Source organism: Sitodiplosis mosellana, unplaced genomic scaffold, assembly GCF_009176505.1.
Source record: "Sitodiplosis mosellana isolate CC-2019 unplaced genomic scaffold, AAFC_SMos_1.0 Smas_scaffold_6197, whole genome shotgun sequence".
Lineage (NCBI taxonomy): Eukaryota > Metazoa > Arthropoda > Insecta > Diptera > Cecidomyiidae > Sitodiplosis > Sitodiplosis mosellana.
In genome coordinates, this window is record NW_022601438.1 from 6,401,981 (window position 1) to 6,515,156 (window position 113,176).

Here is a 113,176-nt window from a genome sequence, read left to right on the forward strand (position 1 = left end):
TTTGATACACGCACTGTGCAGAAGGGTGACAACAATATCAACAACAATTGCAATGATGATGCTGTTGCTGCTATTACTGTTCGATTACGGCAACGAGCGCGTTGATGATGATGACAACAACAACAACATTCGATTTGAATTTAGCAAATATTGGTGAAAAAACGACAACACATCATTGGCATTCATAAATAAATGTTCTTCGGGAGCATTTCTCTTGTTTCGTGTAATTTATTTAAAACATTCACATGAATATGCGTCGTCGATGTCGTCTTCTTTCTCCTCCGTTTCACGCTTTGTATGTGTATAAACATTCAAAGAACAGCAGAGAGAAAAAAAAGTGCTCGCTTTTTTATTTTATATCACACCACATCGATATACATGTGTTTATATATTATTCGGGATACGCGCAATATTTCTACAGATGTATTTGTATGTTTATTAACTAGTGCTCATTTATTGACGAGTCTGAGCTTTGTGTAATGCTCTCCTTCTCTGCCGTAAACCGTTTCGGATCCGTTGTTTGCTTCTGCTTTTTATTTATTTAAAGATGTACTTTCAATGTCATATTCTTTGTTTTGTATACGAAACACAAAATATCGTGTGTTTGTGTTTTTGTGTTTTTGTGTGTGTGTGATTTTTTTTATTCTTCCTTGCATTCCGTTCCTGCTCTCCGTACTAAAAATTTTTACACGACCGCGTCCAGCGCACAGGCTCCTATAGCCATTGTGTGACTGTTTACTTTTGATTGTTTTTATTGTTGTTGTTGTTGTTGTTGGTGGTGTTGTCGTCATTCACGTTTTTCATTTCTGTTTGGCGCTTTGATTTTTGTTCTACATTCGAAATTTTTTTCGGCGCTCTTCATGCGTCAAACACACTAGATACTCTGTGCGGATTTAGTCAAATCGGACAAAAGCCAAAGTCAAAAACTAACTTGAGATAAATTAACCAACTTTCAATTTATACACACACAAAATAAACGAATACGGAACGCTGATGTTGACTCCTTATTTTTTCTCAGAATGCTCACCTTTCAATATAAAACGGCTTCAAAAATGTCAAATACACAAAATATATCGTAATGGAGTCGCTTTTCTGCGAAGCGAAATTTATTGTTCGCGCACGATGTGAATATGGACGATTAATTCGTTTTCACTATATTGTCAATAAATTAGTGACAAAAAAAAAATTATTTTCTATACAGAAGATTACAATTTATGCACGTATAGCTTCCGTTTATCTTTCTTCTCATTCTACTCCGTCCATAATCAACTGAGACCGACTAATTTCATTGAATTATTGTTTGGTTGAAACGCTTTAACACTTTATATCAATTTCCGTATTGAATTTTATCAACGCATCAAGATTAGAGCAGTGTCATAAAGCAGTGATGTCAAACAACGTTTATTTTTGTTATTGCTCGTCGTTGCTGTCGTTCAGCTAACTGGTGTCCGTAGTAACCTGCAATGGATAAAAGGGAAAGAAAGAAAAATAAATATTAATTTAGTCAAAATCTATCGACTGATGGTTTTTATTATCCACAAAGGAATTTTCAACATGGATTAAAGGCAAATGAATCACATTGTTTGGTCAGGCGTTTTGCCGTTAGTGTCACAACAATGGTGTTTGAATGAAATCAGTTTGTAGCCCAATTAACTGTGAAAATTGTGTGTGTGTGCTCAAAAATCGTTTCACATGACACATTTATTATTATTATACATTTTGGCTGTAATTTACTCTATTACTTTCTCTCTTTCTCTTCCTCTCTCTATCTCTCTGCCCACGAGACACATTCAAAAATCAATAACACTTTTATTGAATTCACTTGAAACTATTAAATAACAAAAGATATCCCTATATTTATAGTTATTTTGGTACGCATCGAACGAGATACAATGTTATTCTTGTAGTCTGTGCCCATGAATCTCTTTAAATGTGACCTTCGCTCGAATGAGGTAATAAGAAACGGATCACATTAAACAAAAACCACTGAGAAAAGAGAAAAAACAACATAGACACAGATTTATAAATAATTTCGTTGTAACACTTAAATTTTGAATGGAATCAAATGAGATCATATTTTGTTAGGTTTCCTTACGCTCATTTGCATTTGGAGTAAATTGAATTTTTTAAACGCATTCAAACATCTTATTAGTAAGACAATAAGTTTTATTGTATAAAACATATTGTTGTTTGGTGACGAGTGTGAAGATTTCACTTGAAATTTACGCTTAAGGCAAACGCTTGAATGTGTCGTCAAGTTCAAGATCTTTACTTTGAATTCCTTAGTTCTGACTTCGCTTCCCTCTTTTTTGACAAGTTTGACAGACGTAACCGAAAGTGTGCGCGGAAAAGTCGGTTAACGATTTTGTGTAATTTTAGAAGAAGCATGCACACACTCACAACGAAGCAATAATACCAATTGAACAATATGGCTTGGCACCGATTTTGGACATAGTGTCCAAAATTGGTTTATAGCGCTGTGGTTAATTCATTGCAACATCATTCGATGCTATTTGCATTATGTATTGTCAATACTGCTCAACACCGAGTGCACGGATTAGATTCGCAAAATCTTCATTGTTTCCTTTCTTCGTTCTAATTGCTTGTTTGATTTTAAATAAATCGAACTTATTAACGAACATGTAAACGGTCATAACCTTAATCTTAACCAGACTGAAGCCATTAAAGCGATAAGGAGGCATGGCATTGATTGTTCGACAACAGAAACATTCCAAAATGATGAATATTTGAAGTGAGCTCAATAAAGAAAGGGAAACGTTTCTCTTTTTTCCTCTTTTCACAGACATTAAAAAAATCTGTATACTCACTCATTTAGACATTTGGCAAAGCGGCACTTTGCCGAATTCTTACTCAGCAAAAGAGAGAGAGAGAGAGGGAGAGAGAGAGAGAGAGAAATGTGAGAGAATGGCGGTCATTTATAATGTTAAGCAAACTAATTGAAATTACGTCAGTGTAGATTCAATTCGTTTTCGGTAATTGGCAACTTCGCGCAATTGATGTTCTGTTTACATTTAAATATTTCGACCAATCGCGCTAATTGTGTACTTTCGACATTAACTCGAAATTCATGTGAAACGATAATTCGCATGAGAATCTAAACAATTAGAAACGAACAAATTCATCTTAAATGAATGGAAAGACGATTAACGTCGATTTTTGTGGGATGCACTTGAGCATATAGATTGCGTATTATCAGATAGATATAAAATGGATGCAATTCGGGCAGTACGGAGCCGATCTTGATAAACATTAATTTGAATTGTCAAAACTTATTTTCGGCCATTTCAAAGAGGACTGATAAGGAGGGAAAGAAAGTGAGTGAGTGAGAGAGGAAGATTTGTGTTACAAAATGTAAATTTATTGCGTTGACAAAAACACTGCCCCATATAGATATTTCCATAGAAGCAATTTTTTTTTCTCAACGTTTATTCGTTGCTTGTAATTCGATTTGCGTGTGAATGCATGTGGATTCTCAGTGTTGCTGCCGTTTTGTTCTCAGCTAATATTTAGTTTAATTGTTTTTTCTTGTTAAATTTCGTTGTAATTTATTTCAGCGGTTTTGCGCTTGGTTTAATTTCTTGCTCCCACTCTCTCTCTCTCTCTCTCTCTCTCTCTCGGTCTTTTTCACTCTAACATCTTTTTTTTCTCATTCTCCTTCTCATTTCCTCTCCTTGTTGCAGTCTTGCTCGGCTTACCATTCAGCAGCGAGAGTATGGTGAAGAAACGGTGTAAATGAGAGAGAGAGAGAGAGAGATAGAGAGAGAGAGAGAGAGAAAGAGAGTGTTCCCGTTTGTGTAGAGCGTTAAAGCGTTCTAGTGCGCTCAACGTGTGTATGCGAGCTGTATATGACTGTTTGTGTTGTTTTCAACGTGTCACTTGACTTCAGGGTCAGTTATTTAGCCTTGGCAATCGAATTGTTAAAAAATATTACTGGTTTCCGTTCTTTCTCTCTTGCTCCACCGTATTTTTGCACGCCATAGCGTGCTTTTGTTGCTCAAAGCAGCTCTCTTGACAAGCAACAGCAGCAGCAGAAGCAACAGCAGCAGCAACAGTGTACACACAGTGTGTCTACATATAATACAATTTATTATATACTCCTGTTTCGAGCGAATGTGATTTTCATATAGAACACGCTCTCAATATATTCTGAGCGTATCGAAGAAGACGAAATACACAGGAGAGGCGACAGGCAACAACAGTAACAAGAACAACAAAAAATGGAAAACACAAAAAATTATAACAAAACACACCGATATCCATATAGATAACTAGAGTGTGACAATATGCACATTTTGTCGCTCCGAGCGCACCAAAATGACATAGTTGTGGTGAAATGCTAAATAAAATAAATTTGCCATTGTTAAAGACGTCACTTTCATCATCATCATAATCATCATATTCTCTCTTTTTTTCGGGTGTTTGCGCTATTTCACCTTCTGTTTCATTCACTCGCATTGCTTCCTCATTCCATTGTTGCTCGCTCGCATTTAAATATGCACAATTAATTCCATCAAAAATTCGAAATGGAGTTAATATAGAGGGAACAGCAGACAACACAACCTCAGAGGAAAAAAAAAATCGCAATTTCACATCAACCGCACGTCTCGGTTTGTGTGTGAGTGTATGTGTCAATGCAAACAAATCTATATATACACATGAATTTGTTTTGTGTATCTTAAATTTTTTGGATCGCCACTCATCGTTTGTTTGTTTTTTTTTCTCTCTTTTTTTCTGTCAGAAGTATTCCATTATTCCCGTCTGCATACTCGACACACATATGCCAACTGGGTATTGTACAACCGTTCTTATGCCCAAGTTCACGGGTTTCCTTTTGTGTGTTTTACTCATCAACATTTATTTTAATTGTGTATGAATCGCAAATTTTTCCTTCTTCTTCTTCTTTGCGTTGTTCACCTCTATTTGCAGTCAATTTATTTAGATTTTTCATTTCATCTATTCGTGAAACGTGTGCGTGCGTGTGCTAGCAGCTCACTCACTAGCGTTTACATCCCTGTGACTATTCTTACTCTCTGTTGTCCACATATGTTCCTGCCTTTCTTGGAATTCATTCACATCACCATTGTTGTGTTCTGAATGCTTCTCATTGTGTTAAAATTTAGTTAGAAGAAAATAGAGTGCAAAATGTCTACTCGAACAAATGTATCAATTCTTCTTCTTCTGAACATTCATGTGATTATTTCCTGACTTGCACGATCATACTGAGCAACGATCAAATTTATAATCGCATGTGTCATTTATCACCAACTGACTGATTTATTTAAATATGAATGGGCAGAAAAAAGTGTGTATGCGCGTGTCATTGGATTGCAGGTGAAATATTGCAGCTAGTCGATGTGATAATCAAAACCCAAAGTCTCTCTGTTGTCGCCATAATTTGAGCTGTGTCAATTTTTGGGTATTGCGCATTTAATTGATCGGCTCCTGAAAAAAAAAACACACACACACACCGAATGCAAATAATGTAAACAAATGATATCAGATTCGAATGAAAACGTGCATTTTTGATGGGCGAACATTGAGAGCGAGAGCATACTCATCAATTCGTCATCATTATCGTTGATAATTGACGCGTTATGTTTATGTAAACGCGACTAAATGTCGCTTTAAATATGTGTGTATGCATCAGAAATGATTTCATGGCACATGAAACGCATACACACTGGTTCCCGATAGCCTATTTTTGATGTGACAGAGTCAACGTTTAAAGAAATAAAAGGAAAAAAAAGAAGTTTTGGCGACGATTCACACAAAAATATGGAATCAAAAACAAAGTCACTGACGAACCATGACGATCAAATATTATTATTCATTTTGGAAATTTCAATTCCATTAACAACATTATCAGCATTCATTTTATCTGTTTTGCATTGTGGTCGGGGCTCGTTTGGCTTCCATATGCGTTTCTCGTTTATTTACAACTGTGTTTTGATGGATTACATTCTTCGTATGTGCGTTTTTCTTCTCTCCTGGTGTATTGTTGTTTGGCGTTGTATGCTTTGTTTTGATTAGCACTTACTGCTGATTTGTCGTTCATTCCGAGTGGCGTTTTTTTTTTAGTTGTTTTGTTTTTTTCATAACAATCTTTTTTTTTTCAATCAATTAGTTCGAATTTATTTGGTTCCCGTCGCGGCAGCGCCACACTCAAACAATCAGCCACACACCAACATCAACAATACCACCACCACTGAAAACGTTTATCTAATTCACCAAGACAATCACATATCCAATATTTATGTGCACAACACACAAATCGAAGAAAGAGAGAAAAAAATGAGCAACAACACAGTCGAATCGAACTAAATTCAAAGCGAGAATGAATGAATAAAAAAAAAAACAAATTTAAATTGTATGGGTTATCGTTATACGTTGAATACAATGTCAAGGTCGCTATTCGTTATGTATACATGTCTCTTTATATTGGCCACAGGCAAATAAAAATTTTCAATTTATCGGATGTGTGGAATTTGAAATGTGAATTAGAGGAATTACACCGATTGAAAATTATCGAAGACCTAAAGCGAACGAAAAAAAAAACCACAACAACAACTACTTCAATTAAATGAACGATGTGATTGGTTGGCTTTCATTAAGATGTGTTTATTTGTTTTGATTCCTGATTTTCTAATGATACAAAATAGAGCAGAAAAAAACCAAAAAACAAAAAAACAAAAAACGAACGACTTATTCGATCATGTGCCATTTTCGAAAATATCTGATCAGCTAGCACGGCAAAAATTCACATTCAAATGACGTGTTATTTGCTTAGTTTTCGTTTTGCATTATTGATTCTATTCCAATGGATTTGGGTCTTTCTCTTCTTCTTACATAATTTCGATTTGACTGAGCGTAATCATTTAGTTCCTTCTCTCTTACAAGAGCAAAAAAGCAAAACAACAGAAAAAACAATCGGATGGCTATACGTACATTAAATCGGAACGGTTGAGCTTCGATTATGAATGACTGGCTTCGGGCGGTTCCAATCAAGATGATCGTTTACAGATAGTGTAATAGTTTAGTTATTTCCCTTAACTTTGACGCATGACGAATCACTCTTTTACGCTAATCACACGACCGCTTTTTTGACCGTCTTCTTTCGTTCTTATTAACACTTTGCCTATGAAATTGGCAAAAATGTGTTGTTCTCGAGTGCAAAGTTTCTCAAGTCTTTCTCATTTGCTTATTGAGATTTAGCACTTTAGTTTATGGAAAAATGATATCCCATATTCCTTCCACGAAATTCCGTTCGATGGTTAAATTGTCACTTTGTATATTTCCACACTAGAACGAGTTTGAATACTTCGTCAAATTACGTAAAAGTTTACCTTTATCGACAGCAAGCAGTCACTTGATCACTTGAAAATCATTAGCAAATTTCCTTATTGTTTTGCATTTTGAACTTGTGTTACGACAATTTATTCTTTTCTTGAGTTTTATATTTCTTTTGTTCCATTATGTTTGTGATCACTTGAAGCACTTGAATCTCATCACATTGCCGTTAAATTCACTCATTTCAATCCATTTCAAGAGATAATTTCATTCTCGAATAAATTCGATTTTATTGCACAATGTTAAATATTGTTCACAAATATTGACAATACACCATATACATGAAGCGAAAATACGAACAAAAATTGCGTTTGCACAATAAAAAAAAAACACGTTAGAATCGTCGTTGTTTTGCACTTTTCCACTACTATTTACTCGCTTTTTATTTCGTTCATATGTTTTCCTCTCCAAAATTGGTGGCAAAAATAACAACGATCGAATTATGGATGAAAATGTTTCGCGTGAATTTTAAGCTCAATTGAGCATGGAATTTAATTTTCTATCCATTTAAATAGTAGAAACATCCGTGATGGTAATTTCCAGAATTTTCGTTTCTTTTTAAATCGTACTGTATGTATTTACTGTGGTTCGTCAGGATCGAATGCCGATCTATTTCTCGACGGTACGATAAATGGTTATGGTTCGTACGAATAACAGGAACTAACTAGAAAACGCAACCACTTCTCGCGCAGTACTTTCTCTTACTGTTGCTAAATGAAAGTGAAATCCAAAGGAAGGCAATCGCACACGACCCGGCAAACACAAAACACACTGTCCTGCGAGTGAAATACAGAAGATGTAGAGAATACAACATCAACAGAAACAAACACACATATATACGGCATGTACAGAATATATAAAATACGACGACTACGACAATGTCGACGGGAAAAAATGCGAGACGACGACGGCGGCGGTGACGCGCGCGATGAACCAATAAACATATACGATGGTTCACCGAGAGTCTAGTGGCACAGCACAGTCACACGGAGCGAGAACAGCAGTGCCAGAACAAGGAACATACATATCTCTTCCACCAAATATCGACAAAATATGGATAGAATGTCTGCGTTTGTGGAAGAGCGGGCGAACGACTAGAACCAAAACCGATGTACGCCAGCCGAATCGCCGACTACTTGCCAGCCAGCCAGCCAGCAAAGTATATAAGCGCGGAGGAAAATAAAACGCAAACCAAACACTTGTAAAGGTCATGAATGCGCGTTACGACCGCATGTACGCGCCCGTATGTGTATATGTGTGTGTCTGTCTGTGTGCGTGTGTTTGTCGCGAGTTCAGTGTCAGTGCCAGCCGTATTACATAGGACGTTTATTATGTATAAATCTCGTCTTCGGGAAACACACAGCCGATTCACCATGAACATAACATTGACGCGCGCACTATGTCTCTTTCTCTCTCTCTCTCTCTCTCTCTCTCACTCTCTGGCACGCATGCATATGCACTCTCTCTTCATCCTCTATCCCGCTATATCTCAGTTGAAAATGTGTAAAAATACGCGTAGTGTGAGAGCCTCGTATTGCAACTCCAAATTATTGCAGACTCTATGATATTTGTTGGATCCATCATAAAGAATGGCATTCAAATTTATATGTGATCCTATTCGTTTGACTCCTTTTATAGCATTTCTAGTGATTTTTGTTGAAACTCACGGCCAATCAAAACACCATTATTCCATTGCACATTAATGTTATTATGCAAGATCAAGAAACGTTACGATTCAAATCATTTGTTTTCGCTGAATTCGTCAATTTTTCCACTCTCTCTCTCGCTCTCGCTCTCGCTCTCTCTGCGCATCTGATGAATTATTTTTAACATACTTACCCAATGTTTATCCAAAGAGAAAAACGACATGAAAAGAACATTGCATGAAATCTTCATCGCCGTGACAACTCTTATCGTTTGATAAAATGTAATAATGGACAGACAAGCAATATGAATTTTATATAAGTGAAACTACTTCTGTCTGCATTTTGTTAGTATGTGTGCGTTGCACACACAAACCCACAGACACTATTCTCTGCTTGCTTCCCCGGGCGCATTATTTCATATTTAACGTGTTTTGCCATTTCGATAACACCGAATATTTCTAGCCAGTCCGCGAACGAACGCACTCTTTCTCGTCTATACTACGGTTCCTGCTGTTGCTGTTCACTGTTTCTCCACTCTATTTACCAATTTTATTCTTGTTCCTTCATTACGCGTTCAAGTTCAATTCCATCGAATGTATTGTGTACGTACATGCATATCCATGTTGTTAAATGGTTGTCGTATTATTGCATATTGTCGCGTCACTGCATTGTTATCGTGTTGCGGGGTATGTTTGTGTATGTGTGTGCAAGCAAGTTCAAGCGCACAACGACCAGTGTAAAAGCAAGCGCAACCCACGGGCTAATACGTTCGCAACACAAACACATACGCTTGCTCACTCACTCACTGGCTCACTCCCGTACATAATATAGCATAGACGGTAGATTGATGTATATATGGATTCGCTGTATATATTCCACCATAGACACTATTGCATAGCAAAAGAGCATCAGCAGCAGCAGCAGCAGCAGCAGTATTCAGTAGCTGGAAATGAAAGTCGAACATGAAATCGAATAGGGAACCCAGTGACGGCGTTGAAAAAAATAAGTCTTCTATAATCGTGCGTTGTCTAAACAACCAGATCCGATGGCATACTACTCACTGATGCATTCTACGTACGCAGCAAGCGCGTTAGCCCACAGCTCTCTCTTTCACTACGCGAATATTGCACGTTCAATGGTATATTTGGCTATGATGATATGGATCGTATGCCAAAGTATTCATGCTATTTATTTGACTGACACTGGTCGGTGTATGCTATGATCGCGAACGGTGTCAATTTCAAACGCAAAAAAAACGAAAGCCTTTTCCATTTGGCGGAGAATGCAATGTAAAGACGCCTAGTGCTCAGTTGATTTCCCACTCAATGACTTGGTAAATCCTTTAAAGTACTAACGGTAATTTGTTTCTAATATCAATTTTCTCCAAAATGAAAATATTCACCTCACCTTTACTATATGCTTGGCTGGCTGGCTGGCTGGCACACATCAAAAACCACTTGAAGGACTTCGACGAAGGCGCGTATGAAAAAGTCATGTTTTACATAATTTAATTTCATGCATTCGGATTGCAACTTGTCAGTCGTGTGTATGTGTACCGTGGTTCGATTGCATGGAATGGATTATGGTCGAAAATTACGTATGTGCGTGTTTTTCTTCTATTCCTGCTGATCCTGTTCTCATTCTCCTTGTTCATGTTAAGCGATTTTTTTACCTTCTTTCCCGTGGGTGAAACCTCAGTCACGTAATTAGTCGGCGAGTTTTCCGTTTGCATTCATTGTGTACACTCGACCAAACGCGTGTGGTTTTAAATGAAATTAAATAACCGATTTATTAAGGTTTCCAAACGAATTTGCACAAAAGCCATGTGCCAAAGAATCTAATATATGTTTCAACCGAGAGTTACGAATTCAGTTCACGACACACAATTTGGATAAGAGCAATGGAAACGACACGGAGTCGCTTTGAATGTGACTTCAGCTTTAATTATCTGTACCTTTTTATGAGTCTAACTCATTAAAAATAAATGAAATGGATTTGGTTTTTCTTTTTCTTTCTTAAAATAGAGAGTTCACGATGACATCAAACGTATCGCACAAATTGCATGGCAACTGATTTGTCATCGTTTTCGTTGTATTTTTTTTTCTTCATTTAAATGTTGATATACATGGATAGAATAAAAGAATGGTCGAAATGCGCGCCATGGTTCATAATTGAATGGATGAATTTGTGGATGGTAAGAAAATAGAATGGCAAACGACAGCCCGCAACACAATAAAATTCAGTTCAATGTTGATAAAATTGCATGCACAAAGACTCCTGTGTCTACCATATGTTATGCCATTACCAATATCACAGGGCTCTCAAGTGCATTCGAATGCAGGAGGCCAAACAAGAATTTTGCACAAACACACAAAAGATTACCGTTTCGAATGAAGAAAAAAATGAAATTGAAGCAACAGCAACTGGAAAAAGAAGAAAAAAAATTCATTCGCATTTATTTAAATTAACGAAATGTCATTTCAACCCCTATCCTTTGTCTCTCTCTCTCTCTCTCTCTCCCTTTGTATTTGTCGCTGTATTGTTTCCTTTGATTTTGGACACAACACCAGACCGACGTAAAAACGCGCCGCCGCCTCCGTCTAAGTACTGAGATAGACAGGAGTTTGGATTCAAATAGCGATTTCAAGGCAACTCGTATGGCTTTTTTTCCGTTCAATTTTCATTCCATGCACTTCACCCGTTTGCTTCACGTGTGTAACCCTAAATGCTCGACACACACACACGCGTCACATTCATGGTGTACATACGGGCACGACAAAATTGGTGCCGATTCAATTCAGTCCGTGGCAATGCATTTTTTTTTCATTTCGTTCGAAAACTCTTCATATAAATGTGCGTGTATGTGTATGCACTGAATTTATACATACACAATCATGAAACAAAAATAAATAAACAAAATGCTCACATTCTGTTGAATGCGTTTCGAATCAATTATTTGCGTTTTCGAGGGTGTTGTTGTGAAAATGCGTAAAAAGTATGTTTACAGTACAAAAAGGAAAACAGAGAGCGAGAAAAAAAACAAAAGGAAAAAAAATACAAATCCTTGTCGACAACCACATTGAGAGAGCGATTTTTTTTTCTTCTCTTTCGTTTTTCAGAATTTACATTCGATTGTTTAATATTCATATTTAATGAGTTACAATTCAAACTGTGTGTGTGTTTTTTCTCTGCTCTGTGCTAATCATATTGCGCAGTTGCGGATGTCCTTGCCCTTGGGAAATGCATCCTTGCCCATTCGAATATAAGTTCAGATTTCGCATTTACATTGAATAAATGCGTTGCATGCGTTTCGATGCTTCTGCTACTGCTGCTGCTGCTGATGATGATGATGATGATGGACGTAAACATATATGTGTGCCAAAGCATTGAGTATTGTATTCAATCGACGCACTTGATATTAAGCGGCGCTCAACAAGAGGGAAAAATCGAAAGAATAAACTACATCATTGTGAAGAGAGAGAGAGAGAGAGAGAGAGAGAGAGAGAGAGAGAGAGAGAGAGAGATAGAGAAAAAAAAACAGAAGAAAACAGTTGAAAAATTTTCTAGACATCGTTCGTTCATAAAAAAAAATCGAGAGTGGGCTTCATTCATTGAAAATGCGTCTGTTGAATAAAAAGGGCAAATAAACCTCGTGTACAGTCGAGGTACAAGTCATAAAAAGACTCATCTGGCAGGGTTGAAAGTTCAATCAAGCATTATAAATTTTGTGCCGATTTCACACCTTGGCTGCTCGTGGGAACATACAAAATTTCATTACGAATTATATTTGATTCGCAAAATGCAATTCAATCTATATATAGTAAATGCCATAACAAATTCAATCATTTCATTTTCGATATGATGTCGCGATACCAGGCCTGTACATCGTTGTGTATTCTATTTTCCATTTGCAATGTATGCTTCTGGAATAGTACGCCAAAGCTAAAAAGGAAAGGGGAAAAAATCGCATACACACAGTTGAAACCGAAATCCGATGTCTGGATAACTGGTGTGCAAAGAAGAAGAAGAAAGCTGCGAATAAAGACAGAGAAAAGGAACAAAAAAAAATTATCGTCTGCATTTTTTTTAAATTGAAGCGCTAAGAGAATTAGAAGGGGTTTCTTGCCATTGAATTGGCTCGTAAAACAAAACCCATTTTAATGGTGTAGATTTTCCTTTTGGCTTTGTGCGCTGGAATCGCGCGAACGCAAAATATAACTTGGGGGCTGTTTTTGTGTGTTGTTTGTACATGAAAATACGATAAACATTTTTAGCCCGTCCATTTAGCACAGCACAGCACAAACACATACACACACATCGCGCGCACTCGATTCTCGCTCCAAGCTTTCACAAGAGATGTGGTGCATGTACAACGAAATAACCATCGTTTTACGTGCGGTACTAAAAATTCAAGAGCAACTGCAAGGCTATAACATTGAATTGGATAGTTTTCGTCGTTAGACGGGGGCACGCACACACATACACACAGACACATGGATTCAAAGCCAATCTCGGCATGTACTTACTACACTCCACTGTCTCACTCATTCTCTCCACTCCGTACGTATACGACGTATTTAATTGCATTTCAGTAGCGCTAAACAGCAACAACAACAACACGTGCATCGCCGGTGGATAAACCTTGTACTCGGTGAAGGATAAAATAATTTCCTGCTTATGTACAAAAAGAAAAACCACATAAAACATCGCATCGCCCGCACGACTACTGAGAACGAGAAAGTCGATGCATTGATGTGACTGATGGTATTGAAACTGGAATTGCGTATCATTTGCGGTCGATTTTCCCCATACATCAAAACTTTTACTCGCAAGAACGAATCGACAAAAAAAAGAGATAGAGAGAGAGAGAGAGAGAGAGAGAGAGAGAGAGAGAGAGAGAGAGAGCGAGAAAGAAATCACACAAACTTCGATACGATTTAATCGAATCAATTGCCAATTAAAACGAGTTGATCAATTAATGAGACGAAGTTGATAATGCCAATCATATCGTTGATCATATGTTTTTGGTAGTCAAGATTCTCGTATGAGACAGAAAGAGTAGTGCATTTATTGATGGTTGAGAGATTTTCAGTCATATTGATAGACTTACACCAACACCATCGCTCAATTCACCTGGGTATTTTGGCGTGAAACAGAGGCATTGGCCAAATGTGAAACGATGTGGCCCCAAATGAAACATCGTTTGTGTCGATGCCTTTCCACATCGTTATTACGCATTCATTCGAGGCTGATTGGAAATTGCCAACAATTGACCTTCAGCGATTTTTGCTTGGCTAATGGAATTAGAAAAAGAAAGAAAGAAAAAAAAATGTGAAGAATAAAAGCCCAAGGAACATGTAGCCCAAGAGATAACGCACAGAAAATTGCAGTCAAATGTGTGTTTGTGTGACCATCAATGGACGGCAACTGCAACCACCAGCTTGAACTTGCAAAAGTAGATAAGTGAATTTTATCAAGAAAATTTTACTTTCGGTAGCTTGAGTAGTGTGTTGCGACTGATAGAGTCGATTGAAGCTCGTTCACTAAACATCAATCCATGTCTCGGGCGTTTGTTCGGCTGGATGGGTGGTTTAGTGCAAGTGAGAATGATCGAAAGAAAAACCACACTCCACTTCATAAACACACACAAAGAGGGATAATGAGAAGGAGATAGAGCGAGCAAGAGTATGAGCGAGTGAATGAATGTTTTTTATTACTTTATTCTTTGTGCCAATGTGCCGTCCTTATTTGTTCATTCTGTTTATTTTATTTCTAGTCACTGAACTGATATCATGTTTGACATTGAATTTCTTTATGTTCCCACATTGAGTATAATTTCCAGCACGAGCTAAAGTGTAAAACAGAGCGAGAGAAGAAGAAAGAGAAAGAGAGAGAGTGAATATGTGTGAGCTCACGCCATTTGATACGCGTGCTGTATGCGATTCTCACTATATAGTGTCTGTGACTTCTCCTTTTCACACACACACACACACACACACACACACACTATCTCTCTCTCTCCCCTTCTCTATCTTGGTGCTACTGCTTGCTCTCGCGCTCGCACTCTTACTCCAAATCGCTATTTTTGTCATTTCTAGCAGCTATTGTTACAAAAAATATATATCGAGGTCAACTTTTTGCGTCAATGGTAATCGATCACTGCATGCAACGATGTGATATTGAACGGAACAAATTACACACTCTTCCGAGCTACGAACCAGCCACAGACACACATACTATACTATCGCATAATTTATTTAAGAAACGACTAAATTAAAAAGAAGAAAGAATTTAAACACAGAAAGAAAGAAAGAGAGAGAGAGAGAGAGAGAGAGAGAGAGAGAGAGAGAGAGGAAGAGAGGAAAAATATTGAATGCAACCCAAAAGCGTTTGCTTGAAACGCGGGCGCGAGAGTTCTTTTGATTAAGCGTAATTGTGTAGATGGGCAAGGATTTCAAAAGAAGTTACCAATTTGAATGGCACACAAAAGTGGAAAAAACGGCTCAATTTGAATGAGTTACCCTTCTTTTTGTAGTTGCACAGCTTTTTTCTGTTGAATCATAGATCCATTTTTTTTGCGTGTTATGTGTGTCCTTTGAATGCATTAATGCGGCCACGTTCTGATTTTAAAGGCACCCAAATACAATCGAAACAAATGACCATTGACCAATTATTTGGAATGTTATGAGTCACAAATTAAGTGTCTTCAACAAATCGTCGTTGTCATTGTCGTTGTCGTTTTTCACATCGTCTTCGTGGCAATGCATGAAGGTTAATCCGTTTCGTACGTCCATTATTACATGGGGAATAGAATGAGCGTAACGTCGTAAATGAGATGAAATTACATTTATGAATCAACAAACACGAGCTAAATGATAATAAAACGACGGCGTCGACGACGAACACGAATAATCGAATGAAATTGTCGTTGAGCCTAAATTACGAAAACGAAGCCAATTTATTAAGGATTTTCGTGTGTATGTGTGTGTGTGCCTTTTGACTTACTATTCGATAGGACTTGGCTGTATGACATGAAGTGAATAGGGCACGAATATTTAATTGAATGCATTCAATATTTAGACGTTGCCATCAATGTCGCAGCCGAAACGTGAATATTTCGCCAGAAAAAACAAAATTCACTGAACAAAAAGAGCACAGACAATTTACGAATGTATTCGAAGTCAGTGGCTCGATTTAAGTGTCACAAAAAGACGTAATTTTTATGTTGTATGTGCTCAAATTCAACGTTGACTATTCTCCATTCACTCCGGTGGTGGTGGCTGCTGCTGAACGATTTAACCCGTCAAATCGACATTCGTTCATTTAATATTTATACACATATTTGATGTATGCTATTGCACACCGACATATATACGCACAATCGGTAGACACGCAGAAAATTTCATACGAATTTTATTCAATAAACTCAAATGCGTTTGATTTCTTGCACTTGGGGCGTACAACTTCAATTTTGATTTGGCTACGTTTAGAAAAATCGACACACAATGGCAATAAACACAAGTGAAATGTCGGCTCTATAAATGGACAAAAGCTTCATATTTCCAAGGGTTAATAAACTCAACAACAGCACCAGCAAATAGAAACAAAAACCATAAGACAAAAGAGAGCATTTCTTCTTGAAGTGTTCTTTTGCCAAGGCATTTTGATGAATTATTTATTTAATTTTCGTTGATTTATTTCAAAAGGATCGCGCGCACTTTCTCTCTCTTTCTCTCTCTCTCTCATATTCGCCAAAGTTTTTGACTCCTCAAGGTTTTTACACACGCTCACAATAACCAAAAAGACCAAGCGGGAGGTTGGAGTTTGTAAATGGTGAAGAGGGAGAGAGAGAGAGAGAGAAAAGTGAGCCGTTGAAATAGGATTAGAGAATGCCGCGTGCACGTCGAAAATCCGATTTTCACGAGGTAGAAATCTATAAATAGAAAAAGCCAGGGGGTTTTGTGGTAAGCACAACTAAACGCAACAATAAAAATTCACATCGATTCACAGGAGCTGTCTGGCATGTCGATGAACTGATATTTCAAACGGAGTACACACATATACACACAAAAAATCCAGCATGACAAATGAACGGTGGCAATTGACAGTGAGTAAGAGTGGAGATAGAGTGGTACGCGTGGTGAGAATGATGATGCATGGCCCATTGCATTTGTGCAATAGTGAAAATCCCCTTGAACAAAACGGTCTCAAAGTTGATGAATATAAACCAGGTTCACTAAGCTCACTGTTCGTCGCGCCATTTCAACTCAATCGTTAGCACATAATTAATAGCATCCAAAATGAATTCCGAGAAATAAAAAAAAGAAGCTTAATGCCGTTAAAGAAATCTCATTTCGTTAGTTTGACTGCATTGTGGCATGGTAGAGAGTATACCATTCGTCTATATCGGTATGCGATGTGTGCGTTCACCGATCTCGTTCTTTCGCATTCTGCTCGCTCATAATTTCTAGCCTGTCAGTGGGCTAAGTAACTCCTCGCTCATCAGAGCACCACCGCAACAGCAACACCATCACATGCATACATGCGATACGCATGTGAATAAAATTTTATGATACTGAATTTGCTGAGTGCTTGTTCACAGTGAAAATAATTTGCTTAACAAAGACGCAGTCGATTCAATTCGCTCTCTTAAACGCAGTCTTTTCTCTCTCTCTCTCTCTCTCTCTCTCTCTCTCTTTATGGTGTGCACAAGAGAGTGGCAATTGACAATCACAATCGACTGCATCATCATCATAACATAGTCATTCACATGAAGACTCGCTCGTAAAGATAAGCATGACAAAGCCATTGACACGCACAATTCAAGGCATCGAGACACACTTATTGCAGAAAACGACGCAGCAGCCGATTGGATGTGCGAGAAGCTTATAGCCTAGAGAGCAGAGATATACAGATATAGGATGAAGCTTAGGCAAGTCGTAAGTCTCAGGGCACTGTGCGTGTGCATATACTTACACAGAGACGCGCGAGCGCAAGCATCGACCATTCGGCTCGTGCTCTAAGTGAAATATCTGATATAATGTAGCATTTTCAGCTTAGCCATAAATATAATGCATTATTGTTCTCTTTTTTTCCTTTCTGGGGGAGCCATTGAACGTTTAGCTCTAGTACATCAACATGCTTTGCGTTACGAATGAGGTCTCGTAATTTTGAGTCGAGCTGCACAAAGTAGATATCGGTAATTGCATATTCGAAATGTGACATACGCGCCATGAGATTGAAATGAGTTCGATGGCAATGGCAATGGCAATGAGCTAAAGGTGGATAAATGAAAAAAAAAACCACATCGAAAGAGAGAGAGAGAGAGGAAGAGAGAATGTGAACTGTGTGAAGGGTAGTTGATGGTTGTTGTGCGTGTTCTTTGCATGAATTATGCATATCATTTTCAAATGTGTGATGAAAAATCCAAGAGTAAGAGAGAAGGGAAGATAGAGAGAGAGAGAGAGCCAGAAAAAAAATGTCGCGAAAGTAAGTAGCAGTCGGTGCGTGGGTATAAGCCACATATAATTTTCGAATGTTGATATTCTATACACTGTTCCGTTTGTACGTTCCTTCGTTCCTTTATTCCCACACGATTATAATCAAGAAAGTAGACTCTCTGCAGCGCCGTCGATTAGTGACGGCGAAATCGCCCGTGAATAGCTGGAAGTGATTTCGACAAATTGCGAAATACTGCATAATAACACCGATTAGTACTGAATTTTGTCATCATAAATCGACGGCGCTGCAGAATGTCTTGACACAAATTTTCTATGAGATTATAAGCGTGTGTTTATTCCTTTTCTTTTCCCTTTCTCAGATTCTCTACGTTTAAAAATATAATCCATGGTTCAAATACCGCATACAATTGCCTGCATACTATACTATATCTATAAGTGTTGTTATGTGGTTTTTCCTGAGCAAACTTTTCCAAGCCATTCGTGGCTATGAAATTTTAATACGTTTATGCATTACGCACCACCAGCAAGCTATATCTGTGCCGCGATTGGTCCGTGTTTCATTTTACGATTCTAGCATAAATACACAAGTAAATGCAACTGCGTCGGCTGTCGGCGAGAACCGAAAAAAGAAATCTCATGCAATTGTGTGTGCATGTCACGGGGATGTGAATAGAGCGGCGGCGGTGTATGTGGCATGGCACGCCGGCACTCACTGCACAACTACTGGCACAACTGCTAACGGTGAAAATGTGGCGAATATATAAATGCCAATGTGTCTGCCTGTATCTGTGTGTGTTGAGAAGGAGAGAAGATAGAGTAGAAGTGAGAGCTGACTTGGCGACATTAAACCAACTACTAAGGGTTTCTCATTCTCTCAGTAGCATACAATGCATTGTCTGCTGCTGCTGCTACTCCTATATAGTTTTGCGAGTGAAGGGAGCCTCAACAAGGATACAAGTTGAATAATCTCATGCCATGATTATGGCATTTTGGGCCTTTGGCTTGCCAAAGCCATTCCAACTCGGTGTTTTTATACACTCAGCACGATATACAGCGAATACGTGCGGATGCATAGTAAAGCTCTTGCCTCTATTCTGTTACTCTCGGCGCATTCGTTTGATTTAGCTTTTGCTAGCGGGTGGATGACCGACAGAGAGCAGATGATGTTATTACTATTCGCCTTTGGTGCTATTTAAATTTCGTCGATGCCTTCATGCGATACATTGTCGGTCTTCTGCTTTTCTCTCTCTTTCTCACACACACTCACTTACTCTTCTGATCTTTGTTTCTCTCTCTCTCTCGGTTCATGTGTGTGCCATGCAATCCTTGCTTCATTATTGCCAGTATCTGCATGCTAATGCTGTTCAATATTACTGTTGTTTGTCAATGCCGCAGCACAACCGATGTGCATTATTCCACTGTTTTTCAAATGCTGCTTAAAGCCATATGTATTTTTGCGTAGGAATTTTCTGTCTCTTTGCCTCTCTTTTTCGTTCTTTGTATTCTCTTTCTCTCTCTCTCTCTCTCTCTCTCTCTCTCTCTCTCTCTCTCTCTCTCTTTCTCTCTCTCTCTCTCTCTCTCTCTCTCTCGCTTCCTCTCCTTTACACGATTATTATTACTTTGTGGCTGAATGTTCCTGCCGATGCGTCCCCTTTTACACTGATTCCATTCTATTTTTGTAACTAACTAGAGTAAAATGCTGCAAAATCTTTAACGCACCCGATTCGATTCGAATGAAAGAAAGAGAAAAAAAAACTATAAAAACGTGTGCATCAATAAGTAACGCTTCGATATTCTAAAAATGTTGTGTGCTCAAAAATTTATTCCATTTTGTGTGTTCGAACTCCAGACGTTCGACGCACTTGAACGATACGATTTTGTATCATCGGCGGGTGCATAAAAAAACAATAATAATGTTATACGTATGTACTTCATATACATATAAGACGAAAAACCAACAACTAGCTCAATGAAGAAGCGAAGAGAAAACGAAAAATTGGAAACAAGCAAATATCTAAACTAAACGACCAACCGACCGTCCAATCGAAACAACAACCGATGTAACGAACAAAAAGATTGACATAAACATTGAAGAAAATGGAAATAATGAAAGAAAACACATAACGGTATTTGTTTTCCCTTTAGATTTTCCTTTTCTCATCGGCTTTTTTTATGTATCGGTTTGTTCCTTTTTCTTTTACGCTCTCTCTTTCTCACGATCGATATGTGCTCTCGGTGTGTTTCTTTGGCAGTGCGATGCGAATGTGTGAATGCATCTGTGTAATCTATTTTGGACTATGCAATGCTGATGGCACTTTGCATTTTCCATTTGGAAAATGTTTGTTGTGTGTATTTACGCGCGCGCCACTCAACGAATCGAATGTGAAAGAAGAATAAAGTCAAGTCAAGTCTATTTTATTTTTGCATGACTGCTGCTGCTGCTGCTGCTTCTGCCGCCGTTCGCCAAATTACACGCTTGGACTCAACGAGCTGTGCTGAAAATAAAACGATCTATGAGACGAGAAAGTTCAATGCCAATGAATGCCGACTACTATAGCACGTCGAGGGAGAGAGAGAGAAATTGAATGAAATGGACGACTGAATATTCTATACAATATTCGGCATTATTCTTCCAGAAATTAGCATTTGCGTATTTGCAAATGCAATCGTCGTAAACAGTTTTATTTTCTTCGTTCTTTTTCATTCGATTTGTATACAATATATAGATATATAATGAAATCGTTGTTGTGAAATTGTAAATTCTGTTTTCGTTAGAAATGCGAAAACGTAAATCAAAATGATAATAACGATGACGATGATGACGACTGCAAAAAACATGAAAAAAGAACACCTAAAATATATCACATGAAAAAAGGCAATAAACGGTATCGACAAGTGATCCAAATAAGAAAAACAAAAAAAGTCCCGCAAAGAAAGAGAAGGAGAGAGTTGCTGTGCAAGAGCGAGTGAAAAGCTGGGGAAAATAATTGACGTTTGCTTTGCATCCTCCTCCACTGAAAATGAATGCGTCTGAGTAAATATTTACCTGGATGCAGAAGACGCAGATGATGGTGTGTTGTCTGCATTGATTCGGGCGTTTATAATATTAATGTTTTCGGATAAAATTGGTTTTCATCTGTCGACCGTCGATCGGTCGTTTGACTTCAATTAAAAGTGTCGATGGCACTCAAATTTCTTTCGCCTCGTTTATAGCCACAAACTCTACTTGCACACAAATAAAAATGCTGGAGTTCAAAGGAAAACATCCACTGTGCATGCAAGTGAGTGTTACGTTTATGGGAATCGAACGCCTTGGCCCCACATTGCTATAATCGTCTTAGAAAAGTTGCACCAAATTATTTTAAGTGCTTCATCGTAAATGAAAACAAAGAAATATGACCGCCAATCAATTTCAAAAGCACGCCCTGTGGTTTTGAACTTTCTAACCAGTGTCTTCGAACTGAAATGAATTTTTTTCCTCTCTTTCTCTTTCCTTTTTTCATTCGCTGTGTTCTCTATCATGCATTTTCCTCTTCTCCACTCGTTGCTGGACGTCCACCGACGAAGGAAAGAGTGAAAGAGAGACATTCGTGCTTTTAATCGAAAATCAATTATCAATGCTTTTACTTATTTATGTCCTATTAAAAGCAAGAAATAATAATCATTGTAGTGAAGACAAAATGCGCATTGTGTACCAAATGGCAGGCAAGGCAAAAGACAGAGCCCATGAGAAAACAACGCGTGTATGCATTCTGACAAGAGCAGTTCAAAGAGCCTAGGCCCAGCGTTCTCACCCGTTCTCTCTCTCTCGCTCTCTCCACCACCCGGCCACTCGGAAAATGTGTATATGCGTTCATTGTCTATACAAAATCCATTTTGGATGATGGCATTTTTGTTTCGGCAGCAATTTATCCAACATGTTCGCCTCATGCCTTTCACAAAGTTCAGCCAGTTCAGTTTTCTATTGTCAATAGCAATTTTCATTGTGTGTGACTTTGCATTGTAGTTGAGTGTGCGTTGCAATATGAATATACACACAACAGCAGCAGCAGTAGCAGTCGAACAGCAAAGCCAAAAAGCCGCTTTCCGAATATGACACACAAGTGGCAGCAACGGTACGCGTTAGCTAGCATAGCACAGCATACATACACACTCACACACACACACACACACACACACACTCTCCATCCAAAACAAATATTAAATCCTCAATGCAATGAACGCCACTGACGAAAATGTTGTGTGTTCTCGTTTGCGGGGATGATATGCTGCTGCCGCTGTTGCTGAAGGAGCATACACAATACCAAAATGACTTTGTGCGAATGATGCGGATTTTGTAATATATTTTCCATGAAGTATGCGCGCAGACATGGCAAATGCATGCCGTACATTGTTACACGTGTCTCAAAATGTGAATGACCATCTTCATCTGGAATAATATGTTGTTGATATATATACACACACACACACACACACATCACTCTCGTTCGCTCTTGTTCTCTGCGTTCGTGTTCCTTTTTCCCTCTTTCGCATTTTCTCACTATACAAACAGAAAAAGGCAATAAAAACCGCCCCAAAAAAACCAACCAGATCCATTTTCGGATTGAGTTACCGAGAAACGGATGCTTCAATAGAACATATACTTTGTGTTAAAACAATGGATCAAAATTAAAAGAAATAATAAATCGAATGAACGAACAATGAATACATTTTGAACAGATATACATTCATGGGGCAGAAGAAAATGTCGAAGAAGTAGAAGAGAAAAAAACCGGCGATTCAGCATCGATAGATAGAAAATCTCTGTCTCTCGCTTTGTTGAAATACAAACAAAACACGTTTTGTGTAAACGTGGCGCGTCGGTGTCGAATTGGACTATTTTTGTACCGTTCTGGGTTCTTATTTTCCCACTCAGCATCATGCAACTGAATGTGTGTGTGTGTGTGTGCGTGCAGCAAACGAGATGCAGAATGGTAATGCGCAATATTAAAGACAGAAGCGGCAGCTACTCATGCAGAGAATTATCTACAAAATCAACAATACCATCGAAAAATTGTGAAAGCCATTTTTGCTTTACAGAAAATCGGGGATCGAGAGCAAAAAATAAACAACAACAATACGAACGAATGAGGGAGAGAAAGGATATGAAGTGATAGAGAGGGAGAGAGAGAGAGAGAGAAAAATGCGGGACGCAAACGACGAGCTCAGTGTTAAAATTCGATTTGTTGCCGAAAGTTTCGGGGTGTCATATGAGTTTATAGCAGCGATTTGCCATCAATTTGTCCATTTTGATGACTGTTATTGGGAACATGGCTCAAGCCATTTCACACAACTTTGCTCCATTTTCGTTCAACGCTCTTTTTGGTCCACTGATTAAGGCAAATGAACCAATAAACGAGCAAAAAAACTACACACAGAGAAGAGAAGAACGAAGAAAAAATACAGAGAGAGAGAGAGAGAGAGAGAGAGAGAGAGAGAGAGAAACGTTGAGCAAATAAATGAAAGCAACGATGCATTCGTCGTAACGACTCTTTCACCCAGAATAATTGTCATGCAAGTGAATATAGATCGCAATTTCGTGGGAATGATAACAACAGAATAAATTAATAAATTTTCGAAACTTCTTAGACGCATAGGCAGAACAATGGAATGGATTTCTTTGTGCATAAAAGTGCTTTAAATTGATGTCGAAGAAGAAGAAAAAAATATAATAGATGCCATCTTCTGATGAGTATATTAAAATGACGACAAGCCAAAAGAGAGAGAGACACATAGTGAGCGACAGAGTGCACACAGTGAAGGAAGAGACGAGTCGCGCGCGAGCGACAGAAACACAGCATGGAAAACGAGCAATTGAACACGAAGAAGCAAGTAGATGAAAAAGAAACGAAAATGCAGGGATTTCATATTGCATGTGATGTGTATGTGTCTGTATATATATAGACTGTATTCTATAAACAACGATAAGGGTGCAATGCGAAAACAGCATCATGTGCGGTCTTTGCCCGTCTGGATTGATGTTGTATAGATGTATGTGTTTGTGTGTACAGTGCTTTTTTTTCATCTACATTTTTGCTATTAAGCGAGGTCTTGTGAATGCGTTTTGCGAAACCCGACCATACACTATAGCTACATACCGCGTGTGCCGAGAATGCCGAAGATATCTCACTGTTGTATCTCCATTATTTTTTTTCTACAGTAAAAAAAACTATTTCTTAGACATTTTCCGCTTTATGTAGCCATTTTCGTTGGCAACTTTTTCTTCTTCTCTCCACTTCCCTTTGCTTTCGTTCGGTTGGGGGATGTTATATGACTTTTGCCGTTGTCGTCTTCATCGTCTTCGTCATTTTTATTTATATCAGAGTCAAATATTCATTGTATTCGTGCGTATTGTTACATTTGGTTTATGTTTTGTTTTTTGGTATCACACGCACACATACACAGAAGGACAAACAAAAAGGGCTTGTGGTTATTGCCACTGTCGTTAATGTTGTTAATGCCCTAACCCATCGATTTATTTACGGCTATGGACAAATTTTCCGAACGCATTCAACAGTGCAAATGTTATATGCGGGGAGAACCGTTGCGCCCGTTTATTGGCTTGGATGTAATACGAGAGTCGAAAGATGAAAGCAGCAGCAGCAATGGTAGCACCGAATCGAGCAAAAATTTATTCTTATCGATGGATACTCATGTTCCAAATTCAACGCCAACATCTATGAATATAGACTACATGACATTTAATAGATTTCAAAGCAATAAGCGCAATGCACCCATCTCTCTTGGCTTCCATGCTCAACTGACACACACAACTCGTTTTTCGAGCAAGTGAAAGTAATTGTAATCGTCTTTCCGTTCGGTTATTTTTTGTTTTTTTCTCTCTCTCTCTCTCTCTCTCTCTCTCTCTTTCTCTTGCTTTCTTGGTTCGTTCACTTTTTGTCGTTTGAATTTAGTTTATATGTATTACTTTATTTCAGACGTTACTTTTTTACATCATCGATTTCAGATGTGGTCGCTACTCGATTTCATCTCATTATTTGCCATTCGATGCACTTCGATGGTGATCATTCGTCGTGATTTTGCCTATGCTTTAGAAACTGCTTAAGCGTCTTTTGTCAATCAAGTGGCAAAAACGTCCCATTTACTCTTAATCGAGATAAGGATCACGAAAAGTTGTTTCCCATCTGTGCGACTCAGACTCACTTGAAAACTTTCTCATTATCGTTCGGTTTCTCTTTGCCTTTGACTTGGTTTTACATTTTGAACTTTTCTTGCAATCAACAAAAACAACAACAACAGTAACAAAAAGTGATTTTCTTTTTTTTTCTCTGTCCCGGTGTGGAAAATCATTTTGTAAATTGTGACCGACCCATCGACCATACGAACGAATGAACGAACGATGAAGAGCAAAGAAAATGAGGTAAAGTGCAATCATAATAATTTTCATTTTTATTTTCCATATTCTAAATAGTTGAATCTACCTACATGTTGCGATGACTTTATCTACGTTTAAGGGGTCTATTCATGCATACGAAATGCGATTGCGTGTGTGCGTTTCGCAATGGAACGCAAATATAACTTAAACGATGAAGAGAGAGAGAGAGAGAGAGAGAGAGAGAGAGAGAGAGAGAGAGAGATAGAGAGAGAGAGAGAGAGAGAGAGAAAAAACGTTGAAAAAGAAGAAGAAGAAGAAAGCGTTGTGAGTGTGCTGATAACACGACAAGCTAAAATGGCATATGCACGTTGCAGTGGTTGTCGGTGGTGCTGCTGTTTCTGCTGATGCCTGATGTTGACTTCTCTCTTTGCTCCCGTTTCATCTTTGACGTTCCTTGCTCATGAATTATGTTGAAAAAATTTTTTCCCTTTTTTGCCATCTTTTGACTTGACATTGCAAGGGAATAGAGCAGCTGAAATACGTCCAGGGGTTTGCCTACATGCCCCATGCCTTATCAGATGTACGGTGTGTGTTTTTTTCTTCTTTCGGTCGGTCTTGTATGTGTTTTGCCTGAAAATTTAAAATGAAAACGCACACAATCAAAATCGAGCGAGAGAAAAAAAAATGCAATTTTTATATTGAAGTTTTGCGGGAGTACAGCAACAGCAGAAAAAAAAGAGGAAAGGTCACGGGTCAAATACCTTTATATGAATGAACTTTTCGAAGGATAATGTCGTTTGCTCGTTCTCTTCGCGTCTCTGAGGCTCTCCGATTTTCCTATTTTGATGGTTTTGGTTTTGATGCGACGCAACGCATCCGATGCTAAATTTGTGCACATACACACACACATTCACACAGCGCATATGGCCAAGTGCAGAAGAGGCAAGAGCGGACATTGCCTTTTCTGATAAGCACTCAAGCATTTTGTTTTTTTTTTAAGCAAATAAATGCGAATTTCAAATGTCTACTTTTTTCTCTGTTTGTAACCATTCTTTCTATGTTTCCTTCTGTGTGTCTCTCACTCGGTGTATGTTTTTGCGTTGGATGCTCATGAAGTGAGGACTTTTAAATGTTCATAATCACTAAATTATACTAATGTGATTTACATTCAAACATTATAACACGTGCTTCTCATGTTTGGCCCGAGCTCCAATTGCCGTTGGCTGCTCGTATATTCGACAATGTTGTTTGTCGCCGCCGCCGCCGCCGTCATCGCCACACAAACACACATACACATTTGCCATTATCGGTGTGCTGACAAGCGCTATGAAAATCTTTATTTCCATTAATGAGACACCATGGAAATGGGTTTGGTTATTCGCTTTGAGGCTTGTGCTACGTGCAAAGGATTTTAATTAAACTCGTTCCCCCTCTCTCTCTCTCTCTCTCTCTCTCTCTCTCTCTCTCGCACAACGATAATGTATTGATAGTTTTCTTTGTCTCTTTTATTTTTGCTCTTCGGTTGGACATTGGGCACATCATTATTTCGGTTTTGGATTACAGTCTCCAGAATACAAAAGCCATTGCACATTAATGATGGCCCGCGCGCGCGTTCGCTCGCTCGCGTTTTGTTCTTCTAATGTTTCTTGTGTCTTTGAATTGGCCATATCACGTGGAAAATAGCGTGCACCGACCATGAAACGAGTATGATGTTAAGTGCTAACGATTGAGTAAGAACTCGTTCGCGTTGAGAACCGAGATGGGATGATAAATAAATACAAGATGAGAGTAAGGTCAAAATTCCGGCAAAATTATTTAAGGCTGCTTTAATTCCAATAAAAACCGACTGATTTTTATTTACATTAATCTGCATTTCGATGATCTCTCTTCGGTGGGCTCTTTTGTATCCTTCACTCCGGTTTCCGTTTTTAATCGCATTTTCCATCCATACTTCACGTGAAAAAAAGTGTATTCAAATCGGCGTTGAATGAGCACCATGGCGCATTCGCACACGTCTTCATTATTTTTGAATAGGCCACACAAACCATAATGCTGAATCCTAATTGAGACACATAAAAATCTTAAACCCAATTATTTTTGTGGCAAATCAACGTCGTCGTTATCATCGTGCCGTTGACGTCTTGAAGCTGTAGTTTCAAATGACACACCGCACCGATTTAATGAAAATAAAAACAATACCAGAGACCGAAAAATTGGTTTGTTGTTCATCGCAGGTAATGAGCTCAACCACATCCAAAGAATATTAAAATTAAATTTTACCCGTCGACACACGCACACACGCGCACACAGAAAAGGTAGAGCAAAAAAAAACGTTCGGCGTAATAAAAATTGAAGAGTGAAAAATTTGATGGGGTGGAATGCAACTCACGCGCGTTTAGGCGAAATCCTTTTTTTGCGCACCATAAATTCCATGGATGTGCGACTACTAGTTTTGGCAGCTAAGAGTAGAGCACGCAAAAAGTGTAAGCGTGTAAGCAAGCGAGCGAGCGAGCGAACGAACGAACGGGCTTCAGCAAGGGAATGGCATTGACCTTCACCGACCTGTTTCGCGTGCCGAGTGATTCGGTCATCAGCCCTTTCGACGCACTCGACGCAAACGCACATTCAAACTCGTTCGTTCGCTCACACTCCAACATTTTATGCTGAACACATACATAGTAGTCGATCGTTTCTTCACGAAAAATTAAAAGTCAAGCAGTTTCAATGCCACCAAGTATCTCTTGACTATGACTTATGCTTTCATTCTACGCATCGCAGTTATTTGCAAGCGCAATAATTCGATGTTAAGCAAATATGCACTTCACCAGAATGCTGTCTCGCTCTCTCCACTTACTTGCCAATATTTAGTATTCTGCATCCAGATGAAGCACTCAAGCACTAACAAGGGCATATGAAGCTTTCAAAAGCCATCCCCTCAAACCATTTGATTTCATCGCACACAGTATTCACGTTGCGAAAGGTATGCACAAGGAAAACGAAACACATCAACAGCAGCAGCAGAAAAACCATAATTTCGTGGAAATGAAATTACCTCTGCTTCAGTCAAACGTTGATACGAGTCTTTCGAAAAGAAATAAATATAGACATTTTCCGACGAAGAATTCAATTTGTTCGATACATTTCTCGCAAGCTGCTCATATGTATGACTCGCCTTAATTGTATCGAATGAAATATTTTTAATTATAAATAATGTGCTTGCTGCTACCGCCACTGCTGCTGCCGTCGCTTTGCACACATACTTTATACTCTTTGTCTATTTATTAGCCATTAACAGTGGATGCAAAGCGATTGCAAGCGACCATTTTGCCTGCGTCTGTCTGGGAATCCGCTTTTAAATCGCTATCACCAACATTATTTCCAGCACAAAGGCGAATTTCAAATGATTTGTGTGCTCCAACTCTGTACATTGAGCGCGGCTAGATAATATTAAAATGCATTGTTGTTAAATGCGCTCAAAGTTCCAGTGGAATAGTTGAAGATCAGTGGCCGCAGGCAAACCAAACCATTGTCATGCCTTTGGATATTGTCTATTTGGTTGGCCATTGTTTTTGGATATACACACACTCAGGGAAAAAAAGAGAGCAATATACATTTTCTTTGGCATAAAATTACAAAACAATGACTTATTAAAAAATCAGAATATAAAATGCCTGGTTACGGAATTCAGACGATTTTTCATTCGTTCTGATAGCTTTAAACCGAGCGCATTGCAATCAAATGAATCCATCGCATTATAAAGGACGTTTCGTGCTGCTGTGTGTATTCAATACTTTCCCGCAGCGGCCAATTTTCACGACGATTCGAAATACGCGACGGTACAAAATGACGTGCGTATGTGAAACATGAAATTCTCGTGCAATATTCCCAAATTGAACATTCCAAACATGCGGCCGGTGTGTTTGGAGGTAATGTGATTTTAGCAAAGATGAATGATTGAAACGTTCAATGATTTCGCTGGCTCCTTTCCGCTACACAAATCTGCTTTTCACCATAAAATGATGCCATTTTTATGATACCAAGAACCAGAAGAAACAACAACAACAACAAATTAAACATATATTTTGACATGCACATAAAATGGATACGTACGGTCGTGGAACGCATTTAGTACTTTGGTATGATTCATGTGTCTGTTTTTTTTTCTGGAGCTGGGCAAATTCGCACTACATGCTTTAGTGTGTGTGCGTGTGTTTGGAACACAGACATAGATAGTCAGTCGTTTGGAAATCTCATTTGATTTGCCATTTATTCTCACTCACACATACACCAGACCCACACACAGCACAAGTAAATAGTCGCCACAATTTTGCAATAAAAACTATCGATTATCAAAAATAAATCGTTTGCTCTGCAAAAATAATTGCGCGTAATAAATTTGACCGGGCAATATTTATTCAAGCATGTTAACAGCAGATTTTGAAACGATTACGAGCAAAACGAACTGAACGAATCCCGAAGCGGGGGAAAAAAATCCGTAATAAATATTCCATAGAGATCAAACCCTATCTTGATGACGCAAGCAAGAATCGATTCTTTTTCGAATAACTTTCATTTATGAATGGAAGAAAGAGAGAATGGGACCGAAATGCAAAGAAAAGAAGGCACCAAAATCGCGACAGTTCAATTGCTTTTGTGACTTTTTGGTTGCTCAAACAAAAGTTGAATAAATTACCGAAATTACCGATTTATTCCGAAGCAAACCGATATTTGCATCGAATTAAGCATTCATCATTTCGAGAAAGAAGAACACAAAAAATATTAATAATGTACCAATTCCAAATGAAAAGCGTACACTTTATCATCATCTGGTCATAGTCCATAAGATAAAAAATACACCCGAAACTGCATACCGAACCACATTGAAGAGATATCCCATAGTTAAATACTTTCAAACTCTTTATTTTTCCTTCTTTTTCTTTTTCTTCTTCTTCTTCTTCGTTTTTTTGCGAAATTGATATTATGTGTCTGGAAAACTAGCCCCAAAGAGTGTGCGGTTGATGCAAGTAAAAGTGGAAATGTTATACATTATATATTTATGCGTAGACACCAAGAGTTGTGGTGCAAAACTATAAATAAAGAATGCACAAGAATGGGATCAAGTGAGCGAGAGAACGAGAAAAAAAAGAAGAGACGTAGCAAAATAAAAAGCAAAACAAAGAAACTGTGCGATATTGAAACCCTAAATTATGTCTAAGATTGTTTGTCGCATTTCATTTACTTTCCGTATTCCATGTTACATGTTACTTGTTTATTCAACATTTTCGTAACGGGTTCCATGTTTCTTTTTTTTTATATTTTCGTTCATGTTTTAAAACCGAGCTATATGCACTTTGTATTCGGGCTTCATCGGGTCTTTCTCTCGACAAACAAAAGAAAATTGACGAAAAATGATCGAGGGTGTCAACCGAAACTTTGAAATTGTTTCAACGCGAAATAAACAGAGAAAAAGAACGGCACAAACAACATTTATTTAAACAGCAACAATGACAACGACGATGACATTTACAGTAACAGCGACAGTGCAGAAGAAGAAGAAGAAGAAAAAAAAACTTTAACAGAAAACCGAATACATGTTATTCGGTACGAGCTAAAAATGTGGGGTAGAAGGTTTGTCTGTTCACTTTCCATAGTACGAGAAAGAGAGAGCGCGCGCGCGCGCGATACGGTTATGTGCATTGCATTTTATCGGGTGCTCAGTGCCGATATAGAGAGAATGTGCATAAGCAAATATATAAATACCACTGCAAATAACGACGGTGGAAAAAACGAAGCCATTTTCTCTCTCGATGTCCTCATCATCAGCAGCAGCAGCAGCATATTATGTGTCTGCATCGCCAAGAATATGGTTTGAGCTGCTTTTTCCATTTTATATAATATATAAAACACTGCAATCGAGCCATTTATGTGCATTACTGTCGGATTTCCCTGAAAATTTTCCGCATGAACGAACTTTGATTCACTTGCACCCAAGAGAGACTCCATGCTCGGACTATCTGCGGCCTTTTATGGTTTTTTTTTTTCGATTTCAATTTCATGCGTGATATGACATTCGATTCCGATTCGAAAAAAACTTCTAAGAAAATCTTTGATTGTAACCAATGAATATTTATTCATTAAATCCATATTAAAATCGTTTTCATCTCGATAGGAGAATCTGTGGAATGAATGCGATGGATCGCAAGAAAGAAAATACCGTTGATCACACTTAAATTCCGAGTGGGATGGAGTTGGGGCAATTGAATGACCGAATCAGAGGTTGGCAAGTGTGATCGATCGGTGGGAATTGTGTATATGTGCGCACATTGTCACACTATGCTACTTCTAAAATATCTAAGACTCGGTTGGATATATACTCTTCATATCCACTATCCCTATCTCTGAACCTGAAAACTCACTCTCGAAACAAAATGCGAGCATATAGCCAATGCACGACGTGAAAGGGTGAAAAACGAGCAGCGAGTGAGCCAGCGCGCGCGACAGACAGTATAATCGATCGCTATGGCAGTTCAAACCAAACGAAACGAAAAACGTTCCCAGCTTGAAATCCAGACACGATGTGCAGCAATGCAAACAAGTTTATAGCTGCACATAGCATTTCTGCCACAATTGATCCATATTCACGATGTCGGTTTATTTCTCTATCCTCTCTCTCTCTCTCCCCCTGTATCTGTCTCTGTCTCGGATTTTTTACATTCGAATAGTCACCGTGTCTATGTAGTCTGTGTGATTCTATCCAACTAAAAATGAATCAATACCAATTTCATCTCTCGCTTTTGTGCAAATATTTGCCCGTATTTGGATTGACGTTAATAAGTTGGCGAGAGAGCAACACAAAAAAAAGTACGCAGACAAAAGCGGTAGTTGAACCGAAAGAAATGAAAAAAAGCAACTCAGGAAATATGGTGTTTTCAAACGGTGATCGCCCAAAATTATATACTTGTGCATTAATACACGCATTCAAATGATCCAAATCAACAGAGAGAGAAAAAAAAGCAGCCACCACTTGAGGCTGAAATGAAAGAGTTACACAGCCACTAAAACACTCGGCCGGTTATTTTCCCGCTTCGTTTTGTGTTTGGGTTATTTCAAAATGTTGCAATTTTTTTTCTTTTCCTTTTTCATTTGTTTCAAGCACACAATCCAAAGCAGACATGGAATGAGCGCATTGCCATTTTTTTTCTATGTGGTCAAATGCAGATTGAAATGAAAACCCAACACATAAAACTTGTCTGACTGATACACTGCACTACCTATTTAATGGAGGAAAAATGAAAATCTTACATAAGCCATTGCCATAGTAACCATAATATATACATATAGATGCAGACACGGCGTCGAAAGCGGCACACACTCACACCGAACAAAGCGTACACAGCAAAATGTATCCCAGAACATACACTATCATCATTTGAATCGAATCCAGACACAATTTCCCTGAAAATCCAGACAGTTTTTTTTTTTGCTCCAAACAAATACACGTCGTCGTCGTAGAGGAGAGAGAGAGAGAGAGACACATTACACATTATTATTATATGCGATGTGCAACGATAGACGAAAAATGTCAATAAATTCGAAACAATACACCGTATGAAGAGTAAAGTGAGCTCTCTCTGCCGCACACCGATTGGAGGAGGGAGTAAAGTCACAAATCGGCCAAGTGTGTATGCACACAGAGCGAATAGGAAATAATTATATTAATAAGGAAGAGCGACGGGTGAATGAGGAACAGAAGAGAGAGAGAGAGAGAGAGAGAGAGAGAGAGAGAGAGAGAGAGAAAGAGAAGGCGATGAACGAACGGCATGTGGCAAAAATCTTCAATGGGTACATATGATGTAAACCCGACGATTGAACGATAAAAGTGTCGGGAAAAGTGTGGTGCAGAAAACCGAAAATCATGTCGCGTCGACCAAATTATCACAATATTTGATTATCGCGCGCGTAATACTCTTCAATTTTATTGCAATTTCATTGTGCTGAACAGGGGCATGGCATTTCAATTTGATACCGATCGAATCCGATTTTCCTCAGCAGTGACACAATAAACGCTTGTGCGTTCGTTCATTCGTTCGCATGGTCTCTTTTTCGTTTTGCGCGAATTCATAAATTATTGATTATCATTGAATGTTTGTTCAATTTGTTGTTTTTTTCTCTCTATATAGTTTGGTCTCCACCCCGGTCTGTGGCTATATAAAAACCGGCTCGTATTCACCATACGATCGATTCAATTCAAAATATGTGTATATGACATATCACCATTATCCTAATAACATTGAACGAAAATAAACGCTTCGTATTGTGTTGCTATCGATGGAAACCAGCAAAAAAGAGAGTAGCATACGAAAGATATCGTTTTTCATGTGTGTGTGTGTGCATGTGTGAAGGGAATCAAAACATCCGACTGACTGTTCGATTTGATATAAGGGTGGCTCCAATGCCAAAATGGTTACGTACTCTATGACAACTGAAATTGTAGCAAACGAACAACTTTGTGAATTTTCGACGTGAATTATATTGCATTGGATATATATATGGAAACCGCGATATAGCTATATGCATTTCCGTTCTGTCTGTGATAGAGCAATGCCGTAAAATAGAGAAGAGAACCAAACCAAACCGAACAGAAAAGAAGGCGACAAGTGATCGCGCGTGAACGCTTTCGACTCACGACATTTCCCTCATTTAAACACATGCAACCAACGACTTACTATGTGCATTGCCTGATTCATAAATGGTGTCGGTAGTGCAAAAATTGACAGGAGCCAGACAGGATAAAGTTATGCGGAAAAAAGAAGTAAATGTAATACGGCAAAGTACACACACACACTTATACAAACACAATCTATGCGCTATGTACAACAGTAAACTGTTTGCATTGTTCGTATCAACTTATTCACACAGTTAGCAGACGATTACAACCAGTAAATAAGCGGCACAAATTTCAGCAACATGACATTGCAATACATAATTTTCAGTTACCATCGCGATAGCAAAATGCAAACGGTTTTCCTTTCTCTCGGTGGATGTGTACACTGTACAATGCATTTGTGTTGTATGTGCGTGTGTGTGAGAGAGAGAGATAGAGCAAAAGAAAGCAATAGGAAGCGATAGAGACCGAGAGGGGGAGTTGTGCATTCCATTTGAAGTACCATTGGCAGTGGTGTTGTTGTTGCCATCGTCGCCACCGCCGCCATCCTCACTGCTCTCTTCTGGTCGTTGCTTTTCCATGCACCATCGTTCATCATGCACAAAACCGTATTTGCTCATGAATCGTGCTTATGTTGTACATTGTGGATGTTATGTGTCTGGTTTGTCTGGGTTATTACTATTATTTCGATCAATGTCGGGAAGCATTTTGCAGCTCCATGTTTAAGTAATCATTTATTTATGAAGTAAACCGAGAAAGAGACACACTCACTCACTTACACAGAGAGTTTGAGGAACATCGAACAATATGGCCGCATTTCCCGAATTTAATTGACTTCAAAATTGTATTGACAACTTTAATTCGAATGTGAATCAATTTCAGTGTCCAAAATATGATTGGTTGATGGAGAGAGAGAGAGAGAGAGAGAGAGAGAGAGAGAGAAAGGCGCCATTTCATGAAATTCATTTTTTGTCCATCCACCCCAAAACCGAGATATATTTTTTTCCAACTAGCCGCCGATGCATTGTATGTGTCTGTGTGCAAATGGTTTGAGTCCGTCAAATTGAGAGCAACAACCCGGAAGCGACACTACTGATTTTCAAATGAGATGTGATTTCAATGTGAAATAAACTCAATTATCTATCGATCACATCATGTGCTGATTGAAAAACATTATTAATTACATTCATTGCAACATTTGTGTCCCTTCAATTTCGGTCTCAAACTTTTTTCTTTCGCATGGCAGCAGGGAAAAAACAAGAAAAACAGCAACAACCGTTGAAATGGCGCAAGTCAGACACTCATACGTATGTACTATAAATCAATCTATATATATATATATATATATTGTTTGGGATTTGCATTTTCATGCAACAAAGTCGCGCGTATATATACATAATCCATATTGCCTGCATCGCATGTCTGTGGCTGTGCAAAAATCTACGCAAAAAACATGCACACACATTCAACAGATTTGTCACGTTACAATATTTCTTCCGTCTGTCTACGAAATGACTGGGTTGCTAGTTTGCTCCTGTTGTTGTTGTTGTTGTTGTTTCTGCTGTTGTTTTCATCACTCGGTACTTTTTTTTGTTCGTTCGTGTCCTGTCTCCCCATGAAAATTCATTCATTTCATGCCATTTTTTAAGTGGTTGGTTTAAAACGCGAGACAGAGACAAAGAGATCTCAAAAACACTTGATATGAACCCTCAGCAAAGTCGTGTGTTCTTTGTGCTTTTTGTTTATTTCTCTATTGTTTCGTATATCGTTCTCCTATATTCCTGTTCCGCAAACGACGATGAAACAGAAAAAGAAGCAGCAGCAGCAGCAACAGAAAAAAAACCCTTTGTAAATCATGATTCGGTTCGTGCATCGTTGCAATTGAGTCAGGGGTCGAATCATTTTGTGGTGGAGGAAGAGAAGAAAAGCAGCAGCAGTGAAAAAAGTATTTATGCTAAAGTGGAAATCGCAGACACTGAACACACATACATATAAAATCAACGCACGACCAGACTGTCAATCGATGAGGATGGCGGCAGTGACGGTGGCGGCGGAGGCGATAACGAATATACCGTTTAAAACAAATAAAATACTATATAATTTCAGTGGAAATAAAATGTGAACGTGTGTGAGAGCTGATGGCATTACGTGAAAATACGTTGATTTGCCGACGGTTTTTCTTCTTCTTCTTCTTCTTCTTCTTCTTTGAATCGTCTATATTGTGTTCGCTTACAGCGTTCGATCAACTCTGGATGGGTAATGCAATATCATAATGGATGATGTGTATGTGTGAAATTTATAGCATTCCGAATTCATGTCCATCGATATATCAATGACTCGTATTACAAATGAAATCATGTTCTAATAATAAACCATGCACAGTTAGGGGAAGAAACTCGGCTCATGCAATCTAACTCACCGACGCAATAAAATGATCGATGTAACTCGCCAAAGGTATCTTAGCCAACAACACTTGATTAATTATTTCACAGTGTATTGTTTCGATACCAACCGGAGAAATAGAGTGCAATATTTTCTATTTTTTTTTCGCTCATGTTTATAAATAAATAAATGCCGTAGCTAGACATATTTGTGCACATGCATAGAAGAAATTAATGACGGTAATTGCATTAAATCATTTTAATGATTTTTCTTCCCTTTATATCCGGTAAAAAATATATCCGTGTGTGTCAGGATATATCGTACAGACGACAACAGTGCATTATGTGTGCTATTGCACGGTTAAGCGAAACAAGTCGAAGTGCGGTGCATTTTAACGACACAGCAAAAGAATACACACGCGGAGAGAGAGAGAGAGAGAGAGAGAGAGAGAAGGAGGGAGAGAAAATGTCAAGCGGAACGGTAGAAAGAAGAAAAAAGAACCCAATACGGCAATAGCACAGAGAGCGAGAACATGTGTAGAAGAAGAAGGAAAAATGTGTTGTTCGTGCTGTGGAATGAGGTCACAGACAACCCCCTTATGCATATATACACCATCTATAGAACGCTTGTGCATGGCCAATGCACTCGGCACTGTACGCGCTTGATGCTTTCCAGCCACTACTCAACGAACCATATGTATATGATATATGTATACGTGCATTACAGAGCGTACGACAGGCGAGCAAACAAGCGAACGGATTGTGCGCACCGCGCGCACACATCAAGCATACGACGATATGAATGGCAAGCGAAAATAAATAGGAGCAACATTGGCTTCAATAAATGCAATACAACACCACTATATGTGCCCGTGAATGTAACCGACTATGGCAACAACAACAACAACACTTCACATCACATATATACCGATAAATGCATATATACACGGTGGTGGATGTTTTGTGCGTTCGTCGACCTTGTGCAACATTTACGCATGCGTTTTTTTCCTCTTCCGAACCGTTTATATTTCAATACATTTTGTGCTGCATACACACATGGCACGGCAAGGGGGCTGTTCGGCAGACACAAGGCAGCAGGCTAAATAACGGCAAATTATAACAACATCAAATGGCAAACACAAAAACGATTATGGATCAATATAACAATCGAGACCAATGCATGAATTTTCAATTTTGAAAAGAAAGAAAAGAACAAAAAACAAAAAATACTCGATGACGACGACGATGACGATAGCACACGGTCGATTCTAATCAATTTCTACATCGTTTACCTAACGATTTCAAATTTGAATGGATGGAAACGACCATGATCTTGAAATTCATTGAAAACCCATGGAAATACATTGTTATTTTTGTTTAGACAATTATATATTAACCAAGCATAAATTAAACTAGTTTATATTTGAATTCATTGCTTTTTATTTTAATCAATACAGTTTCAATGTCATCACATATTTTATTGGAAAAAAAGGAGAAATCATGAATTCAAAATGATTTGATTTATTTTCAAGCACTGTGAATGATCGATCCAAAATTTGAACTTTTAAAGGGAGTCTGGATCATATTGCATATCATCTGATGTACACCTGCTGTTATTTTCACGTGGAATTAGTACAAAAGACTTTTTTTTATGTTCCGAACAAATGTGGTATGGTATCAAAGACTCACCAATTGACTGTAGAGGACACCGAGAATTTTTTCGGCTGAAGCGAATATTTCATGACGGCACCTTGATGGGAAATGTACGAATTTTCAAATATTTCTCATTTATATTTGACACAATTTCTTTGGGCCACCAATATGTCGCACTTACTCTTCTTTTTCATTTTCAGTGAAGCGGTTCGAGCAGTCCCCGAAATCAGTGGTTTTGTTGATCAAATTTTGGCGATATTTATCCCAGAGTGATTCACAATCGAGTTCCATGGCGTATTGATCGATTTGTGTTAGTGCGCATTCGAGAAAGTTATAATAGTCATCGAATGGTACACCAAATTCACGGTTTACAAATTGGTAAACGCGTGCATTGGATACTGTTACAGCCAACAAAAATGTGACGGCAATTAAAACTTTCATTGTTTTCTTTGGTTCTTTCAAAAACTGCGCCTTCAAGTCAACTGATACATTTTTGTGAAAATTTCACATTTTTATAATGGAATCGAGGTATTGGTTCAAGTTTTTCCCAAAACACCTTCCCAACGACTTGTTGGACAAATTCCATTTATGATAAGTTGAAAAGAAATTCGGCTTGGAAACTCGATGTGATAGTAAATCAAAGTGCATTGTTATTTGGCGCTTTTTGGTGATAAGAATTACCTGACTAGGTATAATTTGAACTTTTATCATTGTCACAGTCATTTAAAAGCTCTTTATCTGATTTCTTCGGATACCGACATACAATTATTCTACACTTTAAAAATCGAAAATTCTATATAGGTACATGTGTATGGGTGCGATTGAGAGCAGTGTATTTCTTTTCACTTATTCAGTGAAGAATGAATCTATGTCAGTGACAACTTATAAGTTATAAATTATAACAAGTAAGTGTTTTCACGAAAATAGATGGTCTTGCCAACAATAGTTCGACTCATTCTCCCTTTTTTATGAAAAAATAAAATTCATTTATTTTCTCTATACATAATAGGACCGTGTGGCGGCTGTTGAACGTCAAAGTCATTTGAGGCGACGCGAGCGCCCCCAATTTCAAAGGGCACATCAATGTAATTTAACATTTCAAATCGGAACTACACAGCGCGCCAATTCGAAATATAGGAAAATATAGTGTCAACAGCCGCACCATGAATAGGACAATTGTAATAAATTGAATAATAATTGCTGATGAATAGCATAGTAAAAATGCTGATTCACTGTTTTCTGTGTTACATTTCAGCATGACCCCATATATTTCTGCAATCCCATTTTAATTTGGAGTCACACCATTCCAAGACTTTCGTTGAAAATTACAAGGAAATTTTACAAATTCCTCGTTTTTTTTCACGCCATTTCTAATTGCGTGATCACTGGATGACATTCAGTGGATATCCTGTGTGGGTGCACAAGCTTTTCAAGAGCATGAAAGTTCAGTTTTTATCAAAAATGTTCATTTCATTCCCATTTTTATCGCGTGCTTATCAATCGGAAGAATAAAAACAGGAAACTTCTTCTAATTTGGCAACAAGGACCGATTTTAATCATGAATAAAAAAAAACGATTTGAAATTTAAGAACAAAGTCCAATGTTTATATAGATCAAAAATACAGAACTTATTTTATGTACCCTAAGAGCTATTTCAAATGCGTTTTTTTCTTTCTTGACAACCATTCTGATCAATGATGGTTTATTTTTGTGTCAAAAAAATTTGTAAAGTCGTAAATAAAAGCAAAAAAAAAACGAGAGCGGTTCAAGAATTAAAGAGCAAAGCTTCTTCTGACTAAAAACCTTTTTTTTTTTTATTTTAAGTTAAAAACTCATGAAACAGTGAAAGAAATCAAGATAAATCAAAAAGTTTATTGCAATAATTATAACTTTATCGAAACATAATTCCAAATTATTGTCTGCTTTCGGTTGTCTTTGAGCTCGACAACCCAAGCCATTGAAACCATTTCAAGCAAAAGGGTAAACATGCGATTTCTAAGCGTGCTCATCTTTTCGCTACACAAATCTTCTCACAATTCGAAATAATTCCCATTCTCACTGTCGAAACATACACATATATTCGAAATGTGAAACATTTCGCATTAAAATGGCCATGGTTGTGAGCGCCGGTACGTTTCGCATGATTCATGTGTCTGCTGTTTGGGAAAAACTTGCACCACATACACTACAATGTGTTGTGCATACGGCAAGTATTATATATCATCCCGGCAACTTCGTCCCTTCGTTAAAGTACTACATGCATACACAGTGGACTGACATTGAATAACGGCATTTAATTGGATTGGGAAACGCACAACGCCAACAGATCAATACAACAATTTTCGGATAATGACGCGATTCCTTGGAATCGTACACCTTTTTGAACTTCAACAGTTCACGTAGACTTGTAATGAGTTCACATGCAGTTACAATTATGCGAATGAAGGACACCATACATTTGAATTTTTTTTTAATGAATTGCCATTGCCCATAGCAATTGTATGCTTTCATTTCAATTGATCCAGTTTAAAGTGTTGACCATTGTCGATAAATCAATAGTGAATGAATGATAAGCGAATTGTTATCTTGAATGAAATGCAGTGCAAACACATGTGAATTCAAATGATATAGCCACCAAGGAATTTTATTGTATTTTTTTTTACTCTTGCAAAAATTGAAAACCATTCATCGTATCTAACGTTTTCCCAAACGAAGTTTTCACAACGACTTCTCGATTCGAAGTGGTTCAAGTCAAAGAACTCTCTTCAAATTATACGTAAAAGGTCTTTCACATTTCTCGTAGATTAAGCTGGGATTTTCTTCAAAATTCTTCCAATCACTTTTTGATCAAATAAATGAAAATGAAATGAAATCGTTCTCAGAATTATAGTATCTATCCAAACGTACGCTAATTTCTGAGAGATTACGATATTCTGAGAATTTAAAACGAAAACAAAAAATTTGCTAGCGGCTACACGAATATTTTGTTCGCTCTTTTGAACTGTTGAGATGGGTCAAAATTCCTTGAACCTTTCACAAACACACAAAATAACTCAATTCGCAGAAAACGGAGGTGAATTTTTTTTTGAATACGTACAATTCGTTTCAATTTTAATGATGCTTTTTATTTCTTATTTTCCGGTTTAATCGATGAATCTCACAGGCGCACATTTTCTCAACATAAAATTGGTAAAAATCGTATTTTGATATGCCACACTGTTCAATATAAAAAGCTATGATTCCAATTGAATGTCCAAACAACGATGCTATTCTTGGATATGTGTTCATAACTATGGACTGAAACGCATACTATCGGGTTGACAATTCAAAATTGTAAGTGGAACGATTTTGTAGCACATGTCCTTGTTTTTGTCCTGCACGAAATAAAAATGGTTTAATTTAGAATAAATTTGATTTAGATTTAACTCTTATCCAGAATCTACTTCACTATTGAATTGATTTTCATTTGAAATAAAACACTTATGACTTTGGAAAAATTACCAATTGATTATAGAACTGATCAAGAACGCGTTCACCAGCTGTAAAACACTTGTATCGGCATCTAAAATAAAATAATTTTCCAATTAACATATCGAATTTCAACTAAACACTGAAACGATTTTTGAACTTACGCATCAGCTCCATATCGAGTTGGGCGATTGGCGCATTCTTCAAAATCGGTGATCATATCGAGATAATCCTGTCGATATTCTTCCCAAGCGTCGTTGCACCCATGGATTTTGGTGGATTTATCGGCTTCCTTTGGTACACATTGCATGTATGTGTAAATGTCTCGCAATGGATAACTAAGTTCGGATTGATCGTGTGGCGTAGCGCAAACGGCAGCAAACAAAAATGCTACAGCAACGAAGAATTTCATTTTGGTTTCGTGTTATAATACGCCGTTGATACAAGTCTCAGAATAAACTGGCGAATTTGCTGCAAATGCATTCGCTTCAATAATTTTTAATCAATCAATCGTCGCACTCATTCAAAACAATTGAACGAAAAACAAAATTCCGAAACAATCGAAAGATGTTGCGATAATCGCACGGCTATCGACTTGTAAACAACAAATAACAAAACATTCACCGGATAAATTATTTTGATTTTAAATTTGATGTCATTTTCACACTGATACTGACAGGTACGATAAGGATGATGTCTGACAATTGATAAACTGTTAGGGGATAAGTGAAGTGTGTCGCTTCTTTCTCATAGTCAATTAGAGCATTCTTTCTGTTGCGAACGGGCAATCTATGCGATCAAAATCAGATGACGGTGGCATGTACAACGCGCTTGAAAAGAATTCGCCACGAAGAAGTAGCCATAGTAATTCATTTAAATTCGACTTGTTTACAAATGATGCGTATGATTTTTCGTCATATTCGTCGATTAGATATTGTGTTTCAAGGTAAAGGAGTGGATATTACTAATGTAACTATCAATTTTGTTCTTTACTCAGACAAAGTTTGTTTTGTTTTGTTTTTTTTTTTCATTTTATTAATGGTCTTTGTCATATCTTAAGTTGCCTACCAACACATATTTTTCGAGTCGATATTATCGACTATGTCATTTTGTTACCATCAACGAGAGTCAATATATAAAATTGTATTCAATCACAACATATCAAAATGATCATCGGACGACAAACGGCTTGTTGTGGTGCCTGAAAATCCATTAGGAAGAGGCATCTCATGAGCATAAAAAGTACTTGGCTTGCAGCAAATGGAAAAACTTTCCTATTTTAAGAAAGTTTTCTCAAAGTCCTGCCAGGCATAAGCTTTGCGAAAGTACAACTTTGCCACAACTTCGTTTTCCGCAGTTGAAAAAAGCCTTAGCAAACACACTGAAACCATTCACAATGCAGTTTCAAGGTGAAAATGTTCAACTTTACATTATATATTGCATGCAATCACGTTCTTTAGCCATAATTTCAAGAGAAATAGAAGTAAATGAAATTTGGTTAGTTTCGAAATAAAATCGTTATTCATTTTCGTCTATAGTTTTTTATTTTTTTTCAACTCAATGAATTTGAATTTACGAAAACATCTAATTAGTTCACAATGATGGCGATTTTGCATCAGTCAACCCAAATCATGTCATGCCATCTGGCGGCCATAGATTGAATTCATGCGACGGCATTAATGACATATCAAGCCGACAATATTGTTTATAGATTGTGTTTGAGCGTGTTTTTCATTTCCAATCACTGATTTCAACAGTTTTAAAGCAAATACAATCGGAAAATGACGACAGTTCCAATCTCAGATTTCGGACCCGACTCTGGTGGTCGTGTAAAGGTAAGTTTATGAACGGTTTTTGTTTCTTCTTCAGAAATATTAATGAAAATTGGTTGTATTATTCAACACAGGGAGTAACCATTGTGAAGCCAATTGTTTACGGTAATGTGGCTCGGTCGTTTGGAAAAAAGCGTGAAGAAGATGGTCATACACATCAGTGGACGGTCTATTTGAAACCATACAACAATGAGGATATGTCGACTTGGGTGAAAAAAGTCCATTTCAAATTGCACGAAAGTTATGCGAATGCCAATCGAACGCTGACCAAACCGCCATACGAAGTGACGGAAACCGGTTGGGGTGAATTCGAAGTTGTGATTAAATTACATTTCCATGATCCAAATGAACGTCCCGTCACACTTTATCACATTCTGAAATTGTTTCAATCGCCAATTGTTGAAGGGGAAATTTCGAGCCAAGACACTAAAAAGGGACTCGTTTCCGAATCATATGAAGAAATTGTGTTTCAAGAACCAACGCAGTACATGCAACAATGTCTCAACAACTCGAAACCAATTGCTGACGGTCAATACACACACGATACAGATTGTAAGTTGTTTTTTTCTTACTTTTTCCTTGGTTTGTTTTCAAGAATAATTTTTTTTTAACTTTAAATTTTCATTTCTTCCATTTTTAAAATATTTTTGACTTTTTAAATTGTCTAATTTTCCAAAATTGATATTAATCTGAAATAATTCGATCGTTTTTTCAATTTCCACAGTTGAAGATCTGATCTCACGCACTCTGGAGAATATAATCGATGTCAAAGGAAAGGTGAAACAAGAAATTACCGCACTCAAAGATAAATTGACACTGGCTCGTGAAACAATCGGTCGATTCAAAAGTGAATTGGCCAAAGTTCAAGGAACACCAACTCCCGTAGGCAATACAACACCACAACCAAGTCATTGACCTCATCAGCGCAAATTTTTTTGTATCATCCCAATACCAATTTAAGATTCAGTTTAATTGTTTTTTTTTTCTCCCTCTTCAATGTGAATCCATTTTCTTGGTTTTCCAATTCAAACAGTTTCGTCACATGACTGTCAACGAAATTTATAATTGCAAAATAATAATTTAAAAAAAAACAGACATGTTTTTTGTGAATAATGATTGTTCATTTTACATTTATTCAATTATGGAGTGCATGTCTCTTCCTTCTTTATGTATAATTTAGCTAAATAAGCTCGACCATTGGAAAATGTTTGTACCAACGAAATGATACGAAAATTATTCTCGGTTTTGTATGAAGATTCAGAATTTATGATGCGTTATTATAGCGAAGATTATCAGTTGTGCATTCGCTTTCAATAATTGACGGAATTTCTTTGTATGCTGCTTGATTCGATTTGGTCTGTAAAATGAGTTTTTTCTTGTGTATTTCTGAACAAATGGAACGAAAACAATTTTTTTAAATTTTTTCTTCAATTTTTAGAGCAATGAGAAATATAACATTGAAGGTCAATGTAAAAATTGAACAATGTGCGGGTAGCGCTGTGAACTGGTTATTCATTTTCATTTTTCTTTTAATTTATACACTTCAATGGGTGGTCAATTTTTGAGCGAAATTTCTTCAGATCTGTAACATTCGTAATCATGATAAGCCAAAACTTGATAATTGCATTCATTGTTATCAATATTTCAGTTCATTCGCTATAATCAAGCAAATGAGACAAGTCTCGATAACTTACGTTGAATAAGAAAATCAATCAAATTCATATCAATCAGATAAACGGAATAAGGTACAACGACCTTAGATAGCGTAAATACAACGTTTGGCTTTGGTCTCTTTGACTTTTTTTTTGCAATTGAATTTAATTTAGTGTCGAAAAATTTCTTTATTAGGGTCTATATATTGACATAGCAATATCAAAAACAGCACGAAAAATCGACAACAATAAATCGATAAAATGTGTTAGATCTATTAGATGTTTTGTTCTGAACAAGATTCACATGCAACGAGTATAATAGGAGATTTTCTTTTATCGGGTGGCAAATGAAATTGAATTAGTTCGTGTTATTATATTCAAATGAATCATCGGAGAGATAAACGTTTTCCCATTTTTTAAATAGATCCCAGAATGTGAGCGATAGAATAGTGTGTGGTGCACATCGGCAGTAGTTTGCGATGAATCCCTTATAGAGACCATGAATGCCTTCGATTGAATACGTTTTGACAAAGCAATCGAAAATGTTTCGATACAATACACCTTTGCCATTTTGGTCCACTCCTTCAACGAGATGAAAAGAGAAAAAAAAAAACATCAAATCAAGCGTCGAAAAAAACGTTAGCTTCTGATTCATTAACAGAGGTACAACCCACCTTGATTGAAGAGTCGCGTTGCTACGACATCAAATGGAGTCATTCCGATACTTAAAAATATGCCACTTATCAAGCTCGCTGCCAGTGGTGTTAGAAAAGTTGAATGCTTAAATGTCTGCAGTGAATGAACAAAGAAAAAACCGTTAAGAGGGTGTGTTATCACAGTGTGATCACTTGATAAATTGGTGACTAATGAGATGAGCGTACTTCAATTTTATTTAGGTAATCTTTGGAAATTGTGAATGAAGTCAATTGAATGGCCGAGCCGACGGCAGTCCGTGAGACAATGCCTTCAAAACCACGCCAAAGTCCACGTATCCCTTGATGTCGATATATGTTGGTTAGTGCGTTCAACATCCCAGTGTGGCCATGCTGTGTGCCGACGGCAAATTGACCCTGCGATGACTGTGCTTGCAACTGTGTTTTCACCATGTACAATGGACAACCGATTGCCGAGCCCACAACACCGCATACACCACCCCAAAACACGCACAGCACCGTTGAATGATGTGACGAAGCACTGAAACGTGTCCAATTCAATTTATCGACCGTCTCGTACATACCAAGCCGTGTACTGTTCATCACGAATTGAAACGCAAGCGCCGGTGCTAGGCCTATGAGAAAATCAAAGATCATTTGAAATCGTGATTCAAAACTTAATAAAACTTATCAATAAACGCGATTCAAAAGCTTCGGAAATTCAATCGTTTGAATCGAAATGCATCACTCACCTTTCTGAAGCCCGGTGATTCCTTCGGACTTGATGATTGTCTTGATCGCTGTGAATCCGGATCGGTAGAGTTGATTTTTTGCTTTTACTTCTTTCTGTAGTTCACCTTGCAGCTGTTGTCTCGTTTTTATCACATCGAATGGATTGCTGAAAAAACCAGCACAAGTGGCCGCTGTTCCCGCTATGAAAAAATCCATTTCCTAAAAATATCGTCGAGTTGATTCGTCTAGTGTTATTTAATGCCTTAGTTTTTTGTTTGATTGATTGTCACGTTTTTTGCGGATTATTATCATGAAAATGCCGAAATCATAATTGGAACCGGTCGATAACTTGGCTGACGGCGCTGAAAATGAATAACATTGAATGATAACAGCTTCGATAAGATGAACAACAAAATCTACATCAATTTCCTACAAAGATCATGAACATCGAAAAGGATGCAAACAACAGACAATTGTTAACGTTGCAAACTTTATCTAATGATTTCATTTCGGTTTTGAAATCACTCAATTGAAGTGTGTGCCCTAACAAAAACTAACGACACGGTAACGAATTTTCTATAAGTGGATTTATGCCATTCTGGCAATTCAATTTGGCGCATATTTTGGAAATAATTTCATCGATTTCATTAGTTTTGGCATCGAGCCAAATGCTGACCAAACCAAACTACTGTATATTCAGTGGCAATAAATCGTTGTACTATATGTAATGAATGATTCAGAAAATAAAGCCGTGGAACAAGATATTTTAAGATGATTGATTATGTAAGGTGACGTGAATTCGACGACGTTCTGAGGAGTGTAGTCTAAAGTTCAGTATAGATGTGATGCATAGTAATATTTGGTTCCGTTGTAAACGCGTCAATTGCGTTCAAAATTTCGTTTACAACAGAACCAAATATTAATATGCATCACATCTCTAGTGAACTTTAGACCACAATCCTCAGTCGACGTCATTGAATGTTAAAAATACATCCGAAAAACACACAAATTTGCGTTTACAAGAAAAGACAATACATGTACTTTCAGTTTCACGCTATTTTTTTACGCCTCTCATTAGTGCCGTTATGCTAATGTAACACTGTTATTTCAGAATTTTGATTATAAAATTATCTTTGGGTCGTTCTTTCTCTTTCGCTCTTTTGCCTTCTAATCCCTTTCTTTCTATGTCGCACTCTCTCTCTCTCTTAATCTCTCAAATTTTCTAGGCATACACCGAATTGTCGAGAAACCTACATTCTATCTAAATACAAACCTGAATAATGCAGTTCGGTTTGTATTGAAATGTTTTGAAGAAACGAACGACCGATCGATCGATCGGCTATATTCAAGATCACAGGTATAAGTTTCAAATAATCTGATATCAGCACAATTTATGTGAGAAAAATCCAAGGTGTGTTGCGCGCGCGATTAACCACCGGAAATTTAACGTTGAATTAAATTCTCACCGTTTTATCGCTGCCCGCCGATTGAAGGAAAAAAATCAATTTCTCACGCACCAAGCACACGTTCAATTCGAGAACAAAACGGAATATGCTCATTTCAATCTATAAACACATTCGCGACGGATGAGCACGAATACTGCAATATGAAACAGAAAAACAGCAAACATAAAGTTGGTGTGTTGCAGTTCACGTGCGAGTCAAATTTAAATATGGTACGCAATAACGCTCATCTGCGCAAAATGAGCAAAAAAAAAATAGATGATATTATCTCATGTTTTTGTCTTTCCTTTTCGCCTTTCTTATTTTCCGGGTTGTATTTTCAACCACCAAAAAAATCCAATGTCCATTTCGGTAAATTCTGAACAAATTGTAAAATCAACCGGCCAACGCATGACTCGATTCAAAAATTGGTATTAGATATGAAGTCAAAACTGCAGTGCAATATTTACATTGCACACAGAACCATCATCGTTCTATCACACGTGCAAATTTCTTTGCCGAAGTGTCAATGTGTTTTTTTTTATATGTGAACAACAGAGGAGACTTTGATTCGCAAGCAAATATCGTCATTCATAAAATAAAATGAATAATTCATATGGAAGAATCGGCTCAAAAATAGAAAAAAAATCAAATTTGTCACAAAGTTTCTGTCAATAATTTCTACGAAGCAAAACCAAAAACAAGAGATTGAATATGAAGAACGCAACGTTTGTGTTGGCAAATTTGACGTTTCGAGCTTGGTGTGTTTGACAGTTTTCGGGCAAAGCAGCCGTAGTCATGTGTGTATGGCAGAATGTATTGACACACGTGAGTGAGCTCTCTGCTTATACACATTGTATGCGCGCTCATTGCCTTTCTCTTTCTCCGTCACAAGCATTGACTTTGTACTGTTGCACACGCACACACTGTGTATGCCCGTCTATCACTTTGACATTATTCACATTTGTGTGTTTGTAGCACGAAAAATCCTATTGGCGCTTCTATTTACATCGTATTAAGTAATGTTTAGGCATAGAATTTGTCATCATCGTTTTGAACGAAATCCAAGTACATGCAAATCGAGGCACTTTTTTTTGGTAGGCAATTTGAAATTGAATTTCATGAATCGCAGGAGAAAAACAGCGTATTGTCTAAAGAAAATTCAAGAATAATTGAGTTCGTTGTGCTTGTACTGAAACATCTGTTTGTGTGCGCGCCTATATTGGATGTGTGTTAAATGAATTCTGATTTTTTTCCCTTTGGTTTAATGTGTCGTGTGCATTGATGAAAATGAAAAAAAAAAACATTTCCGAGATTCACTTATTCTACTTGATTTTTGCTTATTGTTTTGATGTCGTAATTGAAACGACCAATTCAGTTCGTTGTAAACGCCATTATTTCGCATTTGTTGCAATTATCCATTTGGAAAGGTGTATTACTGTGTTTCATCATTCAATGACGTCGTAGTGAGTGAGTTTTAAGTGATTGAAATGCAAAAAAAAAAATTACGAATTCCAATGAATTCCCAGAATCTACTTTACGTTCAATTTTTTGCTCTTCTTGCTATTGTATTGTGTATCGACTTGGGACCGTGAGTCTTGGGTGCATGTGTAATTTAGTTCGGTGTGTCAGTCAGTCGACAATTGCTGAACAAAAATTAAAATTTATTTAAAAACTAGAAGTAGAAGCAAAAGTCACATACGCTTCGATCATTTGTCAGTCAACTTGATTGCTTTGAAATACGATCTAGCGCTCATGAGATTCTCGTTTACTTTAATTTACGGCTCATTTTCAAGTGTTTGTACTAAGTTTTTCTCATACATTCATTCTCTATGGTCGAATTGTTTTTGTTTCCGTTCTTGTGAAATTGTGCAAGCATCTGTGACACAAGAAGTCCACGACTCAAAATATATCGTGACATTAATGCTTACTATTTTTCCCACTTAGTGGCTTCAATTTTGTTTCTTTTGTTATTATGGTCGTTGTGCGAAAGTACATTCGTTAGAGTAAAAGTAGGCAAAAAAAACCGACACACGCGTTGGTCAATGAATTTCGAAATTCATGAGAGATTTTTTGTATCGGTGTGTTGTGTTTAGTTTTTGTGATGATCTTTTGTACATGTTTGACAGAAGAGAAAGTGTCCGAATGTGTCGGAATTCGGGTCAAAAGCCATCAGATTTGTGAAAGATAGATACTTGCCAAGTGATGGATTTATTTCAATTGTTTTCATTTTGTTTCTCTTTTCTGCGATTTTCATTCCAGTTCACAAATGCGATAAAGATTGAGTGATGTTTCAATGCGGCAACTATCAAACGTCACATTTTCCGCCGATGCGCTGTCACAAACGGCGTTGCTCGAAATTATATCCCGGTTAATTCATCAGTGAGAATATATTCGTCGAATTGAAAGAAACACAGTATTTATCACAAAGTAATCGCAATAAGAATTGCACAGCGAACAAACTACATGGCTCTCTCTGGTATGCTAGCAATGCATTGTAATGCACTCAATAGCTGAAGTGTTCATTTGAAAGACAATAAATAATTTTAAATAAAAACATTTTTGAAGAATCTATGTAAACAATTTGCAAAGACACAACATTGAACAATTCAAAAATAATAAACATAAATCAATTTTGACTAAGAGAAAAAGATAAAAACCACAACAATAACAATAACAACAACGCAACATCAGCTCGTTGTTAAACGGCAATTAAACAATGTTAAGAGAACTCATCGCCTGGGTATTGAACAATTACTTGGGTAAATATGTGCACAATTTGAATACAGCCCAGTTGTCGGTAGCTCTGTTGTCCGGTGAGTCATGTGTAAACTTTGTCATTTTTCTTATCAACTCCAAAGAAAATGAATCAATTCCAAGATCAAAGGAAATGCATCAATTCCAAGAATTCATTTCAATTCACTAAACGTGAACATTGATCTACATTGGTGTTATCAATCAACTAACCAATCTACGTCATTTAGGTGAGGTTGAATTGGAAAATTTGCCACTGCGTAAAGATGCACTTCGTAATCTGGGCTTGCCGTTGCAAGCGCTCAAAGGAACCGTTGGCCGTATCAAATTACAAATTCCAGTACGACAATTTCGTACAGCGCCCTGGTGTATTATCGTTGAAGATGTCTACGTAGTTATTGGACCAATAAATTTAGATGAGGTGAGTAGAGCAAATCAAATGTCTCGCGTATAAAACGAACTAACCAAACAAACAATTCTCTTTGCAGTGGGATACGGATGTAGAGGAACAAGCCGAATTGAACTATAAACTCAGCCGTTTGGATAATTTGGAGGCAAAATGGCGTGCTCAACGCGAGGCAGCCATCGAAGGTGGCTACTATGCATCATCATATTCCGGCTGGTTGAGCTATGGCACATCGTTGGCAACGAATATCATTGAAAATCTTGAGCTTAAAATTAAAAACGTCCATATTCGATACGAAGATGCGGCCATTACAGTACACGATCAACGGTTTGCATGTGGCATCACCATTGATTCCCTATCGGCACGTAGCTGTGATTCCAATTGGATAGCCGGTTTTTCGTCATCGTGGAACCAAACAAGTGCTTCATTCAAATTGGTTGAACTAACCTCAATGTCCATCTACTGGCAACCGTTGAACAATCAGGAAACATTTGCCGATTCAACGTATGAAGAACTGGGGCAAATCTTTCAAAAATGGAAAACATCATCGAAACATGAGTATATCGTTAGCCCGGTCAGTGCACAGGCACGCTTCAAACGTGATCGCAGCGAAATGCCACTGCGAACGCGTAGCCGACCACGACTCACATGTGATTTAATTCTAAATGAAGTTCAGCTTACGTTGAGCGATGTAAGTGACACATATGTGACATTCAATTAGCACCATTTTTATGATTCTAATTTAAGACTTTAGCGTGATCAATATCGACTAGCTATGAATAGTTAACACTTTCCATTTTTCATGAAAGTGACAATTGATAACATGGAAATATTGAACGATTCTCTTCTTTTCATTTGCAGTGGCAGTATAAGCAAATGGTGGAGTGTGTTCGAGGCCTAGACGATATATCCAAATATCGACGTTTTCGTCTGTTACGACCCGAACAAAGTGTTTATGAGTCGCCAAAGGCATGGTGGATGTATGCAGCTCGATGTCATGGTTGTAAAATCGTATCTCGCCACAATATTCGCAATATTACCAAAGAAAATCTACGTTACATAGACATTTATACCAAATTAATAATTAATCCAAATGAAACGCTTAGCAACGAACAAAAAGAATTTAAGGATAGAATCGAAAAGGACCGTGACTATTATGAATTGAAATTCTTACGAGAGGTAACATTTATTTCCCGAAAAAATTGTTAATTTTTTTTCTCGTTCTTTTTACATTTTGTACAATATTGCACGTTGTCAATTTTGATTATTTAACATCAATTTTTTAAAAATTAAATTTGATTTTTTCCCTTCTTGATTCCCTCTAGATTTGTATGAGTCGAAGTCCGAATAACGATTTGAATGGTGTGGAAACGAATCAAGGACGTGGAATGTTGTTGCAATGGTTTCCACAGTGGTGGGGCTGGTACAAAACACCCCAAACGGATTCCCAGACATCCGATGCGCTACTCATCTCAACCAACTCCTCCGTAGATGTAACGCCAAAAGATCAAAACCAATTAGAAGATGAAATTTTGAATGCACTCTCCAGTGGCACCGTTGATAATTCGCTGCTCAAACGAGACACCGTTTTCGGGAAGTTTAATTTTACATTGAAAAAGGGTGTCTTAGATGTATGCACGTGTCAAAATGGTGTCGATAAAATTATGCTCCAATTACAATTCCAAAATCTTCTACTGGACATAGAAACGCGACCACGATCTGGTTCACATTTTGTTGGTCTGTCGCTTGGATCGGTGTTGCTTAAGGATTTCATCACGGAAAATTCCGAATTTCCCGATTTAATTAAGCCACAAGTCAAAGAGGACGCTTTAGTTGCGCATAATCGTCGCTCACGAGGCAGTAGTTTCTTGATTGGTGGCCTAAACAGCAGCAATAGTAGCAGCAATGCCAGTCTCACGACGTTGATGAACAGTGAACCAATTTTTCAATTAAATTACGAACGCAAACCATTGTCACATAATACCGATTATCGTCTATTAATTAAAACGCAATCGCTGGATGTTGTCTATAACATCGAGCCCATCAAATGGATCGTTGATTTTGTAATGAAACCATATCAAATGATGAACGCCCGCAAGAAAATCGAAGCAATGAAAAATAAAACCAAAATGGAACTGATCAAAAACTGGGAAAACATTCTAGAAGGTGATGTGACCGAACGGCGCACATGGACATTGGAAATTGATATTTCCGCACCGCAAATTATATTTGTGGAAAATTTTGCGCTGAAAAATAGCACGGTAATTGTTATCGATTTTGGTCGTTTGCAGCTCACCAACTATACCGATACGACGAATAGTGCCGTGGTTGGCGGGATCACCGCTCAGGCACCGAATAAAAAAGACGATAGTGATATTGAATCATTGCATCGCGATCAAAGTGAAGATGAAGATGCCTTTATGACACCATGTTCAACACCGCCCGGATCACATGCAAGCAATGATTCGCCCACCTTGTGCTCGGCACTCAGTGATGTGCTGGATTCGAATAATAGCAATGGCAATGAAACGGTCAACGGAGCAATTTATGACTTGGAAGGGAATACGCTGAACGAACGTTCGTTGCATGAAAAACTCTATGATCGTTACAAAATGGATTTGACCGATTTGCAGGTGCTGGTGTGTAAAAGCAATGAACGATGGCTGTTTGCTAGCGCCAAAGGATCGTCAACACTGCATGTGCTCGATCGATTCAGCATTTCATTGCAAGTCGAACGACGTGCCATTCACATGAATGATCCACAATATCCAAGTTTAACCATTGCCGGCACACTACCCAAACTGAATGCCCATGTGAATGAGCAGAAAATTACAGCAATCACAACCATGCTCAACATTATATCATCGTCAAACATTCAATCACCGCATCGGCCACCGAATGATAACATCGAAGACTCATTCTCAACCGAAGCCGATTCTGAAAGTGAAAATGAAATGGACAATGTTGATGGTCAACGAAGCAATAATCGCGGATCGACTCGAACGATTGAAAGCGAAAACGAAGCATCGAAATTATTTATGTTACAATTTGCCATCGATCAAATGTCGCTGGAAGTTCAGTCAAGGGGTCGATGCATTGCTGAGCTGCAAGTGACTGGCGTAAAGGCTGCATTCAGCAAACGGCCAGAAGATATAAATGTCACATTATCCGTACATGGACTGCTGCTGGTCGATGCTATTCAATCGTTTGGACCCGATTTCGAACTACTTATCGCCAGTCATAGGCATGTTGGGTGAGTGAAAAAAATGAACGTTTTGATAAAACCTTTCGACCATTATCCAAATTATGAGGAAAAGACACTAAGTTTTGCTTGTTTTCGCTATTCACAGAATGGACAGCATTTCCGGTAGTTTAAAACAGAGCGAACCATGTTCACCAAATTCACCTGGTTCACCCGATCCCATGCTCGATCGTCGACCAACCAGCCCTAACTCAATATCTCGTGCAATTTCAAACCTACAACGAAGTAAAAAAAAAAAACTCTATTCTCTTCTTTGAATTTTCTTATTATTTCAGAATATTGTGTTTTTTTCCAATTCAAACAAATCTGAATGAATCACAGACAAAAATTCGGACCATTTCATATTCCGTTTTGTTTTGATTTCCATTTTTTGGTTCTACTTTTCTTAATTTATTCATGTTTTATGTTTCGTTACATGTTTAAAACGCTTTGTGCACTCTTGATTTTGCATGGATTTTATTTCCAAAACAAAAATCGAATAAATTCTAAATAAAGCTAATTCCGAATACTGGTCTGCAACTCACGATGTAGATGCGCTGATCACCGTTGAAGTGCTTTTGGTTACGCCCGAAGTGACCGACGGCGAATGCTTGCAAATCGCAAACATTCAATTCAATAATTTGGATATTATTGGTAAGTGTTTGTTTATATGTTTTCTTTTTTTTTCCATAAAGTGTGGATAATTTCCACATTTTGGTGGGTAAATAAATCTTGATTTCAATTTAAATCGAAATTTTATGTTCAATTTCTCATATTTCAATTTATAGCCAATCAAGAAACAATTGTCGAGTTGATGGGATTTGCGAATCGTGTATTTCCACGGTGTGAATCAAAGTCACAGCCATCGTATCATGAAGAGAATGATTTTTCAAAGCGTGAACCTCCTGCAACAATAGAAAGTACACCATCAAACACTGAAGCAAAAACGACCAATTCCGATGCACCGGCCAGTGCAATAACGATACGCACCGAAATCACATTCGATTTTCATCGATTGAATGTGTTGGTATTGCGTGCGGTTATGCGTGATACGTATATGGTGGGGCGTAAGGTCGGTACGTTTACAATGAGTGAAGCGAAAATTCATGCTACACTTGGCAATGATATTCGCGTTGAAGGCTCGCTCGGTGGTTTGCAAGTGATTGATTTAACGCCGGAAGGAGTTTCACATCAGCGTATACTTTCCGTTGGAAAAGATCCTCTAACTGAAGCACCCATCCCACCGCGACCGCACGACTTATTGAGCTCACTAACACAAGAAGTGTACAGTATGTCACACCATCACACCAAAGGTGACTTTACCATGGAAGATCAACAGGCTTTGTCATTCTGTGTGACGCGCAACTTGAGCGCATCGGTTACAATTCGCATTCGAATGGCCTCCGTTTGGTATACGCATTGTGCTCGATTTATGCAAGAGCTTAACTGGTGCGCAACCGAATTCAAACACTATCTGAAGTAAGTGGTTTTTCTTGTGGAAACGTTAAAAAAACGGTGATAAAAGAAGTTTAAATCTAAAACGAGCATTTTCTTTTAATTTCAGGAATTTCGCGCGTTCAATTCGAGACAAAGCCACCGATATGGCATTGGGACTGGTTCAACCGAGTCGTGACATTCCAGCAGCCACACCAAAAGCGCCCGTCGATGTTCATCAAACACCAAAGCATATGCGAAAACAACGAACTATTTCATTTTCCAATTCGGCCGGAACCAAATCTATTGACGTGAGGTAGGTGTTATGCTCATCACTATCTTCCCTTTAATGGTCTTGCTTTAAATCATTTGTTTCTAATTCAAATTAAATGTCTTTTCATTCAGAATGGATATCGTTCTCGATACGCCCGTTCTCGTACTTCCGCGATCGAGTCGTAGTTCACATGTGTTTGTTGTTCATCTCGGTAAAATTTCAATGACAAACAATCAGCCAAGCGATATAACAATTGAACTGGATCGAGAGACACCGCAACGTCATTTTACACGTCGAAAATCCAACGAGTGTGATTTGAAGATATTTACGATCGACGAAGAATTACTCATGGATACGTCACAAACCACATTGATAAACAATTTCAGTGGCCAAAACAATGATTACTTCAGCGAAGAGGATTTGAGGTGTCGATCAAATGACACCGGCATCGATGATTGCGACGGAGATGATCGACAAGTTGAAACGTATATTTTGGATATTCGTAATATCAATGCGTATTCGCTGGACACACGGAATCGAAAAAGTATTCGATTGTCAGCACTTCCGCGGGCCGAAGAGTTTTATTCGTGTCAAGAAGATGCTGTTCCTGTTCTCCACGATACAGCGATCCGAGTAAACATTATTCGATGCTTAGAAACACCGAGCATTGATTTACTTGTCGATTCAGTTGATTCCAAAGAACTGTTGCAGGTTAGTTTTGGGCAAATTTTTTCTTCAGTTCACCAATTTCTCCTAATATTTCGGATTTAAAATCAAAACTTCGTTCTTCACATTTTCATTCGTTTTTCCATTTCCTTTGACATGTCCACCTCAGATTAACGGCAGTGTGATAAAACCATTGAATTTGTCTTTGTCTCGCGTTCAGTACGAGCAACTATTGGAAACGACGGAGAATTTGTTCAAAGTGCCGAGTGATTTGGCACGACCGCCAAATGTTGTACCAACGATAAAAGAGCGTGAAATTGAGCAATCATCGGATTTCGAATTATCAAATGAAACATTCGGAATGGATGCAAAATTCAAGCGTCGTCTATTCCAACCAGCTGTTGCGTATGAGAAGAAAACGATGATTGAACCAAAAGTTGCCTTCGAATTGCCGATTTTCATTATTCAGTTGAAAAATGAACTGAATGATCCGTTGATAGATATTGTTTTTCGTGATTTCAATGTTAACTACGAGACCAATAATACATACGAAACGAATTTGCAAGTATCACTGCGTTCGCTGTTGATGGAGGATTTGTTGCAGCCACCGGATTCAAAGCATCGTGCAATGTTAGTGTCATCATCGCCAGATAGTCAACAGTTACGACCGAATAGTGCATATTCGTCGCGATCATGCCCGAATTTAATCGGTCCACACTTTTTGGATGATGGTTTGACTGGTTCGTTGCCAGAGCAATTGGAACGTGGTGCCGGTTTCAGCAGTTATCTCACTCCCAACAATATAACACAACAGTCATTCAATTGGTTTGCATCATCGCAGCAGCATAAAACGAATTGCCCCGATACACCACCGCCATCACCGCAACGTCGCATGCGACAAGACAATCTCGTGCTATATTCATCGTTGATCATCGATCCAGACTGTCCAAATTTTGCCACACAATACAATTCGATGCGACAAACCAGTTCGATCGATTTCAACAGTTTGGATTTGATCATTTCGGTGAAGAGTTGGTTTGCATTTTTGAACTTTTTCGGTGTTTTATCCGATACAACTGAAGATACAAGCCATTTGGATGACGCCAACGACTACCCGATCGAATCAATTTCAAATGAAGTGAAAAAAGACAATTCGGAATTGGAAGTGTCGGTGCGTTCGTTGACCCTGGTATTCGTACGACCCGACTATGAGCTGGCCAAGGCGAATGTTTCGAATGCATCATTTTTGGTGACGAAAATGGATGGTGCGAAAACGGTGAATGGGAGGCTGGGAAGTGTGTCATTGAACGATTTAACCGTACACGGTGCATTGTATCGTGAACGCTTTCTGACCAGTGGCAATGAAGCTTTGAATTTCACCTATTCACGCGACGAACCGAAACGTACTAACGAGCAAACCACTCTCAATACGGAGGCGCTGTTGAAAATAAAAATGTCATCGGTGCGATATGTGCATACCAAGCGATTTATAGCCGAAATTCAAACGTTTGTCAATGAATTCCAAGGTTTGCAAGCACCAAATCTTATACGAAAAATTAAATCGTCCGAGTCCAGAAGTAATTTACAGCAAAAACCCATGCAGCTGTCACTATCGATTAAGGCTGGTTCGCCGATCATTCTGCTGCCGCTGAGTGCGAAGAGTAACAAAATGATTGTAGCGGATTTGGGTGAATTTTCACTGCGAAATAGTTTTCATTTTGCATCCGATACCAATAATGTGATAAGCGTACGCAAAGACCCCAATGGGCCAGACGAAATTCTCGATGTAATGCTGGTTGATCTGGTGAATACGGATTTATTTGCCGGTGAACGGCATTTGAAAAGCGATGATTTCGCATTGAATGAATCCAGCACAATCAATGACACACTCTGCATGGACATGGGCAGTTATATTGTGTGTAAAAATGGTGCAAATTTATTGAACAGCAAATGCCATTTGAAATTGATTGTTGAACGCAATTTGCAGTCGTGGCGAAGTCATAATGTGCCCGATTTCAGTGTTCAAGGAACACTATCACGTTTGGAAGCCGTTTTGAATCTTCAACAATACCAGCTGGTGCGTGGATTCCTTCAGAATAATCTCGGTGAACCGTTGGACGATTTGGATGTGGAACAACCGCAAAACATTACCGATAGCCGCTTTAGTTTGTCCACTGAAAATTTCTTACGGCCTGACGCCATGCATGAATCATCGTTATGGACGAGTATGTCGATTACATTGGATTTGCAAGATGTATCGGTGTGTTTGCAGGTGCCAAAATCGCGTGGAATCGATTTCACAGCATTGTCACGTGACTCAAGCATCCCATTTATCGATCCAGATGCAGCCGATGCCCCGTTGACTTGCATCAATTTCATCAAATCATCACTGAAAATCGATCAGTTCAGCGATGGATCGCAAGATATTGATTTGGTGTCACAGGAAATTCTCATTACCGACACACGATTCACGGCAAATAAACAGGCCGATATTTTTGGTGAAACGCCAGTGGTGAAGAATGTGTTCACGACCATTTTACAGCCGACTAGCACAAAATCAAATGGTGAAGATTCGGTGCAAGCGGAAATTCATAGTCGCAAACGGCTAGACTATTCGAAATACACCATTCTATTGAATAATATGCGTGTGATGGCCATTTTGGATTGGATGGAAGGTGTTCGAGATTTTTTGTCACAAGATTGTGATGAGAATTTAGACACGTTGCAAATTAGCACCACACCGAAAATCATAAGTGCACCAACATCAATGTCGGCCGCAATTGCAGCATCAACCCAAAATATTTACAATACCAATGAAATGGAGGTGATTTTGAATATTACCAATTCGGAGCTGGTCTTCGTGGAAAAAACCGACCAATGGGATACAAACGCTGTGATTTTGAAAAGTACCACCGTTTTGTCGTATCGTCCGGTCGAAGTGAACAAAGTGATGTCCATCAATTTAAATCATTTGGAAGTGTTTTCGTGCATTTTGGGCTGCGAAGAAGACACTGCACTCTCCATCATCGATCCGATCACCATCAATATGGATGTCAAACAAAACACACTCGATATTCAGCTGCAAAAACGATTGTGCATTCGCCTTTCGTATAATGATGTGAAAATGTTTATCAAAATGTTTGAATCGTTGCCAAACCAAACAGCAAACGCACAATGCCGTGAACAGAAGCAAGTGAACGAGGCGTTGGTTACGAAATTGTCTGCACTTGGATTTTCCGTTGAAGATTGTGTCAAAGCATTGGAATTATGTAACAATGTTCTTGACGAGTCAGCCTTGTGGCTTACCCAGAATGCAGAACCAATCAAAATACAGCCGGCGCAAATGCAAGAAAGCGCATTGAACATAAGAGCGGTTGTGCTTCGAGCGAATTGCATTTCGATTTGTGTGATTGACGATTGTAAGGATGCGGATGTGCCGTTGCTTGAAGTATCATTCTCAGAACTGGAAGGTAGACAAGAGCTCGGTTCGTTGGCCGACTATCAAAATGTGGTAAGCAGCGGCCCTGGTCACAGTCGAACCGGATCGATTGTATCAACGGCAACCGGTGGAAGTGGTTATAAGGCTGGATATTTGAAAGGTGTTTTCGCAAGTGATTATTATAATCGTGTGCTGAGCGGATGGGAACCGTTGATCGAAGCATGGAAATGTGAATCAAATTGGAGCTGCAGCGTTGGAGCCTCATCAATCCAACCGAATCGACTTCATTTGCTGGTCAACAGCGATGATATGCTTAAACTGAACATCACCACCACTATTATTGAACTCTTCAATTTGGTCTATGAAAATTGGATGCAAGATTACTACGGAAATGGCTTGAATACAAACGAAACATCGATCGATGGAAGTCCGTCAACTTCAATGAGTATGATTAACTATCGCAGACGAAATCCATTCGTTCCGTTTGCGCTGAAAAATGAAACCGGATTGAATTTACAGTTTACCACATTTGTTTCGGCACCGGGAACAAGCACCACTAGCGAGAGTACCTCAACGGAGGTGAGTCGCAAATCAAAAGAGCAGCAATGGATTCCAGTGGAACCAGGCGCTGTGATGCCATTCAGCTTTGGTCCAACGCATAAACAACGTCATCACGATTCGCATAAGCTCACTCTGCATCAAATTGGCGTTCGAATCGAGGGTTGGACCGAAGTTGGTCCGGTGTCAATCGACAAAGTTGGCGTGTTTTTCCGCTATTCACGACACGAACTGGCCGAATTCGTATCGTTTCCACGAGCTCGAATCGTATTTTCGGTATCACTCGAAGGTTCGGCCCAGAAATTAGTAACCGTTCGATCGGCATTGCGCGTTATCAATCGATTAGATCGAAATATGCTCATCAAATTAGAACATCTCAAGACAATTAATTACCCTGATGCAATTACAGCCATTTTAAAAGTTGGCGAAATATACAGTGTCCCCTTGAGCCATGTAAATGCACACATGTATGTTGTGCCGATTTCAACGCAAAACATTTCAAATGCTCTACTCATAGCCAATACCAACAACGACACATCATCACGCTCGGACGGTTCATCGAAATACCACACGCCCGAACGGCAAATCAGTTCGAATGTTGATTTATGGTTGAAAAAATCCGATTCCAACGAGTCGCGTCTGTTTTTCTGCGAACGAAGCATTTTTTGGCGTGACATGGATGAAGGTTTGGATGTACAACAGTGGGTTCGCACATGCAAATCGAGCCGAGATAAGCATTTCCGTGTACTCGTTGCCATTCAGCGTGATGGTTATCCAATGAAAGATTTTGGCACGATACCAGGTCATTCGATTGTACTGCTGCCACCATTGCGACTGCACAATCTTTTGCCATGTGATTTACTATTCCGTTTGGCGAATAACACACAAGGACGCATCTCACCATCTGAAACGGCCAATATTTATGAGGTGGATTTGGAGCATCAAATCGAAATAACCATTACATTGGACAGTTATCCAGGAGCTGAAAAAATTGTCATTCCAAGCGGCCCAATTGGTTCGGCCGACTATCGCATTCGACTCACCGACACAAAAGGTCGACCGTTAATTCTGCGGGCCAGCATTCAAATGGTCAAAGGTTCCGGGCTACAAATTACAATCAGCGCATCGTATTGGTTGATCAATCGAACTGGATTGCCGTTGATCTTCCGTCAGGAAGGCGTTTCACAAGAAAGTTCCGGACAATTTGATGAACACGAACAAGCTCGACTCGTTTCACCATTGATGTTCTCATTTACTGATCCAGATGCATCACCTGCACTAACCGTTCGATTGGGGCGAAGATATGGCCATAATCCACCATGGTGTCAACCATTCAATTTACACAAAGACATTTTACATCAACAATTGCGGTCGGGCATCTCAAATGAAACATTCATCATTGGCACGGAAGTTCGTTGTGGTCGAGGTCGCTACGCAAAGACAAGAGTTGTCACATTTTCACCACGATTCCAATTGTACAATCGCAGCTCGTACAAACTTCAATTTGCACAGAAATGCTTTGCTACATCATCGGTAAGCATGAGTTTTTTTTTGTCGAAAAATCAGATTTTTTCAATCAAATTTTGAATCGATTGAAAAAACTGAACTTTAAATGAAAAATATATTTGCCTTGAATAACAGAAGGCGTCCTCTAATGATTGATTCGATTGACTCCATGAATTTGAATTTAAAAAATTCCAGATGGATTTATCAGCACCGAACACATTCATCGAAGCAGTGCCTGGATGTCATTTGCCATTCCATTGGCCGCGATTGGATAAAGAACAAGAGCTTTGCGTACGATTGCCCGACATTGATGGCTGCATGTGGTCAGGAGCGGTTCCAATTCATGAAACACAGAGTCTCTACATAAATATCAGGTAAAATCTTATTCGATATTTTTTTTACTCGATCAAGCAGCCATTTTTTAACGAATTTTCAAACTTTCGACATTTTCTCCCATTTCAAATTCCAGAAATATGAATGGTGATATGCATTTCCTCCGTTTGGAAATTGTTCTGCAGGGTGCAACGTATTTCCTTCTGTTCGGCGATGCTCAAGCATTACCACCGCCAATTCGTTTTGACAATTATTCCGATGTTGCGATCAAATTCTACCAACCGGGTGGTCGAAACCAGTGGCGAACAATAATTCGACCACATTCATCGATGGCTTATGCTTTGGATGAACCGATGGGCGTGCAATCACTCGTAGTCGAAGCACCTGGTGGCGTTTCCCACAACTATTCATTGAGTGAATTGGGAACATCGTTGAATCTAACCTACGAAAACTACATTTACATTGCATTCAGTGGAACTTTCCGCAGTACCGACGCAATATCGGACAAAGATTGGTCGGACTACGATATCGAATGCCAGGAATTGGTGCTAACCGTTGTCGATGGCCGTGTGTATTTGGCTAAAAAGCAACAAGGGAATCGATCCCAATTGTGGCGCATGAATCAAGATCGACAACTGGAGCACGAAGGATCATCACCGCCAATTGAACCAGGTCGAAAATCCAATACCGCCTATCGATTGGTGTTGGATTTGGAAAAGGCACCGCAACCAAGAAATTATGTGCCGCTCGTTGTACGACCGGCAAACAAACAGCGAAGATCAACGCAAACTTGGAATTTCACTGAAGAAGGTCGATTGATGTGTGAACACTCGAATATGTGTGTGCAAGTGCGTGGTGGCATATTCGGTTTGCGGCCCGGAAGCGAAGCGGTACTTGGAATGATTGTCAGCGATACGCATGTGATTCGCGATGGTTTGGTTCCAATCGAACAGTCAATACGACGTGAAAAATTGCGAGCCGGCTCGGGATTTTTGTCGGTTTCAATCAAAATGGATGGACCAATTAAGAATATTTGCATCAGAGATGTTAAATCAACGGAACCGATTTCATTGGCTCTGGATCCAGCGTGGAAGCATGTTTCGAATATTTTGTCATCGGGAAATCGGATGACACAATCGCATGCAACATCGGCTGTCGTTAATAGTAACAATCTCGCCGAGCTGTATGTAAATGTGAAATTAACTAAAGGCATCGGTATTTCGATCGTGTCAAAGCTACCGTGCGAAGAATTGGCGTTTGTTTTGCTGGAAAATATTTTGACCGAAGCAATTTCAACGCCAAATATTCGATCGCTTGATTTTAGCGTGGGCGATATTCAGATTGATAATAACCTATTTGAAACGCAATGTCCCGTGATGCTGTTTACAACGAGAAACGCTGAAATACAAAATCATCCGCTGCCATCGATGCATTTGAATGTAAAGCTATTGCCCAGCCCAAATGCCAATGCCATCATTTTCGAACATCTAACGCTCAGTTTGCGACCACTCACCATTTACTTGGAAGAGCGTCTGATGCTGCGCATGGCAATGTTCTTGGGATTGGGAAAATCACAGAACGATACCTTACCCGATGAGTCGGACTATGAGGCGCATCGTGTGGCCACAAAAATTCTTGCGGCAAATGCAAAACGCTACTATTTTGGTGATTTGCAAATTGTTCCAAGTCAAATACGATTGTCTGTGATCACGGCATCGAAATTGATGCCACAGCTGCTGGAAATAAAGAAAAGCCTCGGTTTGACATTAATCAAATTCGAAGATGCTGTGATTGATTTCGAGAAATTCAGCGATCGACACCATTTCGAAACGCAAGAAGTGTATTTGCGAGCCATTAAAGCACATTACAAGCAGCAATTGAAATGGCAAGCCGCGTTCATTCTTGGCAGTGTCGATTTCTTGGGAAATCCACTTGGGTTCGCCAGTGATTTATCCGAAGGTGTGTCTGGATTGATTTTCGAAGGCTCTGTAAAATCACTGGTGAAAAACGTTACACATGGAATATCAAATTCAACGGCCAAATTGACCGAAACTATTTCCGATGGATTGGGCCGCGTTGTGCTTGATGAACAAGACACTGAAACGCGTCAACGTATCCTTGAGATGCCAAGCGGTTCAAATTCAACCGGTGACCATTTGGTGGCTGGTTTCAAAGGTCTTAGTTTCGGTTTGCTGGGTGGCGTTACCAGCATTGTCAAACACACATACATCGGTGCACAGAATGATGGTTTCCAAGGTTTCATTTCTGGGCTGGGCAAAGGCATCGTTGGAACGGTAACAAAACCAGTGATTGGTGTACTTGATTTGGCATCTGAAACAGCGAATGCTGTACGAGAAACCAGCAAAAGTTCAAATCGTGCATTACCCGAACGAAAACGACTACCGAGATGCGTGACTGGAGCACCGGGTGGATTGCTACCACCGTATTCGTCGTTGCAAAGCCGTGGCCAACAGTATCTCTTTGTGATAAACAAGCGCAACTTTAACGAACAATTCATGGCCTATGAACCATGCCTTTATGATGGCCGAGATTCAAAACTACGGCTACTCGTATCATCCGAGAATATTTGGGTATTTTCAAGCGACGATGAATCGACAACGATCATTTTGTCATACCATTTGAGGTTGGTACTTACTTTGGATCTTACATTTTTATTTGGACTTTTATTCATGGGTTTTAAGTTTGTAACTCCATTTAATAATAACAAAATATCCATTTCATTTGCAGTGAACTGATGTCATGTCATCCAACATTGAAAAATAACAATCAATCCGATAGTCACAAATCGAAACGTGCTCAGCATTACATTGAATTATGCTTGAATTTGCAAGATGCTGTAAAACGGCCGTTGGTCGCATGCAGCAATGAAGAAATGGCACAAAGGGCATCACGTCATGTAAGGCAGCCGAAATTCAAAATTTGACATTTCTAATGGGCAATAATTAAATTTTTTCATTCTTTCCACCTTTCTCTTTAGATCAATTACGCGAAGAGTGTTTATGATGAACGAGAACTGACCTTGAACTACGAGACTGTGATCGATATTTAAATAAACAAATTATTTGAATACTTCGAGTCGATATGAAGAGATGTAGTCTGTAGGTTTCCAAACAATTGAAAAGCTTTCCGAACAATTCATCGTCCCCAACAAAATGAAAACATTTTTAATTTCATTAATTTAATCTATTCAATTTGTTGATTTGAACCTGAAAACATTTCCTCCCATTTATTTTAAAACAAAAGAAAAACCAATGAAATGTGATTCATTACCACCTCTGAACTACGAATAAAATACACCGAACTCAAGCGAGATCACTTGAAAACATTAACTTATGGATTGAACAAATAAAATTCCTCAAACACGTGTAGACGTAATATTTTGAAGAAATTGTAGTCGCTAGAAAACCTTCACCAAGTAGAAGTTTCATCAAAAAAAAAAAAAATTTAATGAAACCACGTGTTCCAAATAGAACTACAACAAACCGAATGTGTGTAAGAGAGTAAAATGCAAAGCAGCTGATTTTTAAACAAATTTCACATGATAAAAAGACAACACGAGCCCAACTATTCGACACATGTCACCAATTTATCTATTTTTTGTAAATATGACGTCAAATTAACATGATGTACATTGGAGCAAAGATCATTGTACATTGTTAAATATATTGTTATACAAGTGCTCTAAAATATTAACCGATTTTAATAAATTCAATTTTTTTAATAACAAAACTTTTTTCGCTTGTTTTTCTATTCATTCATTGATTGCTTCGAACTGAATCGATGGAATGGTCGTTGTTTATTCCTGGGACGAACATCTAAGGGAGACTCAACCATTCGATTTTCTGTTTCACGTTCAAAATGTTTTTATTAGATTTCCAATGATTTGCTGTTTGTTTATCAAGTAGATTTTGTGATCGCAAAGAAACACAAAGTGAAGCCGCATATCTGTGCCTATCAAGCTTTCGTTTTTGGATGAAATGTATCAAACTGATACTATCAATCAATAATCTGTCCAATACAATGCTGTCAGCTTCTAAATAGTCCTGAAAAAGTTCAACATCGAAAGATGAAAATTCCAAAATGAAGAAAAAAATGGAAAAAATGAATGCGTTTCATAAAATTCATTTAATATTTTACTATATTTAGATAAAATAAAAATTACACAAATTGAAATTTACGTTTTAATCATTTTTATATATATATTCCACTTAATAGTAATGAATCGTAAGATTTGTCGCTATTTAGCATTTGTCCCTCATATTAAACCACTGAATTTTGAATGAAAACTTAATGCTAAATTCATGCATAGAATACATATTAATCTTAGGTATCAAACTAACATACATATGAAACGATAGGATTAGTTTTCACATTTGAATTGAAATAAAATTAGTTATTTTTGTAATCAACTGCATAGCTTTCGATACGGAATAGCCAATGTGTTCAAAATATTTGTATAAATTCCCAATTGACTTTCCACATCAGCAGTAAAACAAGAATAATTCATTAACACAACAAAAGAAAGGAGAAAAAAAAAATGCAAAGAAAAAGTGTTTAAATGGTTTGGTTTTTCTTCTTTGTAGAAATAGTGGTAACTTCCCGTGCTGCACTTACTGGCTAGAGATTTGTCAATGTGTTTTGTTGCTGTTAGCTTAGTTACATGCTATACTTGGAATTTAAAGATGAAATATTGGGTAATATTACACTAGGCTAAGGTTCAGTATGAATTACACAAAAATCAACTCAATCCATGAATAGCGCGTATTCATTATTTACACAAAATGGATCTAAAGTCTAGACGAGGAAAGAAAAAAAGTGTTTTTGATTCGTTGGGCTGTTGCCCAAAGCCGAATGTGTACATTTGTTTTGTTATCGATACATCAAAAAATTCTTACGTAATTAATTGTCTTGAATGTATGTCCTCCTCAATTTTCAGTATTATACTCCTGCGAAGAGCTACTAAATCGAATATAAAACTACCTAACTGCTGCTTTAGACTTGTTCATCTTTCAAGTGACGACATTTATCACTTGTGGTTTCATTTAAATTTTTTTTTCCTCTTTTTTAAAATAATCGAAATAAACGTGTCAATGCTCTTACTTTCTAACGCTAAAACTCAAGCTTCAAGCGAAGAAATTTAGAGAACCAACCAAATGCCATATGCATTTAGCCATTTACGAAATTTGTAATTGAAACGTTTGTTATTGTATATTGACGTTGATTTGTATCATGGCTTGACATTGGCACAGAAAAGCACTAGCGTTCAAAAATGAATGGTGTACACATTTTCGTTTCTAAAAACAAACTGTAATTTAATTTTTATACATATCACACAGCACCTTTTCCATGGGCGTATTGCCAATGGTTCTTTGGAAATAGATCGATTCGATACGATGTGAATTGACGATACGAAGCAGCGGCAACATCAACAGTAGACGACCGAATCGTGCATTCGGTGTTGGGAATTGACGGCGACAATGTTCCGATAGCATGACCTGATGATTTATAATGGCAAAAAGGGGAGAATTTTTTTTTAAGTAAAAATAGAAAAAGATGTGAAAAAAGCGAAGTCAAAGCGTGCAGTTTCAAAATCGATATATTGATTCTAGAAAAATGGTCACAAAATAAACGGAAATGAACTAGATAAACTCACTCGATGTGAAAAGGAAAAAAAAAGGTTGAGTTCAAACCAAAAACACTTGATGATTGTTATGGTGATTAATTCTCAATTACCTGTGCTTGATCTTGCAAATTTTCAATTGGTGCCGGGTCTTTCAAGCCACGTGTCTCCGATCGAAACAGAACGATTGCCTTCAAGCATGCAAATTCGGCTGGATCAACGAGAATCGATTTGAAACGGCACAGTGTGTCGTGCAGTACACGAATGTCAAGGGCCAACTCTTGTTTGCTCATATTGTTCGTGTTGCCATTTATATTGTTGCAATGCTCGGCAACGGAAAACAGTGGACAATTCGATGGATCTAATGGCATACACCATTGGATCGCATTGAGCAGAAACAATTCAGCCCATGATTCTTCCAATAAAATGACCTGCAATAAATTCCAAATTGGTACAGTATTACAAACGGGCTCATCGGGCTATCACCATCAGGCGATATGATTGAATGTAATAAATATTGATTCTGTTTTTTTGTCTTTTCGGAGGAGGGGAAAAACATTGTTAAATTGGCTCACCTGATCACGAAAGGCGAGCTCAGCAAAGCTCGGCAAATTCTTAGCCCATTTAACAGCCATGAATAGAAGACGTGCACTGGTCTCGTACACCGTTTCTTGTGTGTGATTATACAATGATGTGGGAGGCATGAAATTCGGCATCGGCAATATTGGTGTGGTTTGATGATCTGTTTCTGGTTCCTGTTCAGGCTCTTCATCATTTGTGACATCGATGGAATCGTCTATTGCATAAGCGATAAGATGAAAATAGAAGAAAACACATACAGAATAAATCAGAATGGATTCACACGAAAATGGTTCAATTGAATTGGTTTTCTGTGTTTTTGCCGATGATTTTATGGCGAATTTATTCAAGAAATTATTTTTGTCTTTGTCTTTCTCTCGCTCTCATTGTCATTGTTTTTGTTTCGCTTTTTTTTCGCGCCCGAAGATGATGGCATAGGCCATACCCAACTACATAATCAAAACTAATCTGAATAAATTGAATAACATTTCGATTTGTCATATTTTATTGCATAATCAATATGGTTATATAATAATTTTCCGAACGAGTATTTTATATCGTTGCCTCATCTTAAATGTGCGCGCTTATTTTTTCTTTCATACTTTCTATTTTTGTTATGAGCACACCGCATATGACTCAGTCGGAGGGTGATTTTTTTTTTATCTTTTTTGTCATCGTAACTCCGGCGAGACTGATTAAATCAATAGCTAAATTTGGTGTCGCGATGCAGACAAAAAAAAAACGGAATATCCTTTCACCACTTTGCCGTCTTACATCATACGTAACCGCATGTCATTGTGTTTGCATTATGTAAATTTAAAATTGAAAAAAAAGCAGCCACACAACCACCAACCGAATTCAAATGACACAAATAGAAAGAAATTGCCATGAATAAAATGATACATGTTTGACTTAAAATCCTATTTAATGCTTTTTCTTTGATTGCATTTTCTTTTCTGTATTTCTTCATTTCTGCTTCTTTTTTTTCCCAACAATTTGTGCGGATTTTTTTTCACTTTTTTTTCTTCACCAAGACTCATTGCCTTAAAATCTCATGATCCAGAGGGAAGAAAAAATTGTGTCACCCAGGAAAAAAAAACGAAATGTTGAGCTCAAAAACGCGCAAAGCAAAAAAGAATTTGCATTTAAAGTAGTTTGTCTTTTCAGCTTTCATTTGTTTGACAGGCCAAAAAAAGCGTTTTTTCTTCTTCGGCAGTGAAATAAATTGGGAAAAAAGTCGGTGTCAGAAAAAAGACGGAAATTTTAATAAATGCGCATCGTTTCAATAGAAATTGAAATCATGATTTGACTTTTTTTTTCGTTGGGACAAACACATAAACCGAACTGAAATAACGCGAGCGGGAGAGAGAAAGGGCATATATAAGGTAGAAAGAGAAAATACTCACCATCGTTATCATTACACGGATTTGGGCTATCAGAACCAACTGAGGACAAACTCCCTCTAGCATTTCCCGAATTCTCATGACTCGTCACTAATATTATACAACAGAGAAAAAAAATGACATCAAATGAGTATTGAAACATTTCGAATGAAAATTAAATTAAAATTTGTAACTAAAACGAATGTTGATGAATAAAAAACATGGAAAAAGAATCCTTTGACATCAATATTGCTTATATTTGGTTCGATGCAAATGACTGAATGAAACTTGATGAAATTCCTGCCATTGAAAAACTGATTTCTATAACAAATTTTGAACAAAACATAAAAAGCAAAACAGAAACAATGCCAACGAATTTAAATCATCTCCAGTTGAAAAAAGTCTTTGAATGTACATGCGAATGCAATTTTATTTATTTTCAACTTCGATGAATATGTGTCACACATAATGTGTGCAAAAACACGACGTCTCTGGAAACAAAATTGAATAATACCTGGTGTAACTGGTCGACTTGATAAATGATTTGGCGAATTGCTCGATGAGTTATTGGATGAGAGCAGACCCGTTTTGTTTTCAGTACGATGACGGTGATGTTCAGTGTCATTGCTATTGCCGTTATTGTTATTATTTTTGGTTGAGTTAGTCGATTGATGGTTGTTGGTTAGTTTGTTAGTGATATTGTTGTTATTTGTTTGAATGGAATTGTTGTTTAGATTCGACGACATGACCAAACCGTTTGGGATCAATGCACTGTGATGATGATGATGATGCATCGCCAAGTGGCTGTGATGCAAACTTGGTGGTAGCGAAGCAATTGCTGCTCAACAAAAAAAAATGAAAAACATGAAGAAAAAAAACGATTGGTCAGTGACAACATTGAAAAACATTGATTCTAAAAATAGAAAAAAAAAAGTTTTTTTGGACAATTTTTTAGCTTTGAAACAAAACAGATGGGAATTACGTCATTATTATTATTACGTTTGCAAAAGTGCGAATCAAAATAGTGGAACTAATCAATTCATTCAAAAGAATTCGGTTCGAATGATATCAACTAAAATAAAGCAAACAAAAGACATATGGAGAAAAAAATGATGAATTTTGCCCCTTAATTGACATACGATCAAATCGTGATCAATTGTGTCAATATTCGATTAGTATAATGTCACGGTATAAGGAAAATGTAGCGAAACAAGAACCAAATTTGAAAAATTTCCAGAATTTCACAAACATCTGCGATACATGTGCCACAAGCCAAAGAATACAGGAACAGTCATTAATTTATTCATGTTGGTGGAAACACTTACTTTGCTGTGTTAAGAGTCCGGGTCCATATCGTGATGGTGATAACAGCATCGGCGGTCTAATTTAATGGAAAAATGCCATTTTTAGAAACGGAAAATCGAACATTTTAAATTAGAAAAAGAAATCCAAACAGTGAACTCAGCAAATTCGACCAACGAAACAGAAAAAAATAAATCCATAAGCAGGCGAACAATTGTTCCGCTGCATTACCACCGCACATATCGAATGCAATAATTGACACTTACGCAAAAACACCAACGGCAACAGCTGCCTCACGCAAAGCTCGACTTTGTTCCATATCGCGAAATGCTTCCGGTCGAATGGTTGCTGGAAACGAAATTAAAGCATTAATTTTTTATGCTCTCGTTTTTTTCTGCACAAAAGCTGATACAATAGGAAAAAAGGGGCGAGTGTATATTGAAAATAGAAAGAAGACCATATCAACTCACCGGTATTTCTTGGTTGGCGTTCGTTTTGGACAGCTAAAAGATCAAAGCAGAAAAAAATTAGCATAAATAAATGAAGAGTACACAGCACAAAAAAAATCGAACTAGTTTTGTTTTTCTCTGTTTCAATTCTATTCACTGGTTTTGTATGATGGTTGAAACGGTGGTGAATCATCCACCGTACTCATTATATCGTTACTAAATTGCCCATATTTTAAAATCAATCATAAAATATAAACACAATGGCTAAACAGTATTGTGTGCGTATGCGTGTATTGATCGATGAATGGACCGATGCGCGCTTATTCCATTGGCAATTCACACCTCTTTATCCTCTTGGACAAATTTTTCTGTGTCCAGCTTGGCCGGTTGAATTGTCGCCGAGCAGAGCATCGTGTACAAAACAATTAGCTATAGCGAATAGAGACACAACCGAATTATCAGTGGACATTGGTGATTATGCATAAATAAGCACATCGATTTCATAATTTATGCATGTGAAAATTATTGTTGTTATTCAAATGTGAATTGCATTTTTTTTTCTCGTTGTTATTGCTATTGTATATTGTTATTAGTTGTCGCATCATTTAGACTTAAATCGTTCGGCTTATGAGTGAGTGTGCCAGCGATTTCGTGTCATATATTAGTATCGTAATCATTACAAACGCATACATTCCGCTTAATTAAGTGCACATATTCTTTTGGTTCGTGGACGCGCGCGTATTACGTGTGCCTTTGTATTGTGTACGGGCATGGTGTAGTCAATCAACATATATGTATATATTTTTGGGTTGATTTGCATTTTTTTCTTGTTAGCGCGCGCTGCTGAACTGATAAGTGAGAAACACAACCTTTATGTGATGAATTTATTTATTATAAACGGTGTTCGAGTGCGTGGTCTGTGGTTGTAAGGAAAGAGAGAGGGAGAGAGAGAGAGAGCGAGCCAAAGATGCAAGAGGAACGAAAAAATGACACACATGAACACGTGACAGCTAACTCTTAAGGGTTATCCGCATATTTAACTTTTTCGCAGCATGTCAAAGCACGGGGGCGAGAGTGTACACGCGCGAGCACTGTTGCCCAAACCAAAAAGGATCCGCAAACAAACAAAATAGGGTTTATATACACAGCCAACCGTTGGTGAATTTGAACCAGCTGAAGAAACTCTTTACCGAAAAAAAAAACCGGTTAATTTCAGTCTAATATGCATACACACACTCGTTTGTGTCGAATTTTTTAAAAACCATACCCAAATTGCAGCAATTAACAAAAAAATCTTCCTGTGTTTTTCTCTTGTTGTTCTCTGATTTCGTTGATTTTGACTGTTTTTTTACGTATTTCCCACGCAAGTGTGTGTTTTGGTTGCCATTTATGCCTAGTTCTATTTAAAATTTCATTCAATTTCTGTTCTTTTTGGTCTCTTGTGCGAACATTTTGATGGCATGACTGTCAAGCTTGAATTTTATTGACATTTCACATTTTTTGTCGCAAATTGTTTTTATTCTAGGAATTCACCGTTTTTTCTCCAATTTTTGGATGGTTTGTTTCTGGAGGGGAGAAGAAAACAGTCACAGCACGTGTATAAGATACACGCGCGAGTGAGCGCGACTTTGTGTGCCTGGGCGTTCAAAGTCAAATTTGTCAAATGGATCGAGAAATGAGCAGACCGTGGCAGAAAAAGAGACACACATCGAATGAGACAAAATTAAAAGAAAAAAAGTGAAAGAAATGCTGTGATGCAAACACTCTATCTCTCAATCACATGCTAAGTACGTCATGGTATGGTGTTTGCCGAGAATGAGTGTGAAAATCATCGGCACACGCCACACACCGCAATTTAATACGCTAAACGCTATTGCCTGGCGTTTTGAACCCAAATGGGCTGAAATGACAAAAGAAAGGCGCGAACACGGCAAAGGGACATTTCGCCACACACACACACACACACACACACACATAGCCCAGCGCGCACTTACACAGTGTCACTCACTAATGATTTGACGATTTTATGCAAATTCACACAATTTAACAATTGTATTTCGAGTGCGTACGCTCGAACTGCCTCTCTCTCTCTCTCACACACACACATCGAAAATTGATCATTTAAATAATTCCGTTTTCGGTGCAATGTCTCCAGCTCAAAACTATGCTGTGTACTTTATTTCTGTTCGGTTAATGATCACTTCGTATTTTTCTAACGAAAGGATTTACTCGAACGGTGAACATGAGCACACACATGATAAATAAATGTATGCATCGATGCATTCATTCACTCGTTAACGGATTATTATATTCGTGTGTACTAGTTCAAAGCCATTCGAATCAGTTTAAGTCATTCGGCTGTGCAATATTACAACAATGTTTTATGGCTGCGGCCAATCGTGATTTTCCTTGCAAATTTCTATTTATGCAAATGTCGATCGGCGGCAATCCGATTTAATTCTGCAAAAAAAAGTCATTTTATTGCTTGAAATGCTGCAGATGCATTTATTGGGCAAAACACAGACCATTTGGGAATTTGGCACTGATTTTGCAACTCCCTTCGATAAGATACCGTTTCGCTTTCATTGAGACTGCACCAAAAGGACGTGTGCCGCCCCCTTTTTTCTCCATCGGTAAATGGGCGATTGGTCAATTGTGTATCGATTTCAAAGTGATTGCAAACATTTCAATTATTTTGATTGAAATCCCAATGTGCCATTTAAAGCGAGCCGTGCCATTTTGCAAAGCAAATCATTTGCATCAATCAATTGGTTTGCAAAAGCCCAGAGGAAAACCCCAAACAGTGGAAATAATTAACTTGTTCGGTTTAAGCCAGTCAATGACTTAAATCAATATTTCCGGAGATAGTGGAAAATGTCTTGCTTGTTCCTTCGTATCACTTATTTAAATTGTTTCCGATCTGTTTTTTTCTTATTCGGTGGTGTGCGTTCATGGTTGCTTTAAAATGACTCTACCTTGTGAATGAAATCCGTTTAATATTCATGGTTTTATGGCAACAACATAAGTTGTTACAAAAAGATTACGTAATTAACATTACAAAGACACGTGCCACATTACTTTGGCTATTGTTGATCATATTTGCGCTTTGAGCCGTTTTCTCTCTCTCTTTCTCTCTCTCTCTCTCGCTCACTCTCGTTGTTCTACATGTTGCCGTTGTCTTGATTGTGTCTCATTTCGTTCGTTTTACATCAATTATGGATTCGAACCGAAAAGAAAAAAAAGAGAATACGCTTTGACACTTTGAACAATGTCGAGTGTGTGTATGTGTCTCTGTTTATAACAAATCTTCACATTAAAAATAGCATTAGATCAAATGAAACCCTTTTTTCCACAATTGTATCGTATGCTCGTTCACAGCGCGCGTGAGAGACTGCACACACTGAAAAGCCTCGTCACACTGTGGAGGATGAGGTGTTTGTTAGTCTATCAAATTCGGTTTCGACTGATGAAACATGGGAGATGAACAACATGAACCGTATGCAGAAGAACGCCCGTTGTTTTTCGATTTCAGCCATTCGCACGTCTCTCTCTCTTTCAATCGCTTTCTCGCACACTATGTATCTACTTTGCCGCAGTGAAGCACACCGCTGCACTCCTTTTTCGACGGCAAACTATCGAGGCAAATCTCTTTCTCCAGTTGAAACAAAGCATTGTTACATTTCCCAAAACAAACCGTAATATTCAGTCAACACTATGATTGTTCCTTAGTTATAAATTCATATCGAACAACACGATGATTAAGACGTGTGTTCGATTTTAACAATCACTCATTTCACACACTCTCACACCAAATTAACAATATTCACGGGGAAAAAAACGAAATATAATCACAAAACCGCATAACGAGCATCAGCATTGCCACCCACCGGTTGTCGCTTTTTGTTTCGCCGTAATTGATTGAGAAAAATGACAAACCAACATTGCGTGTGAAAAGTTGGTTTTGCAGCTAACATTATCCCGACGGTATTTTCGGTCGTGATACGGCGGCGGTGTCGATGGTTTATTTTTTGAAGCTGATTCCTTGTGAATTCTCAATTTCACAATTTAATATTCGATTTGCAACCAAAAGCTATTATCTCATCATTAAAATGACGTGAAAGAGCAAAATTGCGTCGTTTTTTTTTCTGTACTGTGGCTGCTGCCGTCGCCATGACGTGAATGTTTGTTTTCCCTAAATTCTGATGCAATTTTTCGCGTTCTGCCTATTGTTGTTCCAATCAATATTGACTTTCTTTTCGACTTTCAGCAGGCTCCCGATACCACCACGGCTGCCATCGACGCAATACAAATGATGCTTTTGTGTTTACACAATTTTTTGCTCCACTCTATTTTCGGATGTGAAAAATGCTCATTCAATTCAACGGAAATAAATGAACCAACGTCAACTTGACTTTATTATGCGCGAATTACGCTTTGTATATTCGTGTAATACACACGCGCACACGCGCGTACAAAGAATGTTACGGTAAAATGTATGCCAATCGATTGAAAGTTGTGGAACATTTCAAGATGAAATCGAAGACGGGAGAATGTCGCTCATTTCGGGCTTGTAATCACAGTCGAATATAAATTTTGAGTAAAAATCATTGAAGCATGCAACTTTTTCTAGCGTAAACCGCTAAACCTTTCATATTTGAACCAACCATTCCACGGTTGGCCGTTTTGTTTTACTTTCTGCTTGTGCTCTTTCAAGCTTCATTGCCAACATTCTTCTCTATGTGTCATTGACTATGACGAATAACCGAAAATGCTTTTCAATTTCGCGCTTGTTATCCGACGGGATGTGTTCGTTTAAATTTGTTCTCGATTTGCCATCATCAAAATTGTCTCGCTCCAATTCAACAAAAGGAAAAAATTTACTCGACTTTGGAACATCATTAAACTAAATAACTTTGCGTTGTGCTACGCATTTCATGATGGAATTTAACCATTTCGAGATCGGCATCGACAGAGTTAAAAATTGGGATTGCGTAAATAATTCGTAAATAATTAATTAGATTATTATTTTCAAAGCCATGTGTCGATATGTCATCACATTAAAATATTTTACGATCATATTTGATGAGTATGCCTCGCTTGCGTGCAGCAAGTGAGATGGAATGAGTGAAAAAGAGTGCGTCAGAAAAAAGAGAGAAGATATTTGTTTTGAAAAAATGGCGCCCGAAAACCATCAAAATTATTTCAAGTGTTTTCGTTTTTCAAATGACGGCGACAACTTAATTTCAAGCCAATTAATTAATCAAGTGGCTTGGCACGATCTTGCTCGTTCACTTCTTAACTACACAACTACTAACACTTCGATTTGTATTTATTCGACGCAATTCTTTCTTATTTGCTAATCGAATTGCTCACATTTTGTGGCGGCTTGTGAAGCAGCACCCGCATCGAACTCACATCGAAATACGTTGTTTTTTCGAGTCAAGCTCATTGAAATTAATATGTTATTTTGTTTGCAACACTATTTGCATGGCATCATTTCTGTTTGACGACCCTCATTCCTTGATTTTTTTCGGATTCTCAATTATTTGAATTGACTGTGATGCCGTTTTCACATGGGATATTTGGTTGGCAGAACGTTTTCACATGAGTTTTGTTTTACATGCTCATCGAAAAGTGTAATTTTTGCTTTTTTTTCAATTCATTTGAATATAAGCTCACCATTTTCCTACTTGTCTTTTCTTTTTAAGTTTTTCATTTTCATTTTCATTTCAACCAATGGGGAGTGATCGGCACATGAACACCATATTTGTTTCATTCCCTTTCTTCATGTTTGAGCACATTTTTCTTACAAAGCATTTTGAAAAATCAAGAAAAACAAAATTGTACCACTTACCATCTTTGTTCATGCCCATTTGTAGACATTTTTTGAGTCGACAGGCTTGGCATTGGTTTCGATGTGCTTTGTCCACTATACATCGGCCAGTTCCAGCTTGACACCTGTTTTTTTCGTCCGCCGCACGAAAATTGAAAGAAGAAGAAAAAAAAAACAAATCAAAACTTGGGATTGATGACAAAATAAAGCTGAAAGCAATAAAAACAGCAAAGAAAAAAAACAAGTCAGAGATGTGTACAAGTAATTCGAGTAGGTCTTCAATCAAATCTGAAAAGCGCCAGCATCAAATTTGCATTTTGATTGGAAAAACTGAGTGAAAACTTTGGCTTTTTGCACGGCAAAAATGCACACCATTTGCGAAAATCCACGGCTCGTGTGTTTTTATTCTCGTCTTAGGTATGGCTACGACGACAGGTGATGGTAATTTTGTCGTCAGAAATGCTGAATTTGTATTTCGTTGGGATAAAGGATAACACGAATCAATCAAAATTTTTCTCATTCATCGAAGTGACGGCGTCTCTTCTATCACATCGCCATCATCAATTCATTTCCATTTCTTTTACGCTCTCTCACTTTCTCTCATTCTTACTTTGTGTTGCTGTCGTCGCCGTTGTCGTCGCATTCAATCTGTTATTAATTCTAGTTGAATAAAAACATTGGGCCAAGTTTTAATAATTCATCCGAAATGCAATTCGTATGTTTCTTCATTGATGGATTTTAATTCCCGACCAGCAGCACAAGAAGGCAACAAAAGAAGCGTCCATAATAATGATAAATATGCTTTGACCATGGGCCAGTTGAATAAAATTGATTTTCGTTTGTCGGGTCATAAAATCGTCTTTTGAAAATGGTCTCTCGATTTTGTGTCCATTCCAATAAAATTGGAATTGAACCAATCGGTTGGTGTTCGGCGGCCAAGAAATCGCAATCAAAATGGAACGCATGCAGAAATTTGTTTTTGATAAATACAAGATCAACGAAATTCATCAAATCATTTCCCATTTCGATTCGGATCATGTTTCTGTTCCATTTCGCTCTCTCTCTCTCTCTCTCTCTCTTTCATTTTCTCTTTTTCGATTTGATTGAAATGGCACAAATCGAAAAGAAGCAAAGCCATACCAATTGAAAATGCCCATCTCGATCGGGATTATCTGTTTGTCAATAAATTTAATCCGACTATCGACCAATCGTTCGATAGACAATCGTCACGAAGCGAAGGAAAAAATAGATGATTTGATATTTGCGAAAGGGAAAATCACATCTTCCATTCGGTATGACACGAAAACGTATCTTTGTTGGATTTGCCAAACTTTGTGTGGTCGTCGAATTATGATGAGCGATTGTCAAACACCGATTTGGTTTTGTTTGGTGAAATTAAGCGCTCCAGCCCCATGATACCGATGCCCAAATGTCATGATATTCGGTCGACCCGATTGAAAATGAAATTTCTGTTGGCATTCAATGGCTTTTCAGAACGAAACGGACACACAGGGCACAAAACCAAAATGCGCTTCCTTCAGAATCGTAATCCATTTACCAAACGATATCTCGAGCAATGAAAATATTTAGAACAGTCTAGTGGAAGTAGCAATGGTAGGCGAGCAAAAGGCGCCATGCAAAAAATTGAAAGAGAAAAATGTTATGAGTTGCACGAAAAATCGGCTCAATGTGTGTGTAATAAAATTAACAATATCTAATGCGAGGGCTCTAACGGAGATTTCAGCGGCAGCAACGGTGGTGTTGGTGGATGAGAGTCTCTGTAGCTAGCAATAGCAATAGCAATACAACAGTGCACACACACACACACACACACACACAGCGAGTGCGAGATATCATTTAGCGAATCCTCAAGAGACAAATAACGACTTAACTGGGATCTATTTTGCCAAATGTGTCCACCAAAGAAGACAAAACGGATACGGGGGGCCAATGCAAACGTTAAACCGAAAGCAGACCGCAGAGATTGCGGATTTGAAAGAAAGAGTCGAATCGCAGCAAAAGCGACACATTTCTCATTGGCACACAGACGCACACACACACACATGCCAGTGGCTCTCGATTTATGGTCATAGATATGCTGCTAGACACAAACAATTTCTGTCACATCCGGCAACGGAACAACTACGAAAAAGCCGCATGTGAAGTGAGACGACGACGATTCTGGGGAACAAAAATCCAAATAGTTAACTTCATGCCGCTTACTGCGATTTGCAAATGTGAAACAAGAAAAATTGAATGGTTTTTCAAACAAGACACGTTTCATCGACGAACAAACCGTCTCTTTTTCGGCTCACCGTTTTCGGCTCATTGTTCTCGAAGGGATGTAAGTGTGTGGGCACAAGTGCAAGACCCTATTTGATGGAAAGACACACACATACACGTGCGCGCCCGGCCAAAAATTGACTTCATTTTGTTTAAGGCAAAGTGTTTTTCACATCAAAATCTCTAGTCATAAATTCGCATGATCATAATACGATTTATTATTTTGCAGTGTCACTCGCTCTCGCCCACTCCTTCTCTCTTCCTCTCTGTGTTGTGACCAAACAGAAAACATTGTAATGTGCCCGAGACGTAAGCAAAGCACCCGTTGAAGCATTAGCATTGAAGCTGTTTTTGTTGGCTTCATTGGGCTGTGGCATCTTTAAAATCGAATTTATCACTGAAAAATGGCATCCAATACATAACTGCTGCCACCACCACCATCACCGTCGCCACTGCCGAAACAGCGCACACAATACCGATTTCGGGGAGTACGCACGACTGAAAATTGTTCAATGTTATTATATTTGCTCGTTCGCATTTACACTATCCTCTCTCTCTCTCTCTTGACAAAGCGTCTCCCCTCTGGAAAAAATAAAAACAACGGCATGGAAGATGGTTATGCACCGCAAACACAAACATTCGGTCGATTTGTCTTGAGCAAATTCTATCATTTGCATGCAGGTCACTGCTCATTTCCACTTGATTATGTTTTATCACTTGTGCTTTTGGCTGTATCCATCATATTTTTGTGTGGTTCTACAAATTTTTTTCGTCTATGTTCGGCCCGAAACAATGCCACCGACCAGAGTGAGTGGGTGTGATGGAAAAGTGGAGGTGAGGTGCGATATAAAGAAGAAAAATTGATTTAAAATAATGTTTCCGGATCAAAATTGCTCATCTTTTCTTGATTCGATGTCAGTTTTACTAATGCACGGCATTTTGTCCTGTTTTTTTTAGCACTACATGGAATGTAGGCTATTGTAATTGTTTTTTTATTTTTACGAGAAAAATTTTAAGACTCTTTGGGCCACTTTTCTGGACCGAAAATTAATTCTTTTTTCTAACCAAAGTTCTAATTTGAAATGAAGAAATTGCGCTTAATTACAAAAATGAAATAAAATCATGTACACGTAATTCTCTTTTGAGATAACTCGGAAAAAAAAATTTCACATTATTTTAATTCCCAATGTGAAATAATTTACAATCCAAATTCACATTGAACGTACATAAAACCCTTTATTAAAGATTACAATATAATATATATAGAACAATATAGAATTATAATTTTATTCAATTGATTGATTTATTATTATTTATCACTCTCGAAAATCCTGCCATATCTGTTATTAATATACCTTGTAGTAAAAGCGTTCATAGTGTTTCACTGTAGTAGCGGTGTATCCTATTAAATTTTCTTGTAGTAATACTACAGTGGAATTTAATAGGATACTTTGCTACTACAGTGAAACACTATGAACGCGTTTACTACAAGGTATATTAATAACAGATATGGCTGATTTTTGAGAGTGATAATATCATAATTATTAATAATTTTTGTTTTATTGGTACTTGAACTTTCAATTTTCCCTTCTTGACTGAATTACGTAAATTAACAATTTCCACCATGACATCGTCGATTTCTACGAAAAAATAGAGTCCGAATCGAACATACTTGATATTAATTCTAATCATTTTCATAAAATAAAGAAATGTATGCTTCGATTGAAACTACATTCTATGTAGTGCTTCGATGAATAATTTGATGGGAACATCAAATTAATTTAAACTTTCAATTTTAAATAACATATAGAACGCAGAGAGGAGCGAAGCGACGATCTGCAGTCTTGTTTTAATATTGTCTGAACGGTCGGATGAAAAATGAAACGTAGGCGAACGAAATGGATTTTTGAAATGTATGAAAAATTATTGACCATTTATTTGGATTTAGCAAATGGAATATACTTGCAACGGACAAGTTGATTATTTTATTTAACCAAAATAAAGGCGTAATCAACCAACCAACGGTTGACTGAATAGTCAACCATTCAATTTTCATTTCAGCCGAATAGATTAATTCAGGGGTTTTGAACGTGGGTTCCATTTGTTATATCGGAATCCAGAGGTAAATTTAATGACTTTCGGTGCTGTTTTGATCATTTTTGTTCGACGGCTCGAAAGTCACTTGACGATGCGACACGACAACGAACAAAAGAAAAACCCTCCGAAACCAACAATTCCAAGCTGAAGCCGTTCGAACAAAACAAAACAGTTTGTAAAGTGGTGCATGTATAAAAGGATGATCCGAATTAACTTAATTCAAACTTTGATTTCAATACAAATCAATTCGCCATTATCAAAATCGTGCTCTATCCTTTTGTGTGTGTGTGTGTGTGTGTGTTTATGTCGAGGGCCAGTATGCCGTGGTTGGTTTTCCCTTTTACATTTCACCAGAGTGAGTGTTGCGTGTGTGTGTATATGTTTTATGATGCTCGCTCGCTTGCTCTCACTCCTTCCACCAGCTGTGACTGGTGTTTGCGTTTGAACTGTGAGGCGCATGTGTCACAACTTCTTATTTTGGAGGTTGAACTTTCGTGTGCGTGTTTCGCATCAAATTGTATTTACCAGGGCTCTACTCTTTGCTTCTTTACGTCCTCTCTCTCACTTCTGCTCATCGACTGCCTGATGAGCTCTCTCTCTCTCTCTCTCTCTCTCTCTCTCTCTCATCGTATATCTCTTTGCACGCGAACACATACACACAAACACGGCTCAAATTGATTTGGCCCGTACCTTCGCTCTATTGTTCATTATCATTCAATTTTTGGTTATTTAGCATTTCATTTTGGGTGGCAAAATCCATTGGCGATGCATCATTTTAATTCATTCATTTACTTATTTTAAGAACACTTGATCATACCGCACACACAATTCACATATGTCACGATATTTTTTGCCTTTCTACCAGCGCCATACTACTCGGTCTCGGTGTGTTCAACTTAATTCCTTTACGGTTGCATGCGCATCAATGTTGCAAACGGAAGAGATAGTGCGAGCAGCCGAGAAACAGAGAGAGAGAGAGAAAGAGTGAATCGAGAGACGAGGGAACGTGGAAAAACGCACCAAATTCTGCATGGAATGTATAAATAGAGAAGGACATCGAAACAGAGGTCGTAAATGAAATAAACTTTTAGTAGGTTTTTGGCACACACACACACATTGTCGAATACGAAACGATTTCCATTGTTTGACACCGCCTTTGGCTTTGACTATCTCTCTGTGTCTTGCGCTACTTGACAAATGACAAATTAATTGTAATTTAATCAATTCACGGCTCACAACAAAGACGACCGACGAGAAAAAAAAAGAATGAGAGATGCAGAGCAAGTGAGAACCTGCTTTTTTGTACTTTGCATTTGAATTGTGTTGTGATTTTTTTTCGGCCAAATGTTTTTTTTGGTAGGGGAATCGCGCATCATTTGCTATTGTTGCGATTGACAAAAGGCAACGGTTTTTCGATTCTTTTGATACAATGAATCGATTTTTTTCGGCGAAATCACAGCAAGAGTATTTTTGACAAATCACATCGATTGAATGGAATCGATGAATAATTGCTAAAAAAGCGTGTTTGAAGGAAAATATGGCGAAAACTGATGATTGATTTCAAATTTCTTTGCTTTGTCATAGCAAAGGAAAAATGATAAAACGATCTATTTTGACACTCATGGTATATCAATGATCCGAGGATAAAGAGAGAGAGGTGAGGCACGCAGTGCAATTTGCAACATATCGACGTTCGATTTTCAACGATGCATACCCATCTGTTAACCAAACCGTATAATAAATTACCATTTAATATAATCGCATGACTTTAGCACACATGAGCCAAAAAGTAAACGTGCACGTATGTAATGAAGTACTCACTACACCATCGTCATACTCTCGAGCTGCATGGCCGATATTTGGTACTGGTGCATTCAATTGGTTTAGTGGATTTTGGTTGTAACGCGGAATATAATTCATAAATGGAATATCATTATCTTGTAAACATTTCAAGAGAGAACGAACAGGCGCGATTGTGTGCGTGTATGTGTCTGTGCCACCGATGTGCCCTCTGAGCTCTGAACAATCATTTTAAAATCCATTTAGTCTCGATGCACAGATTTCTCTGTCTGCCATAATCCCGTTTAAATGTTTGAACTGTGCTGCAAGTATAACTTACATTTTATTGTAGCAAGTTTCAACAGACGGTCGTATTTCTCCCACTGACTATCATTCACTCGCTCATTGCTCGGCTGTGGAACCTGCTCTATCATTTGACTTGCATCCAACCAACCGACCGATATTTTTTTCTGTTCGGAAGTTGAGCGGGGAAAAAGGAGGCGTTTGCTTTTTTCAATTCCGAATCTTCTTTTTTTTTCATTTGACTAAAGCGCGCTCAAGACTAAGTACGATTTAATGCCATCTGATGCCACTCAACAATAAATGACTTACGCATCCCTGAATTATAATACACTGAAATGCTCGAGCACGACGGCAATGAAAAACAGAGAGAGAGAGAGATAGAGAGAGAGAGAGAGAGAAAAAAAAACATACCCATGTGGAATGAGGCGAATGAGGGAAGGAGCTTAGTTTCACTTTCACAAAACGACATTTAACAATCAACCAAGCCTCAATTCGACATTTTTTCGACCAGATTTTCCATTTCAGCCCATCCACCAAATGGATGGTCCTTCAAACGAACAAAAAAATACGCACGAACCCAACTGAATGTAAATGGACACAGAGAATATTATAACATCTGACTTGTGTTATAAAATGCGTTTGAATTTCCTTTATGCAGGGATTAAATGGCTTTAAATAATTGTTTGATCATAAAAATGTTGAATTTTAATTCGCGCGAGCTCAAACTGTACGGAAGAGCTGGATTTTTAGGGTTCGCCGGATGCAATAAGCAAATTGCATTTATGTAAATGGTGTGATTTATTAATTGAATGCATGAAATATGAATATTTTTCAACGGGTACATCACATTAAAATGTGACAATTTGTCCAAAACGATAACGGTGCATAAATGCACGGCCAAATGTCGAATTTTCAACCTTTTTTCTGTATGCAATTTGCTTTTCTAACATCGAATCACTTAATATGCTGCAGTTTGGCATTCTGAATCTTAACGATTGATATAAAACTCATATATGTTTGAAGCCCAAATTGCACCAGTTGGAAATAATCAGGAAACATTAACTGTAATTTTTCATCATTCGTTCAATTTTATTTCATGAGTAAAGAGTTCAATGTTCAACTGTTTTCGAATTACAATCTCCTTCTTCACCTATTTTTACTTTGTACACGTTTCTTTCTCTGATGGTAAAATTAAAGAAATACAATTTGACTCACCGATAAATCAATTTTCGTCGTACGCTGCGTTTAAAGAATCCCGAGCATCCGTTGCATGCCAAAATGCCGTAATGTTTTCCTGAGCTGGTGTCACCGCACACAACGCATATCAGTCCAAGATGTTGAAACTTTCGATTTCCATTGACCATTGACATGGAATTACCGTTGCTGAGCGTTGAATTTGCGTCGGTACTGTTATTCGTGGACATATTCTGTGGTCCCGACGGTGGCCATGACAATAGTCGATTTCCTGTTGGTGAATAGCATCCAACGGGTGACGAAGATCGATGATCTAATTGAATTGAAATCGAAAATAAAAACAAGAAAAAAAAAACATTTACGAATAAAGTTTATTGAATTCCTTTAAAAAAAAAAAAATATTGAAGAATGATGTGCAAAGCAAATGATTGAATTTTTCTGTCGATTTTTCCTCTCCGATCGAATCTGTGTGATAAATGTGGGTAAATTTGCAACATACGTACGAGTGGTGTTAAATGTTTTTATGTTTTGGCGTAGAAAAATATCGGTTAAACGCTTCAATAAATTTTTAATGAATTGCGTGTAATTTGAGGAGTGATTTCAACGCACAACAAACACACACACACACATTGAAACATGATACCAAATTCGAAATGATTCGCTTGAGTCCTTAATAAAAGCAAACGATTATAGAGATAATATTTACTGCAGTCGTGCGCTCGCTCACTCTCTCACTTAAACAACCAATTTAAGTTCTGTTTTTTTTTGTTGTTGTTGTCTCTTTGTACTGTGGATGATGAAGGGAAAAATGCAACCGATCAACTAAAATATGGAGTGAACGACTCACCGTTCGTTCATTTAACAACTGGTAAAGTCGATGCATCACGTCAAATATACCAACAACAGCAGCAGCAGCAGCAGCAACAACAACAACGAAGAACAAAAATCCATTGTGAGAGCAAATTGATGAACAATGTCAAAAAGAGACAATGCGACCGCACATCGACACTATTTTGTGCAACGCTTAGCTAAGCACCGTATTGTTTACCGACAAAAATCACAACCCCTAATTTGCTGCGTGTATATGTTTTGTCGGCACCTTTGCCGTTTGTTCAATAGCACGGTGCTGTTGCTGGTACGCACACACACACACACTTCTTCGCATAAAAATATTTACATTTATTATTTGGAAATTCGACGGTGCATAGTGTGATTCTTGGTGCATGCACTTTGAGCGAGGGGTGACCGGGACTCGGTATGAAAATATGCGACTGCTGTATGCTACAGATGATGCCAGCAAAGAGGAGTGAAAACGAAAGATCGTCAAATAAAATTAAACATGTAAAACATGATTGTATTATGGCTCAATTTTGTTTAGATGGTTGTCATTTAGGGCGAGCATATTAGCAACAGCACCAGCAACAATAGCAGACGAAGAGAGAGAAAGAGAGAGAGAGAAAAGTTCATGTTCCTTGAATCAATTACCAGTATCGGGTCGGAAATGCTCGGTAGATATTGAATATGATTTTGATTGCCCTTCGTACGATTCCGAGTGAGTAATAAAAAGTCGACATAAGTTGAATTGAATCATATGTTTTCTGTTTGTCTATTACACCGGAACGAATTTAATGTCGATTTAGTTAGAGGACCAGAGCAAATGTACAGGAAGAAGCAGACGGAACGATGGCATTTGTGAACAATGCAAAAATAGCCTGAAGATAAATTTAAGAGCAATAAAATCAAATCAAATCAAATCAAACAATAATTGAGTTAATTTTGTTTCGACTTCGACAACCATGTCGTTGACATGTCTTGTTGGTGGTTGCGTGTGTGAATGTATTTGGAGACTTGACTGATTTCCGGGGGCGGCAAGTCAATAGCACACTTTCCATTAAATGGGAAAACAAAAACAAAAAAACATTCCGGTAAACAGAATGCAATGTGCGTTCAGCTCGAATTGTGACACACACACCCGTTGAACGGTAGCTGGCCCGCGCGCTCATTCGCTCTCAATACAAATTGCAGTCACTTGCAACTTGCTGCTGCTATCATTGCACTTTGAGAATGACGAGAGAACATCGTATTGAACAACAACGACGACGACGACAACAATGAAAAAAGGAGGACAACTCGCGAGCAAATATAAACATGCACAAAGCGGATTTATTGAACTCAGTCGCGCGCAAAATTAACCGTTGTTCGTGGTCCAATAAAAAGGAGCCAAAAAACCAACAACAACACATCGAGTGAATGGGAGCAAGAACGAACGAAAAATACACGAAACGGTTGAAATAACGTAAATAAATTCAAGGAATCCCATATTTAACGTGTGATTAATCCTACATTCGATGCAAATGTGCGTACACAGAAAAACTTACAACAATAACAATAAAAGTCGTAAAAAAAACATGTCGATTGATTCAAATGGAGGAAAGTGACGATCGACTAGGAGAAAAAATAAGATGTAATCGTTACATAGCCACACTTTTTCCACTTCGGTTTCACGGTTTTTAGTTTTGGTTGAGTCAATATAACAATGGAAATAAAATCGAAAACTTGTAATCGATTGAAGTGATGCTCAATGCTGGTGCAATGATCTCTCCCTCCTCCATTTTGGATGTGACGTGACTTGAAAGCGAATCGTCGCTATTTTTATGTCTGATTGGAAAATAACCTGTAAAGTAATGATCTCAATGCCCTCACTCTTACATACACACCCATATATTGCATTCGCTTTTGACGTGCATCAACTATTTATACGCAGGTTTGTTTATCGTCAGCACATTCATCTGTTTTAAAAATGCGCTCCACCCGCCCCATCACTCTTCGCTCTATTTTCACTCTATCTCTTTTAAGCGCATAGTTTCAAACCGCACTTCAGCATGGCGTTGCCGTCAAAAAAACCGATCGAAAACATGAGTTAAAATTGAACGGGGAGAGAGCGAGAGAGAGAGCGAGAGAGAGAGAGAGAGAGAGAGAGCAAGAAAAAAGAGAAAATAAACAATCGAATGGCTTGACGAAAAAAGTGGTTTGCTGTGATCATTTTTAGATCGAATGCCTCATCTTTGGCCAACCTTTGTGTGTCATTTCGTTGAAAACAGAAACAAAAATGCTGCCACGGCTTGCCGCTGATGCTTACAATTGCGCGCCTGAAATTCTTTTGTTTTATCAACGCTCAACACCGCTCAAATGGGCGACCACAGACACAAACACGAGGAGAATTTGTATGAGAGAGAGAAAGAGCGTGTACGAATCATGTCAGTGCCTCGTGCATTGCATCGATTTCAGGTGTTTGTTAATTCTTATTGTGTGTGAGTGTGTGCTTTTTTGTTTCAGTTTTTCGGTTTTTTTTTCATCAATTTTATTGTTACCATCATTAATTTTGATGGAAAAATATTGACTCAATTGTGTCATCATCAAGATGCGCGCGCGCATCTGAAAGTCCACCGAAAACTGGTTTTTTCCCACTGACGAAATTTCAAACGCAAATGCATTTTAATTCGATTCAATTCCATTCTTTTGATAAACAATAAAATGGTTTCCTTTTTCATTGGCATCGAAGACGATGAGCTAAGAAGATGAAAACCAATGACAAGAGCGAATAAAGAAGAAGAGAAATGAAAACGCATCTTGTTTGCGTTGCAAGTTTTGGCTGATCGATTGAATGGCTGTGTTTTGTTTGACCAGACAAAGCCAAGACGAACCAAATGAAATTCGTAACCAATCCACCATATATAACCGTCCATATCCGTGTGTCGACACCACATGTGGACAGTGTGCATTTGTCACAGCAACTTGTTGTTTTCTCTCTTCGTTCTATTTCTTTCTTTTTCTATTTACTTTGATGCGTTATTATTATAGTTTTTTATATCAATATTTGCATTCTGGTTTTGTTTCGTTGCGGGAAAAGTAAGTTGCTCTCATAGCAGAGTGAGTTGGTCCCAGAGAGATAGAGAGAGAGAGAGAGAGAGAGAGAGAGAGCGTGCAGAATGAAAAATGCATGCCGTTAAATGGGCTCATTTTTCATCACTCAAAACGCTTAATAACCAATGCGGAGAGAACAACGCTTTGATCAATTGATGAGGAGAAATAAATTCAGGTAGCCGAATGAATTTGTTGCGCTTTATTGTTTGATTTGCGGATACGCTTCATCTTATACACCAAAAGAGATTGTGAATAAAATAATTGTTGAATGCTGAATAGTATTCACTGACTAGAATGTTATGCTGCTGAGAGTCGTTGGCAAAATACCTACTTCGATTGTTAGTCATTTTTCGTATCGCTTCAAATTCGGGGTGTTCTAATTTTGAAAATTCGGCTCAAACAAATACCGGATCATTAGTCTCAGTTGCATTGCAATGTGTGTCCTTGTTTGATTGACGCCACAATTAATGATCGCACGATAGATACGATCATTTCAGGTGGACTCGCGTTGACACACACATCTCGTTCGTCTAATGATGGTATTACGAGTGACCAATTCGAACCGATTAACACCAAATCCCATTGCCACAATACATATTTGTGATAAGCCCGTGGACTTTCTACCGAACAGAAGAAACAAATCAAAAACTTGTCAAAACAAAAGATGAGAAAAAACTACGTAGGAAACGTGAAAGAGACATTTGAACTTGGAACCGTTGTTATTTGACTCATATTGAATCTTCCAGATAGGTGCTCAAGTCATCGAGAATGTAAACAGAAAACACATTTTTGAACGAGTGGATCATTATTCAAAGAAAGGGGAAACAGTAGCTTCTTAAGAAGAAAAAAAAATAAAACAAAAATTCAGTCATAATTAAAGATCCAGACGATATAAGTCATCGTTTAAATATGACGTGTCGACAGTTGCTCTTTAAATTAAACGAGTCGTCTCTATCTATCTCTGTTCCAATATTTTCATTGAATTTACATAATTGAACTAGAGAAGAGCAATGGCAGAAGAGAATAAAACGATGTCAAACTCTATGAATATGTGTGTTTTTTGTTTCTCGATGCGACAATATCAACAATCAAACGCCTTGCGTCTGGTGTTTGGAATTCCTTGAGGCTTGAATTAATCACAAATGTGTTCTAATTAAATAGTATGAGCCTTTGACCGGAATTAACGCCAGAAAGAGACACACACAGAGAGAGAGAGAGAGAGATCATTCCAAGGAAATGGAATTACAAACAAAAACTACTGTTAGCACAGCCAAAAGTTAAGCCTTTACCATCGCCTATATATAGGCACGGAGAGAGACAAAGGAAGTGAAACAATGAACGTTACGAAGGTTCCAAACGAATGCTCTTGTTCTGGCAAATGTGAAAGCACCTTTCAAGAGCAGACATTACATGTGCCTGCCAGTTCGATTGAAATCAGAACAGAACCATGTGAGGTGAGCTGATGTAAAGATGTGACCTTAGCCTTCGATTTGCACTCCATTTCGAATGCCAAAGTATAATTTGCAGTTTAATAGAGCACATCGACCTGTTCAAACACCTAATGAAAATGAATAAACCGCTATCAAACGGTCTGCAAAAGAATGATTGATCTTAATTGTGTGAATTGGAAAAAAAAGCGTGATGCGAATGAATTTGATTTCGTTTAAAATATGAATAAATCACCTTGACTAATTTGAATGAGAGATTGTAATGCAAATAAATCGCGTCTGTCTGTAAGTTGAAAATAAACGCATAAGATTGGAAAAACACACACAATTCCCCCTTTTCACTTCCTCGTCCAACTACTGGGACTACCTTGTTGTTGTTGTTGATTGCACATGAGACGCAATTGTCGCATTTGCACTGTTTACTTTATTTTTTCCGCTTAACTGTCAACAAAGATTCACAAAATGGCTCAATATTTACCTGTTGTTTCCGATAATTTGGTTTCCATTTTGAGATTTTGTTTGGTTTATTTTTAAAATTAAGTTCGTCCTTTTCGAGAGAAAAGTTCCGTAATGTCACTTTTAAAATTAATTTGTCCGGTTCAGATTGTCACTGAATCATCAAATTTTGCCCCAAAACGTACAGTTCAAATCCTTTTTTTCCAAAATCTTTTGCTCATTTTCCGTTCGAAAAAAGGTAGGCGTTATATCAACAGTTTCACAGTTTTAAACATTCTCAACTTCTTATCGTTGGCAATTTTTCTCAATTGGTTATCAATTCCCAATTCAAACTTGTTTTGAGTGAAGAAAAGTATTTTAAGCACAAGTTAAATCTGTAAAATGGTTGAGGGCAAATTTTGTGTGGCCACTTGTTCAAATACAAATTTTTTTCCGTTTAAAATTTTAGTCATAAGTTGAGCAGGAAATCGATTCACTTTTCATCACGTCACACACAAAACAAATTCATTGCTAAATTTCGTTTAATCACTTCAATTGTCAATAAACAGAAAAAAAACCGAAAATTCCGCGAAAAAAATAAAACAAATATACAATTTCGAATGCAAAAAATAATCATCGACAAAATAATGGTAAAATTCAATTGTGATCCTCGTGTATTTACAAAATTGCGCGTGCACGAGAGAAAGAAAAAACCAGTAGAACAAAATGTTGCGAGAGATGCTGCTGAAAAATTCCAAGACCGTTCGTTATCAACAAGAGTTCGATCGAAACTAAATGATGATATTTGTTTCCTTTTCGAATGTGTCGAACCACTTAAGCGACTTTCGATCAACAACCGAATGACACTCTTATAGCATCATCGGCTAGAAAATTACATGTGTGGATTGGGTGATTGACTGCCTTTGCGTTTGACTGCTTCGTGACTACTTTTCTCTCTCGCGCTGGAAAGCAATACGCTCGTTCGCTTGCTCGTTCAATGGGTACACACACTGTTCGGGGCGCGCGCGAGAAATAGATAGAGAGAGAGAGAAGCAGCAGCTGGTGGTATATGACTTGCGAACCACCACCACACCACCACCATCACCACCGAAAAGCAACGAGATGAGCACACATAGCGAGCAAGAGCGAGCGAGAGAGAGAGAGAGAGAGTACGCCGGATAACGACAATGGCAATTGTAGCTCTTGTGTATGCATACGGCGTGAACGAACCAACCAACAAGCAGTATTAAAACGAAAAAGCAAAGCATCGAACAACGCGAGAGAGCGCGCGCGACAAAAACACACGTACGAAGCAACAACAACAATAACAATTCATATAGTACACATCGAAAGAGACATACGAAAAATATTAAAGCGAAGAGAACAACTATAGAAAAAAAGCACAGCATCACAACAACAAATGGCACACGTGAAGCGAATGAATACACGCGCAAGGTACTACGCTTTACCTGCCTGCCAGCCAACCCAACGGCCGAAAGAGATAACAAAAGCGCGCTGTATTTTCGATCTAATGTTTGCTGGAGTGTTATTATTTTCCATGTCGAACGCGTAGGAAATATTTACGGTATGGCCGTTTCAAAATGATATGATATCACCGTGCCGCCACTACCGCCACCGCTGCCGCTATCGCCATCGTTGCTATTGCTGATATTGCCTGGATGTTTAACTACATTTATAATAATTTCGAGTTGGGATGGTATTTGTGATCGAGCCACATCTTGCTTACTCACTCGCGCACTCCATTTGGATACACACGCGTTTTTGTGTGCCAATGGGGAAGAGAAAAAGAGAGAGAGAGAGAGAGCAGGTATCAAGTTATAGAAATATTGATTCATATTTATACACATCAAACCACCTTTAGCATCAATGTACCGCACGCTCTCTTTCTCTTTCGTTCGCGCTCACATTCGCACTCGACGGCACTATGTGTATTATTATGATTCGTTCTACTTGATTTCAAACATTCCGATTTTATTTTTGTCATAAGCCGCATCCTCCTCAAACACCCATCATAAAACGGCATCAAAAGCTCGACATTGCTTCCCCAATAACAACAAACGACGACAACGATACGACGGCCACATTTCTGATGGGGTAAATAGAAGGAGATAGGTACGATGTGCATTTCGATTCGTTCGACGGATGAAATATTGACATTTTGAAAGTTATCTTTTTGTAAACAGCCTCGCACACTCTTCCACCATACAAAAGAGTCTTTGCCAAAATTGTGACGCACGACGCGATGTCATCGAATCAAATGGTGAAAATGCTAGCTCCCATTTAGTGTACGGCAGCAAAAAAAAAATCAGATAATCACCTCAATTATTTGAAGTGGAAACTTTGTCCAATTCTATACCGTCCATAAATCCAATTAATCGCTCTCAATGCGAAAAATAAGTTTTCTATAAAAGAAGCATCAGCACCAACCAAATCAAGAGCAAAGAGCTAGCGTAACAAAAAAAAGAACGAGCGGGAAAAAAGGAAGCAGACAAAAGCTGATCCAAGCTGAAAATCAACGGGAGGGTTGTGGCTCCAAAAGCCAAAACAGCTTTAAGGATGAAAGTATTTGGGAAATGCGATGCGAAACGGGAAATGATATATTGTGGGCTAAACACACACACACAACAACAGCACGGTAGTTGCTGTGATTGAACTCTGATCCTCGGCATACGATGTGAGCAAGAGCAGCAACGATGAACGATAACAGCGACTCTTATGATTCGATGTTAAATCTTAACCACGCCCACTGCTTCAAACGATGGTACTTGTCGTGTGTTTGTTTGTGTTTTTTTCTACTTCTTTCGTTTTGTTTCCCGCTACACTCGGCTCTCTAAACCATATTGACTGCGTAGAGAGAGGTGGAGTCGACGTCATGTGTATGTACGGCCAACGTACACAGCAAACGTGCAGCGGATGCTGCTGTACACATAACGTAGTTACGTATATTTATATAGACAGAGATACGTTGCGATTATGATGTTCCCCGTTTAGCACCACACATAAATATAGCAAGCTCAATGTTTCGATTTATTTTGGATGAGAGCGAGCGAGCGAGCGAGAATGATGGGCTGACGAGTATATACACACGTATACATGTTGTTGAATTGTATCTATCGCCAATTGAAGCGAGATGTGCCAACTGAAGGCAATATGGATGGATGGATGGATGGATGATAGCGTATTCTTTAGCCGCCACACTGTGCTGCTGCCACTTGAATTTTGTTTGTTCGATGGATGTTGTTGGCGGACGACGACGGCAGCACCCGATAATATTAGATTTATTTTTTATTTTTTACTTTTCACCATTTGCCATCAACGCGCAACCATTACAGAACAATGGGTATATGGCAGCCAAGCGAGCGAGAGGGTGAGCGAGTGAGCCAATGTGTGCGCAGACAAACAACCGGATAGCGCTTCAGCTATGGCTACTGCTGCTCCTGCTAACCAGCAATCAAATTAGAGCGCCAGGAATCGGGTGGCAAAACGCAGAGCCATAAAATGAATGTGAAAGTAAAGTCGACACACACAAAACTAAAGATTGAAAAACAAATGAAGATCAGAATTGGATAAACGATAAATAACGAGCAGCTCTCTATAGCAGCAGCAATCGCAGCACCTCTAATTCGCTCTTTATGTCGTTGCCATGGATGTCGTTGTCGATATTTGTTTCCATTTTATAAGTATTGGCATGCGGAATCAGCGGCGTAAATGAGATTAGATGGAAACTTAGCACTTCACTCACTATGTATTCCAATTGTCTATGTGTGAGCGCGTTGTTTTTTATTTCGCCCTTCACATCTCACAATCATCGCGTCGAATCATTTGGCAAACATAGACCGAAATATTAAAAACACACAATTTCCATTCAATGAAGAAGTTTGAAAATTTTTGTTCTGGGATTTCGTTCAATTTGCACACGCTTAATTTTCTATTTGTTATTTTTGATATGACTTCTGTTAGCCACATTATTCTCGAAAAGAGAGATCAAGACCGAATGGAATGCGTAAATTGAACATGTTGTGTGTATTTTTTTTTCACACGTTTTGTGAATGGAATTGATGCACACGCGCCACGTTCATCTCTTGCAATTGGCAGCGGCAGCGATCGAAATACCAATAATTCGAAAACAAAACTCACTGTGCAAACAAAACAATCTGATGGATTGACGTAAATGGAAATGATTCTTGAAGCAAAAACAAAATTCGCAGACTTTTTTTCCCTTTCAATTCTCGTTGTAGTCAGACTTGTTTATATCTCTCTCAAAAAAAAAGAAGAAGAAGAAGACAACCGATTTTTCAGACGAGATATGGTTGTGTGCTGTGAATGCTGTAAATGGATGGGGAATTTGGATTGCAATGAAAGATTTTCTTTGTTTTTTTTTTTTAATTCAATGCTTTAAATTTTTTTATTGATTGATACGAAATGGGTTCAGGTTGATAGAATTGATATGACATTATGGTATTATTTCATTAAACGATGAACGATGATCCATTGTGTTGGCCGAAATCAGTTCTGTCAGTTGGTTGGGTTCAATCAATATTTTGCTGGAGCTGGTGCGTAGGCAGCGGCTGGTGGAGCTGAGCGAAAAAAGACAAACAAGTTGGAATTAGTCAAAGTCATTTCGGAAAATTTAATCGACAAAAAGAATTGTTTGAAATTTGTGAGAAGTGTTGTTCTCAAAACAGAAACATTCATTAGTTTGATTGAAAATATTCATTGAATTGGTTCAATTGTTAGCATGAGCGAAAAATGTTGAAAATTCTTACCGTATGCAGGCTTAGCAGCGTATGGGGCTGGGGCTGGGGCATAAGGTGCTGGTGCAGGGAAGGTTATAAAAAAAAAAACGAAAAAAAAAACAAATTAGTCTTTATAGTAAGATAACATTAAACTTCAATGAAGTGAAACGTTGCTGTCTTCGTGATCAAGTCTTACCTGGTGGAGGTGGTGAGCATCCAACGGTCGAAACAGATGGGGCGCAGCCAACTAGCAAGTTTTGTCCGCATGGCACTGCTGGTGGTGGACTTGGGTAGGTGTATGGCATTGGTGGGCTTGGATAGACAACAGCTGGTGGTGCTATTTGAACGAATGGGAGAGAAATCGAAGTGTCAAATTAGTTGGAAATTTTTGAGAAAAAAAATATGGTTGATGAGTTTTGAAACATGAAAGGAGTGTTATTCTTACCGTAAGCTGCAGCTGCTGGGTAGGCTGGGGCTGCTGGGTAAGCTGCAAACAAGAAGGGGATCACAAATTAATACAATTGAATGGAAATAGAAAAAGAACAAGAACTACTTTTGGGGAAAAAGATGTTGAATTTTAATTACCTGGTGCTGATCGCTTGTAACCGTGTGAGTTATAGCCAGAGCTGTATGATGGTTTTGGTGCGTAAGCTATAAATAAAACGAAAAAAGTGAAAATGTTATTATTGATATTGATGGTTTCGTTAGAAAAAAACATAACGCTTGATTTCAATTAAACACTAGTTGGCCTAAACGCTTGTTTGATCATTCGACATGATTGTTTCATTCGTTTGTTCGGTTCAAATCACATTTTTTTTACATTTAATTTTCCAATGTAAAAAAACTTGGTTCGAACTGAACAACAAACTAACACAATTCCGAACGAAAGAACGTTCGAAGCCAAAGCTACACTTTATAAACAGTAGATTCAAGTCGAAAATTTTCACTTGCATTTTGGTGCATAAGCTGGAGCGGGATATTCTGGTGCGGCGTAGGCTTTTTTGATTGAAAAAAGAAAAAAAAATGAAACAAGTTAGTGTGATCAATGTATAAAAAGTTGATCATCATGAAGTTATCGACAAGCATATGGGAGAAAGGAATCTATCTCGTGATGAATGAATTACCTTTTGGTGAAGCGTAGACAGGGGCTGGAGCTGAATAAAATAATGAAAAAGTAGAATAAATTGAAATAAGTCATTGATCAGGCAATATTTGTCACTTTGTTGTATCAATTCTAAATTGAATTGGTTCGGTATGAGCAAAAACGTTGATATTCTTACCGTATGCAGGCTTAGCGGCGTATGGTGCTGGAGCAGAAGCGTAAGCAGGGGCTGGAGCTAAGCGAAAAACGAATAAAAAAACAAACAAGTTCCAATCAGTTAAAGTCAATTCGGAACTATGAGAAATTCAGTTGAAAACGAAAAAGTGAAATGTTGATATTCTTACCGGCGTAGGCTGGTTTTGGAGCATAAGGTGCAGGAGCATAAGCTGGTGCAGGTGGACTATAAGCTGGTGCAGCTAAAATGAAAAAGACGAACGATTAGTCGATGTTTGGCACTTTGTTGTTTCGATTCTGAATTGAATTGGTGCGATTGTCGGTATCAACAAAAACGTTGATATTCTTACCGTATGCAGGCTTAGCGGCGTATGGTGCTGGGGCAGGAGCGTAAGCTGGAGCTAAGCGAAAAACGAAGAAAAGACAAACAAGTTGCAATTAGTTAAAGTAATTTTGAAATTTTGGAAAATTCAATTGACAGAAAGAATTGTGTGAAATTTGAAAACGATTGTGAGTATTGCTGTTTTCTGAACAGAAACATTCATTAGTTTGATTGAAATTATTCATGTTTGATTTTGAAATGGGAAAAAAAAACATAAATATAGTGAATGAATAGCAACTCATAGCTACCTGGAGAGTAGGCAGGGGCTGGAGCTAAACGAAATAATAAAAAAAGTGAAATAAATTGAAATTAGTCATTGATCAGTCGATATTGGCCATTTTTTCGTTTCAATTCTAGCTTGAGATGGTTCGATTGTGGGAATGAGCAAAAACGATGATATTCTTACCGTATGCATGGTTAGCGGCGTATGGTGCTGGAGCAGGAGCGTAAGCAGGGGCTGGAGCTAAGTGAAAAACGATGGAAAAACAAACAAGTTGCAATTAGTTAAAGTCATTTGGAACTATGAAAAATTCAATTGTAAAAGAAAAATTGAAATGTTGATATTCTTACCGGCGTAGGCTGGTTTCGGAGCATACGGGGCAGGTGCTGGAGCGTAAGCTGGAGCTAGTGAAGAAAAGATGAACAAGTTGCAATTAGTTAAATTTGTAATTTCGGAAAATTGACCAAAACAATTGTTTGAAGTGCAGTTTTCAATAGGGAATAAATAGCATTTCATAGTTACCTGGAGCGTAGGCAGGGGCTGGAGCTAAACGAAATGATGGAAAAAATAAAATAAATTGAAATTAGTCATTGATCAGTCGATATTGGCCATTTTTTCGTTTCAATTCTAGCTTGAGTTGGTTCGATTGTGGGAATGAGCAAAAACGATGATATTCTTACCGTATGCATGGTTAGCGGCGTATGGTGCTGGAGCAGGAGCGTAAGCAGGGGCTGGAGCTAAGCGAAAAACGAAGAAAAAACAAACAAGTTCCAATTAGTAAAGTAATTTTGAAATTTTGGAAAATTCAATTGACAGAAAGTATTGTGTGAAGTTTGAAAACGATCGTGTTTTCAATACGGAATGAATAGCATTTCATAGTAACCTGGATAAGCTGGTGCTGGTGGGCTGTATGCTGGTGCTGGTGGGCTGTATGCTGGTGCAGCTAATGGAAAAGACGAACGATTAGTCTTGATAGAATTGGTTCACTTGTCGACATAAGCGGAAACTTTGATATTCTTACGTGCGTATGATGCTGGTGCTGGTGCTGGGTATGCTAAATTATTAGACAAATAAAAGAGAGCGACACGATTAGCACAGTTTCTTCAGCGATGTGAATATTTGGATAAGCACAGTTCATATTCGTAGCGACACATACCTGGTGGAGCATAAACGGATCCGAGCATCTCCGATTCAGATCCCATTAACTACAATCAGAAAACAAACACAAAAATAGAAACAATTAGTCGAGAGAAAAAACTCAGAAAAACATTAAAAAAAAAAATGAAACACGAATCACTGTGTTCACAAGCGCACACACACACACACCTCTTGTTGATCAGCAACATGTTGGAATGGTTCAAGTTCACTGGTTTCAAAATCAAACTCTTGGGCACGGGTGGCGGCGAGAATGATGCCAACAAAGGCAAAAGCAACGATTAAGAACTTCATTGTAGCACAAAGACACAAGTCACAAATCAACTGTACACCTTAAAGTTAATGATTGAACTGATTGTCCTGGTGCCGTGACTGCCTTTATATATGCTGCACTTTCTTTAATTGTCAGCAAAAATTGCCTGACCAATGCACAAAAAAAAACCAAATGCATTCATAACAAATCGCGTACTCATCGGCTACGATGAAGAAAAAAACGCGCGCACACACACACACGATCGGTGTCACTGACATCGATACTTGACTTTGCTTATTCACAGTTCAACAGCACATGAACAGGGTAGAAAAAAAAATTGAAATTCGATCAACAAAAAACATGCACTTTCAATTCGACTGAGGTGAAGGCAAAAAATATGTGCCAATACAGTATGAATTCATTCCAAACGATGATATTTCTAAAGAAAATCGAGGCTTTTTCATTTCAATAACCAACATCAACCAATACTAAATGCAAACCAATAAAATCCGTTCGATTCGATTTGAGATTGATGATTCGACTAGAGACAGAGATATAACAGAAGAAAAGATAAAAAAATTAAAACAATCAATTCCTCTTGATATGGTTCGGTTGCTGTTATTCTTCACATATTCTCGGCACATACCATCCTGTTTGGGTCACTAAATTCGAATTGGCGATAGCTGATTTTGCCATTAATTTGCCATCGATTTATTGACATTTGCATCGATATAATATACATATCCGAATGTGGCGCGTGGATTTGCATGTAGCCTGAGAGAAAAGTTTTCAGTACGCAGTTGGTCGTCATGTGGTATCATTAAACAAAATACAATGGACTGCGACGATTGGTAGCTGGGGTGGTGTGCAAAAGGAACGGAAAACCAAGTCGAATCTAAAATTAATTAAAAATCAATACGACTGCTATCACATTCTGGGTGCTGCTCATGTTAAAGTCCAAGCATCAAGCGACTAAAAATGTCGACGATTTAAGCCATTGTGTAATACACAATGTGTATGTGTGTGTGTGTGGATGTTGGATGGCAGCATCACTACCATTTCAATGGCCATCCAGTCAGAGAGCGACAAACCGGCGAATACAGAGAGATGGAGAGGTATAGAGAGTCACGGCATTAAATCCATAATAATCAATAGTATGTACAATATGTATCGAGGTTCATTCTCTCTCTCCCTCTCTCTCTATATTCATTTGAATATTCTAAAAGAGAGGCTTACTCGTTGTGTCACCATTTTGCTTTTTTTTTATACCAGAACCATCAAATGCTTTGAACTGTATTTTCTCTGCAAATCAAAGTTGTTTATGTATATATAATGTATGTAGAGGGTTTGGGCGCGCTTTCATGTTCGGAATCATCAAACAGACATTGAATGCTTTTATCATCCAAATGAATCGATTACCCATTCAGATGAGAACACACATACACATATTGAAAATGCATGGGCGAAAAGCTATACGAAATGGAGAAGAGAGAGAGAGAGAGAGAGAGAGAGAGAGAGAGAGAGAGGAGAACCGATAAAGTGAATGAGGAAGTGAAAAGAAGTAAAAAGAGTGCCCACAAAACGCCAACTCATACAAAGCAATAGTGAACGATGAGGCGATGGTAGAGCCAACAATGGTTAATGGCAACAGCAATAGCAACAAAAGTAAAAAAGCGACCGTAACGAGTTAGATAGAGATAGCGAGAAATGAAAAGATGAAAAACGCCGAATATCTAACGCTCGTTGTTGGCGGATATGTTCTGTTATTTCGATATCATTGTGTCAGCCATTACACTTTCTGCCGTTCGCATATTTATAGATGCTCTTTGTACGGCCGCACTGGGTGTGTGTGTGTGTGTGTGTTGCCCCGTTGCTCTGTTGCCTTTGAACGCTTTTAACATTTAATGCATAGCATTTCTCGTTCCATCGTCGATTCAATCCTCGTTCAATATCATCGGCACATTGATGTTGCTGCTAGTGCTTTGGTGGTGTTCCAATCATTCCATTTCATTCATTTCGCCTGGCATTTGGGTTCGGGTGACGGTGGCGTTTTTTTTTCTTTCGTTCTTCCTTCCGTCTCTTTTTGCCTATTGCAAAGGCAACATCACCATTTGCCGTCACCGAGCGTGTATTTTGCTGCGATGTCAGCTAAAAACGGTGTATTTTTGCTCTCTTAGATCGGGATAAAAATCGATTTATCTATAGATTTGCATTGTCTCTTTTTTGCATGGGATTTTTGTCTCCTTTTATTTAATTCCGATGTGTGTGTGTGCGCGCGCGCTCTCATTCCAGCATCTGTCGAACCAAATACCCCGTTCAGTTAATAGAACAGTTACGGATGATGGGGTTTTGCTTTTGCTATTTCTAGCTCTCTATTATAATGCGCTTGGCGCTCTATACTCTGCCATTTCATTTCTCTCTATCTCTCGCTCTTTTGGTTTTTGTATTGTTGTTGTTGTTTTTTCTTCTCCTTCTCTTCGTCGACACACACACACGAAAAGCGTGTTGGCATGGATTCGCTCCATTCTCGATTCGCTATCTCACCCATCCCTCTCTCTCTCTTTCTCTCTCTCTCTCTGTGTGTGTGTGTCCCTCTCTTACTCACTCTACATAAAACATCCATTTCACTCGCATTCACTCTTAATGGAGGTTTGAATTGTGCGCTTTAGTGTAGGATTAACGGTAAATGATGGAACTCACATTAAATTGAATTAGACTCTTATTTGTGATGTATTGCGATTTACGAATGCCATTGGCATCCATTGCTCTGAACGAGCTAGTGTACGAGTGCGCGCGCGAAACACAGCGAACACCAAGCCATTTAATGGATTCAATGTATATGATGGTTATTGGGTGGTACACTGCTGCTGCCACTGCTTTTTCACTCAATATGCTAACTTAATCTGATGAATTGATCAAAAACGCTGATGCTTGTGCTTTTGCCATTCATCAAACTTAACTAAATTTCGGATTCAAGTTAATGAAGCATTCAAGATAAAGCGCTTGCTCCCCTCATCCTATCTCGCTCTTTTTTTTTATTTTCATCATTTGGAAGGAGAGCAGCTTTTTTTTTCCTCAATTTCTGGTTTTGTGACAGAAAAATAAACATTCGAAAATCATGAACATCGCGGGAATTTGTGTTCAAATTAAAAACCAGCCGAAAATGCAATTCGACTTCAAGAAATGAAAAAAAACAGCAACAATTACAACATTGAAACCAAAGTGTGGGAAATGTGAGAGTAAACAATTGGCATTTTTTGTAGTCGCATAAATTGCTCACACACAAAGTAGGTTTACGAGTTTTGTCGTTTGGCTTACGCTAGCATCTTCAACGCTTCTGTCATACATTACCGTTTTATTTGCTGGCATTTTGTTGGCGTGCTTTTTTTGTTCATGTCTTTTCATTCATACATTTGCCATGTCTCATTCGTTCGCCGACACTTACACACACAATTCCTTAGCTTGTCATATTTTATTCGCATTTTGCCATTATTTTATGCCGAGTGGCATGGAAATAAATGGCGTTAGCAGCAAGCAGAAACCAATGGGATGAAGTCGGCTTTAGTGAAAAGTATATAAATTTTATTTAAAAAACATTTTATATGCGCACATGATATAAGAAGCCAAGTGAGTGTAGGAGAAACCGTGTGTTTCATCATAGCCGCCGCCAAAATGTAAAATGAATCACAAGATGAAGCTCAAAACAGCGAGCAGAAATAATATGCCGTTTCTGCCATTTGGTGTAATTTTATTTTCGCTAAGAATGAAACGAGAATACGCGTACACACACTAAAGAGAAAGTAAGACAGAGAGTGAGAGAAAGAGAAAAGAAGTGAATGGGAGCATTAAAGGCATGGCATTATAAGTAAAGGCCATTTTTTCGTATCTTGAAATATTTGTGAATCGCATCAGCGTTTTTGGTGAGCACACTAGGGTGTTTTCGGCATCGTTCAATCGAAAAATGGTAAGTCTCATTCGATAGATCACAGAATTCTGAGTCGATTGATAAAGTTTTTGTCGCGGATGGACTTGTGGTGACACTTCCGGAAACTAAAAACAAAAAATGTTTTATTCTGAATTTCTATAGTAACGTGTGACAACTAGATCCAATTTTATGTTTTTTTGTCAAATTTTTGCTTGCAAATTTCAAATCAAATCTGGTTGTCAAAGGTTACTATGGAAATTCAGAATAAAACTGTTTTTGTTTTCAGCTTCGGGAAGTGTCATCACAAGTCCATCCGCGACAAAAATATTATCAATCGACTCAGAATTCTGACATCTATCGAATGAGGCATACCATTTTTTGATTAAACGATGCCGAAAACACCCTAGTGCACACGACATTGTTGTTGTCATCGTCGTTCCGGTTCGATGTTTCACGTTGTTGTTATCCTCCTTTGGCTTTCTTTTCCATTTTATTTGCCCGTACATTTACGTTCATTCATTCGTTTACTGAGCGAACGCCGAAAAAGTTTCTTTTTCGCAATGGTTCGGCGCAAAAGTCTCCCCATTCCGACGAGCCAACGCCAGTTTTTCCAGTCGAGTCATGCGAGCGTCATAAAGTAATCCGATTGGTGCATCATCTGTTATATATGACTACTATAACATCGTTGCTCTCTTCCCATTCATCGCTCGCGGCCCTCGTGTACGCTTCACATTTTCATGTGCACAGTTGTGGGTGCGTGTCTTTTTTTTTCCTTTCTCGCAGCAAACTTTTCGTACAAAAATGATTTTATTGCGCAATTTTTAGTTTTTCCATTCGATTTTTTTTTTCGTTTCCTTCACATCTTTTTCCATGCTTATTCCAATCATTTCCGTCTATCCACGTGAGTTTAGTTTGGAAGAGAGCAAGAGCAAGATGAAATAAAAGCTTTGGCTCACCATGTACACGATGTGTATGTAGTATATGTATGTGAAGCGAAAGTTGTTATTTTCGATTCGGTTATTAGTTTCTATTGTTTTCTGTCACGTTCTCGTAGCACGATTGCTGCGAGCCAACGAGTAGTCTCTCTCTCTCTCTCCTCTCTCTCTCTTCCCGAAAATGCATTTCTCCTTATAATTTTTCCTTTTCCTCCAAGGCAAGAAAGTAATGACGCATTTGATAGCCCTCCTCCTAACCCCATCGTCACGAGCCTCGAGCAGAATACATGTGAATTTTTGCCATCGTCGTCGACGTAGTCATCGTCATTGTTGTTTCATCTTTCTATTACGGCATTTTAAATTACTCTTGTGCGCTTTAGCTTGCTTGCTCGTTCATTCGCTCCCATTCCCGTGGCCCGTACGCCAACTTTTAACATGTAAACTGCAAGAAATCGCAACATGAAAAATAGAAAGTTTTTTGCCCATCATGTGCCGCCATATACACACGGGCTCCTTAACAACAGCACCACTAGCAGCATCTTTTGCCACTGTTGTACGACGATTGGTTTAGCCCAGCTCGTACGTGTTTGCGTGTATGTATGCATGTATACTTTGGCCCGCGTCGAAATGAGCACAAAAGCCATTTATGCTCGAGCTACTAAAGTTCGGCACAAGAAGAAAAACCATTACATTTATCGCGCTTCTCGTTTATTTTACGTGGCATTAAAAAACAATTTAACTTTTCTTACTCTCACTCATTCCACCGTCCCTAGTCGACCCATATAGCACGCGCAATTGGGTTGGCGTTTCGTTTCTTCGTTTACAATTTTCTTTTTCGGGTGAAAAACGGTGTACGGCATAATGACGCTTAGCAAACAACTTTTCCACTGACTTGTTGGATGTCTTTTTACTTATTATTATTGCTGTTGTTGTTGCTGCTGATGCTGCTTCTGCTGTTTAGCTGATGTTGCTGCTGCTCTTGCCGTTGGTTGAACACAGCCACCGTTCACAACATCTGGGGATTCGATCGTTTCACTTGTCAGTGAATACCGAATCGTTTGAATTATGTTAATTATGTCATTGTTCAATACGTGACGTTCTCAAAAGTTCTTTTGCCATGATGTTTTCCTCCTCCGTCTTTCGTTTTTTTTAATCGCACTTTTTCATTTGCACCCCTCGATTCCTTCACGTGCAAATTCATTAATTGACGCCAGATTTATGGCAAATGAGCATCAATTTTCTGAACAACAACATGAATCCAATGGAATCCCAAAGTTGGAATTTACCATCGACGTAGTTAGGTACTAAATATCAATTATCATTTCAAATCAAAAACAAAGAGAAAAATTGATTGCATATTTGTTTGTTGATTGATTTGAGGGAATTTGATCCAAATCATAATTTTAATCATCAAACGCATGATGAGGTAAAAATCGAACTAATAGAAAAGCAGTATCGATGAAATTGAAATCGATTGAATTGATTTGAATGTAAACAACAGGAGGGAAAATTGAAAAGTGACAAGGAAATCGAACAGTGCGCCGAACACGCTTCAAACCCACACACACGTCATATTTTGCACCTCTCAATTCATTTTCACAGTCCATATTCTTGTGTGGTAAATCAAATTCATGACTCTATTTTGGCAGCACATTGTTTTGCCATTTCAATTGTTGTATCTGGCTTTGTTGTCTTCATTTTCTCTCTCGCTCACTCTCTCATAGAGCGATTGAGCCAACTTCCACCGTTTCTAATTCGCCCATTAATTTTTATTTTGAATTTGTTTTCCGCTTGAATTGTGCATTATTATACCTCAATTAAATTGGACAATCATAAATGACAGCAGCAATAAGAGAGATAGCTGGTTGGCTTGGGAACGTCATGAAAAATGGGAAATGGAAAAAAAGATAGATGACGACTACGACGATGACGACGACGACGAAGACACACCGCATGAACCACCACCACCGCGCGTGTGATGGTTGGTTCGACCGTGCGTGTGTGTGTGTGTGTGTGTGCATAGCAAATATTCACGAATAAACCGCCCAAAATGCTCTGCCATCCACGGTTAAAGAGAGAGAGAGAGAGAGCGGGAGAATAATGAACAGGAAAATAAAAAAAGATATGATATTGAACGAGAGAAATGTAAACATATGAAATATGAATTGCGAAACAGAAATCGTACACCGTATGTGTACCACCGTCGTTGTCGCCGCCGCCGCCGCTCCTGCTATTGTTTATTTGGTTGATATTTTTGCCCAGTTTGCACATCCGTTGTTGTTTTTTTTCTTTTGCTGTCTCCTCAACACACGTATCGTTTGATTGTATGTCACGTGTGCATCGGGTTCTGCTGCTGCCGTTGCTGCTGCTCAATATGAATTTGATCGAAAATGTTTCTTCTCCGCTGTGTGTATGTGTGTGTGTGTTCAACATCTTCGGCAAACAACGTACAAACACACACACGGCACACCGGTGATTTTGATAGGTTGGCAACTGGCTCATAAACATTTTTGACTAGATGAAATATTGATGGCATGAACAGCCAAGCCAAACACACATTTTACAAAATGAAATGCAGAGGAGGAACGAAAAAATGAACAAATAGACTATTTTTTAAGCAAGTGTCACACACTTACAAATCGACTATCTTTCCTGAAATAAATGTACTTCGTCTTCATGGTTGTGTGCGGCGTTATTGTTTCTATCGATGCAACATATTCGCATCGCTGGAGCTCAATGCTAATCAAAATGAATCGACGATGGTGATGAGATACAGAGACATAGAGAGAGAGAGAGAGGCCGAATGCGAACGAGACAAATTGAACTTATGTACGAGTGTTCACGGGGGTAAATCGTTTAGCATACAACAATGGCTTGACTTGAATGCATTCATCCAAATTATGTGTATACTTTTTCGCTGGCAGGTTGTCAAAAACACTAAATTAATCTAGAAAAATCAGCAAATAATTTCTATGCACGATTTAATATATTACGGAAAATCCATTTACGTTGAGGTACTCTCTCTCTCTCTCTCTCTCTCTCTCTCTCTCTCGCATAAAATGGACTTGTAAAAGCGGCTCTCCCGCTCTCTTTACATCGCCGCTCTGTTCTGCTCAACATTCATTCAAATTGATTGTTAAATTTGTGTTGATGTTATTATTTCACAAATCTCGTTGGCTCGAAGACAAAATCGAACAATCGAGGAGATACGCAGAGATAGGGACACACGGCAACAAACAGACAATAACAATAAGACACAAAGCAAAGACAATTATCATCTCAAATTTTAAAGCGAGCAGCAAAAGCAGATGAATTTTTCATTGTATGTGTGTGTGCTGATGACAAACCACCGATGGTCCATTTGAATGCCCGATTGTCGAGTTCATTTTTCTCAACAAGAACAAGAACATACGCATGCAATCATAATTTTTTGGTTGTTATTGTTTTTGCCTGTTGTTTTCGCTTCATAATTTCCATTCGTCATCGTTAAGAAATCTTGCACTGTTCAATTTATTTGCTTGAATGAACGAACGAAGCAGCATGTGCCGATGATAGGTGCGTCAATAGTGAGTGAATCATAGCTTTGCGCTTCAATCACACAGACATTCCAACAATATTTGAAAATCTATTTAAAACGAGAATAAATAACACGAAAAATATCCACAAAATATGGCTTCTAACAAAAGCTTCGATTTCTTTTTCACCAGGCTGATAAACATACCTTTTTTCGGATTTCTGTTCTGAAAACAAACAAGGGGACAATGATAATTCAAACACACGCACAGATGGCGAGAGAGAAAGAGAGAGAGAGAGAGAGAGAGAGTGAGATGGGGATAGCGCTGCATTTGGAAATGGCTTATTCTATGACACGGTGAAAACAAAACCGATTTAATGTTGAAATCGTAAAAATAGTTGAATAATCAAGCAAAAGCACAGAAATATATGGCACAAGTGCCAAAAATCCATTTTTACTCTTGTCGTGTTTAGTATTTAGGTTTGCCATGATAAATATTTACATTTGCTCAGCACAATCGAATCGTTTTGTGTTTTTTGCCACCCGAAAAAGGAAAGATATGTCTTTTTTATCTGAACCAAAAACCGGATAACGTGATAATTTCCGTGGCAATTTTACAATGGCGCCTTTATAAACTGTGACGAAGGACGAAGAGGAAACCGTTTTCGACCCAGTAAAAAAGACTAAAATAAATGGCATTATTTGCGTTGCATGAATTGGTCAAAGGAATCGAATGGTTAAAGCGAAGACGGCGACGGTGGCAGCCGAGAACGAACAAGTGAAATATCGACGATGATCGCGGTGTGTGATGTGTGTATAGCCGGTTTTGAGTTGGTGTTGTGTGATGTGTCATATGTGCGTTATTGTTGGATTTTTCTCTTACTCCTTTCCCTGTTTGTTCATCATTTTTCATAAATTCTGCTTCTTCGTGTCGTATTATTCTTTTTTTTAAAATAAAACTGCTCTGTTTTTGGTGTGAGTCTTTTTTTTCTCTACTCGCTTTCGAATCCATTGGAATTATATAACGTGCGCGCATACAAAGTTAGCCAGAACCAGACACACCATCGGCTTAAAATCAACACACAGCATCGATGAGAAGGAAAAAAAGGCACAGCTGCCAGAGAGAAAGAGCCAGAGTCCACAGTCAGAACGAGTGTGAAACCGATTATGATGGTGAGGACGATTTTTTGTCTCGCTCCCATGTTTCGCTTATGGCTGCAGGTTTTTGTGTGGAAGTCGTTTGCGCTGTGTGCATGTTTAATCGACGTGAATGATGGAAAAAAACAACCGTGAATCAAATAAAAAATGTGTGTGTCTTTTTTCCATATCACCTTACTATTTTCGCTTCTTAACACTCCGTTTAAAATTCGAAAATGAGAACGTTTGGTAGAAGAAGGCCTGAGAAAATGGTAGGCGATTCCTCTTGCGTCGATTGTCATCGTTTACTTCACGACTCGCTCTCTCTCTCTATTCACTTGTTCTCTCGCTAGCTTTGTCTGCAGGTTCATTTTTTCTCTTCACCTTTTTTTCCATAATGTGTCAACGACTACGTTATTTCTTCCCATTTCCCATTTGTTTCCTTCATTATTAACTTTTCGATGTGGTTTGTTTGCACAAAGAGTCCAATGTTGAACATTTCTTGTTCTTCTTGGCCCTCGCTACCGTTTGCCATTCATTACAACATCTCTCGACTATTTACTATTTATCTAGGTTAATATTTAACCATTTTCGTAGCATTTTTTCCTTTCGTTTTGTTTTTTCAATTTTGGACCTGAGGTTTCGTCGGTGGCAAAGTGTGAAAACAGTAGCAACCACACAATCAATATCAATGTAGCGTAGCACATCACACCATTCGTTCTACTCTAAGCCATTCTACTTCCATGATAATAATCGACGTGTGTTTTTTTTTCTGAATGCGAATCCATCGTCGATGACATATCTGTTTGTTTTGGGATTTATGGCCTTTCGAGTAACCGATGATGATGATGATCCGATATGCATTTTCATTCAATTTTTTTTCTCGATGGTTTCTTTGGCGAGGGAACGAATACAAATGATGTATTTACACAGCGCGTGGTAAGTGCTCTTTTTTGTGGTTTATTTTTTGCCTCTATTTTCGGTCTATTTTAATCAATCGAACAGTAGCTCAACTCATTAATACAATACATTTTTTTCGTCTATCCCGCGTTCTTTTCAATTTTCCATATCTAATACTTTAATTCGATTGTTTGCCATTGAGCATATTTTCAACAACCATACACTTCTTTTCAAATCCATTTCGTGTGAAATTAAAACCATTAGAATATTTCGTTCGAAAGGTTAAATTTCATTATGTTTGCCATATTTTTAAAAAAGACGGCAAATCGATTGTTGCTACAGTTAAAATCGGCATTCGCTGTATATTTTAACGATATGTAACAGCAACGCACCTTTCATATTTGCATATGCGACACGTGAACGAGCGAACGAAATGAAAAAAAAAAAAAAAAAAAAAAAAGAGCCGACTGTTTTTATTGCGATCGCTTAATCGACACAACTTTCGATCGTTGAATTGTTGCGTAAAACGGTCGTCTGTTGAGCATGCGTCGTCAATTTGATATTTCAACACACATTGTTCCAAACCAAATGATTACAACGCAACAATATTTGATCGACTATAGAATGCTGACGTTTCGATGTGATATGAAACATTTGACGGAATTGCTTTTTGGAAAAACGCCGATTTTTATTCGAATTTAACGGTAATTGAAATCTTTTTTTGCAAAGCGATGTATTATTTTTGTATGCGTTTCATTGCTCGTGTCGACAAATTGGTAACCTTACACATATTTGAATTGAAAAACGTTCGATTCGCCAGAATACTGCTTCAAACAAGCTGAATGGATACTTTAAAATGAACATTTTCATAATGAATACCCCGAAAAAAATTTGGTCTTGGACGATCATGGCTACAAGAGACTTGTATGAAATCACATCAGCAATCTGAGTCTTAACTCTCAATTTTTGCGGCCAAACTGATTTTTGAATGTTTACACATGCTCGACGTGGCTTCGCATAATCAACCTTTCACTTATACTTTCCCCAATTTTTGAATGGAAAAGCCAATGCTGTTTCAATTTTTTTTGGACAAATGTTTGAATTGTGATTTTTGGTGTATTTGCCCATTGGTCAAACATATGAAGGAGAAATAACATGATGAAATTCACTTGAATAACATCGTTTTCATTTACATACAGCATTAACTGCGATGCAAAAATCCGCATTATCTTGAACATTTTCATTAGAAATGAAATATTGAGCGTAAATATACTGGGAGTTACTTTTTGCAATTTTTTTAAAGTAAAAAAGTATTTGATCTCATCCTATTACCATTTCACTGGCAACGGATGCCGTGACGAAGATTCGAACTCCGGTTACTACGGCCACAACGTAGGGTCCTAACCACTAGACGATCACGGCTATACGAGACATATAGACCCAGCGCGCTTGAACTGGATCACAATTTATGACTTTTACTGTATCTCATGCGTTCATGTGAATTCAGCAGATTGTTCGTTGGAATCGATTGCGCATGTGATTTGTATATAGGTCTCTTGTAGCCGTGATCGTCTAGTGGTTAGGACCCTACGTTGTGGCCGTAGTAACCGGAGTTCGAATCTTCGTCACGGCAACATTACCTGAAACATGGTAATGGATGAGACCACCAATTTTTTTTCCCAACCATTCACATAAAAGTCATCAATTGTAACTATTTTTCATGTTCATGCCACTCATATTTGCGTGGATTTTATTTTTTATAAAAAAAACACTGTGAGCCAAAATGTGGTGTGTTACAAATGTATGAGACTCAAGGTTTGAGTTCACAAAATCATAAGTAAAATGCGAATAAGTCAAAGGAAACAAAGAAAACAGACAATTCAATTCCAAACTGTAGAGTTTTCTATACAATTGCTTAGAAATATTTGTCCAATGTTCAAATACTCAAGAGCAATAAGTGAAAGGTTTCAGTTCGGCCACGCGTTCGAAAAAGTAGCAATCAAAAATTCAGCATCACAGTTAAACCGGTGTGTGCGCGTGTGCGTGAGTTTAAGAAACAGTTTGTGAATGTGACAGACACAGGCCTCTCATAGCCGTGATCGTCTAGTGGTTAGGACCCTACGTTGTGGCCGTAGTAACCGGAGTTCGAATCTTCGTCACGGCATGGTAACGGATGAGGCTGAATATTTTTTTTCATCATCGTCCATGCATTCGAAACACCATCAAACAACGAAAAATGACAAAAAAAAATGTGTTCACGCCAATTTATATCAAATTGTTAAATTCAAACCGAAAAATGCGTATCAGGTTGAAAGCGAACACAAAATGTGTGTTGTTTATTTTACAATTTGCTCAATTGCTGTTTCAACAATAATATTCTTAAAATAATAATTCCACTTGTTGGTGTAATTAGTCAAAAAATTCATCGTCTTTTTTGATTGTTTGCATAGATTTTATTTGTACATATTATTGTTATTATTCGTATTATGGTTGTTGTTGTTGCTGTCATCAGCGTAAGCTATTTGGTCGGGCAAACTTCACTATGAAATTATCAAGTGTTTGATTAAATAGACACAAAGAGGAGAAGATGAAGAAAAAAATTGAAAATGGAAACGACAAAAGATTGCGATCGATGAAGATCGAATTATTTAATTTCATAGAATAATAAAAATAAAATTACAACAACAACATGGAAAAACATGCCTTGATGTGCACGCGCGATCTAGCAGCAAAAGGAAAACATTTGAACAGTCGTATGACATCATATACGCGACACATGGCGGCTCATGGCGTTATTTCTTCACGATTTTCAATATTGTTTAATTTTCAACAAATTTTTTTCATCTCCATTTGGTTCTGTTCTGCTTCATTCTACCATATCTCTGTCTCTCACTCTCGTCAAAATTTTATCATTTTGGTTGCTCGCTTTTTTATTGTTATCACATTCAAATCGAATTGAATCGAATGTAAATAGAATGTTTTTCATTATTTGAGTCGAGTCGAGTCGAGTCGAGTCGAGTCGAGTCGAGTTGATTTGACTTAGACATTTATTCTGATAATGGTATTAAAAGCGAGCAAGAGAGAGATAGAGAGAGAGAGAGAGAGAGAGAGAGAGAGAGAGAGAGAGAGAGAGA

The 113,176-nt window shown here is 38.1% G+C and overlaps 8 protein-coding genes across 21 annotated transcripts; 2 read left to right on the forward strand and 6 right to left on the reverse strand.

Moving 5' to 3' along the window:
* Positions 1 to 38,427: 38,427 nt before the first annotated feature.
* Positions 38,428 to 40,244, reverse strand: LOC129577428 (uncharacterized). The gene is made up of 3 exons (XM_055464416.1): positions 38,731 to 40,244; positions 38,586 to 38,646; positions 38,428 to 38,506 (listed from the first exon to the last, which is right to left on the reverse strand). The coding sequence occupies exons 1-3, from the start codon at positions 38,988 to 38,990 to the stop codon at positions 38,489 to 38,491; spliced, it is 339 nt and encodes a 112-aa protein (XP_055320391.1). The 5' UTR covers positions 38,991 to 40,244; the 3' UTR covers positions 38,428 to 38,488.
* A 1,408-nt stretch (positions 40,245 to 41,652) lies between these two features.
* LOC129577426 (uncharacterized) lies at positions 41,653 to 42,536 on the reverse strand. Its single transcript, XM_055464414.1, has 3 exons — positions 42,182 to 42,536; positions 42,051 to 42,111; positions 41,653 to 41,923 (listed from the first exon to the last, which is right to left on the reverse strand). Exons 1-3 carry the CDS (start codon positions 42,427 to 42,429, stop codon positions 41,840 to 41,842), a joined length of 393 nt encoding a protein of 130 aa, XP_055320389.1. The 5' UTR covers positions 42,430 to 42,536; the 3' UTR covers positions 41,653 to 41,839.
* A 1,156-nt stretch (positions 42,537 to 43,692) lies between these two features.
* Positions 43,693 to 44,965, forward strand: LOC129577422 (YEATS domain-containing protein 4). The gene is made up of 3 exons (XM_055464405.1): positions 43,693 to 43,852; positions 43,924 to 44,401; positions 44,574 to 44,965. Exons 1-3 carry the CDS (start codon positions 43,799 to 43,801, stop codon positions 44,762 to 44,764), a joined length of 723 nt encoding a protein of 240 aa, XP_055320380.1. The 5' UTR covers positions 43,693 to 43,798; the 3' UTR covers positions 44,765 to 44,965.
* A 700-nt stretch (positions 44,966 to 45,665) lies between these two features.
* On the reverse strand, positions 45,666 to 49,056 carry LOC129577421 (solute carrier family 25 member 35-like). 3 transcript variants are annotated; one of them, XM_055464404.1, is made up of 5 exons: positions 48,160 to 49,056; positions 46,907 to 47,248; positions 46,383 to 46,789; positions 46,176 to 46,290; positions 45,666 to 46,083 (listed from the first exon to the last, which is right to left on the reverse strand). In XM_055464404.1, the coding sequence occupies exons 2-5, from the start codon at positions 47,100 to 47,102 to the stop codon at positions 45,860 to 45,862; spliced, it is 942 nt and encodes a 313-aa protein (XP_055320379.1). In that variant the 5' UTR covers positions 47,103 to 47,248; positions 48,160 to 49,056; the 3' UTR covers positions 45,666 to 45,859. The 3 variants fall into 3 exon arrangements, with proteins under 3 accessions (XP_055320379.1, XP_055320377.1, XP_055320378.1); XM_055464402.1 differs by having other exon boundaries at positions 46,907 to 47,105; positions 48,353 to 48,744; XM_055464403.1 differs by having other exon boundaries at positions 48,353 to 48,508.
* A 199-nt stretch (positions 49,057 to 49,255) lies between these two features.
* Positions 49,256 to 66,689, forward strand: LOC129577414 (intermembrane lipid transfer protein Vps13D). Of its 8 annotated transcripts, none has more exons than XM_055464384.1 (16): positions 49,256 to 49,425; positions 50,591 to 51,144; positions 51,313 to 51,503; positions 51,571 to 52,179; positions 52,350 to 52,667; positions 52,814 to 54,741; positions 54,839 to 54,975; positions 55,246 to 55,383; positions 55,518 to 56,208; positions 56,294 to 56,479; positions 56,569 to 57,148; positions 57,273 to 62,633; positions 62,802 to 62,980; positions 63,076 to 65,583; positions 65,688 to 65,856; positions 65,938 to 66,689. In XM_055464384.1, the coding sequence occupies exons 2-16, from the start codon at positions 51,048 to 51,050 to the stop codon at positions 66,007 to 66,009; spliced, it is 13,164 nt and encodes a 4,387-aa protein (XP_055320359.1). In that variant the 5' UTR covers positions 49,256 to 49,425; positions 50,591 to 51,047; the 3' UTR covers positions 66,010 to 66,689. The 8 variants fall into 8 exon arrangements, with proteins under 8 accessions (XP_055320359.1, XP_055320357.1, XP_055320360.1 ...); XM_055464385.1 differs by having other exon boundaries at positions 49,289 to 49,425; positions 55,282 to 55,383; XM_055464380.1 differs by having other exon boundaries at positions 49,304 to 49,798.
* A 377-nt stretch (positions 66,690 to 67,066) lies between these two features.
* Positions 67,067 to 92,924, reverse strand: LOC129577419 (photoreceptor-specific nuclear receptor). Of its 5 annotated transcripts, none has more exons than XM_055464395.1 (12): positions 91,632 to 92,924; positions 91,389 to 91,436; positions 85,803 to 86,094; positions 78,147 to 78,250; positions 72,314 to 72,346; positions 72,110 to 72,191; positions 71,867 to 71,922; positions 71,056 to 71,379; positions 70,566 to 70,652; positions 69,156 to 69,376; positions 68,694 to 69,011; positions 67,067 to 68,455 (listed from the first exon to the last, which is right to left on the reverse strand). In XM_055464395.1, exons 1-12 carry the CDS (start codon positions 91,657 to 91,659, stop codon positions 68,273 to 68,275), a joined length of 1,776 nt encoding a protein of 591 aa, XP_055320370.1. In that variant the 5' UTR covers positions 91,660 to 92,924; the 3' UTR covers positions 67,067 to 68,272. The 5 variants fall into 5 exon arrangements, with proteins under 5 accessions (XP_055320370.1, XP_055320373.1, XP_055320371.1 ...); XM_055464398.1 differs by having other exon boundaries at positions 71,296 to 71,379; positions 91,632 to 92,616; XM_055464396.1 differs by lacking the exon at positions 91,389 to 91,436 and having other exon boundaries at positions 91,632 to 92,620.
* A 3,048-nt stretch (positions 92,925 to 95,972) lies between these two features.
* On the reverse strand, positions 95,973 to 97,063 carry LOC129577102 (vitelline membrane protein 15a-2-like). Its single transcript, XM_055463565.1, has 5 exons — positions 96,931 to 97,063; positions 96,791 to 96,832; positions 96,542 to 96,682; positions 96,376 to 96,423; positions 95,973 to 96,186 (listed from the first exon to the last, which is right to left on the reverse strand). The coding sequence occupies exons 1-5, from the start codon at positions 97,061 to 97,063 to the stop codon at positions 96,143 to 96,145; spliced, it is 408 nt and encodes a 135-aa protein (XP_055319540.1). The 3' UTR covers positions 95,973 to 96,142.
* Positions 97,064 to 97,288: 225 nt separating this feature from the next.
* On the reverse strand, positions 97,289 to 99,747 carry LOC129577104 (uncharacterized). Its single transcript, XM_055463566.1, has 14 exons — positions 99,550 to 99,747; positions 99,380 to 99,428; positions 99,245 to 99,277; positions 99,107 to 99,166; positions 98,904 to 98,960; positions 98,746 to 98,769; positions 98,574 to 98,627; positions 98,410 to 98,466; positions 98,252 to 98,275; positions 97,972 to 98,022; positions 97,792 to 97,863; positions 97,626 to 97,682; positions 97,470 to 97,499; positions 97,289 to 97,341 (listed from the first exon to the last, which is right to left on the reverse strand). Exons 1-14 carry the CDS (start codon positions 99,670 to 99,672, stop codon positions 97,289 to 97,291), a joined length of 744 nt encoding a protein of 247 aa, XP_055319541.1. The 5' UTR covers positions 99,673 to 99,747.
* Positions 99,748 to 113,176: the final 13,429 nt, after the last annotated feature.

Coding starts and splice junctions, on each gene's coding strand:
- LOC129577428 (XM_055464416.1), bottom strand. CDS start 38,990: ATGAAAGTTTTAATTGCCGTCACATTTTTGTTGGCTGTAACAGTATCC. Junction 38,647..38,730: donor ACTGAAAATGAAAAAGAAGA/GTAAGTGCGACA, acceptor TTTCCCATCAAG/GTGCCGTCATGAAATATTCG.
- LOC129577426 (XM_055464414.1), bottom strand. CDS start 42,429: ATGAAATTCTTCGTTGCTGTAGCATTTTTGTTTGCTGCCGTTTGCGCT. Junction 42,112..42,181: donor ACTCGATATGGAGCTGATGC/GTAAGTTCAAAA, acceptor ATTTTATTTTAG/ATGCCGATACAAGTGTTTTA. Junction 41,924..42,050: donor ATCAGTTCTATAATCAATTG/GTAATTTTTCCA, acceptor TATTTCGTGCAG/GACAAAAACAAGGACATGTG.
- LOC129577422 (XM_055464405.1), top strand. CDS start 43,799: ATGACGACAGTTCCAATCTCAGATTTCGGACCCGACTCTGGTGGTCGT. Junction 43,853..43,923: donor ACTCTGGTGGTCGTGTAAAG/GTAAGTTTATGA, acceptor TATTCAACACAG/GGAGTAACCATTGTGAAGCC. Junction 44,402..44,573: donor ATACACACACGATACAGATT/GTAAGTTGTTTT, acceptor CAATTTCCACAG/TTGAAGATCTGATCTCACGC.
- LOC129577421 (XM_055464402.1), bottom strand. CDS start 48,445: ATGAGCATATTCCGTTTTGTTCTCGAATTGAACGTGTGCTTGGTGCGT. Junction 46,291..46,382: donor ATTACCTAAATAAAATTGAA/GTACGCTCATCT, acceptor CATTCACTGCAG/ACATTTAAGCATTCAACTTT. Junction 46,084..46,175: donor AACGCGACTCTTCAATCAAG/GTGGGTTGTACC, acceptor ATCTCGTTGAAG/GAGTGGACCAAAATGGCAAA.
- LOC129577414 (XM_055464384.1), top strand. CDS start 51,048: ATGTTAAGAGAACTCATCGCCTGGGTATTGAACAATTACTTGGGTAAA. Junction 56,209..56,293: donor GAATTCAAACACTATCTGAA/GTAAGTGGTTTT, acceptor TTTTAATTTCAG/GAATTTCGCGCGTTCAATTC. Junction 65,584..65,687: donor ATTTTGTCATACCATTTGAG/GTTGGTACTTAC, acceptor TTTCATTTGCAG/TGAACTGATGTCATGTCATC.
- LOC129577419 (XM_055464395.1), bottom strand. CDS start 91,659: ATGGAAACCAAATTATCGGAAACAACAG. Junction 91,437..91,631: donor CAAATTATCGGAAACAACAG/GTAAATATTGAG, acceptor TTCAACTTACAG/ACAGACGCGATTTATTTGCA. Junction 69,377..70,565: donor TCCGTGTAATGATAACGATG/GTGAGTATTTTC, acceptor CTTATGCAATAG/ACGATTCCATCGATGTCACA.
- LOC129577102 (XM_055463565.1), bottom strand. CDS start 97,063: ATGTTTTTTTCTAACGAAACCATCAATATCAATAATAACATTTTCACT. Junction 96,833..96,930: donor TTACAAGCGATCAGCACCAG/GTAATTAAAATT, acceptor TCTTGTTTGCAG/CTTACCCAGCAGCCCCAGCC. Junction 96,187..96,375: donor CGCTGCTAAGCCTGCATACG/GTAAGAATTTTC, acceptor TTTTTCGCTCAG/CTCCACCAGCCGCTGCCTAC.
- LOC129577104 (XM_055463566.1), bottom strand. CDS start 99,672: ATGAAGTTCTTAATCGTTGCTTTTGCCTTTGTTGGCATCATTCTCGCC. Junction 98,628..98,745: donor AGCCCCTGCCTACGCTCCAG/GTAACTATGAAA, acceptor TTTCTTCACTAG/CTCCAGCTTACGCTCCAGCA. Junction 98,467..98,573: donor TCCGAAACCAGCCTACGCCG/GTAAGAATATCA, acceptor TTTTTCACTTAG/CTCCAGCCCCTGCTTACGCT.